This window comes from Somniosus microcephalus, chromosome 31 (assembly GCF_052327205.1).
Source record: "Somniosus microcephalus isolate GS21.2 chromosome 31, FLI_Smic_1.0, whole genome shotgun sequence".
NCBI classification, from domain to species: domain Eukaryota; kingdom Metazoa; phylum Chordata; class Chondrichthyes; order Squaliformes; family Somniosidae; genus Somniosus; species Somniosus microcephalus.
This window is the reverse complement of record NC_141017.1, coordinates 22221099-22365277: the sequence shown is the minus strand read 5'-3', so window position 1 is coordinate 22365277 and position 144179 is coordinate 22221099. Positions and strand designations below refer to the sequence as shown.

At 45.9% G+C, this 144179-nt stretch overlaps 3 protein-coding genes across 4 annotated transcripts; 2 read left to right on the top strand and 1 right to left on the bottom strand.

Annotated features, from left to right (window-relative positions):
- The first annotated feature begins 6934 nt into the window (after positions 1–6934).
- On the top strand, positions 6935–34034 carry LOC147097631 (A-kinase anchor protein 8-like). 2 transcript variants are annotated; one of them, XM_085971609.1, is made up of 13 exons: positions 6935–7043; positions 20033–20080; positions 20818–21034; positions 21976–22432; positions 23365–23476; positions 24148–24176; positions 26406–26457; positions 27443–27509; positions 28138–28279; positions 29591–29696; positions 30968–31098; positions 32167–32262; positions 33348–34034. In XM_085971609.1, exons 1-13 carry the CDS (start codon positions 7025–7027, stop codon positions 33759–33761), a joined length of 1890 nt encoding a protein of 629 aa, XP_085827735.1. In that variant the 5' UTR covers positions 6935–7024; the 3' UTR covers positions 33762–34034. The 2 variants fall into 2 exon arrangements, with proteins under 2 accessions (XP_085827735.1, XP_085827736.1); XM_085971610.1 differs by lacking the exon at positions 20818–21034 and having other exon boundaries at positions 6936–7043; positions 20033–20081.
- Positions 34035–70349: 36315 nt separating this feature from the next.
- Positions 70350–97345, top strand: LOC147097630 (A-kinase anchor protein 8-like). Its single transcript, XM_085971608.1, has 13 exons — positions 70350–70432; positions 77245–77283; positions 79189–79357; positions 82321–82792; positions 83711–83837; positions 85775–85836; positions 87228–87291; positions 87396–87492; positions 88314–88455; positions 89609–89711; positions 92792–92922; positions 94619–94714; positions 95982–97345. The coding sequence occupies exons 1-13, from the start codon at positions 70414–70416 to the stop codon at positions 96426–96428; spliced, it is 1968 nt and encodes a 655-aa protein (XP_085827734.1). The 5' UTR covers positions 70350–70413; the 3' UTR covers positions 96429–97345.
- A 14526-nt stretch (positions 97346–111871) lies between these two features.
- Positions 111872–140223, bottom strand: LOC147097629 (volume-regulated anion channel subunit LRRC8A-like). The gene is made up of 3 exons (XM_085971607.1): positions 140086–140223; positions 131584–133905; positions 111872–112181 (listed from the first exon to the last, which is right to left on the bottom strand). Exons 1-2 carry the CDS (start codon positions 140221–140223, stop codon positions 131587–131589), a joined length of 2457 nt encoding a protein of 818 aa, XP_085827733.1. The 3' UTR covers positions 111872–112181; positions 131584–131586.
- Between the last annotated feature and the right edge of the window lie 3956 nt (positions 140224–144179).

Here is a 144179-nt window from a genome sequence, read left to right as displayed (position 1 = left end):
TTTCTTGGTTTATTAAATAGTGGCAGTTTGTACTGTAAACATTATTGATTTACCTGTAAAAATGTATTGTATTTATATTGTTGACCATAAAGCTGTTTTTGAGGGTTTTTTTGTGGTCAATCAATGTAATGGATCTACTGTGTACTTGATGAGTTGTATAAGTACTATTGTACTTGAAGGTTAAAATAAAAAAAAGGACAACAGGTAATACCAAGCAAAAACAAAGAGTTACTACAGGAAACTTTGTGCTATCCGGCACCGACGGGACCGAACTGTTGCCGTCCCATCAAAACTGCCGGACAAACCAACGCTAATGTTAAAACATACGGAGCTTTGAGCTCCGTATCTAGCAACAAGCCCTGTTGCTTACAGCTTCTAAACAGTCAGCCGTAGCTTGCAAGCGTCTCTGCAGCTAAGCAACAGCTTTAGCTAGACCTTGCAGAGCCTGACTGGTGAATAAAAAGGAACAAAAAGAAAAATAACTTACTGAACTGACTCCTGAATTTTGCCGGTGGATCGAACCTCCAGATAAACCAAAGTTTCCTGTAGATTGCCAATAGGACTGGCGTAAAATTGTTTTTCACTATGGGTACCTGTACTGTTAATATTGTTGATTTGTCTGTAAAATTTACCACTGCATTTGTACTGTTAATCCTAAAGCTGTTTTTAAGGCTTTGTTTTATTGCGGCTAATGAATGTAATGGATTTATTATGTAATTGATGAGTTGTAACAAGTACCACCTATTTAAATAAATATGTTTGACTCAAAAAAAATCAGAGTGACGTCACAGGAGAGCAGGTAAGTGATTGGTTGGTGAGTATTACAGCTTTTTTTTGCTCTCTAAGTTAGGGAAAGGGGTTAAATTAAGAGCTGAGAAACTGTAACTTGCTAGTACTTATTAAATTAATAACTTAAACTAGATAAAATAACCAAATAATAAAACTAAAATATCGATTGAATAAAAGCTTTAACTAATTAATTAATAAATAAAACAAGCTTAGAGATGGCAGGGCAGGTGGTGTGTTGTAACTGCAGCATGTGGGAGTCTGTGGAGAGCATCGCAATCCCGAGCAACCACATCTGCAGTAAGTGTCTGCAACTGGAGGAACTTCGGCTCAGAGTTGTTGAGCTGGAGTACGAGCTGCAGACATTGCGATGCATCAGGGAGGGGGCGAGTTACCTGGACACTTTGTTCCAGGAGGCAGTCACACCCTTTAGGTTAAGTAGCAGTTTAGAGTTCGTGAGTGGTCAGGGACAGTTGGGTGTCAACACGAGTCAGGAAGGTATGGGGACCCAGGGTGTAGAGGTGGAGGAGTCTCAGCCCTGGACCTTGTCCAACAGGTACGAGGTACTTGCTACCTGTATGGATGAGGAAAAGGACTGCAGGGAGGATGGGCAAACTGACCACGATACCGTGGTATGGGGGCCATCCAAGTGGGGGGAGAAGGAAGGGATGTGGTAGTAGTAGGGGACAGTATAGTCAGGGGTATAGATACTGTTCCCTGCAGCCGTGAAAGAGAGTCCCAATGGTTGTGTTGCCTGCCCAGTGCCAGGGTTAAGGATATCTCCTCGCGGCTGGGGAAGAACTTGGAGTGAGAGGGGGAGGATCCAGTTGTCGTGGTCCATGTAGGAACAAACGACATAGGTAGAACTAAGAATGAGGTTCTGCTGAGGGAGCTGAGGAACTAGGGTCTAAATTAATAAGCAGAACCTCAAGGGTAATAATCTCTGGATTACTACTGGAGCCACGCGTAAATTGGCATAGGGTCAAGCAAATCAGAGAGTTAAATGCGTGGCTCAAAGAGTGGTGTGGGAAGAAGGGGTTTCAACTCATGGGGCACTGGCACCAGTACTGGGGAAAGAGGGAGCTGTTCTGTCAGGACAGGCTCCACTTAAACCGAACTGGGAGCAGTGTCCTGGCGAATTGAATAACTAGGGCTGTAGGTAGGGCTTTAAACTAAAAATGGGGGGGGGAGGGGTCAGGTGAGGGGAAATTTAGAAATCTAAAGAGAAAGGTCAAGGCAATAGAGCAGTGTAGCGATTTGGGTAAAAATAAGCAGAGTGTGACAGGAAGGGACAGAGAGTTTAATGGTAGCAGTGCAGCAGAGAATAAGGTCAAAGCAGGGAATAATGGTAAAAAATTTAAATTAACGGCTCTTAATCTGAATGCATGAAGCATTCGTAACAAGATAAATGAACTAGTGGCACAAATAGAGATAAATGGATTTGATCTAATAGCCATTACAGAGACGTAGTTGCAAGGTGACCAAGGTCGGGAACTAAATGTTCCCGAGTACTTGACGTTTCAAAAAGACAGACAGAATGGAAAAGGAGGGGGAGTAGTCCTAATAATAAAGGATGACATAAAGACAATAGAGAGAAAGGATCTCGGCTCGGAAGATCAGGAAGCAGAATCAGTATGGGTGGAGATAAGGAATAACAAGGGGCAGAAAACACTGGTGGGAGTAGTATATAGGCCCCCTAACAGTAGCTATACCATTGGACAGAATATTAATCAAGAAGTAGTAAGAGTTTGTAACAAAGGTAATGCAATAATCGTGCGGGACTTTAATCTCCATATATATAGACAGGACAAATCAAAATGGCAAAGGTAATCTGGAGGACGAGTTCATGGAATGCATTCAGGACAGTTTCCTAGAACAATACATCATGGAACCAACCAGGGAACAGGCTATTTTAGATCTTTATTGTGTAATGAGGATTAATTAGCAATCTCAAAGTAAAGGATCCTCTGGGGCAGAGTGATCATAATATGATAGACTTTCACATTAAGTTTGAGAGTGACTTCCCTAAGCCCGAAACTAGAGTCTTAAACTTAAATAAAGCCAATTACATAGGTATGAGGGGCGAGTTGGCTAAGGTAGATTGGAAAAATAGATTAAAAAGTAAGGCGATAGATAAGCAGTGGCTAACATTTAAAGAAATATTTAATAATTCTCAACAAAAATACATTCCATTGAGAAACAAAAACTCCACGGGAAAAGTGATCCAACTGTGGCTAACTAAAGAAGTTAAGGATAGCATTAGATTGAAAGAAGAAGCTTATAATGATGCAAAGAATAATAGTAAGCCTGAGGATTAGGAGAGTTTCAGAAACCAGCAAAGGATGACCAAAAAATTGATAAAAAGGGAAAAAATTGAATATGAGAGAAAACTAGTAAGAAATATAAAAACAGATTGTAAGAGTTTCTACAAGTATGTAAAAAGGAAGAGTAGCAAAAGTAAACATTGGTCCCTTAGAGGCTGAGACAGGAGAAATTATTATGGGGAATAAGCAAATGGCAGAAATGTTAAACAAATATTTTGTATCTGTCTTCACAGTAGAAGACACAAAAAGCGGACCAAAAATGGTGGGGAACCAAGGGTCTAATGAGGGTGAGGAACTTAACGTAATTAATATAAGTAGAGAAAAAGTACTGGAGAAACTAATGGGACTAAAAGCCAACAACTCACCTGGATTTGACGGTTCTAAAAGAGGTGGCTGAAGAGATAGTGGATGCATTGGTTTTGATCTTCCAAAATTCCCTAGATTCTGGAATGGTCCCAGCGGATTGGAAGGTCACAAATGTAACACCGCTATTCAAGAAAGGAGGGAGAGAAAAAACAGGGAACTACAGGCCAGTTAGCCTGACATCAGGCATTGGGGAAAATGCTGGAATCCATTGTTAAGGAAGTGGTATTAGGGCACTTAGAAAATCATAACATGATTAGGCAGAGTCAACATGGTTTTATGAAAGGGAAATTGTGTTTGACAACGTTATTAGAGTTTTTTGAGGATGTAACTAGCAGGGTAGATAGAGGGGAACCAGTGGTATGTAGTATATTTGGATTTCCAAAAGGCATTCGATAAGGTGCCACACAAAAGGTTATTACACAAGATAAGGGCTCATGGGGTTGGGGATAATATAGTAGCATGGATAGAGGATTGGTTAACTGGCAGAAAGAGAGTAGGGATAAACAGACCTTTTTCAGGTTGGCAGCCTGTAACTATTGGGGTGCAGCAAGGATCGGTGTTGGGGCCTCAGCTATTTACAAACTATATTAATGACCTAGATGAAGGGACCGAGTGTAATTTATCCAAGTTTGCTGATGATACAAAGCTAGGTGGGACAGTAAGCTGTGAGGAGGACACAAAGAGTCTGCAAAGGGATATAGACTAGGCAGTCAGGTGGCAGATGGAGTATAATGTAGGGAAATGTGAGGTTATTCACTTTGGTAGGAAGAATAGAAAATCAGAATATGTTTTAAATGGTGAGAAACTTTCAAATGTTGGTGTTCAGAGAGATTTGGATGTCCTCGTGCAAGAAACACAAAGCTAGCATGCAGGTACAGCAAGCAATAAGGAAGGCAAATGGCATGTTGGCCTTTATTGCAAGGGGATTGGAGTATAAGAGTAAGGAAGTCTTGCTACAATTGTACAGGGCCTTGGTGAGACCACACCTGGTGTACTGTGCATAGTTTTGGTCTCCTTATCTAAGGAAGGATATACTTCCCTTGGAGGCGGTGCAACGAAGGTTCACTAGATTGATTCCTGGGATGAGAGGGCTGTCCTATGAGGAGAGATTGTGTAGAATGGGCCTATACTCTCTGGAGTTTTGAAGAATGAGAGGTGATCTAATTGAAACACACAAGATTCTGAAGTGGAGTGACAGGGTAGATGCTGAGAGGTTGTTTCCCCTGGCTGGAGTGTCTAGAACTAGGGGGGCATAGTCTCAGGATAAGGGGTAGGCAATTTAAGACCGAGATGAGGAGGAATTTCTTCACTCAGAGGGCTGTGAATCTTTGGAATTCTCTGCCGCAGAAGATTGTGAATGCTGAGTCTTTGAGTATATTCAAGGCTGAGATCGATAGATTTTTGGACTCATGGGGAATCAAGGGATATGGAGATTGGGCGGGAAAGTGGAGTTGAGGTCAATGATCAGCCATGATCTTATTGAATAGAGGAGCAGGCTCAAGGGGCCAAATAGAAACATAGAAGGTAGGAGCAGGAGTAGGCCATTCGGCCCCTTGAGCCTGCTCCGCCATTCAATGAGATCATGGCTGATCATCCAAATTCAGTACCCTGTCCCTGCCTTCTCACCATATCCCTTGATCCCTTTAGCCTTAAGAAATATATCTAACTCCTTCTTGAATATATTTAATGAATTGGCATCCACTGCCTTCTGTGGTAGAGAATTCCACAGGCTCACCACTCTCTGGGTGAAGAAATTCCTCCTCATCTCTGTGTCCTAAATGGCTTATCCCTTATCCTTAGACTGTGACCCCTGGTTCTGGACTCCCCGGCCATTGGGAACATCCTTCCTGCATCTAGTCTGTCTAGCCCTGTTAGAATTTTATAAGTTGCAATGAGATCCCCTCTCATTCTTCTAAACTCCAGCGAGTATAAGCCCAATCGACCCAATCTCTCCTCATACGTCATTCCTGCCATCCCAGGTATCAGTCTGGTGAATCTTCGCTGCACTCCCTCCATGGCAAGAACATCCTTCCTCAGATAAGGCGACCAAAACTGCACACAATACTCAAGGTGTGGTCTCACCAAGGCCCTGTACAGCTGCAGCAAGACAACCTTGCTCCTGTACTCAAACCCTCTCGCTACGATGGCCAACATACCATTTGCCTTCTTAACCGCCTGCTGCACCTGCATGCTTACCTTCAGCGACTGGTGCACAAGGACACCCAGGTCTTGTTGCACTTCCCCTTCTCCCAATCTATTGCCATTCAGATAATAATCTGCCTTCCTGTTTTTGCTACCAAAGTGGATAACCTCGCATTTATCCACGTTATATTTGCATCTGCCATGCTTCTGCCCAATCACCCAACCTGTCCAAATCATCCTGGAGTTTCTTGGCATCCTCCTCAGAGCACACACGCCCACCCATTTGGATGATCAGCCATGATCTCATTAAATGGTGGAGCAGGCTCAAGGGGCCGAATGGCCTACTCCTGCTCCTATCTTCTATGTATGTTTCTATGTTAAATATTATTGATTTGCTTGTTAAAAAATTATCATTGCATTTATATTGTTAACCATAAAGCTGTTTTTTAAGACTTTATTCTTTTCTTATTGTGGTCAATGGATGTAATGGATTTACTTTGTAATTGATGAGTTGTATAAGTACTGTTGTACTTGAGTAAAGAAAAAAGAACAGCCACGAGCTCATTGAATGCTCCAGGTGCTGAATAGCCGACTTTCCTCCTCCTCTTTTTGTACAACCAAAACAAGTTAACAAATAAACTAACAAAAATCCAATAACCCTTTAAATAACCCTTCACCAATCAAATTAAAATTTGGTTGTCTAAATTAATTATGCACTCCAGTCCCCGCGGCGCCCCGACTTTCCTCCTGCTCCTGTGTTGCTAATGATGTGGAGATGCCAGTGTTGGACTGGGGTGGACAAATGTAGGAAGTCACACAACACCAGGTTATAGCCCAACAGCTTTATTTGAAATCACAAGCTTTCGGAGCGTTGCTCCTTTGTCAGGTGAAGTGAAGAGATGCATATAGGCACAGCATATATAGTGAGAGAACACTGCCAGATGATTACAGGTAATCTTTCTAACTGCCCTTTATCTCTCTGCTGAGGTGTGATAAAGGGCAGTTAGAAAGATTACCTGTAATCATCTGGCAGTGTTCTCTCACTATATATGCAGTGTCTATATGCATCTCTTCACTTCACCTGCCGAAGGAGCAGCGCTCCGAAAGCTTGTGATTTCAAATAAAGCTGTTGGACTATAACCTGGTGTTGTGTTGCTAATGGATGGTTAGTTATTTTATCGAATTAAATGGCAGGTGGGAACACGTTCTGCACCTCAGGGCATGAGAGTGGGGGGGGGGGCGGGAGCTGATGCCGGCACGTGACCCACGCAACGAGCGTGGGACCGACACGGATTCACGCACGGACGTGAGACGCACGTAACAGCGTGCGTCCCGCGTGACCCATCCCGCCCCAGCTCTTTGGACGTCACCAAGGCCCGAACGATTCTTTCTGAAGCTGGCTCACAATGGACGGTCGCTACGGAGGTGAGTAGAATTCGGCTTGTTATGCCCCCTCCGCCTTTCTCCTCGGTGTGTTCTTATTTGTGTGCATGTATGGAGCCCGCAATTGGATTTTTAAAATTTTCTCTGCGTTGCGAATTGTGAAAAGAGCTTTCCCCCTCCCCTCATCGTTAGTCGGGGGAGGCTCGCCTTTCGCTGCTTGCCGCACGTCCCGCCTCGACCGCGCTGATTGGCCGAGTCGCCCCCTGCGCCGCCTGTGATAGGCTGCTGACGCTGTCAATCACCTCCCCTCGTCCCCGAGCCGTGAGGGAGGGAGGGAGGGTCGGGTCGGACATTCTTTCAGATTTTATTCCACTCGCGTTTGGAAACAAAATCCAAAAAAAAACCCCAGGCTAATCCGCATGTTTCATTAAAAAAAATCAAACTCCCTTTTCAGAAGAATAATGATGCCAGACAAAATTAAGAGCGTGTGAGGGCGCCCGCTTCCCACGTGCGGTGCGGTTGCCGTCTGAAAATGGCGTCTTTAATTAAACCGCTGCGTATTTTTATCGCCCCCCTAAACCACCACCTCCTCCTCGGGCCCCGGTCTTGGTTGGGTTTTTATTTTTCAATTTATATTAAGTGTTTGTGGCGGGAGGATGGCGGCTGGAAATAGTCTTCCACCGTTCACCCCCGCCTCCTCGCGACCGCTCGCTCAAACGCCACAAAATGGCGGCGGCCTCTCTTCCATCCCTCCCCGAGACTCGTGCCCGCGCACGCACCCACCCACACACAAACTGTGTGATTGCAACTAGCATGTTGCGCGCCCTTTGGAGGAGAACTTGCGCCCAATTTCCTTTAGCATTAAACCCCCTCGTCCCCCCCCCCCCCTCCACTTTTCATTCTTTTTTAGCTTCATTAGAATGGTAACAGCACAGAAGGAGGCCATTTTGATGCCCCTTCGCAAGAGGTTTTTAATTCTAATCCAGCAAAATGTTCCTTTTCCAAGTATTTAGCCAATTCTCTCTTTCTGAAAATTCTAACTGAATCTACACCACTGTTTCAAGAAAGAAAGACTTGCATTTATATAGCGCCCTCTCTCTCTCCCCTCCTCCCTCCCCCCCCCTCCCCCCCCCCTCCCCCCCCCCCCCCCCCATCGGACATCCCAAAGTGCTTTTGCAGCCAATTAAGTACTTTTTTGAAGTGTAATCACTATTGCTATGTAGAAAGCGTGGCGGCAGCCAATTTGCGCACAGCAAGGTTATTAGCAGGAGATGTGGTGATGAAGTGTGTGTGCGTGCTGTACACTCGGAAAAGACTTACATTTATGCAGCGCCTTTCACAACCACCGGACGCCCCAAAGCGCTTTACAGCCAATGAAGTACTTTGTTGAAGCGCAGTTACTATTGTAATGTGGGAAACGCGGCAGTCAATTTGCGCACAGCAAGGTCCCACAAACAGCAATGTGATAGTGACTGGGTAATCTTTTTTTAGTGATGTTGATTGAGGGATAAATGTTGGCCAGGACACCGGGGATAACTTCCCTGCTCTTTTTCGAAATAGTACCATGGGATCTGTCACATCCACTGGTGAGGGCAGACGGGGCCTCGGCTTAATGTCTCCACCGAAATCCGGCACCTCTGACAGTGCCGCACTCCCTCAGTACTGCTCTGGAGTGTCGGCCTACATTTTTGTGCTCAAGTCTCTGGAGTGGTGGACCCACAACCTTCTGACTCAGAGGCAAGGCAGCGTTTAGCTCTCCCCCTACGTGAAGAATTATTAAATGAATGCAGTATTTGGCAAGTACAAAACAAAAGTGTTCAGGTGCGCTTTCATTATCAATAGTTGGAAACAGAAGCAGAAAAAATGCAGAAGTATTCTGAATATTAAAAAAATTGTTCGTCTTCTATAAAATGGTGTGGTGACTATTTAATTTTCAGAATTATTTTTATAGTTAAATTTTAACCATAACCACTGCCCATTTTTGCAGAATGTTAATTTTTTAATATATAGAATACATTTTTTTTGCAATTTCCTGCTTCTATTTCCAACTATTGATACTAGAGCAACTGAACACTTGATTTTTCTCTGGCTTACTCCCTACCTGGCCCACTCTGCAGCAACTTCAGTCTTGTACAAGTGCCCCCCTTTTTAAAAAAAAAAAAAACAACTTTATTATGTGCGTGGTGCTGGCGAGGCTGCTGTGATTGCCCACCACTAATTTCCATGAAGATGTGGGTGGGCCTCCTTGAACCAATGACTGAGCAATAATTATTGCCAGGGTGTTGCTGGGATCCCTGTATAATAGTTATAGAAGCTAACTAAAATGTCTCCTACTGTTTGTCAACCAATCTGACTGTGTGCAGGAACCTTGGCTCAATACTGTGCCATCTCGGAGTGCTCTCACTGCCATTTTAACTTCATGAATTCTTCACTTGCACTGCCCCATACCAGGTTAAAAAGTGACTTGCTTCAAGATCAATGTTACCTATAATTGGCTGCTAAGTGATGTGTGAATGGTCCATGCTATTCCATTTCTTCACGATGTACTTTCTTCCCTGGAGGCAGAAACAGCAGCTTGTATTTATAATGCAGAAAATGTCTTAACATGTTTAGGTGTTTGAAATTAGGACAATGTTGTGCAGAAAAGTGGTTGCAACCATGCAACCAACCAGTCCGCTGGATTTTGGTGATACACGTGTGTCTGTTTTTATAATTTTGAGAGTATTCTTTTGAGTTTAATCCAGTTTTAATGAGGTTTGTCTTTATATTTTTTGGTTTAGCTGGTATGATCTTTGAAGTAAAGTTGTCTTATAGTGTAACCAACTTGTGTTCTATATCCCGAACTACAAGAAACTTTGACATTTTAACAGCAAAATTCTCTGGTGCCAATCTGGCAAATACCTAGTTTTTATAATTATGCCCTATCCATGTGAATTCCTGGAGATACTTCAAAGTTTTCCCTTCTACCTGTAAAAGCAAAACTACAGCTCTGTCCAACCTTGCTTACACCCATGGCCAGTTGCCTTTTTGTGAATTACATTTCCATGGTCCCAATAGATTGAGACCTGTTATGGTCCACCCAACATTCCCGCGCCTCAATCTGCACTTGTCCTATATAACTTTCATTCCCATTTTTTCAGTTATTGTAACGAGCCAGGGTGAAGAGGGAAAACTGTTTACTGTACAAAGGTCTGCAACAATGGTGAGAACTTGGTGATACTAAATTGTCCCCTCCCAAAATTGCAGTTCAATTGGATGTTGTAGCTTCTGTCACTGAGATGTCTGCATTTTAGGTTGCTACTAACTGTTGCCCTGGTACTTAAACAATTGCAAACCGTGCTCAGGATTCATGCTTCTAATGAGCAGGTCATCTCATTGAAGTGGTAGCAATAGCATGGGAAATGGAGATTGAATTTGAATAGTTTTCTTCACCCCCCTCCTTTGCCTGAGACAGAATGATGCTGATGTATGGTTACCTTATGGCACTTTAGCCAGGTGGTCGTACTGCATATGTAAGCTTAGACAGTGAATGTTAATAGGATATTGAACAATAGAGCACCACAGCCAAGCCCATTCGGTTTCACTGCCATTCAACCACATATACACATCGCTATCAGTAAAGTGATTCCTAACCTTCCCCCCCCCCCCCCCCCATATAGTCTCTAATGCTGAACATTGAATCTCCATAACTGTGCTGATTCATCAAAGCTAGGCCAGGCTCTGTAGCACACCAGTTCTTTTAAGTCATCTTGTTTCCTACTCCAGAATAAGTTGCTGGAAAGCTATTGTGACTACTTGGGTAGTTTATGGCAGGAAGATTGTATGAACTATGGCATGGTTGAAGAATGAGATTTTACTTTGCTTCCTCAAGCAACAAAGTTTGGCGAGGATTTGAATTCTGAGGTAATTAATGAACTGCTTAGATCATGGCAATTTACTTTTACTGCAGTTAATTAGAATTGTGATTCTGCTAGGTAAGGATGCTTAATAGACTAGCGAATGGAGAGGTAAAACAATCTCTGCAGTTTATCCCCAGAAGCACTTGCTGAGAGAAGGGCAGTAACTATTCATTATATTAACAAATGATGTATGGGGAGTAAGCCATCCCTAATTTTAGTCTTTTGAGAATATTGCGCTCAAGGTGAAGGCTGTTAGTGCAGGGGGTACAAATTTTGAGCATCCAGTATTGGCATTAAGCACTCCCAGGTGTTCCTGCATTATCCAACTACTTGTTCAACAGCAAGATCTGGGTGGGACGAGATCTGCTTCAGTTTCATGTCTGCAAAACCAATGCCATTTTGGTTCCACTAGCTCGTGTGTACTTTACTCCATCAACCCATCTCGCTGTCGCCGTGGCTGATTCAGTAGGTATGTAACCTCAGCGCTGAGGTTGGATTCATTCCACGCATCTACTCAAGATTGTGTTCTTCCACCTCTGCCATATTGCCACCTCACCCTCAACTCATCCCACCTTGTGGCCACTGAAACTCCAGTCTATTCCTTCACCTTGAGGCTTGACTTTTCCAACCAGGTTCCTGTCTTCGACCTTCCAAGTTGCAATCCATTCGGAATACTGCAGTGCTTGCTTTGTCCGGGTTCTCCCATCACCCCTGCCCTCATTGGGCTTGACTGGAATCTGGCTCCTGTGAGTTGACTTCAAAATTATCATTCCCTTTCAAATTCTCTCCTGGCCAATATTTATTCATCTGCCAACATCACTAAAATAAATGATCTGGTCAACATTACGATAGTGAGACAGTTCAAATGTACTTCATTGACTGTAAAGCGCTTTGGGATGTTGTGACAGCACTATGTAAGTGCAAGTTCTTCTAATCCATTCGTGTTCTCACCCCATCCTACCTTTGCATTCTCCAGCATAGTGTCCCACACTCGCCCTCTGGTTCTGTCACATTGCTTCCTTGTCTTCTGCTCCACTATCGATGACAATTTGTCCTGGCATACACTGGTATTCCCTGCCTAGTTCTCTCTGCTTTGCCACCTAACCGCCTTCTTTCAATAACTCCAAACCCTTTCTCTTTCAGTTTCTCCACCCCCCCGCCCCCCACCCTAACCCCTGTCTGTTTTTCTAGTCTCCCACTCCTGCCTGGGGTCCACTGTTTCGTCCTCGATGCAAAGCAGTTTGCGACACCTGTCTGTGTGAAGAACAGAAATGCTGTTGTAAAGTATAGCAAGGTTAGCTGCAGAATAAAGCTCCCTCTAGGCTGTCCCACCAACACATCTTGGCCCAACTCCACTTATCTTTAGTTTTTTCTAGTTCCTAGCTCTCATTTGGCCTTTCAATGAGGTTGCCAATTTTGAGCAATGTCAGCTGTTGTATGCCAATTACGAGTTGGTTAAGACTGCTGAATGCATATGTGGAGACCTTTATAGTTAACGTGCAGAAAATTCATCCCATCCAGCCAAGAGGTGAAAGATGAGCGTTTAATGCATTGTGCCATCCAGTCGCCTTAGACCACAATCTGATAAACTTGTAATGAATGAGTCAGTGATTCTATGCTGGCTTGAGTGCAATTTTGTGAATTGGCATAGGTGCTAATATTTTGTGATATATGCACCTATTCCAGGATGGTAGCCCATTAGAATAGTATCTATATTTTATTAAACAGTTTCCATCATTGCAGATTTCACTGGTAGATAGGTTGGTCCGTAGAATCTGAGCGACTATGGTGAGAACTTGTGTTTTCTCCCCTCCCTGGCCTGGATGTGACCGTGTCAGCTGTTGTTTTGTACCATTGGTAAAGCCCAATCTTGACCCAACTTTTTTTTTTTAATTGCCCCTCAACCCCAAGAAGGTCAAAGCCAATTCTAATGCCCCAATACTGTCTAGGTTTGGTTCTGTTTTTGATTGCCATTTCCTGTGACAGTTAACTTGTTTACCTGGGGAAAAAGTTACAGGGCAATTGGGGAAAGAGGGGAGTGGGATTATGGATAGCTCTACCAAAGGGCAGGCACAGTGGGCTGAATGGCCTCCTGTGCTGTAGGGATCATCAGTTTTGATACTATGTTGACATGTATAGAAAGCTGCATTTTAGGAGTTTTAAGTTTGTATGCTGGCACCAGATTACTACATGTAGTATCTGCTCGCTAATGCTTGCCATCTATGAAGTCTTACTTTTCTCCAAATTCTGGCAAGACTGCGATTGAATTTTTTTAGGTCAGGGTATCAAAGGATCTGCATCAGTGAAGTTGAGGTACAGATCAGCCATGATCTGATTGAATGGCGGAACAGGTTCCAGGGGTTGAATGGCCTATTTCTATTCCTATGCAAGCCCCTAAGGTCCAATTGTATGTTTTGTCTGCTTTCTGTTCTAATGAACTGTAACAAAGATTAAACTAATACAGCAGTCTCCATAATGTAGTTGCCTCGGTGATTAGCGAATTGGCTGAGTGTTTTTCTAGGTTGGGATTATTTTAAGACGTGCATTGGGATTGAATTTAAAAATAACTCCTGGAAGTGATTTGTGTTAATACGCATTGCCACAGAATGTGTGTTTGCCAACATGAAGTCCTGATTTCACCTGGGTTCCCTCTAGGAGTAGGAAAGCGAGGAGGGCTGGATTGGTGCTCTCCATGTACCACTTCTGTCTTAAAAGTTAAGTGAGGAGGAACTTCACGTGCCAAGTGGAATTATGTGCTTCTAATTTGTAACCGGTACATCCCGCTGTGGTGGGACGCCCTGTATCAACCACTCTGCACTTCTGTATCCACTGATGTCTGGGTGGCAACTGTTGTACAAGACCTGGAAGGCACAGCACTTTTAGAACAACTTTTCAAATCTCTCAGCAATTGTCATATTTTCTCATTCCGACTGATTGATTACTGTTGGATGGCTTTGATTACTTGGAGGTGATGGACATGTGTCCCAAATGAAAAATAGTCGGTCAAGTCTTGCAAATAGTGTTTTCTTACAAGTTATAAGGCAGAAGAATTTTTGCAGCAGTGTTCAGCCACTGGTCAAAGTTGTTTAAATTGTACTTTAATTTGTATTGCAGAGAAATATCTGTGCTCCGTGCATATTCTGTCCAGTATATTATAAAGCCTTACCTTGTACTCAACTGGTCTGGCTACATATGCCAACATTAGTAATAGCTTTATTAATTGTTTTTTGCGATGTTTTCTAGACAATGAGATAATGTTATTAGAATCCCTTTCAAAATCGCCCTGCTTTTTCGATTCCATTTATTGTATACTTGAGTCACTAAGTTTTTTACCCGATGTAAAATACTTCATTTGGTATTAAATTTAATTTTGGCCAAAAATAACTCGTACAAATCTCTCTTGCAAAGTAACTGCGCCCTCATTTCTTCCTATTTTGGGACAGCTTGCGTGTATTACCTGGATCATGAAGCTAATTGGGTTTGTCACATGAATAAATTACATATAGTGCTTGCAGGGGGGTGGTGTGCTATTTTTATAATGCCTGGATATTGGAATGAAGCAGATCAGATTTACATTTCCTACGTAATCAAATGTTTACTTTTTGATCTATCTCCATTGTAGGTGGTGTACCACTCGGTAGCACTGCCTCTTTTTTTTAATTGCTTTTTTCCTCCTCTCTGTGCAATTGCTTCCCATTCCCTTATACAAGCCTACAGTTCTGGCTTGATCCCATCTCCAACCAATGCCAAACATGCATCAGTGGAAGATGCGATCTGCAGCCTGAATCTACTGCCCACTATTGACTGAGAGGCAGCTTGCAACCTGCCAGCATGTAGCCCTAGCCAGATGCCTTTCCAGCAGAAAATGTGGCCCCAAAGGCATCCACCAGCCTGTGGCCCTGGCCTGAGATCCCTGCCGCCGCCCATCACTTACAACTCCCAAAGAAGCTGGGACACATCCCAGGTTGGATCCATCCCCTAACTGGTACCCCATACGAGGGGGAGAAAGAAAGGGTTGGAGAGAAGCAGCATCATAAGAGAGACACTGTATCCTGTGACTGACATGAGCAACTCTAAGGGCGATCCACTCGTGTGTAAATCTCTCTCGGGTCTCCTGTGTTGTTTATGGCTGTTTTGTCATCCCAGAGACGACATAAATGTTTCCGCCCTGGTGGATTTCATTACCTTTCACATTGCTGCAGGTAGTGCATGTATTCATAAAAACTAAACGCTTCTTCACCCATACTGAGGTTAAAAGAAATCCTTTGTTACAGTTGATGTATGCTATATATTTATAATCTGTTCAAGTGCTTTTAAAGAATTCAGCTTGATAAAAGCTTTAGTACTTGCATGAAGATCAGGAAGTGAGTGAAGTTCTGATAGCAATGGAGGGAGGTGTGTGTATAAAGTTTATTTTTAAATCTTTACTGCTCTACATTGAAATTAACAGAACATTGAATAGCTCCTTTTAATGTAGAAAAATGTCCTACGGCGTTTCACAGAAGTGAGGGGAAACAATGGCATGTTACACAAAGGATACACTTGGTCAAAAAGGTTAATCACCAGAGCAGTGCAACCAACAGTTCTATTTACTAATCTTTATTATCTTTTTTTAAAGGCTTCAATTTGACTTTTGAGAACTCATTAACTTTTTGGTAGGGGTTGATAATTGGGATGGGCAGTCTGTTCCGCAAGGCTGGGCATTCAATATCAAGCCTGCATAAAACCACATCCTTCACACGTTCTCCGTGCCTGCTGGAGCCCATCTTGTTGTACAGGTGAGCTTCTGGCTAGTGCCAGCAGAGTGAATGAAGGTTTCATCAACCATGAAGCCTTCAACTACAGGAAACTCTTTGGTATCCGGCACTGGCGTGTTGCCGGTTGATCAAAAATTCCGGATGACGGAAAGGGTTATCTACCGAGGCTATTTTTAATAAAGAAAAATTAAAAAAATCAAGAAATGTGCAGTACAGGAAACTTTGTGCTATCCGGCACCGACGGGACCGAGCTGTTGCCGTCCCATCAAAACTGCTGGACAAACCAGCGCTAATGTTGAAACATACGGAGATTTTGAGCTCCGTGTCTGGCAACAAACCCTGTTGTTAGCAACAGCTTCTAAACAGTCGGCCGTACCTTGCAAGCGTCTCTGTAGCTTAGCAACAGCTTCAGCGAGACCTTGCAGAGCCTGACTGGTTTTAAAAAAAAAAAAGCAACGAAAAGAAAAAAAACAACAAAAAGAAAAAAACCTAACACAATTTTTGCCGGTGGCTCAAGCATTCTGGACAGTTAACCTCCGGATAAACCAAAGTTTCCTGTATACAGTAATTAGGTACTCGCCTACAGAATGTTGTTAAATGGATGGTGGAAGATGCTTGATTAAGTACAGTACTGCCAGTTGAGGGTAATGCAATGCAATGACTACCAGCAGCGTGGGGGACACACAGTACCCCTGTAAAATGGATCAGAAGAGACTACCGGCAGCGCGGGAGAGTCAGACTCCTGTTACAGGGGTATTGAGGTGTTCCGACTTCTGACAGCGCCAAGAAGCCGAGTAGTGGCAGTTTGGAGAACTACCCCCACTGACTAACTCGGCCACCGCGGGAGACTCGGACTCGGCAACATTGCCGGTTACTGAGGTGTTTTCGGAGTGAGAATTTTGCCGGTTAATGGAGAATTCTGGATATTTAGGTGCCGTTTAAACGAGAGTTTCCTGTATCTTGGCTCCGCGCTCTAGCATGCTCTCCCAAACCATTGTATCTTGCTACTTTCTGTCCTCCTTTCAAAGGCCTACTCAAAAACTACCTCCTTTAATCTAGGATAACAACAGAAAATGCTGGAAGCACTCGGCAGGCCAGGCAGCATGCGTGCAGAGAGAAACAGTTGACATTTTGGGTCTGGGACCCTTCACCAGACCTGAAACGTTAACTCTGTTTCTCGCTCCACGGAGGCTGCCTGGCCTGCTGAGTATTTCCAGCATTTACTGTTATTTCAGATTTCCAGCATCTGCAGTATTTTGCTATTGCCACCACTGCTCGAGTATTCTGCACACTTTATCATGTTAAAGAGTGCAATTTGTTGCATGTGTGATGTTTGTAGGCCCCAGTGACACTGAGATGGGCTGCTCTTTTTCTGGCGAGTGATGCCCAGGTGCTTGTCAGTTAGGAGGCTGTGTCTGTTTTAAACAGAAGGAAAAAAGGCCTCAGAATTGGTGGGCAAGAAGTCTTGTGACGGTGGAGTGGGGAGCCTAGTTCCAAAGTCTGCCCGGGGGGTGGGATGCAAACCTGGTTACTGCATTTGTTGTGGTTCTGGAATTTGGTGTCTGCGAGCCAAGCGACTGAGGCTACATGTTTCGCAGCAGTTTACTAAAACGCAACGTTTTGGCTATTTTCTTCTCAAATATACCATTGCTTATATGCTTTATAGTTCCTGTCTAACTGCAAGCACCTTATGATATGAAAAATGTTCTAAATTGTGCTCAACATCCATTGCCATATCTCTAGGGCCCTTTTTATATCTCTTCCACATTGCTTTTCTGTCTTATTTCATACCCTTGTTTTTCTGGGGTATGTTCTTAACTTGCATGTTCAACATGTTTCTCAAAGGTTTTTTAAATTTTACCTCAACTAAGATATCTAGGGTTCCGAGCTTTTTTTTTTAAGTCTTCATTAGCTGTATTCCATGGAACATCCAGGAGGGGTGGGGGTGAGAGTTGGAGACACCGGCCCGGATTTTGCAGTAAGGATAACGGTGCGACTATTGTTGCCCACCATTATTGAGGAGTAAATGCACAGTTAAATGTGGAAATCCGGTTGCCCTGCTCCTCCAGAAGCTGCGCTCTTAACAGTATCTCACCGAGGGACTCGGCATTCAAATACATGGAACGACGTGAAGTTGCAGTACTTACCCACTAGATATGTACTAAACACATCAAAAAAAGTCGTGGCTTGTCCTTTCTAGTGTAAGTGAAATTTTAATGGTGTGCTCATTTACTTTTAAAAGTGTGGAATCTCATTCCTTCAGATTTCAATTATTGTTGGAGATTTAAAATTTAAATGGTTTTTTTCTCAATTTCTTAATCCCCTCTTTATTTTGCTTTCTGTACACGACTTGACATTTGAATTAATTATTCTAACTTTTACTTCCTGGTTTAGACTCTGCGGGTCTCAGTAAAGATTCTTCAATTTGATTGGTTGAGGAGACACTGTTGCTTTCCCTGCTCTCTCAGGTCCCAGATCCCCTGTAGAGGGTGCTGTACTGTGTTGGCTCTTGTATAACCTGTACCTCCTGGTAGAGTCCATGAAGCAATCCTGCACCATATTTATTCTGATTCTTTTGGTGGGTCTACACCTGGTCACTGCTGATTTTATTAGATGGAGTCATCCATTATTGCTACACAGTTTGCCTGGACAAGAATGATCATGTAACTTGCTATCATTTGTCTGCAGGTCTATAGCAAAACCTGTTTGTCCTCTGTGTTGATATCCTATAATATATAGGATGTTGTCATACATCCCTATTGCCTTTCTGTGGAGGTATTAAAGGATATTGCTATGACTCCTTTACAAGTTCGAAGACTAGGAAACATTGAAACATCTGGTTAATACTCTCTTAAAGCAAGTCAGTGAGGTAATAAAACACAGCCCCTACATGGAGTGTGTATAGGCACCAATTATAATATTATAAATCGCATACCAGGGACTTTTCAGTAGATCAAAACCGTGTCTGCCTTTACTGCTTATACTAGCCTTAAAGACTAGAGCAAGAAGTCCCCAAGGAGCGCCAGTGTCTGTGTTTTTGTGTCTAATTATATCCTCCTAATGTAATGCCATTATGTCACCTATGTTCTAACTCTGTCTGGTTAATCTTCCTTCAACGAGACTGCAACAAGATCTGTTTACTAGTGAGAAACTCAGTTATGGCCTTCCTCATCTCTTCCCAGTGCATTCATAACACAAACCTATTCATACCTGATTACCTCCCGACAGTCACTTGACTTATTATATTACTATATGCCTACTACAGGAAACTCTTTATTATTCGGCACCAACGGAACCAGCGTGGTGCCGGTTTATCAAAGTCCGGATTACAGAGAGGTATAGTTAAAAGGTACGAGAGCTCCGTACACAGCAACAAATCCAGGCTTCCCTGTTACTTAGCAACAAGTGCAGGAACTCCGGCCACAGACCAAGCGTCCTGCAACAAGTGCAGGAGCCCCAGTTACACAGCCACAGATCCAGGAACGGCCACTAATATGAAGTAAAACTTACCTGAACCTACTCCTGAATTTTGCCGGTTAACAGAGATTTCCGGTTATTTAGGTGCCGGTTAAGAGAGTTTCCTGTATATTGATCTCTCTTCCTGCATGGTTAATGAGGTAATGTCTCCCCTGCTCCAAGCCTGACCCTGTATAACCATTGCTGAATATGTGGCTAAATATGTTAAGTTTACTGTGGCTATTTTATGGTACACCTATACTTGCACTCTACCTGCTTGTTGACTCGAGCCAAATTTTCATTTTCTCCCACCTTTCTTCTCTGGGATATGAATTCAGCTTCTTTAATTTGCAGACTTAAAGCTCCCCTCCTGTCATCTTTCCTGAACACCCTAAGCACTTTCATGCTGAATTGACTTTCTCCTCTGACGTGAGCTATGTTTCTGGAGTCTGCATTTCCTGCAGCGACAGGATGCCTCCAACGTCTTATTCTGACCAATCAAGTATAGGCACTTAGTGTGTTTTTTTTTACTCTCCCTGAATTTATTTTGCTTTATTGCGATCTCTCCTTCCTCTTTACCAGTCTTGAAAATCTGCTTGTCTATGTGGTTAAAAGCTTTGTTTCTCCCTGGGCAAGTTAGCTGTAGTTGTTAGTCCCTTCAGGAAAAGAGATGCAGAGAAAATTGGCTTAACTAAGTCTTGGTTCACATGCAAGAATTGCCTTTTCTTGTTAAGTGCTTGGGCACAGCATGACTTAAAGAGTCACATTGAACTGCATCACTGTGGGATTGTAACAAAAATGTTGCTGGTCTCTCCTGGCTCCTCTCCCTCCCAAAACACAAGTTTTTGAAAACTTTTTTGTGAAATCAGTTGGTGTAACGGAAATGATGATCATTGCTGTCTGATTCTGTTTCTCTTAGAGTACGGAGAGGATGATTCTTGGAACACAGGAGGAGACGATGGTCAAGGTGATTTTCTTTTGATTTTATCACTAAGAATACAAGATATTGAAATAGGAAAACCTCCTGTGGGCTTAATGGGGTCAGGAATTGCTGTTTTAAATTATTGGCGTCTGTTTTATTGCTTACAACAGATATTAATGCTACTGTAGACGGTTGGAGGCAATTGAAATGGTTTAGGAATAAAGGGTTTTACACAGAATTCTTAACTAGTCTGGTACAGTGCAGACTTACCGTGGTTAAATTGAACGACAGATTGCATAAAATGGGCTTGTATTCCCTTGAGTTTAGATGGTTGAGGGGGTGATATAATGAAGGTGTTTAAAATGATTGTGATTTGATAGGGTATTACCTCTGATGGGGGAATCCAGAACAGGGGGGTGGGGTGTGCAGTCTTAAAATTAGAGCTCGGCCATTTCGGAGTGAAATTAGGAGGCACTTTTTCAAACTAAGTGTACTGGAAATCTGGAACTCTTTTTTTCCTGCCACCCACCACCAAAAGTTGTGGCTGCTGGGACAATTGAAATTTTCACAACAGAGCAATAGATTTTTAGCTGGTAAGAGTTTTGAGGGATTTGACTCTGGAGGGTAAATTGAGGTGCGGTACTAGTCAGTCTTGATCTGATTGAATGGTGGAACAAACTTTGTGTGGGGGGGGGGGGGGGTGGCGGGCTGAATGACCTGTTCCTATGGCTTTCTGTTTTTTCTATGTGCATATCTGATCTTGTGTATTTTGTTCCTGTTAGGGTATGATGGCTATGATTACAATTACAACCAAGATAATTCGGGAAATTATTCAGGAAATTATGGCTATAACTCTGGCAGTAAAGCTTGGGATGCTCCCAAAAACCCTAACACAGATTCCATCATCGCTAAGATCAACCAACGCCTGGACATGCTCTCTCAGCTAGAGTGTGATAAGACACCAGGCCCCTCTTCTCGTTCTTCAGGCCAATACAACAGGTATCTTCTTGAAAGTCACTAGATGGTAAAATGCTGCACATACAAAGTGAAGAAATTGGCACTTGTGACTGATGTGCCACTTGAGATTTAAATAGGCTGGAAAAACACTTCTGTCCTTTTGGGCCACCCCCCCCCCCCTCGTCCTGCCCCCAAAGAAAAACTTGTGCTTACCTACACTATGGTGAGAAGCCCTGGCTTATTTGTTGTTTTACACCCTTATATTGCCATATTTAATTTTAATGAAGTCAAATTAAGTGTGGATTCAACGTAAAGCTTTAACCGACAGTAATTCATTGTTAATCTGGCTATATGTATCGCGCGGTGTTCTGTGCCAGACCTTCGATCATCAAGGTGCAAAAACTTAAGTCTTAATTGGAAACCGCCAGGATTGAATTGGCCCAGGTTTGGTTAATTGTGTGAGCAACGTGAATGGGTCTACAGCAAGGATTATCATCTGCATTTATAAAGCTGTGCTTGGTAAGGTGCGAGAGTATAGAATGTAGTCATTTGTTTTAAAATCTCCATTCTTTCCAGCAATTAGGTTAAATTTTTGAGGATGGCATCCAGCAAATGAACATATGTGATGGGGGGCAGAACATTGGACAGTTGACATGAGCCATTTGTCTTTAAAGGTTGCTGTTGGCCAGGTGTATTTTTTCCCCCCCATTCCCATGAAGGAAAGCTGGATATTGAGCAGGCTGATCGCCCCATTACTTACTTGTGTATTTGTCCTTTTTGGTTTGCAGCCAGCCACTTTTCGCTGCTGTATTCAATAATTTAGATGCTGTTTACAGATGACAAAAAAATAAAACCTCAAGACACCATGATTACCTGAAATATCCTGTTTTAGTTTTTAGTCTGCTGTCACTGGTTGGCAGGCTTGTGCCATCGTCCTTTCCAGCTACTGATTAGATTCCTTGCTTGCTCTGCAACTCTTTCAGGTTTACACCTTATGAGTCCTATGACTCCAGGTCTTCAATGAATGACCATGATCCGTACAGATCTGGCTACGGCTATGGTTACGGTGATTCTGGACCTAATTATAACGATTCCTATGGAGGTCACTATGACCACTACGACAACTCCTACGGGACTCGCAGGGATCAGTACCACAACAGACACTATGGTAGTCAACGGGGTCAGAATTGGTCTAGAGACTGGGTTCCAAATAAGAGAGCCAACTGGAATGAGCCCTACATGCAGCCTGCAGGTTCCAGGCGGATGTCACACTGGAATGAGCTGTCAATGGGAGGCAGAGGCTTCAATGCTCCCACCTCCACCAGAAACCTCCCTTCGCTCTTTTCCCCAAACATTATCCCCATGGACCTGTTCCGAGTTCAGGGCTCGGGAAGAGCGTTTGGTGGCAGACAGCGAAGGAGAGACAATCGAAACCGAGGCGTAAGTACCTTTTTTTTTTAAAAATGCATTTTATTTTAATCAGTAGCCAATGGGAATGATCAATGAAGGATCAAAAAAGCCAAGTGGCAGAATATTTTTTTGCAGTGGAATGCCCGTCGCCCATTTTAAAAAAAATATCCAACAATCAGGTGTTCATTATGCTAACTTGCTTGACTATAAATGTAATTTTCAAATCTTTAACCAGCTGTGGAAGAAGAATTTGTAGCTGTATTAGTTGAGGATCCAGGTAAACGTTTAGGTTTTTGGACATTTTACAGTGGTTTTTAAGGTGCCATAGGGCTGGCTTCGAAATAATTGCGTGAACTACTTTAGTGTTTTGGTTTGATCGAAGACTTTGAAAGTCTTTCTTTTCTCCCTCTACTCTTGCCTGCCCGCTCCCCCTCCTCCCACAAACCAGTGTCTACTGTCCATGAGTGAGCCAAGACGGTGAGTGTTGGCCAGGTACAAGCATCACTGGGTCTTGCTTTGAAGGCAAGGATTGCACTTGGTCAAGGCTGATTCATACTACAACTGCCCCCTGTGTTGGGAGCTAGTCTCTCATACTGGGATACCTGGGAGCTTTCCTGTTCTGGATCATTAAGGTGTACATTGCATACTGAGCCATAGAAAGGGTTCTTTAAAGAGGGGAGGATGCAAAGTACACCTTGCCCAATCACATGTTTTGCATTGTAAAACATCATTGGGTACACTCCAGCATTTACTTGTATCTGCTTTAGAGTTACAGGTCAATGTGCTGTAATACATGGTATATGCAAGCATTTATAATGAATCTTTTGTCCTCTGGCTATAATTACCTGGTACTCAAAGATAAACGTTTACATCAGTGAAGATGGCCTTTTAGTTGTCAAAAACAAAAGTTTGGAGTATTTTAAAACGTGATTCAAATGCCAGCTGTCTTTGCTTTGTATCAGAGGAAGAAGTCTATAGGAGGCCCAGGCAGGAAGAGGAAACAGTCAACAAGTAGCACTGAAGACCCTGAAAACAAGCAAGCAAAAACAGATGATGGTGAAGATTCTGATGCTGGTACTGTACACTGAATTGTTACTTATTTAGACCTTTCATCCTGTCTGTGAGTGAGACGAGCACATGCAAGTTTGAGCTGCTGAGCAGGGGTGCTGAGCAAATGTGGTTTACAAGGGATGGGATCGGACATGCTCTTTATCCTGGCTAAAGGGGTCTGCGTCATGCACTGGGCTGCAATGTGCAAGACCATGTGGAGATGAATAACTTGCGGGAAAAGAGGAAAATCTGTCCAAGTGAAAATATGGGGTGGGAATAAATGATTCTGCTTCAATCCATCAGTTAATTGAGCTTTGGCGTAGTCTCCGTCCTGTGGGCAGTTTCTGAACCAAAGTTAGCTGAGGGAATCTGCAAATTAAGAATGCTCTGCTCACCCAGTGATAACAAGATTGTGGTAAAATCACGATTAATATCAAAGTAGTGCAACAATTTAACAGGGAATAATTGCCACTTGTAAGCTATGTTCCCGTTAATTTTTATTTTGGGTGCGTGGCCCCTTTAAGGGGCTGTGGGGCCCATTCAAAACGCCATGCATGCATGGTTTTTCCTATTTAAAGCCGGCTGCGCTGGAGCTGCAGAGCACTACATTGCTTATGAGGTTATTGCTATTATCGAAACCCTTCTATATTGATCAGACGCGATAACTACTCAACAGCAATTTTTGTTTCTTATAGAAGACAAGGAGGACGATGGCGTTGAATCAGTAAGTACTGCTTCTGTTGAAGACTTTCTCCAAAAGTACCTGAATAGAGCCAGGACGTGTTGGGATTTGGTATAATTTTACACTTGCTACCCAAACCTGGGATTAAAATTATTGAGTATTACGCCAGAGAAGGTTTTTTTAAGGCAGGGAACCAAGGGAAGGCAGAAGAAAGCTTAATGTGTGTTTTTATTTTTAACTTTCCCTTTTGGTGTCGGGCTTGGCTGAGTTGTAGCACTCCCCGTCTCTAAGAAGGTCATGGGCTCAAGACTTGAGCACATAATTTGGGCTGACGCTTGGGTGCAGTGCTGAGGGTGCTCCACTGTCGCAGTTGACGTTTTTCAATCGCGTGCACTATTCGGAGAGGAGCAGGGGGAGGGGTTCTCCCAATGTCTTGGCCAACATTTATCCCTCGAACAACAGATCCGAGGTTATCGCATTTGCCTTCGTTACAAGTGTGATGCACTTAGTGCTACATCGGCTGTGAAGCACTTTGGGACGTCGCGAGGACGTGGAAGGTGCGGTATAAATACAAGTTCAATCATTCCTTCCAGTAGGTACTAATAAATAATGTTGTAAGATGAATAGTTTTACTTGCAGTAAGCAGTATTTATGATAAATTGCACCATGCAATTGCTCCTTGGTTGGCAGCTGAACTGCCTGGTGTGGTGTTGGAGGTCTACAGACGAGTACAGTCCTCGGTTTAATCCCTGGTCTGTGCTGAGTTACCTGGTTTAGAGATGGTTGCAGTACAGTTGGGATTGGTATTCCCAGATTAGGGAGAGGGACTATCATCTGGAGAGAGGGGCTGCTCCAGGTGTGTGTGTGTGAATCTTACTTGTAGAATGGCCATTTGGGTACGGTAGCAGACAGCCTGCGGTGTTTGTGGGAAGTGTCATGAGCTGCCTTTCCCGGGGAATAAAATCCATTCAATTTGGGGCTAACATTTAATTGTTGTACTTGCCAGCACCATCGGAGATGGGATTTGTGGTTGCTGTGATTTCTAATAGATTAATATATCGAGTCTGCAAGTTTATGAGAGAGAACTTCAGACTCAATATATTAATCTACTAGAAATCACAGCAACCACAAATCCCACCTCTGATGGTACTGGCAAGTACAACAATTCAGCTGTTTGGAAATTGTTTATATTTTAGTAACTATGAAAGTTGTTCAACTTAAAATTGACACAAACCAAAAAAAGCACTCTTATGCTGGAATGAGGTTTTGGCTCAACTACGTGTGACACACTGTCCACCTACATTGCCACGGTTTTCTTTGTCACAAACAACCAACTTGTGGCAAGATCGAATGGCTATGTGTTTTTTGTCAGCAAACTCCTTTTGTCTCCTTAATTGGTTGTGGGGATGCATTCTGTCTGGGGTTGCAGGATGTACAGGAAACTTTTTTTTATCCGGGACCAGCGTGGTGCCGGTTGATCAAAAAGTCCGGATTACAGAGAGGTATACTTACCAAGGTACGAGAGCCCCCCTGTTACACGGCATTTGTGCAGGAGTCCCAGTTACACGGCCACAGATCCAGGAGTCCCTGTTGCACGGCCACAGGTGCAGGAGCCCCGGTTACACGGCCACAGATCCAGGAACCCCGGTTACACGGCCACAGGTGCAGGAGCCCCGGTTACACGGCCACAGATCCAGGAGTCCGTGTTGCACGGCCGCAAGTGCAGGAGCCCCGGTTACACGGCCACTAATCTAGTAAAACTTGCCTGAATCTACCCCTGAATTTTGCCGGTTGAGAGATTTCCGCATATTTAGGTGCCGGTTAAAAGAGAGTTTCCTGTATTGTGGGAAATGGGGGCGGAAAAGGCCACCTATTGTCAATTGAATGTCAACCCATTGAAAATTAGTGTTGGAAATGGTGAGATAGGACAGGTGGGGGGGTGAAGCTTGTGGAGAATAAACCAAGAATGTAGAGTGTAATACTCCATTTATCCTCATAATAACTCCGGGAGTATACTATATCAATAAGGGGTACTGTAGGGACTGTGCACTGGTATAATGGGGGGTGCTACACTGGGTGGGGCTGAAGCACGTCATTGAATAGCTGGATGTTTACTCTGTATCGACCATTGCTTTAACTGATCAATCAGTGCTTGTAAGGGGCAACTGTCATTCTCTAGTGTGCTCCACTCTCTTTTAATTGTTGCTTTGTTGTATAACGCTTAGTAGGGACCTGAAATTTTAGACTTAATGTGGCTTGCATCCTTTTCAGGGTGGTGAGGACAAGGATTCAAGTGAGAAGGGAGAGAAGAAACCAAAGCGTTGTAAGTTTGACTGCAGAATGGTGGTTTCCTCAGGGATTTCTCTAAACATAATGCATAACTGGCTAATTTCCATCGAGATGAGTACTGAGTCACCCACCTGTGGGTTTTTTTTTGTATGTAAATATTGGTGTTCTACTCTCTCCATTCACCCTCTTGTTCACTCACATCCTCTGCAAGAGGATAGTCTGGACTCAAATTACCGGGCAGTTGAGTAAATTTACTGAGTATGGGCCCCAAGTTTGATTCCTAGTCTGTGCTGAGTTAGTTTGTCTTCGTAGCGGCGTTCCTGGATGAGGGAAGAGAAAACCGGCCGAGGTTCCTGCATGTGTGCAGGTTTCGGGTAAGGACTGGGGCGAGGGGGCAGGGGCTCACTGACGCTGAGGGTCTCTCCTGCAATGGCTTCTCTTGCTGCTCCTGCACCATTACCTCTGGAGTCCCGTGCCCCCCCCCCCCCTCCTCCAGCTTCTCAGCATGCTGCCCCTCGGTGAATTATTCCCAAAACACAGCAGGTTCCACGTGGATGCTGATGACACCCAGCTCTACCTTTCCACTACCTGTCTTAACACCGCCTCGCCCCACCAGCTCTACCTCGCCGCTACCTGTCTGAAGTCCAGTCCTGGATGAGCCAACACTTCAATCAATTAAACTTCGCGAAGGCGGAAGCCGTTGTCTTTGGTCCCTGCCACAAACTCTGTGCCCGAGCCACCGATTCTGTCCCCCTCCATGCCACTGTCGGACTAAACCATACCGTTTGCAACCTCGGCATCCTACGGTATGGCTTGTATGTCAATCTAACAATATATATTCATCTAAGCCTACAATGATGTAGGGGACATGATGCAGAATGAAAACATTATGCTTAAATTATGTTGTATTTCTGGATCTGCAGTATGTACTAAAACAGTCTAATCACTACAAAGCATACTTTCCACTTCCTACCTTTAATAACTGCCAACTAATCCTTGCTGTTTCTTCTTTCAAATAGTTCCGACTATGCAAGAGAAGAAGAAGTCTGGCAAACCCAAGAAGAACCGTGACCGCCTCGCAGAGAGGTACTGATCAGTGATACCTCTGCAGTATTTTGGCCAGGGTTTAGAATGTCTTGTCGCAAGATCCGTTTTACAGCCCACCTGTTGTAAAAACGTGCAATGCTGTAAGCTGAGCTTCTGTGCAGTGTGCTTTAAGAAAAGGTGGGAGCTGACTGTAATTGGTGTCCGATCCCTTTCATCCTCTTGTTTCAGATGCTGTCTGCCCCAGCGAGGAAGATTTGGATGAATGTGGTTATGCCACCCTCTAGTATGAGTTAACTGTTCTGTAAACTAGTGGTTATAGAACTGCTTCATTAATGCTGGGGAGGAGGGGTAACTCCACCTCCTATGGCATTCACTGCTCTGCTGGAAGAGGGACTGGCTATGTCTTCGCCATGTAAAACTTGGGCACTGGTCCAAGGTATTCAGCTTTGACGCTTCATCTGCTTCGGAGTAACCTTGCCATATAATAAGTCCTGCGCAGTTACTTTCTGACTTTAGCGAGTCCTGATCCTGCCAATTTCATTGCGTTTTTAAGTACTTAAAAGGCTGTCTAATAGCTAGAGAAATGTAAAGTTAAATGTTTTAGAATTTCATGACTGTGGCCTCGGGCCTGGATGTTTTCCTGGTGTTAATCCTGGTTTGTTTGCAGGATAACGTATGCCTGCTCAGTCTGCAAGTTCCGTACGTTTGAAGATGAGGAGATTGCTGCTCACATGAAAAGCAAGTTTCACAAGGAAACTTTAAAATTCATCGGGACCAAACTCAAAGCTCAGACTGCTGACTTCTTAGATGTATGTACATTGGTGCCTTTTGAAATCTTCATTCTAATGCAGTATATCCAAACCACAGCCTTGGGTTTACAATCTGTTTATTATTTGTTGGTTTGCCCTGTTTTTGAAACTTTGGTTGAAGGTTAGGTGCGGCAGCTTCATTGGTGAATAAATTCTAAAGCCGCACACCAAGGCCTGTGGGGATCAGCAGCTTGAAATGTATACAAATTAATTGAAGCATAGATTTAAGCCTTGTGCATGGTTCTGGGGGCTCCATGATATGGACCTCTGGCAGGTGGACAAAAACCATGACGCTCATGCTCGAGTACTGCAACCAACGGTGTCTAGCAGCCAGTTGCTTTTTTTACCCTCATTCCAGTTTTCTCCTTTCCTAAAGTGGCTTTATCAGCATGGATTACTGGATAGTAATCCGGAGCAGAACCCCATGCCATTGAGTCCCTCTAATGCAGAGGCCAGTTGAGTATTCCTATGCCACTCTTGTAGCTGATGACCACTAACTGTACTGACCAGCGATCAAACGTGTAACCACCTGGTCTGCTTGAAGCACCGCTGATAATTCATTGGCTTAAGCAGCTGGGCTGTTGGAGCTTCAGAACTTCCCTTTAAAACCAGGCAAATTTGGTTAAGTGTTTCAGCTGATAACATTTAATGTGTATAAAAATGGAGAATGATCAATTTCTGGGAGTGTTCTAAGATGGGAGACTAATGAGATCAGAAGTCCAAAACCATGAATTCTCAAAGCAACATTTCATAACCTTCATCTGATCCCATGAGAACATGTAATTGCTTTCAGGTCTTTAAACAAACTGGTTTGTTTTGCAGTTGGTCTGCTCTTTCGGCAGTGTACTATGTTCACAATGAAGGATTAATCATCATCCATATAGACTTTTTAAGCCTCTTTTCCTGAAGGCAGTGAAACTAGGAATTTGGTTCCATAGATAGTTGGCAGTCATTTGGTATCTGACCAAAGTAGCCATTCTTTGCCTGTGGTGCAATTTTGATGGGCTATGCAACTGTTAAGGTGCCACACTTGAGCCTGATCTCTCTCCTTGTGCACACTTCCAGCAGGGATCGCTGGTTAGTCATCAGAAATGTGAGACCAGTGATCATGCCTGGGCTGTATGCATCACCGATCATTCAATTAGCCGCTGAGTAATTGGGCCTGTGCCTGCCAAGGCTGTGCGGCCCATTCCTTTTTTTGCACTTGCGCGGTTATTTCCATTGTAAAGCCGGTGAGCGGCCTGCACAGGAACGCTGGCCCCAGCTGTCTTGTAACTTGTGCATACTAACGGTCTCTGAATTTTGCTTCAGGAATACATCTCGAACAAGAACAAGAAAACGCAGAAACGTCGGGAGCAGATTGGCGATGAAACTATTCTGAAAAAGCAGCTGATGCAGCAACATGATGTGCTCCAGGGTATGTCGGAAACGAACGCTGATTCACGTTCATTCACATTCAGTTCTGTAAACCTGCAACCGTGTGTCAAATGAATTGGTTGAAATTTACTTTTATCATACTTTTTATTTCTGAAATGATTTTGTCTCGTTTCTGATTGTGGTGTAACTAAGGCAGGCAGTCTGAGAATGTGGGAAATGGAAAATATACACACCTTGAGGTGCTTTTCAGATGTTGGGCAGAGGGAAGGCAGCATTATCTTATCTCTAGCCCGTGGAGTACCTGATCCCGGGAGTGTTTATAACGGTGATACTGGGTTCAAAAGGAGCGAAGAGCCATTCTACAGTACTGATACCTCTCATCTGGATCATACAATTCAAATCCAAATTATTGTTGGCTTTGAAATACCCTGTGCAGGCACAAAGCTTGGTAAAAATAATGTAAAGCAGATTAAATGAGAACGCTAACGAACATCCGTTTGAATTCTGGTATTGAATGTGGTATCCCACCTGCGGTGCCATTCGTAACTGAACGAAGTATTGGTGTGGACAGAATCTGTGAATGAGTCGGGCAGATTTTCTTTTCCCGAACTGCATTTAAGAGTTAAAACTAGATTTGACTTAATCGTCGTTGCTTTGAATCCCTTTTTGAAGGATGGGTTGGTGATGGGAGAGAAAATTGGAATGTTGGGAGGGTCTCGTCCAAATATGTCTAGTGATGCATCATGGATAATTATGGTGGTCTGGAGCTTGTTGTCTTGGGAGGTACAGAATGGATTTCCTCTCTTCCTGCCAACACCCCCCCCCCCTCCTGACCTCTCTCCGTTTTTGTCCGAGAACTTAACATTACTAATGTTGGAGAGTGGTGCACTGTCCAATGGATCAGGTGATCATTGGGCCTGATGTCATCCTCTTGTGTTTTTTTCTTTTTATACTTTGCTGTGGGAAGCTTGTGCGTTGTAATTGCTAGATAACCTCATCCTCTCCCTTAATGTGCAGGTTTGTTTATATACTTGTGCTGTGGTGTACAATTGTCACTTTAATGTAGTCCTGCTTCTTAGAATGTCTTGTTTATAGGAGAGGCAGTGACTGTTCGCCTGCTGTCTGCTTAAATTCTGCATAATGTGGTTTGCAGAAGCTCGAGTGTGTGTCAGTTAGTTTTTGTATAGCAGCTACAGTAAGGCTGCCGTTAGCCGGAGGGGTTCTTCCCTCTCATTTAACTTCTGGATTTACGCCTGCAGAAATTCTAAATCATTTTTGTTTCTCTAACATTGACCCTTGATTCTGCTGCAGGTATTGGTATGGAGCAGTGCATGAAGAAGGTGGAGGCAGCCCATTGTATGGCTTGTGATTTGTTCATCCCGATGCAGACTGGCTTCATCGGACAGCACTTGAGGTCAGCTGAGCACACCCGGAACCGCAAAGTAAGTGATGGTACAGCTTCAGAACCACGAAGACTCTGAGCTTTGCTGTGTGTCTGTAGGTAGAGAATGAACAGCTTGACAGCAATACATATTGTGTACATCATGTGATGTGGGACATGGGATTTGTCTTCTCCCTTTAACCACTCCATGATGGCTCAGGCTGGGTACGGTTCTACAAATGGCAGTGGTCTTTCTGTATCTGTCATTCTAAATGTGTAGGTCTGAATTAGAAGTTATTCTGCCATTTGGAATCATTACAAGCCTAATTTAGTCTTCACTTGGGTAATTACGTGTACTTCCAGCAGTTGTCAGTGGATCAGCAAGGGTGGTTTGTTTTCCTATTGCTCCCTGGTCACTGGAGCCACTTTAGTTTAGCATCCCCATTGCTGCCTGGCTGTGATGAGGGAACTCTGCCATCAAACCTCCTCTGACTTGGTGGTGCACTTAACCATGCTGTCTGGGAGCTAGAGTTTTGTGGTCATTGAAGTGGGTTTCTTTCTGAAAAGTGTCCCCCCCAAGTACTGTTAACATTTGTAATCTGGAGTTTATTTCAGCCAGTGGGATCCATTGACAATGCGGTCAAGCACCACCCCGAATCTCAAGGCAGCTACTGATTCCGGCCAAGCAAAAGGGGTGTGAGGTGTTTGTTTCCAGCAGAAATGGCAGCAAGGGGGTTTACGATGAGGTTTTACCCTTGTTTTAAGTGATAAAATACTGATTAAATGGGACCTCTCATTTGCCTTCTTAATAAAACTTGGCAGATAATTGACTGCAAAGTTTGCTGGTAGGCACGGAAATGAACTGAAGAAATGTAGTTTTATTTGGTAAGAGATGAAGTCGAAATAAAAGGTATGTTGTTTCAACGTCTCAATTCTGGGAGAAATCTGGTGAGCATTTGTAGTTTAATCAAATTTTAGATGTTTTTTTAAAAAAAAAAAAACACAAATTACTTCTGGATAAATATGGATTTGGTTCTACACCAGAGGTATTACACTGAAAAGCTGCATAATCTATTAAATACCATCTTTTTATATGGTGCTAACTTGCTACTTTTGCTTCCCCTTACAGGCAGCTACTGAGAGAGCCAAAAAGGGTAGTCTGGTTATTGCCAAGAGCATCCTGAATAACAGCAACATTGCAACAATGCTGGAGAAATATGTCAAGGTAAGGATGTAGTGTTCTGTTTTCCTTGAAGCCTATTTGGCCTTTGTGCTCGGCCAAGGATGCTGGTGCCAAGAAGCAGCACTACTCACTGTGTCGAGCATTCCCAGGTCAGGTTTGGCATAGGGTTGATGTGGAGCAAAGCTCCTTGAACTGTCCAAACAATGTGGTACAGCTCACAACACTCGGCAGTATTTCCTAACATGCCAGACTTCTATTTTCTTAGGCAAGTCATTTTTTGTTTCCTCTGCTTTAATTTGTGCTCAATTTCTAGCTAGTTTTCTATACTGGAATCACACCCACTATGAACTGGATTGTGAAAACTATGACTGACTGTCAGCTGTGACTTGCTGGGTAGCGCACTCTTGCCTGAGTCAGAAGGTTGTGTGGGTCCAAATCTCGCTCCAGAGACTTGAGCGCAAGAATCTGGGCTGACACTCCAGTGTAGTACTGGGAGAGTGCCGCACTGTCGGAGGTGCCGTCTTTCAGGTGAGATGTTCAACCGAGGCCCCGTCTGTCCCCTCAAGTGGACGTAAAAGATCCCATGGCACTATTTCAAAGAAGAGCAGGGGGAGTTATCCCTGGTGTCCTGGCCAATATTTATCCCTCAATCAACATCATTAAAACAGATGATCTAGTCACTATCACATTGTTGTTTGTGGGAGCTTGCTGGGTGCAAATTGGCTGCCACGTTTCCCACGTTACAATCGTGATTACACTTCAAATATACTTAATTGGCTGTAAAGCGCTTTTGGATGTGCTGAGGCAGTGAAAGGCGCTATATAAATACAAGTCTTTTTTTCAAACAAATTTCACGTAAAATTGTAAAGCTTAGCAGAGGAGTCTTTGACCCTAGTGTGGATGAGGCCAGTTCTGAAGTGAAGAAAACATTTTTTTCCTGTCACCCAAGGTCTCTGGTGTGATGTTAGGAGGTGGATTTGCTGGAATTCCACACTCTAGCTTGATGTCAGCAGGGCTTAAAGTCAGGCATCCCATATTAAAGGACAGAATATCCTTACCCTAACCTCTGAGTTACATCGCATCATGGTTGACTCTAATGCTGCTTGTTATAATTCTTGCCTCCACAGGGTGAAAAACCATTCACCGATGATCCCGATGACAAGGATGAAGAAGAGGGTGCCATGCAAGAGGGTGATGGGCTCAATGATGGCACCAATGATGGAGAGAAGAAAGAGGGTGAAGGTGGAGAGGGAGATGGTGAAGGTGGAGAGGGAGAAGGCGGCGAGGGTGAAGGAGAAGGCAACATTAGCACTACAGAAGAAGCGATCGATAAATCTGAGCAACCAGTCAATGCTGCGGATGAAGAAATGGAGGCGGAGGCGGAGGCGGAGGTGGAGCCTGAAGCGGAAGCAGAAGACTTGGGAGAAGGAGAGGATGATGCAGATGAAAGCAAGGACCCTGAAGAGCCGCTTGAAGCTGATGAAGATAAGATTCTGGAGGGAGAGGATGATGCATTACCATTTGATACAGATTTAGAGTAACTTAGTGTGACTTCCTGAAAAGATGTGGACAAAAGATTATGTTCCCCAGTCATTCTCTGAAGCTTATACTAGTTTTAACGTTTCTCATTGTTTGACTTGCCAGTAGATTTGTGTTATTGCTGTACTTGAGTTCCAGCTGATCGTTTCATTAGTTTCATGAGTCTAGTAAATGCTCCCTATGTACTGTGCTGAATGGCTTTTCACAATGATGTAGACTGTAATCTCTCCTGAACCTTTGTGTGGAACATTTTACAATAAACCTTCTTTCTATAATCGGACTAATGTGTTAATCTATTGATCGGGTTCAAGTGACCACCTTCGGAACTACTTATTATGAAAATGTGAAAGTTCCACACAGATCATTTTTGTGTCTTTGCAGTTGCACATTGTGAAGCGCTTGGGTTTTGTAAACTAAGACACTCCAGTTTTTAATAACGGGACATGCTGCAAACACACAGCAGGTCAGGCATCATCTGTGTGGAGAGGAAGGTCGGGTTAATGTTTCAGGTTGACCGTTTGTCAGAACTTCGGGATTTGCATATGAACCGCTTATGAGGAGCAAGAGCCGGGGAAATTGGGGGGGAGGAATAGCTTGTGATTAGGTGGCGGGCAGGAGATGATTTAGATGACCGGTTATGATGGTGTGACAAAAGGAGGCAATAGTGAGAAATTTGAGAAAATAAAAGTTGAATTGAAACCCAGAAGATGTGTAAATGGCTCCAGCAGAACTACCACTCGAGTTTATGTTGGGCAGTGATTAGTCAGTGATCCAATGAAAGCACTGTTTGGCCCATGCCCCATGTTGTGCAGAGTAACATCTGTATGAAGAATCTGACCTAGGTGGTTGCCTACTCCCATTGTAAACAGAAAATGCATGTCTTTCACTTAAAAGTGCAAGGGTATTACTTGGCTCACTTGGCTGTGTTTCCTCCCCGCCCCCCCCCCCCCCCACCTCCACAAAGTGAATTGGCTGCTCCAGTGTGGATTTGGCAAATAGTGGGCAAGAAAATAATCTGCCCAGGCTAGTGCTGTTGCAACAAAACATGGGAGAATACCACGCAGAAAGTGGGATGGGTGTTTGCACAAGAGTTGCAACTAAACCTGGTAGCAGACAACTATCGGTCACAATTTTTAGCTTGTAAGTGATTAACTTGGGGTTGTCATACAATGTATTAGAAAATATAATCTTTATGTTCCAATATATTCACAATTTAAACCTGCTCAGTGATTTTATTAAATATTATTTCAATTAATATTTGCAGGGGCACAAATGTAGCTGCCTAATCAGATTATTGAATTCCAATCTATCCAGCCTGATGTGGGAAACAGTTTATCTCCTGGTTTTGGGACACGAGGGATTTTTTTTTCATTTAACCTACTCGCTGCTTGGCTTTCACAGTAGACCCATCTCGAACTGAGATGACGGGCATTTAACCGTCTCCCAGGCCTCCCATCTGCCACTTTCATTGGCTGCAATTTTGACTGCTGTCTTGAAGGTATCATTAGGGTGAGTGGTAGATCCACAGATGATGGCCCCTTGCCCGAGGAACTGCTTTTCATGAGCCCAGACCAGAGATGGGGAGAGAGAGGCACAGGAAGTTTGAACAGAAAAGCAGTAAATAAAATGAAAGCAAGTAAATTTACAGGAATTCAAACTTGATCCTTTAATTCCCTCTGACTGATATCTAGGCTCGCAAAACCAAAATGCATTGGAATTCGGTCCTGAGCCATGTAGGTCCCCGCTTTGATCCATGTCCTGTGCTGAGTTAGCTGATACGAATAGACGAGTGGAGAAAACACCCATCTAGCCTGCCCAGTCCATCGCGGACAACAGTGTGACCGACTACACACACTTAATAAACCACCCACTAACCACGCAATCTCCTGGAAGAGGCAAAAATACTTGTAGCCAATTCGGGAGGAATAACGGGGGGGGAAATTTCTCTCTGGCACCCCAACTGTAATCGAGCAAGGCTCTTGGAGACGATGGTAGCTCATAACTCCAGCTGACGAGCACCGACCTTCCAGAACTCCATGTCCTCGTCACACAGCACAGTGTCCGTTGTGATGTCCCCATGAGTTCAGGTAGTCTGTTCTATTTTCGAATGCCTTCTCATTCTAAATATTGGCTTCAGTCATTGCTGTGGTTTTTTAAAAATATATATATACTTGCTCCTATACTCCCTAACAATTGTACGTTTATACATAAAATACTTCTAAGATTCATTTTCCTGACGCACCTTTCTAGGGCTATACAAGCCTGCCTTGTCCAACTGAACTGCTCTGCCCTTTTACTGGGGGTCAAGGCAGGGAATGGTGGTGACCTGCTCTCTGCTGCTGCTACTACAGTACTACGAACGAGCTGTTGGAAAATGTGTAGTAATTACCTGGTGGTGCCTCTTGTCCCTGTGGAGAGGTGCCAAGTTGGTAGAGTGGGGTTTGTGTTCCAACTTTAATCCTCTGAAAATATTTTCCATCTAAATCTTTCTCCACGTGTTGCAATGCAGCACTTGGGGATATTCGACTGGGAGAAAACTTCCAGCCTTTCTCGTTTACCCCTTCTCTCCAGCAGGTGGTGATGCGCTGCAGCCCCACAACTGATTTCTGTGGTGATTCACCTGCCTGTCCATAACCGAGCTTTAAGCCAGAAGTCGTCTCGCAGCCCATCTAATCTGAAAGTGACTGCTGGAGTTATTCAGAGATGGTTATCTGAAGGTATAGATCTGCCCTGATGTGAACAGGTCACCAGTGTTTTGGATCTCTTGATTTGCCAAGTTGAGACAGGGTTCAGCGGTCCCTGGTGATGGCAGCATGGATACCTGCAGTGTGGTTAGTCCAATACACCTGAAGATCCCAAATTTGAGCTCCAGTCTGTGCCATTTTAGCTGGGATACAAGTGGGGAACTATAATTAACCTTGTTGCTGGGAGAAGTCCCTATTAAGATTACTAATGATTAAGAACATAAGAAATAGGAGCAGGAGTAGGCCATTCGGCCCCTCGAGCCTGCTCCGCCATTCAATAAGATCATGGCTGATCTTCTACCTCATCTCCACTTTTCCTGCACTATCCCCATATCCCTTGATTCCCTTTAATATCCAAAAATCTATTGATCTCTGTCTTGAATATACGGGAAACTTTGTGCTATCCGGCACCGACGGGACCGAGCTGTTGCCGTTCCCTCAAAACCATTGGACACACCAGCGTTAATGTTGAAACATACGGAGCTTTTCATCTCCGTATCTGACAACAAACACTGTTGCTTAGCAACAGTTTTAAACAGTCGGCCCGTACCTTGGAAGCGTCTCTCTGAAGCTGTTGCTAAGCTACAGAGACTTTGCAGAGCCTGACTGTTGGGGGGGAAAAAAGCCACGAGAAGAAAAAAAACCTAACAAAACGGCTCCTGATTTTTGCCGGTGGCTCGAGCTGCCCGAACATTTAGCCTTCGGATAACACAGTTTCCTGTACTCAACGACTAAGCCGCCACAGCCCTCTGGGGTAGAGAATTCCAAAGATTCACAACCCTCAGTGAAGAAATTTCTCCTCCTCTCAGTCCTAAATGGCCGCCCCCTTATTCTGAGACTGTGACCCCTGGTTCTAGACTCCCCAGCCAGGGGGAACATCCTCCCTGCATCTACCCTGTCGAGCCCTGTAAGAATTTTGTATGTTTCACACTTGTGTGGATGTTGGGTGAGATTGGGGTTGGACTCCAGTGAGCCTTCCACAGCTTGCGGACACGCGCTGTGAATTGGATACCAGAGGGGTTGCCAGCACTTGTGGAACTGTCCTCTGGTGAGAATTGGTATCTTTTTGGTGGATTCTGAGGGAAGTGGAAAATGAAATGGGTTTTGAATGCCCCAATGTACAGTGCAAAAAATTGCTGGGGCAGTGAACCTGTCAGATCAGGAAGATTTGGGCCGATTCCTATTTTGCATGCAGTACCTGGTCTGTAGGGGTTTCTAACAAACCACACAATGTGTTTAGTCACCAGGAGGCAGCTACAAATTTGGTCAGTCGTGGTTCAGTGGGTAGCAAAAGGTTGTGGGTTTAAGTCCTACCCCAGAGACCTGAGCAAAAATCTAGGCTGACACTCCAGTGCAGTACTGAGGGAGTGCTGCACTGTCTGAGGTGCCGTCTTTCGGATGAGACATTAAACTGAGGCCCTGTCTGCTCTCTCGGGTGAACGTAAAAGATCCCACGGCACTAATTCGAAGAAGAGCAGGGGGCGTTATCCCCGGTGTCCTGAACAATATTTATCGCTCAGTCAACATCACAAACAGATTATCCGGTCATTGTTACATGGCTGTATGTGATCGTGCTGTGCACAAATTAGCTGCCGTGTTTCCTACATTACAACAGTGACAACACTTCAAAAAGTACTTCATTGGCTGTAAAGTGCTTTGGGATGTCCTGAGGTGGTGAAAGGCGCTATATAAATGCAAGCTGACCAGTCTCTGCTCCCATTCCTGCTAGCCAGTGAGAGCTGCTGGAAGTGTGTGGGTTAAAGTAGAGAGCACCTTTTGGGCTCAGCTGTGATTGAATAGTCTGCCTACACAATTTTAAGCTTGTACATTAATGGCCCTGGCCAAGGTTAGGTGGGGGTGGGTAGAAAGAGGGTGCGACTGCTGATAAATCACTACTTTTCAGAAGAAGTAAATAGAAAGGTTTCCTGGATTGAAGCTTGCATACAGCTTTCTCATACTTGGATTCCGACTGCCCCAGTCGACCACAGTGCACTGTTGACAGGGCCTTTACACACCCTTCTCTAAAGCAGTCTATTAATTTGTTCCTGGACACGGCAAAAGTTGAGGCTTCCGTCGTGCCATTTGCATAGTAAAATGACAAAGAATAGCACAACTTAAGTGTAACGTTGGGTCCCAAGTTTGATTTGTGGTCTGTGCTGATCTCAGCCAGGGCAGTGAATGCAGCTGGCCCCATCACTCTGGCTAGAGAGGGAGGGAGGGGGTGGTGAGAGAGATCTTCCAGAGTTCCAAGTATCCAGTAACCCTTGCTGGCGGGTGCAAACCTTGGATGACGGCACAATCAGCTCTGACGCTCCCATGGTTGAACAGCTCCGACCAATAATGGGCGTTTAGATGAGGTAGCATGTGGACCTATATGCCAGCCAAGAAATCAGTACCTGCAGCACTGGAAGGGAGGGAATAAAATTGATGAGGGAAAAAATGGTGCTCCCTACTGCCCATTTTGCCCTCCCTGATCTGTGCTGAGCTGGTTGATGGCCTAGTTGGGGCACTGCAGATGGTCTATTGGGAAACTGAGTGGGGGGGGGAAACGGGTTCCTTCTGATTGCTACTGCAAGGTGCTTGTGATGAACCTTTTTGGAGGTTAAAATCAAGTTCGCCTGTGATCTGAATAGCAGCCTGACATTGGGCTCACTTTAAAAATGGCCACTTTGGCGAGATAGTGGAGGCTGGCTGATCGGTGCTTGTAGAATCCCAGTAATTCCACATCCGTATTCCTTGTTTTCAGAAGAGGAAAGAAAACTGGGAGAAACAATTTTATGCCAATTTTATATATAGTTGGAAGCAAACAAGTTATGTAAAGAGTACATAAAAATAGATGGCTTTTGAAACGGCACATATCTCCAGCTTACTCTGCACTGTGCCATTAGCAGTAATATAGATGCAAACTCCAATTGAGGCTGATCATTAGAAAAACAAGGACCTGCTTTGAGAGAAGCAAGAAAACGCTGTCATCTTGCACTCTCGAGGGGTGAATTTTCACTTTTTACGGTCGGGCAGAAAACAAGCGCTAATGAATCGGCCTCCTGTTTTACGCACCCCCCGATTTTTGACTTCAATGGAAACGAAAATCAGGAGGAGTGTATAACGGATTGCCAGTCCGCTACTGCCCCAGCGGTAAGTGAAAGTTAACCCCTGTGGTTCCGCGCCGAACCCATTTTGGGGAAATCCCTGATAGCAGCAAACTGCTGGGACAGGGAACGGGATGGGGGTGGAAAGAGCTCGTGAAATTTGCTGATATTTGTAATGAGCAACACATCTACCCTGGAACTCTACCACAGACTCTTCAGAACCATAAGTCAGCCAAATACGTCACTTCATGTCCCCTTTTCACCACCCCTCCATATAAGAACATAAGGCGTAGGAGCAGGAGTAGGTCATTCAGCCCCTCGAGCCTGCTCCGCCATTCAATAAGATCATGGCTGATCTGATCTTGGCCTCAACTCCACTTCCCTGCTCGCTCCCCATAACCCTTGACTCCCTTATCGTTCAAAAATCTCTCTATCTCCACCTTGAATATATTCAATGACCCAGCCTCCACAGCTCTCTGGGGAAGAGAATTCCAAAGATTCACAACCCTCTGAGAGAAGACATTTCTCCTCATTTCCGATTTAAAAGGGTGCCCCCTTATTCTGAAACTGAGTGGAGGGAAATGGGTTCCTTTGATTGCTACTGCAAGGTGCTTGTGATGAACCTTTTTGGAGGTTAAAATCAAGTTTGCCTGTGATCTGACTAGCAGCCTGACACCCACCACTTCAGAAGCCAAGCAGCAAGTAGGTCTGGCTATGGTTTCCTCCCTCTCCACTGACCTGATGTTGAAATGTATTTTGATTGGTTGTGTGATCAATCCATCCACAAAGATGGCACATCGGAAGCTAAGATTTCAGATATCAAACACGGGAGCGATTGACAGAACATAAGAACATAAGAAATAGGAGCAGGAGTAGGCCATACGGCCCCTCGGGCCTGCTCCGCCATTCAATAGGATCATGGCTGATCTGAATCTAGACTCATGTCCACTTCCCTGCCCTCTCCCCGTAACCCCTAATTCCCTTATCTGCTAGGAAAATGTCTATCTCCATTTTAAATTTATTTAATATTGCAGCTTCCACAGCTCTCTACACCTGCATCTATACCGAGAGTTGCATTTACAGAGCACTTAACCTCATCAGGCAGACATGGTTTCACTTCTCCTTTGAACGATGAGATCCATCTAGCAATGCAGCACTTGTTCAATACTGCACTTTATGGTCAGCGGCAAGAGTGACACAAAGAAAACACACCACCTGTATCAGTATGACATGTCTGTTATAGTTTCCTTTTCAATCACATTTGTGAATACTGAAAATAAAACTCCCATGTGGTGACTGACGTGCTTCAATGAGGAGCTTTAAATGCTTTTGTACTTTGATGAAGACCTGAATTATTTCACTGGTGTATTTACAAATAGTGTACACTAGTGCTGCAGATGAACTTTAGTGGAGTGTAACTTAATTGTTACATTTAAGCGGAACATTTTAACACCTCTTTGTTCCCGAACTGAAAGAGGTGAAAGTGCAAAATATCTCCATACTGCCCTATTAGATGCAAAGCAAAATTGTGCTTTTGCATTCCAGGATTTATTATTCATCCTAATTGCCCTGAGGACATTAAATGTCAACTGTGTAGTGTGGGACTAGACCAGGCCAGGTAGAGGTGCTGGGTTCCTTCCTTGAAGGGGATCAGTGAACAAATTGGGTTTTTACAACAATCTGGCAGCTTTCATGGTCATTTCCTGCCCAAAAATGACCAGACTTCATGTTTCCAGGACCCCCCACCCCTCCGAATAATTTTTTTCTATCCTTAGCCAGAGACATTGATCCCAATTGCAATGTCCCCGCAGCGATCTGCCCAGATCCAGCCAAACTGGTTTCATAAATTGGCCGGGTGGTTGATAATGAAGAAGACTGCAGGAAGATATCAATGGACTGGTCTGGTGGGCAGAACAGTGACAAATGGAATTCAATCTGGAGAAGTGTGAGGTAATGCATTTGGGGAGGGCTAACAAGTCAAGGAAATACACAATAAATGGTAGGACATTGAGAAGTGCAGAAGATCAGAGGGGCCTTGGAGTGCAGGTCCACAGATCCCTGAAGGTAGCAGGACAGGTAGATAAGGTGGTTAAGAAGGCATATGGGATACTTGCCTTTATTAGCCGAGACATAGAATATAAGAGCAGGGAGGTTATGCTTGAACTGTATAAAATACTAGTTAGGCCGCAGCTAGAATACTGCGTGCAGTTCTGGTCACCACATTACAGGAAGGATGTGATTGCACTAGAGGGGGTGCAGAGGAGATTTACGAGGATGTTGCCTGGGCTGGGGAATTTTAGCTATGAGGAAAGATTGGATAGGCTGGGTTTGTTTTCTTTGGAACGAGGTGGCTGAAAGGAGATTTAATTGAGGTGTATAAAATTCTGAGGGGCCTAGATAGAGTGGATAGGAAGCACCTATTTCCCTTAGCAGAAGGGTCAATAACCAGGGGGCATAGATTTAAAGTCATTGGTCGGAGGTTTAGAGGGGATTTGAGGAGAAATGTTTTCACCCAGAGGGTGGTGGGTGTCTGGAACTCACTGCCTGAAAGGGCGGTAGAGGCAGAAACCCTCATCACATTTAAAAAGTACTCGGATATGCACTTGAAGTGCCGTAACCTACAGGGCTACGGACCAAGAGCTGGAAAGTGGGATGAGGGTGGAGAGCTCTTTGTCGGCCGGCACGGACAAGATCCTTCTGTGCTGTAAATTTCTATGATAATACGAGGTTGCTGTTGTTGCAAATTTAGTCTTGCCTACACGACAGGATTCGTTGGCACAGACAGGTGGGTCATAGGCGGATGCAGCGCTGCAATATAAATGCCACATTTCACTGATCCTTTAGTCTGCTCCAGCTTTCTCCCCATTTTTCTCCTCTTCTGATGCTTATGAATTAGGCGAGGATTCTGCTCCATTGTCACTGGAAGCCTTGTGCAAATGGCCGTTTTTAATGGGCCAGTAATTCCTGTCCCAACGCGTGAGTATGGACGGGGTACTCACGCGTGGGCCCGGAGGAATTGCCGGTTTTCAGCATGCACAGCGCATGCGGGGAAAACCGGCATTTCCTCTCCTCTGACCCAAGGGGTTAAGAGGCAGAACGCGTACGACTGAATTTCCTTTTTTTTGTAAAGTTGCCTGTGCATAAAGGCCTCCGGTTTGTACGCTTGAAAATACCAGACGTAAGTACTTAGTTTTACAGGTAAGTGGTCTATTAATACAATTTAGAATTTTTTTTCCACAGGTTTATTATTTTTAAAGAATTTACAGTAAGGTAAGTGTATTTTTAGACCCTATTAAAAAAAAAAATTTTTTGAAAATTTGATTAATTGTTTAAAATAGTTTTTTTACAGTTATTCATAGTTCATTTATTTAGTGGGATTTTTTTTAATTTTTATTTTCTTACTATCAAACTCATGAATGAACTTTTGCAACCTCCCATTGGTTGCCCAGTGCCCACGTGATCCCAGCCGGCTCATCAAAATAACTACGCTTTAATTCTGTTTAAAACTACTTTACATTCTTCAAAATAATTTAAAAGTATTTAAAACTTTATAAAAGTTACCTTAAGATTAATAAAAATACAACAAATTTCTTTAAAATGCTGCTCTGCATGTAGAATTGCTTTGCAGCTTGTGTTAAAAATTGGGGGCGTGGCCTATGTTAAGGAGACCTCAAGGGGCGTGTCTAACTTAGACTCCGCGCTCGAGGCTTCGCGCTGGCTGCACTCCTGGGCGGCGTGACGTCAGACGCTGCCCGGGAGTAATCAACTGAAAACAGGAATTGCAAGCGTCCCGGGAGCCGAACGGCAGGCGCGCCGGGTAAGTGCTCATCGGGGGCTTGCATGCGCGGCGAGCCCCCGAGCCTAATTTCTGGGCCAATGTGCGAGTCTGGACAGTGTTGGGTTGAGAGAGGAATGTTAGTCAGGCACCTGTATTCCCCTGCACTTCAAATAAAGCCCGAGGGATTTTTTTTTTTTTTACAGCCACCTGACCAATCCGATGGGGCCTCAATGTAACATAGCATCTGAAAGACAGCTCCTTTGACAATGTGGCACTCCCTCGGTACTGCACTGAAGTGTCAACCAAGATTATAGTGAGTGCAAGCAAGCTATTGAAACATGGGGGGGGATGGGATTCAAAACTAAGCCCGTTCTTGGCCTCTCCCGATATCACACATGTACATTGCTGCAGTGTGAATGCTGGCTGCTTTTCTGCTCCCCAATCTGGGGACCCCTGTTACAGTCAGAGGTGATCTAACTCAGTAGAGATTGTGGAATGAAAATGGGACCATTCTGGTCTGTATAGCTCACTGTCATACCATGAATCAAGGGAGCTAAATTCAGCGTCACCGTAATTCAGAAGTTGTGTTTCAAGCCCCCCCCGCCCCTTCCAGGACTTGCATAGAAACATAGAAGATAGGAGCAGGAGTAGGCCATTCGGCCCTTCGAGCCTGCTCCACTATTCAATGTGATCATGGCTGATCATCCAAATTCAGTAGCTTGTCCCTGCCTTTTCCCCATATCCCTTTAGCCTCAAGAAATATATCCAACTCTTTCTTGAATATATTTAATGAACTAGCCTCCACCGCCCTCTGTGGCAGAGAATTCCACAGGTTCACCACTCTCTGGGTGAAGAAATTCCTCCTCATTTCAGTCCTAAATGGCCTACCCCTTATCCTTAGACTATGACCCCTGGTTCTGGACTCCCCGGCCATCAGAAACATCCTTCCTGTATCTAGTCTGTCCAGACCTGACAGAATTTTATAGGTTTCGATAAGCATATAATCTTGGTTGACATTTGAGAGCAGTACTGAGGGAGTGCAGCATTGTCAAAGGTGCCATCTTTCAAATGCGATGTTAAATTGAGGTTATATCCGGCCGTGTAAACAAAAATTTCCTGGGCTTTGTAAAGTCTGTGGGTTGTACTGTTAATAACGACACAGACTTCAGGAGTAACAAACAAACAGGTCTTTACTATTCGAAGGTCAGGGCGAATCTGCCCCAGCAATCCTGCCACAACACTTATATACTGGTGTGGTCACTGTCGGTATTACAGTATACAGAAGCCAAACAAGTAGTGCCACACCTAAAGTAGTTCTCTTAAAGGTGAACGGTTACATACAATAGTTTCCTTAAAGGTAGACAGGTACATACACTACAATCCTCCCTTTTTAGCTTATTACTTACAGAGTCCCATTAACATACATATCTTCAACTTCATATAAAACACTTTACAGATATAATCTCGGTGGGAAACAGTTCACAAAGTCAGTCTCTGCGGGAACAGTTCACAGATTCAGTCTCCGATCTTGACTTGGTCCGAACAACATCTCTTTGGTGTAGCCGGTTCACATGGATAGTGTGACTCCTCCATAGCCTTTTCCTTGACGTAACAGCTTGAACTTTCGTCCTGTTGAACCAGCAGTGCCGACTTTTATAACCAACTGGCTGTCTTGATAATTTCCCACTTTTCAACTAATTTAGCTCCTTTCGTAGGTCCCCTCCTGAGCTGGTAGAAGTGATAATATTTTAGATAGTTATTGTCTTCTGCCTCTTCTTTTTCTTTTCTGCCTTTTTGAGACTCTCGGGGCTCCTTTCTTGGCTGCCAGCTGTAGCGCCACCAACTCTCTATGTTTCTTAGACCTTAAGTGTTTCATCCTGATTTCAGCACTTTGGGAGTTTTCCTCACAAACTGGGCAGACCACATCCTCGTAATATTTAGTGTCACTCAACAGGTCATGGTAATATTCGGGGTCGTCCTGAGTTAGGCCAGCGAGAGGGCCTTCTACTTCCTCCTTACCCATCTGGACGTTAGCTGACTGTGGTTCCTTCCCTAGACATCTTTCTTGAAAAGACTTCTTCATGCATTCATCTTCATCCCGCTCTTCCTGGGTTTCCTGCAAATCCTTCACTAATGACCTCATTTGTGATTTCAACACTTCCCCTTCCCTCGGGGATTGATTGATCGGGCTATTCAATCCTTCTACTGGAGCAGCTGTTTCAACATTCTGTTGTTCACATAGACGTGATTCAGCGTACTTTTGGCATCCCAGTAAAGTCTGTTTTGCAACGTCAGCTATTTCCCAAACTTTTGAGAGCTCCGAACCCCTTCCCGTTGAAGATTGAAGCTCGTGTTCAGATTGTTCCCATTACAGAGTCTTTTCCCTCAGCATATGAAGGAGTTGGCTGACCGTTAACTCTTCCACGGGAACACTGTGGATCAGAGTCTTCTCCATTTCATCCACCTTTTCCTCCAATGCTTCCACCTTCTGTTCCTCTTGTACTTTGGCTTTCAGCGCTCGGAAAAGTTGCGCCCTGATGCTCTCTAGCTCATGTTCAGGGACCATTCTTACAGTCTCTGTGTTTCTTACAGTTTCCTTTTCTTCCACTGAAAGGATTCCCAGTTGAATCTGTTCTTCAAGTTGTTGAACCTCGGTCATTGCCGCCTCATATTTGTCTTGGGTTTCCTTCAATATTTTTATGAGTTCTTGGACATCTTGTCTTTCATGTTCTGCCATGTCTTTCACCTCTAATTTCTCATCTATGGATGGAACTTCTACCGATGAGTCTGTCTTGGCCTTGAGCTCATCAAGAATTTCCTGCAGCCTTTGGACTTCTTGCTCATGTTCAACCTTTAGTTGTTCATATGCTTCTACTGAAACTAGCTTTTCGGAGGTTGCCGAGTTAACCCCCTCCAGAATTGTAGCCTGGGCCTGTTCATACTGTTCTTTCAACTTCTCACACTCTGCTTGTAAGGAGTCGTAGAGAAGAACTGGAATAACATCCTGGCTTCCTGAAGATTCCTCTTCATTTGCTTCTTTCGCAATTTCCTGTTGGAGTTCAGCCAAGGCTGCTATGCTATCTGCCTCTCGAAGTCTCACTGCCATCAAATCTTCTTTATTCTTGCAGTCTATCTCAGCCATTTTCTGTTTACTTTCATTTAACTGAGTGAGTAGTCCCTTATTCTGGGCTGAGAGATATTGCACCTTCTCATGTAGACCATAGCACTCCTTCTCTGCTCGACATAGCTGGTTACTGCTGATTTGGTTCTGTGTTTCAAGTTCCAACATCCTTTGCTTAGCTTCTTTCAGTTTCGCCCCTATAAGCTCCTCTTGCAACATGGCCACATTATTCACATCAGGTAAAGAAGCGTTTCTCTTTTCCATGTCCAAGATTTTTTTCTGCATCTCTTTAAGTGCACACTGCGATTCAGCTTCTCTTAACCTTGCCTGCACTAGCTCCGTCTCCAATTGCAGAACAAAATCCTCAGTGTAGCGTGGTTTGCCTTTATGCTGTATCTCTAGATCATGCAAATATTCTAACTCCTGAACATCATAAGGGAGATGTGATCGGTACTTGGTCACGATGGCTCTATGGTCGCTCTTTGCTTGAGCTAGCTGCCTCTGCTGTCTTTCCAGGTTCTCCCATTCGGTGTCCCAGAACTTTTCCATTGTTTTCATCTCTTTTACGAGACGGTAACTCAACTGTTCTAATTGTTGTCGTACTTTGAAATAAGTTTGAGTCCGAGTTCGGTGTTCTTCCGTCGTGTATAAGTCCTTAACTTGAACAGGCTCAGAATTCTCTGTCAAACTGGAGTTCTGCTCTGAAGCTTTATTCTTCTCGGTAGCATAAGCCTTTATGCATTTCTTTGTTTTCTCCACCATAGTCGGCAAGTTCATTTTAGCCTTGTCTTCCATATTTGAGTTGGTCTTATCGTCATCCGTTTCAGAATCTGAGCTGATAGCTTGCACCGAGTCCTCACTCATTATGGCTTTTAGATAGTGCCATTCCATGTCTATTTTCTTGATCCACTCTCGTCCTAGAAGTGGTGGTCCTCCCTCAGATAATACGTACAAGTTCATTCTTGGGTGTTCTTTACCCCTATCTCTCACCTTGACTCTTATCTTCCCCATGGGGTATACCTTATGCCCCGTGTATGTCTGCAATACGAACTTGGTATTTCTTAAGGGTATGTGAGAGAATAGCCGGTGGTAGTCCCTTCGATTTATGACTGATAGAGCTGATCCAGTGTCCAACTCCATTCTTACTTGGACTCCAGCTATTTTTAGTATGACCCAGATAGTTTGTAGGTCAGCTTCCTTACTCACATTGTGAATTCTCAGACTACCCAGCTCCTGGCTGTTTGGGTCTGAGTCTGAATTCTGTTCGTCTGAACTCTTCTCAGCCACCTTGTGTACCTTGTTGTACTTTTCTTGTGGTGGCTTCCTTTGGTTGTTGGTCTTCTTCCCTGACCGGCATACCTTAGCGATGTGACCCAGTTTGCCACATTTCCTACATTCTTGGTTCTTAAACCAGCATTGATTCTGGTCGTGTGTTGTCTTCCCACAACGATAGCATTTTGTTGTACTTGAGGTAATTTGGTCCACCCCGAGTGCCGCCACCTTCAGCTGCATTTCCGCCGTTCCTTTTGCTGCGGCTTCGTGCGATGCAGCTATAAGGACAGCCCTGTCTAGTGTGAGGTCGTTCTCTTCCAGTAGTCGCTTTTGCGTCCCTTCTTTGGACAATCCACATACGAACTTGTCTCGCAGTGCCTCTGTCAGATTCCCTCCGAACTGGCAGTCTTTCGCCAGCCTACGCAGTTCGACCAAGTATTCCGCGTTACTTTCGTCTTTCTTCTGCGTTGTTGCATAGAATTTGAATCGTTCAGCCAGCATCAACGGTGTGGGGTTCAAGTGATCCTTCAGCACTGCTATAATGTCATCGAAAGTCTGATCCGCCGGTTTAGCTGGTGAGAGAAGATGCTTCAACAACCCGAATGTTTTCGCACCCATCATGTTAAGTAAGGTTAAAGCTTTTTCATCCTTAGCTATTTTGTTAGCCTTACAATGTATCTCAATACGTTCCACGTACGTGGCCCAGTCTTCTATCTCAGAATTGAAATCGTTGATGTCCGCCCGCTTAGGCATCTTCCTTTCCTTGGGTACTGTGGGTTTGCGTGGAGTAGGTGTACTGCCTCCACGAGGGGATCCGTTTTGTGGCCCCTCGCATGCTTCCGTAATAGGACTGTCCCTGGGGTGGAGAGCCACGAAGGTAGGGACACTCCCGAGGTTGATTTGCGGGGAAAAACAAACATCTTCTCGTGAGGAGTGGCGTTAGTAGCAGTACACAGTAGCGACCTTATCGAGTGGAGTACGTCTGGGAGGACCTCTTGCCAGCGGGAGGTAGGGAGGCCTTTAGACCTTAGTGCTAAGGTGACCGCCTTCCACACCATCGCGTTCTCCCTCTCCACTTGCCCATTACCCCGGGGGTTATAACTAGTGGTCCGACTCGTGCCTCTCGAAGTCTCACTGCCATCAAATCTTCTTTATTCTTGCAGTCTATCTCAGCCATTTTCCGTTTACTTTCATTTAACTGAGTGAGTAGTCCCTTATTCTGGGCTGAGAGATATTGCACCTTCTCATGTAGACCATAGCACTCCTTCTCTGCTCGACATAGCTGGTTACTGCTGATTTGGTTCTGTGTTTCAAGTTCCAACATCCTTTGCTTAGCTTCTTTCAGTTTCGCCCCTATAAGCTCCTCTTGCAACATGGCCACATTATTCACATCAGGTAAAGAAGCGTTTCTCTTTTCCATGTCCAAGATTTTTTTCTGCATCTCTTTAAGTGCACACTGCGATTCAGCTTCTCTTAACCTTGCCTGCACTAGCTCCGTCTCCAATTGCAGAACAAAATCCTCAGTGTAGCGTGGTTTGCCTTTATGCTGTATCTCTAGATCATGCAAATATTCTAACTCCTGAACATCATAAGGGAGATGTGATCGGTACTTGGTCACGATGGCTCTATGGTCGCTCTTTGCTTGAGCTAGCTGCCTCTGCTGTCTTTCCAGGTTCTCCCATTCGGTGTCCCAGAACTTTTCCATTGTTTTCATCTCTTTTACGAGACGGTAACTCAACTGTTCTAATTGTTGTTTATTTCTAAGATGGCGGTTTTCCCGCGAAATTGGCGGTTTCCCGCTCTTTCCTTCTCTCCCCGCCCACTTCAATGGCGGATTCCCGCTTCTGTCGTCTTCTCCGCCTAATGGCGGCTTCCCGCGTTTCTTCCCTGGTGGAAGGGGTACGCTTTCCCCACAGCGGACAGGTTCAGCAGCTGGGCTGGCTTCCGCACAGCTCCCCTTACTCGGCTCTGTCTTTCCCGCTCGCACGGCTCTACCGGCGCTGGGTACCCCGTTCACGGAGAACACTTCAGCCGCTGGACTGGCTCTCGCGCAGTCTCTCTCCCCTTGCTCGGCTCTGTCTCTCTCTCCCCCCACGTTCGGCTCTACCGGCGCTGGGTAGGAGGCGGAAAGATTAAATGTTGCAAAGTCATACAGCCTGAAAAATGGGGGCAAGGGTTATAGTCTGAAATTGTTGAACTCAATGTTGAGTCCAGAAGGCTGTAAAGTGCCTAATCGAAAGATGAGGTGCTGTTCCTCGAGCTTACGTTCTTTCTTTCCCATCCTCTTTATGTCACTCCGAATTTTTTTGATTAGCTGGGTGTCTGACAGATAATGGAAACCCATCACCATGTTTGAGATACTCCAAACTGAGCCATTGTGAAATCCACATAGTTTATGTTTGCTTGACATGAAGTTCAAAGTCTCTCCCTTGAGACGTCTCATTTACCAAATTCAGAAATCTTGGACACTGAGCACTGGGAAGCTCCCACAGTTCCAACAATTCTACCCATTAGGGCATTGGCTTGGTGAGGTATTTGGAATTGAGTGGAAAGAATCACAACCATCAGTGACATCTCTACCCATTCATGTCCAATGAACCGAGACTTGCTGTTCAACTTTTGGCAGTCCCTTGGAGTACTGCAGACCAGGGGACTGTTGACTTAATTTCAATGCTCCGTGGCTATTTTGGAGCCGAATTGATCCCAAAGAAACCTTGTTTATCGTCCTTCCAAGGAGGTTAGGCACTTATTCCTCACTAGACAACTAAAGTATGGGTTTAAGCTCTCGCTAACTGGACAACAGACACCAGAAACACCTCACAATTAGTGCCACAAAATTGCCAGTATCCTTCTGCTTACAACATGCACATACATCAATCATTAAAAGATGGGTGACTTGCCTTCCAATTTTCCTTGGTGTGGGGGGAAGCATCTGGTTTCTGTTGGCCAATACATAGAAACATAGAAACACAGAAGATAGGAGCAGGAGTAGGCCATTCGGCCCCTTAAGCCTGCTCCGCCATTCAATGCGATCATGGCTGATCATCCAAATTCAGTACCCTGTCCCTGCTTTCTCCCCATATCCCTTGATCCCTTTAGCCTTAAGAAATATATCCAACTCCTTCTTGAATATATTTAATGTATTGGCCTCTACTGCCTTCTGTGGTAGAGAATGCCACAGGTTCACCACTTTCTGGGTGAAGAAATTCCTCCTCATTTCTGTCCTAAATGGCTTACCCCTTATCCTTAGATTGTGACCCCTGGTTCTGGACTCCCCGACCATCAGGAACATCCTTCCTGCACCTAGTCTGTCCAGTCCTGTCAGAATTTTATAAGTTTCAATGAGATCCCCTCTCATTCTTCTAAACTCCAGCGAGTACAAGCCCAATCGACCCAATCTCTCCTCATACGTCATTCCTGCCATTCCAGTTATCAGCCTGGTGAATCTTCGCTGAACTCCTTCCATGGCAAGAACATCCTTCCTCAGATACTACCCTATAGCTGAGGGGGGATATTGTGTGTGTCAGCCATATTTCCATGCCCATCTCAATTTCCGACTGATCCTCATTTCAAGTGACATTCTCATTTTTGAACAATCACCCCACATTATTAATAAAAGTATAATCTTATTAATTCAGTAAGCATTTGTGATGATACAAAGTGTCTGGGGGCTTGAAGCAGCCCGTGAATCCCCCCAGCAACTTTGGCTGTACCATACACCTTTCGCATGAGTATTAATCCCCCATGAAATTCCCCTAAGCTTGGAAGGGCTGGATATCAATCTATTGGTGATGGCAGCCCCTTTGATACCTAATTCAAGCAACAATGAGCCAAGACAGTGCTCTACCGACCATAGAGCACATATACCAGAAACGCTGTTTACGGAGGTCACGGACCATCATCAAAGACCCTACCCACCCCAGCCACAGTCTGTTCGCCCTCCTGCCATCTGGAAGACGCTACAGATGCATTTGCACCCGAACGACCAGATTTAACATAGAAACATAGAGATAGGAACAGGAGTAGGCCATTCGGCCCTTCGAGCCTGCTCCGCCATTCAATGAGATCATGGCTGATCTTCGTCTGAGATCATAGCTGATCTTACCAGTTCAGTACCCCGTCCCCGCCTTTTCTCCGTAACCCTTAATCCCCTTAGCCTTCAGAAATATATCCAATTCTCTCTTGAAAATATTTATTGAATTAGCCTTCACAGCCCTCTGTGGCAGGGAATTCCACAGGCTCACCACTCTTTGAGTGAAGAAATTCTTCCTCATCTCTGTTTTAAATGATTTGCCCGCTATTTTTAGACTGTGGCCCCTGGTTCTGTGCTCCCCGGCCATTGGAAACATTCTCTCTGAATTCAGCCTGTCCAGGCCTGCCATAATTTTATATGTTTCGATGAGATCCCCTCTCAATCTTCTAAACTCCAGTGAGTACAAGCCCAAACTATTTAATCTCTCTTCGTAGGTCATTCCCGCCATTCCAGGTATCAGCCTGGTGAATCGCCGTTGCACTCTTTCCATGGCAAGAACATCCTTCCGCAGATGGGGCGACCAAAACTGTACACAATACTCCAGATGCGGTCTCACCAGCACCTTGTACAGCTGTAGTAAGGTATCCCTATTCCTATACTCGAACCCCCTTGATATGAAGGCCAACATACCATTTGCCTTCTTAATCGCCTGTTGCACCTGCATGCTCTCCTTCAGTGACTGGTGCACAAGAACACCCAGGTCCCTCTGCACTTCCCCATCTCCCAATCTATTGCCATTTAGATAATAATCTACCCTCCTGTTTTTACCCCCAAAGTGGATAACCTCGCATTTATCCACATTATAGTGCATCTGCCACGTATCCGCCCATTCCCCCAACCTGTCCAAATCGCACTGTAGCCTCCTGACATCCTCATCAGAGCCCACCCCTCCTCCTAGTTTAGTGTCGTCAGCGAATTTGGAAATATTGCATCCAATTCCCTGATCCAGATCATTTATATATATTGTGAACAGCTGGGGTCCCAGGACAGATCCTTGCGGCACCCCGCTGGTCACTGCCTGCCACTCCGAAAACGAGCCGTTTATTCCAACTCTCTGTTTTCTATCCGCCAGCCAGTTCTCTATCCACGTTAATACTTTGCCCCCAATTCCATGAGCCTTAATTTTGCATGATAATCTTTTGTGTGGAACCTTATCGAAGGCTTTCTGGAAGTCAAGGTACACCACATCCACTGGCTCTCCCCCATCTATTTTACCAGTTACTTCCTCAAAAAATTCCAGCAGATTAGTCAAACACGATTTACCCTTTGTAAATCCATGTTGACTCTGTCCGATCCTTTCCCCATTTGTCAAGTGCTCCGCTATTTTATCCTTAATAATGGACTCTAGCATTTTGCCCACAACCGATGTAAGGCTTACTGGTCTATAATTCCCTGCTTTCTCTCTACCCCCCTTTTTAAATATTGGGGTAACATTAGCTACCCTCCAATCCACGGGTACTGTTCCCGAGTCAATGGAGTTCCGGAAGATGATCCTTAGAGCATCTGCTATCTCCAGGGCCACCTCCTTAAGTACCCTAGGATGTAGTTTATCAGGCCCCGGGGATTTGTCGGCCTTCAGTCCCCTCAACTTACCCAACACCATATCCCTAGAGATACTAATTTCTGTCAGCTCCTCCCTCTCATTAGTCCCTATGTTTGCCGATATTCCTGGGAGGTTATTTGTGTCCTCCTTTGTGAATACAGAACCAAAGTATGAGTTTAATTGGTCTGCCATTTCCTTATTCTCCATTATATATTCTCCCGAATCGGACTGCAAGGGACCGACTTGGGATTTTACCAGTCTTTTCCTCCTGATATACCGATAAAAGCTTTTGCAGTCTGTCTTTATGTTTGCTGCAAGTTTACTTTCGTATTCTATTTTCCCCTTCCTGATTAATCCCTTTGTCCTCTTTTGCTGTATCCTGTACTGCCCCCAATCTTCCGGTCTGGTGCTTTTTTTTGCCAGTTGATATGCCCCTTTTTTTTATTTTATGCTGTCCCTAATTTCCCTCGTTATCCACGGTTGAGTCACCTTTTTAGGTTTATTTTTATGCCAAACCGGTATAAACATGTTCTGGAATTCTTCCATTCTATCTTTGAATGCTTGCCATTGTCTCTCCACTGTCAATCCCCCCAGAAATACCACCCAATCAATCTTACCCAATTCCCGTCTCATACCCTCGTAATTCCCTTTATTTAAGTTCTGGACCTTAGTCTCTGATTCAATTTCCTCACTCTCCATCTCGACTGAGAGCTCGATCATATTATGATCGCTCTGACCCAAGGGGCCTCGTACAAGAAGATTGCTGATAAGTCCCTTCTCATTGCACAATACCCAGTCTAAAATGGCCTGATCTCGAGTCGGCTCCTCGACATATTGGTCCAGATAACCGTCCCGAAAACATTCCAGGAATTCCTCCTCCTCAGAATTTTTACTAATTTGGGTAGTCCAATCAATATGTAAATTAAAGTCACCCATGATGACAGCTGTGCTCTTATCGCACGCTTCTCTAATTTCCCTTTTTATGCCTTCCCTCACCTCCATATTACTATTTGGAGGCCTATATATCACACCCACTAACGTTTTCCTCCCCTTGCTATTTCTCATTTCTACCCATACAGATTCCGTTTCATCCGAGTTAATATCCTTCCTTTCCATTGCATTAATCCCCTCCTTTACCAGCAATGCTACCCCACCTCCCCTACCTTTTTGCCGATCCTTCCTAAATATTGTATATCCCTGGATGTTAAGTTCCCAGCCTTGCCCACCCTGCAGCCACGTTTCTGTAATCCCAATCAAATCATACTTGTTTACCTCTATTTCCACAACTAATTCATCCACCTTGTTCCTAATGCTTCTAGCATTAAGATACAAAGCCTTCAGGCTTGCTTTTTTCACACTCTCATTATGAATTAGTTTGGCCCTTTGTGTTTCTCTCCTTTGCTTATTGCTTCTCACCTTTCTACCATCTATTTCTGACTTCATATGACTTCCCTCTTTTCCACTACCTAGGTTCCCATCCCCCTGCCAAATTAGTTTAAATCCTCCCGAACCGCCCTAGAAAATATTACCCCGAGGACATCGGCTCCCTCACAGTTCAGGTGTAGACCGTCCCCTTGGTACAGGTCACTCCTCCCCAAGAACTGGTTCCAATGCCTCAAGAATTTAAATCCCTCTCCCTTGCACCACTGCTCAAGCCACGTATTTAGCTTATCTATCTTACTCTCTCTAAACTTATTTGCTCGTGGCACTGGTAGCAATCCAGAGATTACTACCTTTGAGGTCCTACTTTTCAATTTAGCTCCTAACTCCCTAAATTCAGCTTGTAGGACCTCCTCCCTCTTTTTACCTACATCGTTGGTACCTACATGTACCACGACAACTGGCTGATCCCCCTCCCCCTTCAGAATGCTCTGCACCCGCTCCGAGACATCCTTGACCCTTGCACCAGGGAGGCAACATACCATCTTGGAGTCTCGGTCTCGGCCACAGAAACTCCTATCTATCCCCCTTACAATTGAATCCCCTATCACTATAGCCCTATCCCTCTTTTTCCCGCCCTTCTGTGCAGCAGAGCCAGTCATGGTGCCCTGAACCTGGCTGCTGGTGCCTTCCCCTGATAAGTCATCTCCCCCAACAGTACCCAAAACGGTAAACCTGTTTTGGAGGGAGATGACCGCAGGTGACTCCTGCACTACCTTCCTGCCTTTACCCTGCCTTTTGGTCACCCATTTACTGTCTGAGCTAGCCTTTACCTGCGGTGTGACCAACTCACTGAATGTGCTATCCACAACATCCTCAGCATCGCGTATGCTCCAGAGTGAGTCCATTCGCAGCTCCAGCACCGCCATGCGGTCCGCTAGGAGCTGCAGCTGGACACACTTCCTGCACACATAGTTGTCAGGGACAGTGTCCCTGATTTCCCACATGGCACAGGAGGAGCATGACACGGGTCTGAGCTGCCCTTCCATGACTTAACCCTTACAATACCTTTTTATTTACTACGATTTAGCTTAATTATTGAATTCTACTTAGAATAAGTTTGTGAAAGTACTCACCAACCAGTCACCTACCTGTTTTCTGGTGTTGTATTTTCACTGCCGCCTCCTGTCCTGGAACCTTTTCCACCTAGGTTAGGCTCCTGAAATAAAATAAATTGAACCTACCTTTTCAACTTCCCCTAACCCCTAAAAGGTTAGAGGAGGTGGAAGGGTGGGAGACACTACACTGTAGTGTTTCGGGTTTAGCAACAGCTCCACCTATATAAGAGTTACTGGCCTCCTGCTCTCCCGACTGCACCAGCTGCTCCCTGGTGACGTCACACACTGATTACTATTTACCCCTCTCCTCTGCTGTTGATTTGGTACGCCTCGCAGCTGCCGCCGGTTTTTAAGCCGGGCTCCTCCTCGCTGCTCTCTGCTGCTCCGAGTGGTCGGGCCTCGCAACTGCCGCCGGTTTTTAAGCCGGGCTCCTCCTCGCTGCTCTCTGCTGCTCCGAGTGGTCGGGCCTCGCAACTGCCGCCGGTTTTTAAGCCGGGCTCCTCCTCGCTGCTCTCTGCTGCTCCGAGTGGTCGGGCCTCGCAACTGCCGCCGGTTTTTAAGCCGGGCTCCTCCTCGCTGCTCTCTGCTGCTCCGAGTGGTCGGGCCTCGCAACTGCCGCCGGTTTTTAAGCCGGGCTCCTCCTCGCTGCTCTCTGCTGCTCCGAGTGGTCGGGCCTCGCAACTGCCGCCGGTTTTTAAGCCGGGCTCCTCCTCGCTGCTCTCTGCTGCTCCGAGTGGTCGGGCCTCGCAACTGCCGCCGGTTTTTAAGCCGGGCTCCTCCTCGCTGCTCTCTGCTGCTCCGAGTGGTCGGGCCTCGCAACTGCCGCCGGTTTTTAAGCCGGGCTCCTCCTCGCTGCTCTCTGCTTCTTTCCCAGGGCTGTCATCCTACTGAACTCCACAAATAAACTCTAAAGCCTGCACATCTGCCAATGCACTTTATTATGGTTATGTTCATGTTAATGTATTACAAGCCAAATGTATGTTGAATGTTTAAATGTCTTAATCTAAATGTACACTCTCGGGAGCCGCAAGCCTACATTTCGTTGTACTGCACTTGTGCACTAACAATGACAATAAAGTTGATTATGATTATCTGCCGCGAGCACCACAGCTGATCCTGTCCTCAGCCCTGCATCCACAAACTTTTCAGGGAGAGAACAGGGGTAGGAATCTTGGCTGTTCTGTTTCTTTCCTTGACTCGGGGCAAATTGTGACACCATCTACCCAGATGAAAGAAAGACTTGCATTTCTATAGCGCCTTTCATGATCGGACGTCCCAAAGCGCTTTACGGCCAATGAAGTACTTTTTGAAGTGTAGTCACTGTTGCAACGGGAACGATAGCATATTGGTTATGTTACTGGCCTCGTAATCCAGAGGCCTGGACTTAATGTTCCGGAGCCGTGAGCTCAAATCCCACCACGGGAAATCTGGAATAAAAAGCTCCTATCAGTAATGGTAAAACCCATCTGGTTCACTAATGTCCTTTAGGGAAGGAAATCTGCCGTCCTTACTCGGTCTTACCTACCTATATGTGACTCCAGACCCACAGCAATGTGGTTGACTGTTAACTGCCCTCCGAAATGGCCGAGCGAGCCACTCTGTTGTAAAAAAACGCTATGAAAAAGAATAAAAGTGGACAGACCACCCGGCAGCAACCTTGGCACCGGCTACGGACACGGCAAAGTCCTCCTCACCAATATCTGGGGACTTGTGCCAAAATTGGGAGAGCTGTCCCACAGACTGTCATAGTCATACTCACAGAATCATACCTTTCAGCCAATGTCCTAGACTCCTCCATCACCATTCCTGGGTACTGTTAAGTCCGTGAATGATTGAGACACGGACCAGTAGGAGTGAAAACAAACAAGTCTTTACTGGTGGAAGTCAATAGCGAAACTAAAAAACAGGCTCTCTAGCACCTTTTATACAGGGGTGGTCACTGCCGGTACTGCAGTCTGAGACCAGTTATTCTCTTAAAGGTACATACACAACAATTCCTCCCCTTTTAGATAAACAGTACATAACATTCATTTAACAACTAAATGATAACTAATTACAATCACAATTACGGTTGCTAGATACATTGGTTAAGTTTAAGCAATTATAAGTTCAGTCTTTGAGGAGGCTTCCTGATTCTGTCTGGATAATGCCTCTTTGGGGTATCAGGTTCTTCTGGCAATGTTGAGTCGAGATCAATGTCGTCGTTTGGTTCATCTTCCAATATCACCGATTCTGCGGTAGCTGCAATTGGTACGTCGATTTCATTGCCAGGTGTATCAGATCGTGGTGTGGAGTTGACGTTTTCCAGTGACTGTAGAATCTGGTCAGCATGGCGTCTTACAATGCTCTCTCCAACGTCCACGGTATACATGAGAGGTCCTTGCCGTGTACAAATCGTTCCTGGCTGCCATTTCTCAGTGCGGTAGTCCCGGGCCAAAACTGGTTGACCTATCTTAAAACTCCTGGTCGGCCTTTCATTCATATTCTGAAACTGCCTGTTCTCCACATCTCTTCGGACGTTTGGCTTAACCAAATCCAAGCGGCATCGTAGTCTTCGATTGAAGAACATCATGGCTGGGGTTTGGTTGGTAACCGCATGTGTCGCATTCCAGTAGGCAAACAAGAAGTTGTCCACCTTGTGTTGTAGGGGTATATCTTCATTACACATTGCCTTGATAGCCTTCTTGAATGTTTGAACAAACCTCTCGGCCAATCCATTAGTGGCTGGATGATATGGGGCAGATGTGTAATGCTTAACGCCATTGTTCTTTAAGAACCTCCGGAACTCTTCAGACACAAACTGTGGTCCATTGTCAGAGGAAATCTGTTCAGGCAGCCCATTCCTGGCGAATATGGTTCGCAAAACTGTGATAGTTTTTTCCGTGGTGGTTGAGGACATTTTTATTACCTCTGGCCCCTTTGAATGTGCATCCACCGCAATTAAAAACATCGAGTCCATGAAGGGACCAGCAAAATCAATGTGCACCCTTTGCCATGGAGATGAGGGCCACTCCCATGGATGCAGAGGAGCTTGTGGTGGGGCGTTTTGGACCTTCTGGCATCCTGCACAGCTCTTGGTCATCTCTTCGATTTCTCTATCGATTCCCGGCCACCACACAAACGCTCTGGCTAAGTTCTTCATTTTTATCCCACCCAGATGACCCTCATGAAGCTCATTGAGCACTCTATCCGTCAACTTAGGTGGAATTACTACTCTGGATCCACACATCAAGGTTCCTCTGCACACTGACAGCTGTTCTCGGCGAGAATGCTGGCAGCAGTGGTTCGCCATGTGCTGGCCATCCCTTCACCGTTAAATCATAGACCCGTGATAGTGTCGGGTCATTCCGTGTTTCCTTTTCTATGTTTGCATTCGTCACAGGGAGACATTCGACTATGGTCGAGTGGAATAACTCCATTGGATCCACTGCAAGGTCTTCTTCTTCCACCGTCGGCAACGGTAGGCGTGACAATCCATCAGCATTTCCATGCTGTTTAGTTCCTTTGTACTCGATGTCATATTGGTGTGCCCCTAGGAAAAGGGACCATCTCTGCAGCCGTTGTGCCGTCATTATCGGTACGCCCTTCTGAGGGTTGAAAATGGAGACAAGAGGTTGATGATCGGTTAGTAGAGTAAATTTTTGACCGTGCAGGTAGTGATTGAACTTCTTCACCCCCCACACTAGGCTGAGGGCCTCTCTGTCAATCTGAGCGTAGTTACGCTTGGCAGAAGTTAACGAGCGTGACGCAAAAGCTATCGGCCTCTCTAACCCATCAAAGAACTTATGTGACAGTACCGCCCCAATGCCGTAGGGAGACGCATCACACGCCAGTCTGATCGGCAGTGCTGGGTTGTAGTGAACCAATACTTCCCTTGAAGTGATTAAGTCCTTACTCTTCTGAAAAGCACGCTTACAATCATCGCTCCATTTCCATGCTACCCCCGTTCATAGCAGGGCGTTCAGTGGGTGCAAAATTATCGACAAATTCGGCAAAAACTTATGATAGTAATTCACCAATCCGAGGAATGACCTCAGTTGCGACACATTTTCAGGCACTGGGGCCTTAACAACCGCTTCAATTTTGTCAGGGGACTTATGTAACCCCTCTTCATCAATCACGTGGCCACAATACGATATCTGTTTCTTAAAAAATTCGCACTTGGGGCGGTTGGCTCGCAGCCCATGTTCCCGTAGTCTAGTGAGCACCTGTTCTAGGTTGTTAAGGTGTTCACTGTCATCTTCACCTGTTACAAGGATGTCGTCCAAGTAACACTGAGTCCCCGGAATCCCTTGCAGGACTTGTTCCATCGCTCTTTGCCATATCGCCGGAGCCGATGCTACTCCGAATACCAATCGATGATACTGGTAAAGACCTTTGTGAGTGTTTATCGTGAGATACTTCCTAGAGGACTCTTCAACCTCCATCTGCAAATATGCTTGTGCTAGGTCAATTTTTGTAAAACGCTTCTCTCCAGACAGTGAGGCGAAGATGTCTTCTATCCTTGGAAGAGGATATTGTACTGTGTGAAGGACAGGGTTCACCGTCACCTTGAAATCCCCACAGATGCGAATCTTCCTTGGCTCTCCGGACTTATTGCTTAACGTTTTCTTCATGACAGGAACGATGGGTGTCGCCCACTCGCTCCAGTCGACCTTAGACAACACGCCCACCTTCTCCAGATTCTCCAGCTCTGCCTCGACGGCTGGGCGAATTGCATATGGTACCGGTCTTGCTTTGAAAAACTTGGGAACTGCATTCTCTTCTATTTTTATCGAGGCGGTTACGCCTTTAAGCGTGCCCAGTTCTTGTTGAAATACCTCTTTGGCGTTAGCTAAGATTGTTGACAATCATCCAGGAGTGACGTCTTCATCTTTTTTACCGTCCACCGTCATTGCATGAATGGAATGCCAATCTAAGTTTATCTTCCTGATCCATTCCCGTCCCAATAACGGTGGTCCACCATTTGGCAGTATGTAGAGATACAATTTCCGTCTTTTCTTGCCATTGTATTCGACAGGCACCCTTATTTTTCCTCTGGGGTATACTTTTTGCCCCGTATACGTCGTCAAGACGATGGATGTCTCTCTCAAGGGTATGTGTGAAAATAGCCGCTCATAGTCTCGTCGATTCATGACGGTTAGCGCTGATCCTGTATCCAATTCCATTTTAACTTGGGACCTTGCTATCGTGAGGGTGACCCAAATGGTTCGGTGATCCTCTTTTGCGATTACATTGTGAAGTTTGAGACAGCTTAGTCTCCTGTTCTCGGATTCACTATCGCTCATCTGGTCTTCGGAACTACTGTCCGTCATCTTTTGTACTTTCTTGTACGGTTCCTTAGTAGCCTTTTTGTTGTTGCTGGTCTTCTTCCCAGACCTGCAAACTCGTGTAATGTGTCCAATCTTCCCGCATTGTCTGCATATTTTGTCTTTTGACCAGCAGTCCTTCTGGTCATGGTTAGTTCTGCCGCAGCGATAACATTTTGCAAATCCCCGTGTCATTTCGTGGGTGCCGTATTCCTGTGGTTTTTGTTGAATTTCTGCAGCTCCCCTGGCTGCTGCTTCATACGATACTGCCACGCTGAAAGCCTTATCTAGCGTCAGCTCTTTCTCTGAGAGTAACTTCTTCTGTGTTCCTTCACTCAGGAGTCCACAGACAAATTTGTCCCGTAGGGTATCTGCCAGTCCTGCTCCGAACTGGCAGTGGTTTGATAGCTTGCGTAGTTCCGTAAGATACTCAGCATTGCTCTCATCTTTGTGCTGAGTTCTCCTGTGGAATTTAAATCTTTCTGCTATCAACAGTGGTGCAGGGTTTAAGTGTTCCTGTAGGACAGCAACAATTTCGTTAAAACTCTTCGCCTTCGGTTTGGCTGGAGTAATCAGGTCCCGCAATAGGCCGTACGTTCTAGCGCCCATTAAGTTTAGCAATATCGATGCCTTTTTCCCCTCCGCTATTTCGTTTGCCTCGAAATATACCTCGACTCTTTCCACATACGTGGTCCAGTCCTCTAATGTATTATCAAAAGCAGTGATACAGCCAGTCTTCGGCATCTTGCAAATCTAAAATGGCGCTTCCCGCGCTTTGCCTTCTTCCCCGATTTAACAAAATGGCGCCTCCCGCGCTTTGCCTTCTTCCCCGGTTGTTAGCGCTGCTTTCCACGGTTTCTTGCGCGTTAAATATTGATTCTTTTTCTTTTATTATTTTCCCGTCGTGGAGCGGACCCTCTGGGACACTTCCCTCCCTCTTAGGTCCGAACGCTGCCTGGCTTCGAAGCACCGGCCGCGCCCTGTGTGCTCCACCCTCTCTCTCTCTCTTTGCTTCCCGACTCGCTGCCCGGCCCCGTTGAAAAGCCACCCGATCGAGCTTCAACCCGCCGCAGCCCAGGAAGGATCAGAGCACTACCTGCCACCAGCCCGATTAGCTGGGAAACCACAGACCGAGGAACCCAGCCTGGTTCTGGACAGTCTCTCCTGCAAGTTTTCAAACCGATGATTGACGGTCGACGCCCGTTTCCCGAGTTTCTTTGGACTCTTTTATTTTTATTTTTTTCTTTCTTCTGGCTCTGACCTTCAACAACGTCGTCTGAGGTGCTGCCGAGTTGCAGGTAAGTTCGTTTCTTACTCGTCGCCAGTGTTAAGTCCATGAATGATTGAGACACGGACCAGTAGGAGTGAAAACAAACAAGTCTGGTGGAAGTCAATAGCGAAACTAAAAAACAGAGGCTCTCTAGCACCTTTTATACAGGGGTGGTCACTGCCGGTACTGCAGTCTGAGACCAGTTATTCTCTTAAAGGTACATACACAACAGGTACGTCCTGTCCCACCATCAGGACAGACCCATCAGGGGTGGTATACAGTCGGGAAGGAGTGGCCCTGGGAGTCCTCAACATTGACTCCGGACCCCAAGTCTTATGACTTCAGGTCAAGCATGGGCAAGGAAACCTCCTGCTGATTACCACCTACCGCCCTCCCTCAGCTGATGAATCAGTACTCCTCCATGTTGAACACCACTTGGAAGAAGCACTGAGAGTAGTGAGGGCACAGAATGTACTCTGGGTGAGGGACTTCAATGTCCATCACCAACAGTGGCTCGGTAGCACCACTACTGACCGAGCTGGCCGAGTCCTGAAGGACATAGCTGCCAGTCTGGGCTTGCGACAGGTGGTGAGAGAACCAACACGAGGGAAAAACCTACTTGACCTCGTCCTCACCAATCCACCTGTTGCAGATGCATCTGTCCATGACAGTATTGGCAGCAGTGACCACCGCACAGTTATTGTGGAGACAAAGTCCTGTCTTCACACTGAGGACACACTCCATCGTGTTGTGTGGCACTACAACCGTGCTAAATGGGATAGATCTAGCAGCTCAAAACTGGGCATCCATGAGGCGCTGTGGGTCATCAGCAGCAGCAGAATTGTATTCCACCACAATCTGTAACCACATGGCCCAACATATCCCTCACCCTGCCATTACCATCAAGCCAGGGGACCAACCCTGGTTCAATAAGGAGTGTAGAAGAGCATGCCAGGAGCAGCACCAGGCGTACCCAAAAATGCAGTGCCAACCTGGGGAAGCTGCAACACAGGACTACATGCGTGCTAAAAAGCAGAAGCAGCATGCTATAGCCAGGGCTGAGCGATCCTACAATCAACGGATCAGATCAAAGCTCTGCAGTCCTGCCACATCCAGTCGTGCATGGTGGTGGACCATTAAACCACTAACGGGAGGAGGAGGCTCCATGAATATCCCCATCCTTAATGATGGTGGAGCCCAGCACGTGAGTACAAAAGACAAAGCTGAAGCGTTTGTAACTATCTTCAGCCAGAAGTGCCGAGTGGATGATCCGTATCGGCCTCCTCCGGAGGTCCCCTCCACTACAGAAGCCAGTCTTCAGCCAATACAGTTCACTCCACATCATATCAAGAAACGGCTGAGTGCACTGGATACAGCAAAGGCTGTGGGCTCCGACAACATTCCGGCTGTCGTGCTGAAGACTTGTGCTCCAGAACTAGCCACGCCTCTAGCCAAGCTGTTCCAGTACATTGGCATCTATCCGAAAATGTGGAAAACTGCCCAGGTATGTCCCAACAACAAAACGCTGGACAAATCCAATCCAGTGAATTACCGCCCCATCAGTCTACTCTCAATCATCAGCAAAGTGATGGACGGTATCGTCGACAGTGCAATCAAGCAGCACTTACTCACCAATAACCTGCTCACTGATGCCCAGTTTGGGTTCTGCCAGGACCTCATTACAGCCTTGGTCCAAACATGGACAAAGGAGCTGAATTCCAGAGGTGAGGTGAGAGTGACTGCCCTTGACATCAAGGTGTGGAGATGCTGGTGTTGGACTGGGGTGGACAAATGTAAGAAGTCACACAACACCAGGTTATAGTCCAACAGTTTTATTTGAAATCACAAGCTTTCGGAGCACTACTCCTTCGTCATCAAGGCAGCATTTGACCGAGTGTGGCATCAAGGAGCCCTAGTAAAACTGAAGTCAATGGGAATCGGGGGGGAAAACTCTCCACTGGCTGGAGCCATACCTAGCACAAAGGAAGATTGTAGTGGTGGTTGGAGCTCAATCATCACAGCCCCAGGACATCACTGCAGGAGTTCCTCAGGGCAGTGTCCTAGGCCCAACCATCTTCAGCTGCTTCATCAATGACCTTCCCTCCAACATAAGGTCAGAAGTGGGGATGTTCGCTGATGACTGCACAGTGTTCAGTGCCATTCACAACTCTTCAAATAATGAAGCAGTCCATGCCCGCATGCAGCAAGACCTGGACGACATTCAGGCTTGGGCTGATAAGTGGCAGGTCACATTCGCGCCACAGATGTGCCAGGCAATGACTATCTCGAATAAGCGAGCGTCTAACCCCCGCCCCTTGACATTCAATGGCATTACCATCGCCGAATCCCCCACTATCAATATCCTGGGGGTCACCATTAATATCCTGGGGGTCACCATTGACCAACCACATAAATACTGTGACAACAAGAGCAGGTCAGAGGCTGGGTATTCTGCGGCGAGTGTCTCACCTCCTGACTCCCCAAAGCCTTTCCACCATCTACAAGGCACAAGTAAGGAGTGTGATGGAATACTTTCCACTTGCCTGGATGAGTGCAGCTCCAACAACACTCAAGAAGCTAAGAAGCTCGACACTGTTAAATCCGTGAATCCTTAGGTAGTGTGTCCTTCAAATAATCGACAGAGACTGCAGAGGAACAATCAACAGGTGTTTACTGGATGAGGGTTGCTCTAAAACTAAACAGTACAGATCCCTACTCAGGGTTATATACAGTTGTGGTCACTGCTGGTACTACAGTATACAGGAGCTGTAAAAAGTAGTTCTCCCCTTAAAGGTACATACACTACAGACACCATCCAAGACAAAGCAGCCCGCTTGATTGGCACCCCATTCACTACCTTAAACATTCACTCCCTCCACCACCAGCTCACTGTGGCTGCAGTGTGTACCATCTACAAGATGCACTGCAGCAACTCGCCAAGGCTTCTTTGGCAGCACCTCCCAAACCCGCAACCTCTTCCACCTAGAAGGACAAGGGCAGCAGGAACATGGGAACACCACCACCTCCAAGTCACACACCATGCTGACTTAGAAGTATATCGCCGTTCCTTCGTCATCGCTGGGTCAAAATCCTGGAACTCCCTCCCTAACAGCACTGTGGGAGTACCTTCACCCCACGGACTGCAGCGGTTCAAGGCGGCGGCTCACCACCACCTTCTCGAGGGCAATTAGGGATGGGCAATAAATGCTGGCCTTGCCAGCGATGCTCACATCCCATGAACGCATTTAAAAAAATGTAACATATGTGGCAGCCCATTTGCGCACAGCAAGCTCCCACAAACAGCAATGTGATGATATGATAGAGTCTTGATAAAGGGTTTTGACCCGAAACGTTGACTCTAATTTCTCTCTGCAGACGTTGCCTGGCCTGCATTTTCTGTTGTTATTCTGTGATAATGATAATTTGTTTTAGTGATGTGGCTGAGGGATAACTATTGGCCAGGACACCTGATGTGCCATCAATAACTCAAGGACAAGAAGTTAAAGGATTCAACTGAAGGCTTTTAATCGCTAAGAACATTGCATGTCATTCCACATTGGATTCGTCTGGCAGAATGACTCATACAGCTCTTGAGACCTTTATATGACAAAAGACAGGGGCGGAGCCAATACACACAATAGGGGAAAAGGGGGCGGTACACACAATACAATGCAGGTAAAACACAGGGGCTGATGAAGACATATATTTCATCACATTCACCCCATCTACAGATTTAGTCTGTCCGGGGGGTGTGATAGTCCTTCCTGAACGTCACAACAGTACCTCGGGTTCCAACCGGGAGTCCGTGGTGCCCTCCTGGGCATACCCATGTGCTGGGGGTGTTGCAGGTACTTCTGGGGGTGGTGAGGATACCTCTGGGGATGGTGGAGGTTCTTCTGGGGGTGGTGAGGATGGGTCGTCGTTGCTTCCTGCCGAGGCGAGGTCCTTTATGGACACGGTGTCCTCACGCCCGTCGGCGTGCTTGACGTACGCGTACTGTGGGTTTGCGTGGAGTAGGTGTACTGCCTCCACGAGGGGATCCGTTTTGTGGCCCCTCACATGCTTCCGTAATAGGACTGTCCCTGGGGTGGAGAGCCACGAAGGTAGGGACACTCCCGAGGTTGATTTGCGGGGAAAAACAAACATCTTCTCGTGAGGAGTGGCGTTAGTAGCAGTACACAGTAGCGACCTTATCGAGTGGAGTACGTCTGGGAGGACCTCTTGCCAGCGGGAGGTAGGGAGGCCTTTAGACCTTAGTGCTAAGGTGACCGCCTTCCACACCATCGCGTTCTCCCTCTCCACTTGCCCATTACCCCGGGGGTTATAACTAGTGGTCCGACTCGTGGCTATCCCCTTCGACAGCAGGTATTGGCGCAGTTCGTCGCTCATGAACGACGCCCCCGTCAGTGTGGATGTAGTTCGGCATGCCGAACGTGCAAAACAGGCTGCCGAGGCACTTGATGACCGTGGCACTGGTCATGTCTGGGCAGGGGTAGGCGAATGGGAAGCGGGAGTACTCGTCCACAATGTTGAGAAAGTACACATTGCGGTCGGTGGAGGGGAGTGGTCCCTTGAAATATAAGCTCAGGCGCTCGATTGGCCGTGTAGCTTTGATCAGGTGGGCTCGGTCGGGCCTGTAAAAACGGGGCTTGCATTCCGCACAGGTGCGGCAGTCCCTGGTCATAGACCGGACCTCCTCGATGGAATAGGGCAGGTTACGGGATTTTATAAAGTGAAATAGCCGGGTGAACCCCCGGGTGGCAGAGGCCATTGTGGAGGCCCTGTAGCCTGTCCCCCTGGATGCTGGCACACATCCCTCGTGATAGGGCATCGGGGGATTCGTTGAGGGCCCCTGGCCTATATATTATGTCGTACTCAAACGTGGAGAGTTCGATCCGCCACCTGAGAATTTTGTCATTCTTGATCTTCCCCCTCTGTTTGTTGTTAAACATGAAGGCTACCGACCGCTGGTCGGTAAGCAGGGTGAAGCGTTTGCCGGCTAGGTAGTGCCTCCAGTGCCGCACTGCCTCCACTATGGCCTGGGCCTCCTTCTCTACCGAGGAGTGCCTGATCTCGGGCCCTTGGAGGGTTCTTGAGAAAAAGGCTACGGGCCGCCCATCCTGGTTGAGGGTGGCTGCTAAAGCGAAGTCGGACGCATCGCTTTCGACCTGGAAAGGGATGTTTTCGTCCACTGCCCGCAGCGCGGCCTTCTCAATGTCGTGTTTAATGCTGTTGAAGGCGGCGTGGGCCTCGGCCGTGAGCGGGAAGGACGTTGATTTCAGGAGGGGACGGGCCTTGTCGGAATAATTGGGGACCGATTGGGCTAATAGGAGAAAAACCCCAGGCACCTTTTCAGGGCCTTGGGAGTGTTTGGTAGGGGTAGCTCCCGTAGGGGGCGCAATCGGTCGGGGTCCGGACCGATTTCCCCGTTTTCCACCACGCAGCCCAGGATACAGAGGCGCGTGGTGCTAAAGACACTTATCCTCGTTATAGGTGAGATTGAGTCTGAGGGCGGTTTTCATAAATCTCGCGAGGTTCGAGTCGTGGTCTTGCTGGTCGTGTCCGCAGATGGTGACGTTGTCTAGGTATGGATAGGTGGCTGTTAACTGGTTCTCATCGACCATGCGGTCCATCTCCCGCTGGAAGACCGAGACCCCATTCGTTACCCCAAAGGGGACTCTGAGGAAGTGGTAGAGGCGTCCGTTCGCCTCGAAGGCGGTGTATGGACGGTCCTCCGGCCTAATGGGGAGCTGGTGGTATGCCGATTTTAGGTTGATGGTGGAAAACACCCGGTATTGCGCAATTTGGTTAACCATATCCGCTATGCGGGGGCAGAGGGTAGGCGTCTAGCTGGGTGTATAGATTAACTGTCTGGCTATAATCGATCACCATCCGCTTTTCGCTACCCTTAACTACTACTACCTGGGCACGCCACGGGCTGGTACTGCATTCGATGATACCCTCCCGCTTGAGTCTTTCTACTTCAGACGCAATGAACCGTCTGTCCTCCCAGCTGTGCCGCCTACTCTTGGTCGCTATGGGTCGACAGTTGGGTGCGAGGTTGGCGAACAGAGAGGGCGGCTTGACCTTCAGGGTAGCCAGACCGCACACTGTGAGGGGCGACTGGGACCCACCGTAGGTAAGCGTGATACTTCGGTGGTGGCATTGGAAGTCCAGACCCAAGATCACGCTCACACAGAGATCTGGCATTATCAACAGTTTAAAATCTCTGTAATCAGTGCCTTTTACCGACAACATAACCGCGCAGAAACCTGTAATTTTTGAGGTATGAGTCTTATCAGCCATGGCGATTTTGCCCTGTGTAGGGACTATCATTAGTGAAAGTCGTTTTACCAGGCTAGGATGAATAAAGCTTTCGGTGCTCCCGCAGTCAATCAAGCATTTAACCTTGTTCCCGTTTACCTCTATGTCCATCATCGATCTAGACAACGGATGCGGCCTGGATTGATCCACTGTGATTGAGGCCACCAGTGGGTCCTGGGGGGTCCGTGTAGTCGGGGCAAGATGGCGTCCAAGATGGCCGCCCCCACAGCGCGCATGGAGTTGGAGGCGGGGTTCCCTCTGCAGACTTTACTGATATGTCCTTTCTTCCCGCATTTAAAACAGGTGGTGCCCTTCGCTGGGCACAGATGCCTGGAGTGTTTGTCCTGGCCGCAGAAGTAGCATTTCGGGCCCCGATGCATCGCGGCAGTAGTGGGGCTCCTGGGTGGAGGCTGGGGCTCAGACGGTGCTGGGCTGGCCTGAGACCTGGGAGGTGAAGATGGCTTCCAAGATGGCGGCCCCCACGGCGCGCACGAGGCGGAGTGGGCCGCGTGGCCTGAGGAACAGGATTCAGAGTTCCTCTGGGCCATATCCAGCGATCGCGCTATGCCCATAGCCTGTTTTAAGTCCAGTCCCTCCTTTTCAAAGTTTCTGCCGAATGTAATTTGAACTGAGGCCCGCAATAAAGGAGTCTCGGATCAGCTCGTCCGTGTACACGGTGGCAGACACGGCCTTACAGTTACAGTCTCTGCCCAGTACTTTTAAGCTTAGCATGAAGTCCTCTAGTGACTCACCATGCCGCTGCGTGCGAGTAGTCAGAAGATGCCTGGCGTACACCTCGTTTATTGGCCGCACGTAGTGGGCCTTCAGAATGGTGCAGGCATCCTCGTAGCTGGTGGCATCTCGGATGAGAGGGGAGACCCGATGACTCACCCGGTTTCGCAGGATTCCCAGTTTCACGTCTCCGGTGGCGGCTGCTATGGCGGTGGCTGAGGTTTCGATGAAAAATTCGAAGCATTGGAACCAGTGTCCGAACTGTGTGGCTGCGTCTGTGGCATGGGGGTCCAGATCCAAGCGGTTTCAGGAGTCGATCCATCTTCACAACACCCGTATTCACTCCCTTGCTCTTACATAGAAACATAGAAGGAGTAGGCCATTCGGCCCCTCGAGCCTGGTCCGCCATTCGTATTAGTGTCATGGGATCTGAGTGGGGCAGATGGGCCCTCAGTTTAACGTCTTTCCCGAGAGACAGCATCTTCGACAGTGCAGCACTCCCTCAGTACTCCAGCAGAGTGTCAGCCTAGAATATTTGTGCTCAAGTCTCTGAAGTGGGATTTGAACCCACAACTTTCTGACTCAGAGGCGGGAGTGCTGTCCACTTGCAAAGTGAAAGTAACCTTTTCAACTCTGGATTTTAAAACATTAAAAAGGTTGAATATTGGAGTACATGCTGTGTGTTAAGTCAGTCCTCAACTCTGGAGCAGCAGCACAGGATGTCCAGTGCTGGACAGGCAATTTACAGACACACTCGTGGGTTACGGTCGGCAAGAAGGGATATGATGGACGTGAATGGGCACCAATCAGAGATGGCGTTGGCCACTGAAGCCCGCCCACCTGCCTCGACCTCGACCAATGGGCGCTGGAGGGTGGAACATCCGGGTGAGTAGCCGCTCACCGGAGGCGAGCGAGGGACTTCTTTCTGAAGCCGAAACAAAATGGAGGGTCGTTATTCAGGTCAGTCAAGCAAGTCTCGATAGGCGCACCATAAGGTTTGGTCTCCTTCATTCTTTCACGTCCTTTTTTCCCCCCTCCTGCTGCGTGGTTGACACGGACAGCGACGTCTCTCTAAACTTGCCTGTGTTTTTTATTGGGGGGGGGGATTTCATTTCGCCTCACGGCAGAAAAACCAACTCCACTGGCTGCCGCCGCCAGCCCCGCCTCCCCTCCCCGCGCGCTGATTGGCTGCGGGCCGCCTCGGCGGCGGGCGTTCCGTCCTGCCATTGGTCGGCGGCGATTGTCAATCACCGCCGCCGTCGGCTTGAGTTGCTCGAGCGCCGTGGGCCGCTGTTTGATTCGCAGCGGCTGTGATTTAGTTTTCTCTCCCTCTCCTCCCTTATTAATTTCTGCTCAACTGCGCGGACTCTGTGGCTTTGGTCAGGTGGAGGGACTTTTTTTTTTAAATGAAGTAAAAGCGGCTTACGACAATCACGAAGCGGAGATCCTCCCTCACAAACACTCCAATGTTCATTTCAGATTTAAACTCCTGCCTGCCTGGATGGTTCTGCAAGTGTCGACGTTTAGCCGCTCGCGCGCGCTCTCTGCCCCCGCCTCCCCTGACAAAATGGCGTCACTCAGTAAGCATGGCCGCTCACCGATAGACAGCCTCCCTCGCGCGCACCGGCCACCGTGCGCGCGCTCCCAGCGTTGCCCCGCCCTCTGCGCGCGCTCCCAGCGTTGCCCCGCCCTCTGCGCGCGCTCCCAGCGTTGCCCCGCCCTCTGCGCGCGCTCCCAGCGTTGCCCCGCCCTCTGCGCGCGCTCCCAGCGTTGCCCCGCCCTCTGCGCGCGCTCCCAGCGTTGCCCCGCCCTCTTCGCGCGCTCCCAGCGTTGCCCCGCCCTCTGCGCGCTCTCCCAGCGTTGCCCCGCCCTCTGCGCGCGCTCCCAGCGTTGCCCCGCCTTCGCGCGCTCCCAGCGTTGCCCCCGCCCTCTGCGCGCGCTCCCAGCGTTGCCCCCGCCCTCTGCGCGCGCTCCCAGCGTTGCCCCGCCCTCTGCGCGCGCTCCCAGCGTTGCCCCCCCTTGCCCTCACGCAGTCTCCATGGGGAACCATTAAAACGGTGCGACCCATCCAGGAGGCCGCCATTTTGAAGGTGTTCTGCCATCCGCCCCTCCCATTGATGGACAAAGCAGTGGTGGTGGGGGGACTAGCTGGGAAACTTGCCTCTTGTAAGGGTAACTCATGAATTAGGAGGGGAAATTGGATGGCTGCCCACCCTAATGCAGCAAAAGAAAGCTGACCCTGGAGAACTTGCAGATCACCAGGTGAGGTTGAAGGGGGACGAGGTGCAGCCTCTTGGGGCCAAGTTCTGCCTTTCTCTTTGTGTCAGGGAACCTGGCAACAAGGAGCAAGTCCCAGGTGCAGCAGGGAGCCAGCTGCTTATCTGGTGGCTGTGCATCCATTTGATAGCTGAAGCTATAGCTTGTTGTCGAGGCTGCAGTAGAATGGCTCTCTGTGCGTTTAATCCCAGCATGGTGCCCTCGCTTCACTGATGCAGCTGTTGCCAGCTGAGCTTTTCATAATAACAAGAAATATGAGCAGGAGGAGGCCATTCAGCCCATCAAGCCTGCTCCGCCATTCAATAAGATCATGGCTGATCTACCTCAACTCCACTGTCCCGCACTATCTCCATATCCCTCGATTCCCTTAATATCCAAAAATCTATCGATCTCTGTCTTTAATATACTCAACGACTGAGCCTCCACAGCCCTCTGGGGTAGAGAATTCCAAAGATTCACCACCCTCTGAGTGAAGAAATTCCTCCTCATCTCTGTCTTAAATGGCCGACCCCTTATTCTGAGACTGTGACCCCTGGTTCTAGACTCCCCAGCCAGGGGAAACATCCTCCCTGCATCTACCCTGCCAAGTCCTGTAAAAATTTTGTATGTTTCAATGAGATCACCTCATTCTTCTAAACTCTAGAGAATATAGGCCTAGTCTACTCAACCTCTCCTCATAGGACAATCCCCTCATCCCAGGAACCAGTCTGGTGAACCTTCGTTGCACTCCCGCTATGGCAAGTATATCCTTCCTTAGGTAAGGAGACCAAAACTGTACACAATACTCCAGGTGTGGTCTCACCAGGGCCCTGTATAATTGCAGTAAGACGTCTTTACTCTTATACTCAAATCCTCTTGTAATAAAGGCCAACATACCATTTGCTTCCCTAAAAACAGAAAATGCTGGAAATACTCAGCAGGTCAGACAGCATCTGTGAAGAGAGAAACAGAGTTAACGTTTCAGGTCGATGACCCTTCGTCAGTTCTGACGAAGGGCCATCGACCTGAAACGTTAACTCTGTTTCTCTCTTCACAGATGCTGCCTGACCTGAGTATTTCCAGCATTTTCTGTTTTTATTTCAGATCTCCAGCATCTGCAGTATTTTGCTTTTGTTTTCCATTTTCTTTCCTAATTGCTTGCTGTACCTGCATGTTAACTTTGTGATTCGTGTACAAGGACACCCAGGTCCCTCTGAACACCAACATTTCCCAATCTCTCTCCATTTAAAAAATACTCTGCATTTCTATTTTTCCTACCAAAGTGGATAACTTCACATTTCTCCACATTATATTCCATTTGCCATGTTCTTGCCCACTCACTTAGTTTGTCTATATCCCCTTGAAGCCTCTTTGTATCCTCCTCACAACTTACATTCCCACCCAGCTTTGTATCATCAGCAAACTTGAACATATTACATTTGATCCCATCATCCAAATCATTGATGTGGATTGTGAATAGCTGAGGCCCAAGCACTGATCCTTGCGGTACCCCACTAGTTACAGCCTGCCAACCCGAAAATGACCCGTTTATTCCTACTCTGTTTTCTGTCTGTTAACAAATCCTCAATCCATGCTAGTATATTACCCCCAATCCCATGAGCCCTAATTTTGTTTAATAACCTCTTGTGTGGCACCTTATCGAATGCCTTCTGAAAATCCAAATACACCACACCCACTGGTTCCCCACTTATCTATTCTGCTAGTTACAACCTCAAAACACTCCTCAAACACGATTTCCCTTTCATAAATCTGTGTTGACTCTGCCCAATCCTATTATTATTTTCCAAGTACCCTGTTACCACGTCCTTAATAATAGATACTAGCATTTTCCCTACTACAGGAGACTTTGGTTTATCCGGAGGTGTATGTCCGGAAACCTCGATCTACCGGCAGAAATCAGGAGCCGTTTTGTTAGGTTTTTTTTCTTCTCGTGGCTTTTTTTTCAACAGTCAGGCTCTGGAAAGTCTCTCTGAAGCTGTTGCTAAGCTACAGAGACGCTTCCAAGGTACGGGCTGACTGTTTAGAAGCTGTTGCTAAGCAACAGTGTTTGTTGTCAGATACGGAGATGAAAACCTCCGTATGCTTCAACATTAACGCTGGTATGTCCGGCAGTTTTGATAGATCGGCAACAGCTCGGTCCCGTCGGTGCCGGATATAACAAAGTTTCCTGTACTGATGCCAAGCTAACTGGTCTGTAGTTCCCCGTTTTCTCTCTCCCTCCTTTCTTAAATAGTGGGGTTACATTTGCTGACTTCCAATCCAGGGGAACCATTCTAGAATCTATGGAATTTTGGAAAATGACAACCAAAGCATCCACTATCTCTATAGCCACCTCTTTCAAAACTCTAGGATGTAGGCTATCAGGTCATGGAGATTTATTGGCTTTCAGTCCCATTAATTTCTCCAGTACTATTTTTTTTACTAATACTAATTTCTTTCAGTTCCTCATTCTCGCTAGACCCTTGGTTCTCCACTATTTCCCAGAAGTTTTTTGCGTTTTCTTCCGTGAAGACAGACACAAAGTTTTTGTTTAATTTCTCTGATATTTCCTTTTTCCCTATTATAATTTCTCCTGTCTCGGCCTGTAAGGGACCCACATTTACTTTTGCTAATATTTTCCTTTTTACATACCTATAGAAGCTTTTACAGTCTGTTTTTATGTCTCTCACTAGTTTCCTCTCATATTCTATTTTCCCTTTATTTATCAATTTCTTGGTCCTCCTTTGCTGAATTCTAAAATCCTCCCAATCCTCAGGCTTACTATTTTTGGCAACATTATAAGCCTCTTCCTTTGATCTAATATTTTCTTTAACTTCTCTTGTAAGCCATGGTTGGACCACTTTTCCTGTGAGGTTTTTGTGCCTTAAAGGAATATATATTTGTTGTAAATTATGTATTCTTTAAATGCTAGCCATTGCTTCCCTACCATCATACCTTTTAATGTAATTTCCCAATCTACATCTACATTAGCCAACTCGCCCCTCATATCTACATCGTTTGCTTTGTTTAGATTTAAGAACCTAGTTTTGGATTTAACTAAATCACTTTCAAACTCAATATAAAATTCTATCATATTATGGTCACTCTTCCCTAAAGGCCCCTTTACGACAAGCTTATTAATTAACCCTTTCTCATTGCACAATACTAGATCTAAAATTGCCTCTTCCCTAGTTGGTTCCTTAACATACTGATCTAGAAAACTATCTTGCATACGTTCCATGAATTCGTCCTCCACACTATTACTGCAAATTTGGTTTGCCCAGCCTATATGTAGATTAAAGTCCCCCATGATTACTGTATTACCCTTGTTACATGCGCCTCTAATTTCCTGATTTATACTCTGCCCTACATTACAACTACTGTTTGGGGGCCTATAAACAACTCCCACCAATGTTTTCTGCCCCTTGCTGTTTCTTAGCTCCACCCAAACTGATTCTACTTCCTGATTTTCAGAGCTAAGATCCTTTCTCTCTACTGTCTTTATCCCATCCTTTATTATCAGGGCTACCCCTCCTCCTTTCCCATTTTGCCTATCTTTTCTAAAAGTCCTGGAATATTTAGTTCCCAACCTTGGCCACATTGCAACCACGTCTCCATAAAGGCTATTAGATCAAACCTATTAATTTCTCTCTGCGCTATTAATTCATCTATTTTGTTGCAAATGCTTTGCGCATTCAGATATAGTGCCTTTAGCTTTGACTGTTTTCTATTTTTCCCTGATGTCACCTTAGTCACTGCTGCCTTATTACCTTTGTTACTCTCTCTGTCCCTTCCTGACCCACTCTGATTATTTTTACCCAAAACTCTACTCTGCTCTAGAGCCTTGACATTTCTCTCGCTGCTTTTAAATTGACTCATTCCTGAATCCTCCCACCCCCCTTCATTAGTTTAAAGCCCTGTCTACTGCCCTAGTTATTCGGTTCGCCAGGACACTGGTCCCAGCCTGGTTTAAGTGGAGCCTGTCCCCGGTACTGGTGCCAGTGTCCCATGAACTGAAACCCCTTCCTCCCACAACACTCTTTGAGTCACACAATTAAACTTCTTATCTGTTTGTCCCTATGCCAACTTGCGCTTGGCTCAGGTAACAATCCAGAGATTATTACCTTTTGAGGTTCTGCTTTTTAATTTGGATCCTAGCTCCTCAAACTCCCTCAGCAGAACCTCATTCCTAGTTCTACCTATGTCGTTGGTTCCTATGTGGACCATGACAACTGGATTCTCCCCCTCCCACTCCAAGTTCTCCTCCAGCCACGAGGAGATGTCTTTAACCCTGGCAGGCAACACAACCTTCCCCTCTTTTAATGAAAAGTTATGTCCCCAGATACTGGGAAGAAATTCATTCGCAGGATCGGCCAGTGCACGATCATGCTTTGCTTTCCCTAACTTTGTATCAATGTAGCAAGCAGTGAGAAAATGGCTGTTGGTATTGCGGTGAAAATGAACAAAGCATCCTTTTATTGTGCAGTAGAAAAATGGTATTTATCCCTTTTTCTCGATGCTTTGGAAAGGTTTTGTTTGTCTATATCTAAACACTTAAACACATTGTCAACTTAAATGTTAAAACTGCTGGACCCCATACAACTAATGATTTACTCTGTGTGCCCTGTTTGTACAGTGTACAGTGTCATCTATCATTTAAAAAAATGATACAGTTGCACATTTAAAAAAAATTGTACACAAACTGAAGTAATATGTTAGTGAAATAGTAATCTAATGAAACAAACACAGTAACCTAGTGGACCCCCTTGGATTCTGTTGTTAACCCCCTAGTGTCCAGGGGCATAGTTTAAACACGGAGGATCAGTGCCAAAGCTGGTAGCTTCTAATTCAACTAATGTTCTGTGCTTGGATTAGCTATACAGGGACAAAAAGCTCTTCATTTTGCATAGCTTTCAGCAATTAAATTGATAACTTCTTTTCACAAGAATAACGTAGGGCTTTCAAAGCAAGAGTGCTCCACTTTAAAAGAAAGAACTTGCATTTATATAGCGCCTTTCACAACCTCAATGTCCCAAAGTGCTTTACAACGAATTAAGTCATTGTTGTAATGTAAGAAACGTGGCAGCCAGTTTGTACACAATAGGGTCCCATAAACAGCAACGTGAAAATGGCCAGATATTCTGTTTTTTTAAAGAGACGTTGGCTGAGGGCTAAATATTGGCCAGGACACCAGGGATAACTCTCCTGCTCTTCTTTGGATAGTGCCGTGGGATCTTGTAAGTCCATCTGAGACGGCGCCTTCAAGAGTTCAGCACTCCTTCAGTACTACACTAAAGTCTCAGCTTAGATTATGTACTCGGGCCTCTGGAGTAGCACTTGAACCCACAACCTTAAGACTCTAGTGCTACTACTGAGCCACGGTTCAGTGGCCAACTTTATTGCGACATCCAGTTTTAATATTCTGTTTCAGAATCTAGTTTGTAAAGTTAGTCTTTTATTGAAAGATTTTTCCAAATTAAAATAGGACATTGTAATAACAGTCTTATATTTTACAGGCTCGTATGGAAGTTGGAATGCAGAATCCTCTGGCGAAGGTAAAAATTCTATCAGAAGTGGCTGAGGTGGGAGGGGTGAATTGGCTAATATCCCTGTCCAAGTCCCATTTTCTTGGAACGCGGTTTGACTTGCAGCCAACATGGGAGTGATTTTAAACCTGATGGCTACATTGAAAGGCCCAGAAGGTTCTGGAATAGAAAGCCTCCCACTAATTGACGTCTTCCGCAGTTGCTCTGTCCTTGTTCTCTATCCTTTTTTGTTCAGTGTGAAACCTGCCAATTATTATTTGATGAGTTATATTGGTGTGCTGCACAAGGAATGGTAGTGTGCATGCTTCTCAGACTATTGGTCTATGGGAAGCTACCAAATGGAGAAGAGGTCCAAACCTGTGATTGAGCAGAACTCAGTGGCTGGCTTATGAGTGGCAGCTGCAGGGATGAGAACTTCTCGTCCATTTGATGGACTTGGAATATTCCTGAAATGTGATGTTGCAGTCATTTTTGATGTCTATTTTGCTTCTGGAAAGAAGCACTGTTGCAGTATTTTACTAAAGCCAAATTAAGGATACTATTGCACGGTGTATCTAAATTATTTGTGTTTCATTCTTTTTTAAAAAGCTTAGCTATTGATTTATATGGAACTATGGGAGAAAACTACAGTTCCTAGGTCACATACAACATAATGCTCTTGGCTTTTCACTTGCTGTAAGGAGATTATTTGTACACTTTCCATAGGTACACTGTGACGTAATAAAACTCACTACACACTTGGTTTGAGCATAGAGCAAGACTTTAATCAACTTGTTTCAGAACATGAGGTCTAGTTGTACTTCACTAGTTCCTTGTCTTACAAAATGTCCCTGGCAAGCTGGGGCCCACGCCCGAGTATTTATACTCCTTGGATGGCGCCACCAGCTGGCCGTCCAGTGTTATTTCATAAGTAGTTTCTTGATGAGATTTATAACACACTTTTCATACCTATGATTATCTTGTATGTCTAGTCCCTAGATCTGTTAGCAGTCATTGACCTGGTTTTGGACAGTTGATGTTTTGAATTGATGTATCAGCACCTAGGTAACTCCGTACCTCCAACTTATTTTGTTTCTCTATAGTGTGTGACAACCATTCTTAATAGTGACCGTCTCAAAATCCTTAAAGAACTTGCATACTTGGTTGATTCAACAACAACTTGAATTCATATAGCGCATTTAACGTAGTAAATCGTCCCAAGGCGCTTCACGGGCATTATAAAACAAAATTTGACACCGAACCACATAAGGTGTTATTAGGGCAGACTTGTCAAAGAGGTAGGTTTTAAGGAGCGTCTTAAAGGAGGAAAGAAAGGAAGAGATGCGGAGAGGTTTAGGGAGGGAATTCCAGAGCTGAGAGCCTTGGCAGCTGAAGGCACGGCCACCAATGGTGGAGCGATTAAAATCAGGGATGCTCCAGAGGCCAGAATTGGAAGAGTGCCGATATTTCGGAGCGTTATGGGGCTGGAGGAGATTACAGAGATAGGGAGCCAATGTAGGTCAGTGAGCTTAGGGGTGATGGGTGAACGGGACTTGGTGTGAGTTAGGACACAGGCAGCCGAGTTTTGGATGACCTCAAGTTTACGGAGGGTAGAACGTGGGAGACCGGCCAGGAAATAGGCAGTCTTAGTGTTGCTGCAGATATGTGGTCAGAAGCTCAACTCGGGGTCAAATATGACACCCAAGGTTTCGAACAGTCTTGTTCAACCTCAGACAGTTGCTAGGGAGAGGGATGGAGTCGATGGCGAGGGAACCGAGTTTGTGGCGGGGACTGAAGACAATGGCTTCGGTCTTCCGAATATTTAGTTGGGGGAAATTTCTGCTCATCCAGTTCTAAATGTCGGGACAAGCAGTCTTGATGATTCAAGAAGCACTTTGACAATAATATTATAATTCATATTTTTTTCCCCCTCAGGTTATGACAGTTATGGATATGGACAAGGTTCTGGATCAAATTATGGCTACGGTGGCAAATCATGGGACTCGCAGAAAGGCAATGCCAATCAAACGTCTGAGTCCATTGTTGCTAAAATTAACCAGCGGTTAGATCTGCTTTCTCGCAACGAAGGTGAAGAACAGGAAAGGTATCTATCAGAGCTTCAAAACCAGATCAACTGCTGTGTGCCAAGCGGGAGACTAATCTAGTTGGAGCTCTGTGATCTATTTTACTTTGGGTATTTTGAGTTTCCTAGATTAGACTCCTAATTAGTATTAAACATTGTACATTCAGTGAGTCGGTATGTTTTGTCTTTTGGCTTCCTGTTGCGGACTAATAGAATCATAGAATGGTTACAGCACAGAAGGAGGCCATTTGGCCCGTTGAGCCCGTGCCGGTTCTCTGCAACAGCAGTTCAGCTAGCCCCACTCCCCCGCCCTTTTCCCGTAGTCCTGCAATTTGTTTTCCTTCAGGTACTTATCCAATTCCCTTTTGAAAGCCACGATTGAATCTGCCTCCACCACCCTTTCAGGCAGTGCATTCCAGATCCTAACCACTCGCTGAGTAAAAAAAAGTTTTTCCTCATGTCGCCTTTGGTTCTTCTGCCAATCACCTTAAATCTGTGTCCTCTGGTTCTCAACCCTTCCACCAATGGGAACGGTTTCTCTCTTATCTACTCCGTCTAGACTCCTCATGATTTTGAACACCTCTATCAAATCTCCTCTCAACCGTCTCCGCTCTAAGGAGAACAACCCCAGCTTCTCCAGTCTATCCACATAACTGAAGTCCCTGGAACCATTCTTGTAAATCTTTTCTGCACCCTCTCTAAGGCCTTCACATCCTTCCTAAAGTGCGGTGCCCAGAATTGGACACAATACTCCAGTTGAGGCCGAACCAGTGTTTTATAAAGGTTCATCATAATGTCCTTATTATTTACTTATTTCAGTACTTTTCACTGTATGGAGGCTGGTGGTGGAGATAGAATGTCCTTGTTTCTGTCTTGGCCTAACTCTATGAAGGTGGTAGCTTTGATTGGGAGGTCAGTACTGTAATTTGTGTTTTTAAATTGGTTATGGAGAAGTGTTTTCTAAATCGTTCTAGGATAAGGTTGCTGTGGCACTATCATCAGTGTTCGAGCGGGTTAAACGAGCCTTGTGTTGAACTGATACCTAAATAATTTTAGGTTTATCACAAAGTAATACTGCAGTTCCATTTTTGGGGAAAAGGCAGAATAACAATAGGGTTCTAATACTAAATTGCACTTTTGTGAATATTAGGTGATGGTTTACTAGTAGGTCCCCAGTGGCTTTGTTGATGAGTGCACCGTGTGGAATGAGCTGAGCCATACTGACTAGGAGAGTGTCCCTGATCTGAATTGCTGTTCAGTTGGAATAGCGACTAGCAACTCCTCCCGATGGTTCATCATTGACTTCCTGGTCTTTGGAAGGCGTATCATAGCTTGATATGCATTCCTGTTAAGTCAGTGGATTCCAGCTAGAAGTAACAATATAGATATATCTTTAAATGTCAGTGAGGACAAAATCCAGCTTGGCATGATGGCCTTTTGATTGAAGAGTTTGCTGAAGCTTTCCAGCAGGTTGATGTAATTCCCATGGGTGAAGTACTGGAGGTTACCAGTGCCTGTGGAACTCTGCTTTCATAAGTGTCGAGGCACGGAGGGGAAGATGCTGCATCAAGCAGGTTGGCTTCCCTCCAGTTAACACGTGCTGCAACTGCTTTGTCTTTATGCATGATACTTGCAGAGCTTTCTGTATTGGAGAACAACTGTCTGGAAATGTATGGAGGTAAGAACACACATCTCATATCGGGCTTCAGTTAGTTGGTAGGTTTTGCCAGCGAACATTGGGAATGGCATATGGCAGATTGGTAAGTATGAACGTGTCAATAGATACTTCATGACCACGTAAAGTGCATATTTTAGACAGATAACTGGAAATGTTGTACTGCAGGGATTCTCTGTTTTAGTAATTGACTATACCGCACATATGCAGATGATTTAGTGCTTAAAACCGCTGTGCACTGATTAGTTTGTCAGAGGCTGAATTAGAGACTGTGTAGTGTATCTAGTACAAAGCATGTTCTCGGGTTTGTTGTTGGCAAGCATTCAGGCTGGAAAATTATCCCTATATTTGCTGCTGCAAACATGTAACACTGCAAGCATTTCAGATGGCATTTGCTAGCAAATAAGCATATGGGAATTTTTTAATGAATATACAATGCTGTCCTCTAATTCACACTGGCAGGTTTACTGATTGGGTGGGATTGGTTTCCTTAACTCTCCCAGGATAAAACACTTGGATCATTTTGGTGTATTGTTTACATAGGGTACTTTGTGTTCATGTTGGAATCTGATCTTTGAGAGGTTTGACGATTTGAGTAATTCAATTTGAGAGTTGAATTGCTATCAATCAGCAATTCTTCCAGAAGAAGTTCTGAATTCATTGTTCTGTAATAATGAGTACATTTAAAAAAGAACTACCAGTACTGAATTTCTTATTGAAATACCTTGCTTGGCTGTAGGTTAGCGTGTGGCGTTGAGAGCAACGCAAGTTTGAAAGGCGTTGCATAACACAGAACAATGTCTATCCCTGCTCATGCGTGCCTGCTACCGTGTAAGTGGGTTTCGTTAACCGTAGTTGTATAATAGCACTCTCGGCTTGGCAAGAAACCTAGCACTATGGACTAACGTGAAAAAATCTGCCATCTGTTTCCCATCCACGTATTGACCATGAGTAGTTTTCACATTGCTCAGGCACTGTGAATAGTCTACAAGTTTAGAGTGCATTTGTGTATAGGTTACAAACTATTAACAGATGCTAACTTTGGGAAAAGTCTAGGTTTTAGAACCCATAATGAGGCTCTTAAATTGGTAACAGCTTAGTTATTATTACTGGTAAATTATTCATTACCAGAGTCTGTTGCTGATTTACAAAACGAATGTAGCAAATGTTAGTTGCTAAAAAAACAAACAGCTAGCTTGGTTGAAACTCTGCTGTTTAAGTTTCAGTCTGTTCTGACTGTTCAGCAGACTGGTTCTTGGTACTTTCCAGCTACTGACCAGATTCCTTGCTTGCTGTGCGACTCTTGCAGGTTTACACCTTTCGAGTCCTACGACTCCAGGTCTTCACTGGATGACCGTGATCTGTTCAGATCCGGCTTCGATTACAGTGAATCTGGACCTAATCGTAATGATTCCTACGGAGGTCGCTTTGACCGCTTCGACAGCTCCGCCAGGAACCGCAGGGATCAGTTCCGCAACAGAGCACGTGACGGCTCCGGCAGGCTGCGGGGTCAGAACTGGTCTAGAGACAGGCCTCCAATTAACAGACCTTTCCGGAACGACCCCTACTCATCATCTTCAAGTTCCGAGCGACTGTCTGCACGCTGGAATGAGCTGTCGATGGGAATGGGAGGCAGGGGCTATGCTCCAGCCTCCAGGAACCTCCCTTCGCTCTTCTCCCAGGCCTTAACCTCCGGTTATGGGATGTCCGGCATGCAGGATATGGGAAAACAGTTTGGAGGTGGCAGACAGCGAAGGAGAGAGCGGAATCGGAACAGAAGTGTAAGTAGAAAACTTTTCCCACTTTATAAGGTCGTAAGACTTAAGTTTTCAGCTGTGTGAACTTCAGTAACCAGCTCAACGAACCCATATTCCGAGAGTCTTGTGCAGTCACTAATATCTCCCTTTCTAGTCCTTAAACATTTAGAAAGGAAGTCAAGTGTAAAGATAAGATGAAAGATAGTACATGAATGGTCAAATATATGGAATGGATCAGAACGTGCAAAAAGAGCCGCTGTGCATTGCTGGAGTGCTGTAGGTGTAATATGCAGGTTAAAATGTACCTGTGCCTTTCGTTCAATAAGTGCTTGAAGGGTATGGATACAGAATGCAAAACCAGTTGAAGTGTCAACATGGAGCAGCATCTTCACAAACCAGTCTTTATATATAGGGCAAATAGCAGTACGTACTTAGCATACTAGTAGTTGGTACTCTGAGATTTGCTATTTTTGCATTGCATCTGTTTCACTGGAAACATATCAATGCGCGCACTTGGAATTTGGGAGGTTTAATGTTCACACTTACTGTAGCTGTGTTAATGGTTCCTATAGGCTTTGTATGCTTCAGTGAATTTTCATTTAAGTGTAATGGTGTGCACTTGTTCAGCAGTTCTCTCAAACCACCGGGCAGCAGAGTTACTATCTGGCTTTGAAGGCAAAAGCTTTAGTTTGATTAAATGTGCATAAAACATTAGAATTGAAACAGTGGTCTGTACCTAAGTGGCAGAATGAGATTAGTTCATGGATTGGACACCTGCTGGAATTGGATGTGAATCCAGGCAAAAGTGTGATTCCTGAAAAATGATTTGAGCAATTTGTGAAGCGCCACCACGCATCAGAACCCGAGGAACGTGATCTGTTGGTTAACAATATCCCAGGCGAAGTTAAGCTGTTGACCAATACTGTGGTATCTTTGTGACAGAGGAGAGGTAGAGGCGGTTATATAGGAGGTGGAATGATGAAGAGGAAGCAGTCAACTGCAAGCAATGATGAACCGGACTACAAAATGCCAAGAACTGACCAGTCGGATATATCAGACAGTGAAGCAGGTAACCATTTTAAAATTTGATATTGCACCTTCCTTCTTGACTCATCTGTCGTTCTTGATGCGTGAGCCTAGACAACAAGTTTAGGTAATGTGTTCAATCGTGGGGGCATCCTTGCGAATCCTGATCCTGTCCTTATCCAACATTCACAATGCACGCTCCAGTAGGAGTTACCAGATAGTGAATAGGAACAATGGTCCATGTCTCCCCCTCCAGCATCGGGGACTGTATTCCAACTGGTACCTTAATTGAGATCAGCTAGTTTAGCATAGGTCGGGGATGGAACCTGCGATCTTCCAGGATTGTATGGATCAGTGTATTTACCCACTAAACCTGATAAATGCCTTTTTTTTAAAATTATGTATGTAGCAAACTGTTATGCTGAAGCCAATGTCCCTGACCAACTTTCCATAGTGGTTGGATATGCTTTTGAGGTTGGTGATTCATGTATGTTTTTCACTAGTGAAGCACTGAGCAAAATTTACATGGTGGTGTGTGCCTTTTCTTCCTTGTCTGAGAGGCGAGACAGATTTCCAAACCCCCCATAACACTTGTTTTGAGAGGGTTGCTCAGAGTGGCCTGTGAGCATCCTCTAATGTCTTAGAAACATCGAAGATAGGAGCAGGAGTCGGCCATTCGGCCCCTCGAGCCTGCTCCGCCATTCAATGCGATCATGGCTGATCATCCAAACTCAGTACCCTGTCCCTGCTTTCTCCCCATACCCCTTGATCCCTTTAACCTTAAGAAATATATCCAACTCCTTCTTGAATATATTTAATGAATTGGCCTCAACTGCCTTCTGTGGTAGAGAATTCCACAGGTTCACCACTCTCTGGGTGAAGAAATTCCTCCTCATTTCTGTCCTAAATGGCTTACCCCTTATCCTTAGACTGTGACCCCTGTTTCTGGACTCCCCGACCATCGGGAACATCCTTCCTGCATCTAGTCTGTCCAGTCCTGTCAGTATTTTATAAGTTTCAATGAGATCCCCTCTCATTCTTCTAAACTCCAGTGAGTATAAGCCCAGTCGACACAATCTCTCCTCCTACGTCATTCCTGCCATCCCAGGTATCAGCCTGGTGAATCTTCGCTGAACTCCTTCCATGGCAAGAACATCCTTCCTCAGATAAGGCGACCAAAACTGCACACAATACTCAAGATGTGGTCTCACCAAGGCCCTGTACAACTAACTGCAGCAAGACATCCTTGTTCCTGTATTCAAACCCTCTCGCTACGAAGGCCAACATACCATTTGCCTTCTTAACCGCCTGCTGCACCTGCATGCTTACCTTCAGCAACTGGTGCACAACGACCCAGGTCTCGTTGCACTTCCCCTTCTCCCAATCTATTGCCATTCAGACGATAATCTGCCTTCCTGTTTTTGACACCAAATGGATAGCCTCGCATTTATCCACATTATATTGCATCTGCCATGCTTATGCTCAATCACCCAACCTGTCCAAATCATACTGGAATTTCTCCTCACCGCACACACGCCCACCCAGCTTTGTGTCGTCTGCAAATTTGGAGATATTACATCTAGTTCCCTTGTCTAGATCATTAATATATATTGTGAATAGCTGGGGTCCTAGCACCGATCCCTCTGATACCCCACTAGTCACTGCCTGCCCCTCGGAAAAAGAGCCGTTTATTCCGACTCTTTGGTTTCTGTCTGCCAACCAGTTCTCTATCCAAGTCAATACCTTGCCCCCAATTCCATGTGCCTTAACTTTACACGCTAATCTCTTATGCGGGATCTTATCGAAAGCCTTCTGAAAGTCCAAGTCTTATGTATGCATTCTATGTATGTGTGGATTTGAAGTATGCAATAGCACTGATTTTTTTTCTCTCGTTTCATGAAAAGTTTGCAAACCCATTGGTTTAGGCGATGTAGGCAACATGTTAATCCGTATACTAATGACCTTTCTGTCCATTTTTAGAAGAGAAGGAGCCGGGTGATGTAGATGATATTGAAGATGCTGCAGGTGGTGATGCCTGTGCTGTGAGTATTTGTGGAAATTTTAAAAGTTACATCGTGGTAAAATTTAAAACGTGGTTTCAGAATACGTGAAGAAGAAAGTCTCTCCATAGTCTGGCCTATTAGGTTGGTTTTCTAGAGACAGTCAGATTTGGAGCCACCTCTGGCCAGTTTGAAATCCATTGCTGTGTGCCGTAGATCCCCTACATGCTCCCTGATTGAGCGTGGTCAAAGCTTCGATGCTGAGGATGTTGGCCTGAGCAAGAACACTGACGTTGGTGCGCCTATCCTGCCAATGGATTTGCAGGATCTTGCGGAGGCAGTGTTGGTGGTACCTCTCCAGTGCTTTGAGGTGCCTGCTGTACATGGTCCATGTCTCTGAGGCATACAGCAGGGTGGGTATCACTACTGCTCTGTAGACCATGAGCTTAGTGCCGGGTTTGAGGTCCTGGTCTTCAAACACTCTCCAATCAGCTCCAATGGACGGGTCACATTGTCCGCATGCCCGATACGAGACTCCCAAAACAAGCGCTCCATTCGGAGCTCCGGCACGGCAAGAGAGCCCCAGGTGGGCAGAGGAAACGCTTCAAGGACACCCTCAAAGTCTCCTTGAAAAAGTGTGACATCCCCACCGACACCTGGGAATCCCTGGCCCAAGACCGCACAAAGTGGAGGAGAAGCATCCGGGAAGGCGCCGAACACCTCGAGTCTCTTCGCCGGGAGCAAGCGGAAGCCAAGCGCAGGCAGCACAAGGAGCGCACGTCAACCCAAGCACCCCACCCACTCGCCCCTTCAACCACCGTCTGCCCCACCTGTGACAGAGACTGTAGGTCCCGCATTGGACTCATCAGTCACCTGAGAACTCATTTTTAATGTGGAAGCAAGTCATCCTCGGTTCCGAGGGACTGCCTAAGAAGAAGACGTGCTCCCCATAATTGATGTTGCTTGAGTCCATTGCACCAAGGAAGGGCTGACCTGGGTCTCCTTGTTGGCAACTAAATTGACATCTTTAAAATAATGTTTTGCTGAGTTAATTCTCTTTTACGAAAGGGAGTGGAATACCTTGAACACTTCCTTCCACTTGTAATCTGCTCACAGATTTTCAGCTTTTTCGGCAGACAGTTTGAGATGATAAAACACAATTGTGAGCACTATTGATGGAGGTGCTCTCTTTCTTCCTCTTCATCCCTCACCCAGTCTGATTAATTTGTTTTAGGCTCTAGAGAGGCATCTGGTTCTGAGCAAATGCTGAAAGTACTTTTATATTATCCTGAAGGTCCTGGCTCATGCTGTGGTGCAGGTTTAGCAAGTGCTATAGGAAAGAAAACCTTGCTTCACGTCTGAGCCAATATATATTTGTAAAAACTGATGGGGTTGTTGGTCAGTGTATCATTGAAACTATTTTTTATATTTAGACTATCGAGGATAAAGATTCAATTGACAGCCCTGAAAAGGAGAAAAAAGAGACTGATGCAGATGGTAAAGATACTGAGTGCAAGAATTGTAAGCAGGCTGGTCTGGTGTTAATTTTGTGTGTGTAGATCTTGATACATAATACCTGTGTCATCTCTTGTTCTTGTTAGCTGGTGATGTGCAAGATGATACGAATGACGCTAAAAGGAAGCTGTACAAGAAGAAGGAGAGACCGAGGAAAAGACAAATGAATCGTGTTACAGAAAGGTAAAGCAGAGTTGCTTATAACAGGTCTGTTTATAGTTGCATTTATCCTAAATTAAAGGGAACAATTTTCACGTGGGTTGCGTAACTAAAGCTGGTTTGCTGGACAGCAGGAACCAGTATTTGTCATTGACTGGATTGTGGGGGGAGAGTTTAGATGCTCCAGTCGTGTGAGTAACCGGCCTGCTTCTTCTACTGCGTGATGATTTATGATCAAGTATAGCTACATAGATAATGGCAGACTGCTAGTGTCATGACCAAGTGGTCACACTTCCTGCACAGTTGAGTACTGGAGGCTAATCAATCATGTAAGGCATCAGAGCCGTGTCCGGTTCTGTCGCTGTGTGGTGTTCATGCCGGGGTGGTTGGAGAGAGAATGAAAAGCTTTTGTTGCAGCCTAACTGAGATGAACTAAGTAAGCACAGATCAGGGTTGCGATTACAATCTTTCTGAACTTTATTTCTTATTCATTGGCCCTTTAGGGTGAACCTCCAGCAGGATTTAAAAAAAATACCAGGATTTGAATTCAACTTGAAACCATGCCAATTACGATAAACAATCGGGTATACTGCCCAGCTTTGTCTAGTAGTGAGATTACTTTGCATTGGTCAGTTTCAGAGGGAATCAAAGGATATGGGGAACGGGCGAGAAAGTGGAGTTGAGGTAGAAGGTCAGCCATGATATTGAATGGTGGGGCAGGCTCGAAGGGCCGAATGGCCTACTCTTGTTCCTAACTCTTGCGTTCAGTACTGCAATTGAATATAGTGACACCCTTGTTGATGCAAACTATTTTTTGCACAACTAACAAAGTTTTGTTATTACAGGATAATGTATGTCTGCTCAGTTTGCAAGTTTCGCACCTTTGATGATGATGAAATTTTCACCCACTTGGAAAGTAAATTCCATAAGGAGAACTTCAAATTCATTGGGACCAAGCTTCCCAAACAAACAGCTGAGTTTTTGCATGTATGTCAGCTTTGTATTTAAATACACTTTTCTTAAAGCTTGGTATTCTGTTCGTACTTGGTGCAAGTTAAATACACATTGTGTGTTTCCCTGGCCCTGTATCCCAGCTCATGCTGGGGAATGGTTATATGAAGTGATGGTATGAACCTGGACAGTGAGTGTTGGGTTTTTCAGTTGTTGCAGTGACACCTGGCACTGAACTAACTTGGCAGCTACAAACATTAGCAGAGGCTGCTGGGTAGTGATCAGAAGTATAATCCCTGAAGCCCCTCAAAGTTGAGGGATGTTCTGATGCTGCTGCTGATCCAGCTTACCAGAGACCCATGAATCTTGCTGGCAGGTGCTGCACCAAGTACTCTCTCTATGTTCTGTACCTCTGTGAATGGATCTGCTGCTGATCCTTCGCCTGGCAGTGAACAGTATTGTGGACTGTTGGCTTTTTGATTCTAGCCATTTCAGTTGGGCATCCAATCTCATTGAAACTTATAAAATTCTAACAGGACTAGACAGACTTATTGAAACTTATAAAATTCTAACAGGACTAGACAGACTAGATGCAGGAAGGATGTTCCCGATGGCGGGGGAGTCCAGAACCAGGGGTCACAGTCTAAGGATAAGGGGTAAGCCATTTAGGACAGAGATGAGGAGGAATTTCTTCACCCAGAGAGCGGTGAACTTGTGGAATTCTCTACCACAGAAGGCAGTTGAGGCCAATTCATTAAATATATTCAAGAAGGAGTTAGTTATATTTCTTAGGGCTAAAGGGATATGGGGAGAAGGCAGGGACAGGGTACTGAATTTGGATGATCAGCCATGATCTCATTAAATGGCGGAGCAGGCTCGAGGGGCCGAATGGCCTACTCCTGCTCCTATCTTCTATGTTTCTAATCTGAAGGACAAACTTGTAATTCTTGCTAGAGTCCTTCCTTTTGTCCTCTGGAAGTTTTCAATTATCGATGCTGGGATTTTATGTTTCTGTACTCGCCAGCCTACAATTTAAAAATGAATGGCGAGAAAATCGTAGCCTGATGAGTGCACAAGTGGAAAACTCCAGCCAGAATGCTTAACTTCAGAAGTTACTTTCTAGTAGCGGGACTATATTGGGTTTGTTTTAAGATTTTTGTAGTCACGGATAACTGATCTTTCCTTCCAGGAGTATGTTTTGAACAAGAATACGAAGACACTGAAATTCCGTGACTCAATGGAAGATAAAAATGCAATTAAAAAGAGGATCCAGGAACAAAACCTCTTGTATGGTGAGCATTGCAAAGAGCGGAGCAAGAATGTAATCCTAGAATCTCAAACCTTGCTGCAAAGGTGACCATTTAGCCCAATGTGTCTGTATTGAACTCTTCCTGTTTCATTTCGTTCATTGTATCTAATTCTAAAATGTTGGGGTTTACTGAGCTTCAGTAACCACTTGAAGTGAAACATTCCATATCCTAATCACATCTTATGGGGAAAATTTGCTTCTGATCTCCCATTTTATGCTTTGTGCTAATCCTGAGTTTGTCCCCTCGATACTGGTGCAGCAACTAGTGAAAATCTCTTGTGATTTACCCTCAAACCTTTTTCATAATTTTGATTATTTCTTTGATGTCATGTATCATTATAATATCCTAACTATATCGTCCAGAAAGAAAAGAAAAGGGGTTTGCATTTATATCACTCCTTCCACAGCCTCAGGATGTCCCAAAGACCTTTACAGCCAATTAAGTACTTTTTTAAAAAGTTGTAATGTAGGGAAAGGTGAAGGCCAATTTGTGAACAGCAGGGTTGGTTGAGGGATAAATGTTGGCCAGGACACACTTTTTTCTTTGAATAGTGAATCTTTTATGCTTACCTGAGAGGGTAGCTGGTGCCTCAGTTTAGCATTTCATCCAAAATGCAGCACTTGCTCAGTACTGCAAACTGCATACAATGCTCCTAACTGTGACCCAACCAGTATTTTACACAGATTGTTCATACACTCAGTAATATCCTTGAATTCAAGTAAAGTACAATCTGCTTACAGATTACTCCTGATCAGCCTGTTCATTTCTAGATGCTCACTAATATCCTCCAATTATGGTCACCAGCAGTTTTTTTTAGCGTGAGACTAACTAGTCTATAGTTACGGTACTTGGTTTTCTCTTAAATTTGTGTTCAAAAAATAAGAAACATTTACCAGTCCTTTAGTGCTTATCTTGCTTCTAAAGAGTTAGGTGTCAGCCGTGGCTCAGTGGGTAGCACCCTCGCCTCTGAGTCAGCAGGTCGTGGGTTCAAGTCCCACTCCAGAGACTTGAGCACACAAATCTACGTTGACTTTCCAGTGCTGCACTGTCGGAGGCGCTGTCTTTTGGATGAGATGTTAAACCGAGGCCCCATCTGCACGCTCAGGCGGACGTAAAAGATCCCACGGCACTATTTCAAAGAAGAGTAGGGGAGTTCTCCCCAGTGTCCTGGGGCCAATATTTATCCCTCAACCAACATCACTAAAACAGATTATCTGGCCATTATCACATTGCTGTTTGTGGGAGCTTGCTGAGTGCAAATTGGCTGCTGCTTTTCCTACATTACAACAGTGACTACACTCCAAAAAGTAAAAGTACTTCATTGGCTGTAAAGCGTTTTGGGACGTCCGGTGCTCGTGAAAGGCGCTATATAAATGCAAGTCTTCCTCTCCTCCCCTATAAAATTTCAGTCAATAGGTTAGCTGGCCTGGGTGGTCTGCACTGAACGTTGTGAAATGGTTTGTGTACTTGTTCCTTTTCTAATATTATATATCCATATTGTCACACTCTTCCAATTCCCCTGCAGTCTTCACATTCCTTTGTAAACAGAGGTGAAATAGTTGAGCGAATCTGCTGTTTACTACAATGTCATTTTCGTGTGTGTGTGTATATCTATATATATAAAACGGTCCGTCTGTCTTTCCGTCTGTCTGTCCAGCTATACAATCAAAAGTTACTGAGCGTACCTACACATATGTTATATCAAAAGAAAGCTTATCATTAGGGGACTCTAATAGGCGTATTTACTTTTTGGTCAGACAAAAATTGTTCCGACAGTATACAAAAAAGGTTCAAAAAACGGCAACATTCTGCTCATTAGCGTTGAGTGACGTGATGGTTGACCAATCGTACAGGGGATTAACCTGATGGTTGACCAATCGGTGCGTCACGGGGGGGCGTTTCATTGCGTGTGTGGGCGGGCCTAATCCTTCTGAGCTGAGGTGAGTGGCCGCCATCTTGATTCCTAACTATTCATTTATTTTTCCCACTTTCTGCGTGTTTATTTTCAAATCTAGATTTCCAGCAAAAAAAAGTTGCTTTTAAAACACAATTAAATTGTTTTTTAAAAAAGTTAATTAATTTGTAAATATTTTCTTTAACCTCATAAATTTTCCTACCTTTCACCCTTTTTTTTCCTCTTGACTCGCTACCTCCGCCGGGCGCCGCAACCTTCTGGGGTTACCCCGCCTGCAGGCCTCGAAGCCTCTGCCTCTCCTCCCCAGCCACGCCCGAGCTAGGCACCTCCCGTCCCGCTCAACAAGCGGCCCGCGATCGCCGCCATCTTTGTAAAGGCTGGCGGGCCTGGGCCGAGCGTCGCCACCGACGCCATCTTTGTAAAGGCTGGCGGGGCGGTACGGAGCTCCGCGGAGCCATCACCAGCGCTGGGCTCGGGTGCTTTGTGGCCTGCGGCCGAACGGCAGCTGCGGAGCTCAGGCTGCCCGGGGCGCTGGGCTCAGCTGGGCCATGTCAATGCGGGTGCCCAAGGCCCCGGGGCCTAGCCTTCTCCAACCGCCGCCGGCAGCGCAACTCTCAACACTGGCAGAGGGGAGAGGGTCTGCTAGCTCCCCCCTCCCTTTCCCCCTCCTTCCCCCCCTTTCCTCCCCCACCCCCTTTCCTTCCCACCCCCCTTCCCCCCCTCCCACACACCCCCTTTCCCCCCTCCCACACACCCCTTTCCCCCCTTCCCCATTCCCTCTCCCCCCCCGCCCCTTCCCCCTCCCCCCCCACCCCTTTCCCTCCTTCCCTCTGTCTCTCTCTCATTCCCTCTCTCTCTCCTTCGCTCTCTGTCTCTCTCTCCTTCCCTCTCTCTCTCTCTCCCCTTCCCCCCCATTCTCTCTCCTTCCTCCCCCCTCTCTCTGTCTGGCACAGGGTTCTTGAGTTCCCTCTGCACCGCCGGGCACTCCAGCTAGTATACATATATTAGCCTCTATGTTGCTAGCTCTCTAAATGTTTTGGCACATTTTGCCAGGGTGCCTACCTTTATGGGTTTGAGAACTTGCCTCAAAGCAAGATTTTACATTTTCAGGTGTCTTCCACCAACCAGTGACTTCTTTGTGTTGCAGGTATTAGTATTGACCATTTCATGAAGAAGGTAGAAGCTGTTCACTGTATAGCCTGTGAAATGTTCATTCCAATGGAGAAAAATGCTATCCTGCGGCACATGAAGACACCAGACCACAACAGGAACCGAAAAGTAAATCTGTCTTTTCTCTCTCTCCACTCCATATGAGCAGCTTTTTTTTTCACTTTCTTATCTCCACCACCCACCTCCCAAAAATACTGTATACTGCAATCTTATTGGCTGGGAGGAATGCATAGTCTGTTCTGCAGATGTAACAATGCCTCAGAGACATGATACTGTCTTGGATGAAGATTGGGGCACAGTACATTTTTAGCAGTGATATTTCTAAAATAGAGCTGATATTTGGACTAGCTTGCTTGGAATTAAACTGCTAATTTCTATACCTTTTAACATAATTCTCAAGGTGCTCTACAGAGGTTAAAAGGAGAGAATGCCAAGGGTTTGTGGGAAGGAGAGATGACTGCCTGTCTCCACCCCTGCCTCCGTTAATCTGCTGCTGAAACCCTCTTCCATGCCTTTGTTATTTCTAGACTCAGCTCTCCCGGCTGGCCTGCCACCTTGCACCCTCTGTAAACTTGAGCTCATTCAAAACTCTGCTGCCCGTATCCTGACTTGTACCAAGTCCCATTTTCATAACCCCTGTGCTCACTGATCTACATTGGCTACCGGTCTGGCAATGCTTCGGTTTTTTTAAATTCTCACCAGTGTTTCCATGGCCCCTCCCCTGGCAATCTGTAACGTCCTCCAGCCCTACAACCCTCAGATCTCTGCGGTCCTCCAATTCTGGCATCTTGCGCATCCCTGATTTTATTCGCTCCACCATTGGTGGACGTGCCTTCAGCTGCCTAGGCTGCCCCTAAGCTCTGGAATTCCCTCACTAAACCTTTCTGCCTCGCTCTCCTCCTTTAAGACGCTCCTTAAAACTTACCTCTCCCCTTCTAATATTTTCTTATGTGGCTTGGTGTCTGATAACACTCCTGGGAAGCGCGTGGGACATTTTACTATGTTAAAGACATTATATAAATGCAAGTTGTTGTTGTTGTTAACTGAAAGCTTTGTTGAAGGAATTCTTTTTTAAAGATGACTTTTAAATGTTTAGGAGTGAGGAGTAGTGGGTTCATGAGAGAGAGTAGGGATGCAGGCTGACGGCTCTGCCACCAAATGTGGAGGAGGAAACAACAAGTTGTATTTATATCACGCCTTTAACATAGTAAAATGTCTCGGCGCTTCACAGGAGCGTTATCGGACAGAATTTAACACGGATCCATATAAGGAGATATTAGGACAGATGACCAAAAGCTTGATCAAAGAGGTAGGTTTTAAGGAGTATCTTAAAGGAGCAGAGAGAAGTGGAGAAGTTTAGGGAAGACACAGCTGCCAATTGAGGAGCGAAGGAAATCCGGAATGCACAAGAGGCCAGAATTGGAGGAATGCAGAGATCTCGGATGGTTGTAGGGCTGGAGGAGGTTAGAGAGATTGGGAGGGGCGAGGGCCATAGAGGGATTTGAACACGAGGATGAGAATTTTAAATTTGAGGCACCGCTGGACCGGGAGCCAATGTAGGTCAGCGAGCACGGGCGTGATGGGTGAGCGGAACTTCAAGGTCAGAGTCAGGAAACACGCCCGGTAAAGCTGTTAGTCTAACATTTGGTGGATGGCTTTAATCTGTACTGCTGTAATAGGGTGCTTGAGTTCCTGTGGGGAGACATTCAGAAAGGGTCACCTGAGACCAAATATGAGCACTAGAAACTTCCTGGTAGTTGTGTAGCTGGTTTATTGTAAAATAACGGTTTGCTTTTGTTTTCAGATGATGCTTGAGCAGTCGCAGAAGACTGGCCTTCAAGTAGCTAAGTGTATACTCAATAATCGAAATATTGTGAGCATGTTGGAACAATATCTCAAGGTAATCTTCAAGTGTATGCTATTGCATCTGGCCAAATAATTGAAGGGATTGCAGTTAGCTTGTTAATGGTATTAAAAGGCTGTGTATTTCTAATTGCAAACCCAAATTTGTTCTGTTAAGGAGACATGTTCTTCTAGTAGATAAGTGTCAATGGCAAAAGTTCAGCTAAATCTAGCATGTTCTTCCTTAAATCAGTTCTTGAGCACAGTACACAATCTGTTTCGAGTTAATGTTTTAACATTTCAACCTCTTAGTAATTGTGTGATCGTGCTTATCAGACTTCCACCTAGGAAGGGGTGGTAATTTTGGAATAGATCTTCATTATTAGTTGACGTTGCTTAGTAGCATGGCAAAGTGACTAAGCATATATTAAATATAAAATTGGTGGCTCAGTTTATCCAGTATCTGAGGTTTAAAGTCCAGAAGGGTCCCAGGGTTGATCGGTAGTATGAATTAACTGATCATTGTTGAGGTGCCCGTTGTGGTGCTTCTACTTGCCTCAGTACTCCAAACATTACGGGCTTCTGGAGAAGAGGTAGGATTCGGCATTGTTCCCAATCCTGTTAACTATGCAGTGAGACCTGGAAGTACCTCTGTGCACGTTGTGTAAGGACGTTGTGATGTCCCCTGCAGTCTCACAGAATCATACAGCACACAAGGAGGCCATTCGGCCCATCGTGCCCATGCTGGCTCTTTGAAAGAGCTATCCGATTAGTCCCACTCTGCTGTTCTTTCCCCAAGCCCTACACATTTTTCCTTTCAAGTTTTTATCCAATTCTGTTTTGAAAGTTATTATTGAATCTACTTTCACCAGTCTTCAGGCAGTGTATTCCAGATCACAACAACTCGCTGTGTTTAAAACAAAAAATGAATTCTCATCTCCCCTCTGGTTCTTTTGCCAATTAACTTAAATCTGTGTCCTCTGGTTACTGACCCTCCTGCCAATGGAAACAGCTGCTCTCTGTGCACTCCATCAAAACCCCTCAAAATTTTGAACACCTCTATTATATCTCCCGTAACCACCTCTGCTCTAAAGAGAACAATATAGATAGCCTAATGAAATTCTGTCATGGCTCGCAAGCGAATGGCCACTTGAGTGAGGTCCAGAACTGTGTTCCAGCAGAGAGTTGCAGACCTTCAGGGGAGAAAATTGGCGTGATGAAAATGTGTGTCTGTATAAAATGTAATTTCAACTGGGAAGCTTTATGATATATCTGATGCTGGAATCTTGGGTTTTTCAGAGCTCTAATTTCTTTATACTTCACAGGGTGAGAATCCATTTACTGAGGATGATGCTAAAGATGATGCTGAAGATGGTGTTGATGACTCTATGGAGGGCGATGCACTCAATGAGAGTATTACAGGTGAAAATGATGGAGAGAAGAAAGACAAAACTGCGGAAGGGGGGGAGGCAGAAGCAGAGACACAACCTGGGGCAGAAGAAGGTGAAGATGACAATGAGATTGCCAATGCAGATGAGACAGTTGTAGACCAGTCTGAGAAGGGAGCTGATGCCACTGATGAAGAAGCTGAAGCAGACTTGACAGCAGATCAGGATGGTGAAGAATCTCTTCCAGCAGAGAAAGATGCTGAGGTATCTCTCACAGCTGAAGATGAAGACAAGATCTTGGAAGTCGGTGATGGAGAAACTCCTGATGAAAGTGCTCCAGGTGGTGGTGGTGGTGATGATGATGATGCAGAAGAGTTAGAGTAATTTGCAATACAGATGTATTAGTCTTTGTCTCCTTCTGTCTCTTCAGCATAAAATTCTCCACAAGTACCGTGTGTCTGAATTAAAGCCAATGTTATTTTAGTAGCCGCAGGATTCCTGTATGATCCTAGAACATTTTGCGTTTGGGACATTTCCATGCCATGACTGTCCCAAATCTGGCGTGGCTCTCTGCTTCCTAGCTTTGTCTAACTAGTTTTATGTGAAATGCTGTTTTCTGTGAAAGTGGTTTGTGAGTGCATTTGCCCTGTTGACTTTTTTTTAAACCTTCCAGAGTGGGTGACATTGCCCTCTGTGCCAGATTCCGGATGTCCACAGAACATTCTGTGGGAAATAGTTTGACCTGGTTAATACTTTGTTTTAAAAAAAAAAGGACGTTTACAAGTGAGATTGTATAGACACTAGTGTTCATATACCATACACTGCATAAAATCTGTAGTTCCCTGTGTTTCATAGCATGGTGCGACTCTTCAGAACTGTCTGCTTGGGTCTCGATCTTTGGATTGAAGATGTTGAAGGGGTTTCACAAAAATAGTTGGCTTCAGGAAAAGAATTGTTGCATGCGAATGCTGTAGTGTTTCCAGATTGCCGTTGATGGCGAGCAGAAGTCAAGTTGTATTGTGTAATCAAACTTTATACATTTGCTTGTCCAAAAGTTTAAATGGAACACACCTTATTGCAGATGTGACAGAACCTTTGTTTTCAGTTGGTATTTTTGACTAAAAGTTGAGTACAATTTCAATTTTTTGTGAGCTTTGCTTTTGATTTTAGTGATGCCATCTGGGTACTGACTGAATGTCATGTCATTTCTTTGTTTTACTACTGGTAAGAGGAGTAATCGCTTAACTTCTGGAAATAATTGTATACAATAAAACTACATTAAACCCTTTTTATAAATGTTACTGTTTTGATGGAATCATGTTATTGTTTTCCTCCTTTTTAATAGAAATGTGGTTTTCTTCAGTCAGATGCTTAAAGGTAGAGATTAAAAGATTTGAGACTAGGTGAAAATTGAGAGTAGCTATGCTGTCTTTTTAGAGTTGCTTGCTTTTGCTTAGTCCCATCCCTTCCTAGTCGCATCGCTTCCTACTTGATGGATTTATCACCTTTTCCAGGCGTGTTAACCACACCAAAGGTAACAGATGAACGAAGCCATTCAGCTCACCTTTCCATAGAAACCTTTGTTTTTCCCCTCGCCACAGTAACCAACCAGCGAATTACATAGAATTTACAGCACTGAAACAGGCCATTCAGCCCGGCAGGTCTATGCTGATGTTTATGCTCCACCCGAGCCTCCTCCCACCCTACTTCATCTCGCCCGATCAATAAATCTCACCTTTTTGCATGTCATTGTTGAAAGGAGCCATACACATTATTATTTAAGTGAGGGTACAACTGTGATGCATTGTGGTCACATTTCTAACAGTAAAAAAGTATATGGAGATAATTTTAACCTGAGTCGCCCAACAGGGAAACTGACGGGATCGGATTAGACGCCCGTTTCACACCACTGCATTTAAGTTAACAGAAAGTAAAATTGGCGGGGTGTAAAACACGTCTGATCCAATCCCCTCAGTTTCCCGCCAGGAGGGTCAGGTTCAAATTACACCCCCCCCCCCCCCCTCCACCTGTTCAATTCAACTGCCATCTCCTTATTTTCCATTATTAATTCCCCAGACTCACTTTCTATAGGACCAACTCTCACTTTGTTAACTCGTTTTAAAATACCTATAGAAACTCTATCTGTTTTTATATTTCTAGCTAGCTTTCTCTCGTACTCTAATTTTTCTCTCAATCTTTTAGTCATTCTTTGCTGTTTTTTATATTCTGTCCAATCTTCTGACTTGCCACCCATCTTTGCACAATTATATGCTTTTTCTTTAAGACTGATACTAGCTTTAACTTTTTTAGTTAACCACGGATGGTGGGTCCTCCCCTTGGAATTTTCCTTTCTCGTTAGAATGTATATATTCTGTGTATTCTGATATATCCCTTAAATGTCTGCCACTGCAACTCTATTGACCTATCCCTTAACCTAATTTGCCAGTTCACTTTAGCCAACTCTGCTTTCATGCCCTCATAATTGCCCTTATTTAAGTTTAAAATACTAGTCTTGGACCCACTCTTCTCTCCCTCAAACTGAATGTAAAATTCAATCATATTATGATTGCTGCTACCTAGGGGCGCCTTCACTATGAGGTCATTAATTAATCCTATCTCGTTGCACAATACCAGGTCTAGTATAGCCTGCTCTCTGGTTGTCTCCAGAATGTGCTGTTCTAAAAAACTATCCTGAAAACATTCCATGAACTCGTCATCTAGGCTACCTTTGCCCATCTGATTTTCCAGTCTATATGTAGATTAAAATCCCCCATGATTATTGCCGTACCTTTCTGACAATCTCCCATTATTTCTTCCTTTATACTGCATCCTACCGTGTGGTTACTGTTAGGGGGCCTGTACACCACTCCCACAAGTGACTTGTCTTTATCATTTCTTATCTCTACCCAAACCGCTTCTACATCCTGGTTTCCTGAACTTAAGTCATCCCCCTCTATTGTGTTAATACCATCATTAATTAACAGGGCCACCCCTCCACCTTTTCCTAGCTTCCTGTCCTTCCTAAATGTCATGTACCCTTCAATATTCAGGCCCCAATCTATGTCATCCCATGTTTCTGTAATGGCTATCAGATTGTACTTATTTATTTCTATTTGCGCTATCAGTTCATCTGTTTTGTTTTGAATGCTGCGTGCATTCAGATGCAGAGCCTTTAGTTTTGTCCTTTTATTATTTTTGTAACCTCTAGCCTTATCTGTTGATTTACTCTTAGATTTGTACTCTCTATCCCTTCCTGTCACAGTCTGTTTATCATTTCCCATATTAATACCTTTCTCTATTGCCTTGTCTCTACACTTTGATTTACCACATCTTTCCAAATTTGATCCCTTGCCCCCACTATTTAGTTTAAAACCCTCTCTACCACCCTAGTTATATGACTCACCAGAATACTGGTCCCAGCATGGTCCAGGTGGAGACCGTCCCAACGATACAGATCCCACTTTCCCCAGTACTGGTGCCAGTGCCCCAGGAATTGAAACCCATTTCTCCCACACCAGTCTTTGAGCCACGCATTCATCTCTCTAATTTATTTACCTTATGCCAATTTGCTCGTGGTTCAGGTAATAATGCAGACATTATTATCCATGAGGTTCTGCTTTTTAATTTACCCCCTAGCTACTCATACTCTCTCAGCAGAACCTCTTTCCTAGTTCTACCTATGTCGTTGGTACCTAAGTGGACCATGACCACTGGCTCCTCCCCCTCCCACTGCAAGTTCCTCTTCAGCCCAGAGCAGATGTCCTGAACCCTGGCACTGGGCAGGCAACACAGCCATCTGGACTCTCGTTCTTGGCCGCAGACAACTATCTATCCCCCTGACTATGCTATCCCCTATTAACACTACATTCCTATTCACTCTCTTTCTCTCCCCCCCCCCGCTTGCATGGCTTTCATCCATACAGGCCGCAAGAACCTCAAACCTGTTGTACAATTGCAAAGGCTGAGGCTCCTCCACCTCCTGGGTCCCCATACCTGTCTCACTTGCAGTCACATCCTCCTGTCCCTGACAACTGACCAAATCAGAAGACCCTATCCTAAGGGGTGTGACTGCCTCCTGGAATAAAGTGTCCAGGTAACTTTCCCCCTCCCTGATGCATCGCAGAGTTCGCATATCGGCCTCCAGCTCATCAACTCTGAGCCGAAGCTCCTTGAGCCGCAAACGTGTTCATCCTGGAGATCACTGGCGTCCAGAAGCTCCCACATCCTACAGATGCAACACATCACCTGCCCTGCCATCTTTATTGTCTTAATTTATTTTTATTAATAAACCCTACTACACCCAATAAGATTTATTACTGCTAGTAAACTTTACTAATACTAATGAAACCTTACAATTACTAATACATTTACTGGGCTTTAGAAGATAAGTGTGCAAAATACTCACCAACCACTTACCCTTTTCCCTGTGATGTCACCTTTTATTTTTCTCCGAATGTGGTTGGGGGGTTTCACAGCTGAACTCCCGCTGGTTCTCTGTCCCCTCTCATGCAGCTTTTTTAACTCCTCTCCTGGAGGCAAACTCGCTGGTTTATACTCTGTTCCAAGCTGCACTCCGTCCATTCTGAAGCCGACAGCAACAGGACAGGTTGTGTCAGGACTGTAATACGTGGGAGTTTGTGGACAATGAGACTGTCCCAGATTGCCACATCTGTATTAAATACTTGAGACATCTAGCTCAGAGTGTTTGAGCTGGAGTGCGAGTTAGAGACTCCGACACATAAGGAAGGGGTAGGAAATTTTGCATAGTTTTCTCCAGCATGCACGCACCTCAGAGGAAAGCACAGGTGCAGGAAGGGGAGAGTATAACTGTTCGTCAGCAGGATAAGAGGAACCTAGGGAAGATGGAGAAGAACGTCCCACAGACACTGGTCCTGTCCAACAGGTACAGTATACTTGCTACCTGTGAGGATAAGGATGTAGGCCGTGGGGTGGACAGCCAGAATACTAACTGGAAGGGGAGGGGGGGGGGGGGGGGGGAAGAGCAGAATGGAAAGGTTGTAGTTAAAGGAGATTTTATCATTAGGGCAATCGATAGCGGCCTCTGCAGTCGCGACCGAAAGTCCAGAAGGGTGTGTTGCCTACCTGGTGCAAAGGTAAAGGATATCTCTGAGCAACTGGAGAGGAACTTGAAAAGGGAGGGGGAAGATCCAGTTGTCATGATCCATGTTTGGACCAATGACGGAAGAAAAGGGAGGAGGTCGTGCTAAGGGAATATCAGGAATTCTGAACTAAATTTTTAAAAATAGGACCTCATGGCTGGTAATCTTGAGATTACTACCTGAGCCACATGCTAATTGGCATAGCGAGGTAAATGCGTGGCTGAAAGATTGGTGTGGGAAGAAGGGGTTCCATTTCATGGGCCACTGGCACCAGTACTGGGATAGGAAGGAGCTGTACTGCTGGGACAGGCTCCACCTGAACTGGAGTAGGACCAGTGTCCCAGTGGAAAGGATAAATAGGGCTTTCAATAGGACTTTAAACTAGTAAGACAGGGAGGGATCTGGTGAAAACAACAGAAGTCTGAAGATAAAATAAATAGATGAGAGTAAAGGTCAGATCAAGGTAAGGAACAAGGGTAACAAATGGTCAGGAAGTATAAAAGGACTTTAATAGTTGTTCATTTTACTTTATTTTTTTTAAGACAAACTGCCTGTACAGCAATGTACACAGCATCCAAAATAAAACAGGGCAACTGGAGGCAATAATTCGTACTGAGGAACCAGATGCAAGAATAACTGAAGCATAGCTACATAAAGAACAGGAATGGCAACTAAATATTGCAGGTTATAACATAATCAAAGGATAGGGAAGGAAGAATGGGGGTGGGGTTGCTGTCATAAGAGATAACAATGGCAGTAGAAAAAAGTGATATAACTAACAGAAGGTTAGAAACAGAATCCATATGGATCAAAATAAATAAGATCGATCACGCTAATAGGGGAAAGGAGGTGAAGGAAGAAATATATAAGTAAATATGTGAAATGAGTAAAGGACATTGAATAATAATCATGGGATATTTTAACTACCCCCAAATAAACTGGCAAGAAAAGGTAACAAAAGGAGTACAGGGAATGAAGTTATTACAATCCTTACCCTGTATGTAAAAAGCCCAACAAGAGAGGGAAGCACTACTGGATCTAGCAATGTGAAATGGATCAGAACAGATAAGAGAAGAAAGTATAGGGGAACATCTAGGCAATAGTGATCACAACACAAGGTTTAAGATAAAGATTGAGAAGGACATAAGACAAAAACTGAAGAAATAAATTGGGAAGAAAGCTGATTTTAAGGGAATGAGAATGGAACTAGGGAAAATAAATGGGAAAAATTTACCAACATAACTAGAACAGCAGTGGGGAAACATTTAAAACAGTAATCAATCGAGTTCAAGAGAAATATTTCCCACTAAAAAGCAAGAACAAACTTGCCAGTAATAACACACCATGGATGAATAAAGAAATAAGGGCAACATTGAAACTAAAGAAAAAGGCATACACTAAGTAAGTACATAGACAACAAAGGAGAGGATGACAAGGGAATACAAAAAGGTTAGGAAAGAAGTAAAAAAAAAAATTAGGTAGGCAAAGTGAAACTTCGAAATTAAATTATCATGGAATATAAAAAGAAATAGTAAAGTATTCTACAGGCACATAAATAACAAAAGAAAAACCAGGATAGGGCCACTAAGGGATACACATGATAAACTCGCAGGTAATGACAGCAACATGGCAGAAATATTAAATAATTACTCTGCCTCTGTATTTACCAGTGTGACTAACATAGTGGACATGGCATTAGAAGAGATGCAAAAAGCTATAAAGACATTTCAGATTGAAACGGGGAGATCATTGATAAACTAATCAAACTTGGAGAGTATAAAACCCCTGGTCTGGATGAATTGCATCCGTGCATATTAAAAGTTAGGGAAGAGATAACAGAGGCACTATTACATAGATATAACATATATATAAATTCATTAGATAAGGGAATAGTGCAAGAGGACTGGTGGACAGCTAATGCGATTCCTATATTTAAAAAAGGAGATAGAACAAGTCCAGGGAACTATAGACCAATTCGCTTAACTTCAGTGGTAGGAAAGATAATGGAATCCTTACTCAAAGATGTAATAGAAAAACATCCAGAAACTGAAAATATAATAGAGTAGTTAGCATAGATTCCAAAAGGCAAGGTCATGCTTGACCAATCTTACTGAATTCTTTGAAGTAACAGAAAGGGTAATGTAATAGACGTAATATATTTGGATTTTCAAAAGGCCTTCGATAAGGTAAGGCATAGTAGACTCATGACTAGATAAGAACATGTGGAGTCAGGGGACAAATAGCAGAATGGATAGCAAGCTGGCTACAAAATAAAAAACAGAGTGGGGGTTAAAGGTAGTTACTCAGACTGGCAAAAGGTAGGTAGTGGTGTTCCACAAGAATCAGTGCTGGGACCACTGTTGTTCATCATTTACATAAAAGATTTGGACTAGGGAATTGGTAGTACAATTTCAAAATTTGCGGACGACGTCAATACCGAGGAAGACTGTGACATAATATAGGAAGACATTAATAAACTTAGAGAATGGATGTGCATTTGGCAAATGAATGTGTGAGGTGGTACATTTTGGTCGGAGGCCATGTACTCCTTGGAAAATAAGGCCTAGAAATTCACTATGGCCCCGCCAGCTGGCTAACGGCCAAAAGTTAGCGCTGGGCGTGGAGCCATGTGCGACCGTCAAATATTCACTTTTTGCGCCCCCAAGTCAGAACCGGGCGCTATTCCAGGGTGTGCCCGGCCCCGCTTGGGGCGCTGAAACTGAATTTCAGCGCTCTAAGTGCCGCTGCGCCACCCGATGCGGTGCGGCAGGCCTCCTCCTTCTCTTAAGGTGGAGGTGCCTGCAACGGGGAGATCGCCGCTGGATTGTGCCGGCAAATGAGCCCGGCACCACGGAGAAGTGCCGGGCTCGCGGAAAGCAGCCGGCATTGCCGCGGGGGGGGGTGGAGGAGGCCGGGGAAGGAGGTGCGGGCAGGCAGCCGCCGAAAAAGCGGCCGTCCGCACCTCCACCTTTATGCGCCCCACTAAGGCTGCAGTAAGGCCCTGGTCTCCGGATGTTAGTAGCAGCCGCCACGGAGGAGGCGGCGGCAACTGAATATGGGCGTCGGGCCGGCATCGGGGCGGAAACGGGACACTGCGCACACCGATGACGTCATCGGTGCCGGCGCAGCGCTACCGGCTACTGCCGCCATTACCGCCGATCTCAATATCAGCGCAACCTCCTATACTGGCGCAGAAGCCCTCTTTAGGTGGTAACTGGGCGCAAAGCTTGCAGCGCCTTACTGAATTTCTAGGCCTAAGTGTCTAAATGGGGTAAAGAAGCACAGGGATCTGGGGATAGATACCCAAATCACGAAAAGTAGCGACACAGGTTAATAAAGCCATGAAAAAACAAAACAAAGCACTGGGGTTCATTTCTGGAGGGATAGAATTGAAAAGCAGAGAAATTGTGTTAAACTTGTATAGATCCTTGATTAGGCCACACTTGGACTACTGTGAACAGTTTTGCTCTCCATATTATAAAAAGGATATAGAGGCAATAGAGAAGGTGCAAAAAAGATTTACTAGAATGATAAAACTGAGAGGTTATACCCATCAGGAAAGATTGTACAGGCTGGGGCTCTTTTCTCGAGAAAAGAGAAGATTGAAGGGTGACCTGATAGAGGTCTTTAAGATTATGAAAGGGTTTAATAAAGTAGATGCAGAGAAGATGCTTCCACTTGTGGGAAAGACCAGAACTAGGACCATAAATATAATTAGATTTAGACTTCAATGTAGAGGGCATGATTAAGAAGTTTGCAGATGATACAAAAATTGGCCGTGTGGTTGATAGTGAGGAAGAAAGCTGTAGATTGCAGGAAGATAACAATGGATTGGTCAGGTAAGAAAAGTGGCAAATGGAATTCAACCCGGAGAAATGTGAGGTAACGAATTGGGGAGGGCTAACAAGGCAAGGGAATACACAATAAATGGTAAGATACTAAGAAGTGTGGAGGAACAGAGGAACCTTGGCGTGCATGTCCACAGATCCCTGACGATAGCAAGACAGGTAGATAAGGTGGTTAAGAAGGCATACGGGATACTTTCCTTTATTAGCCAAGGCATGGAATATAAGAGCAGGGAGGTTATGCTTGAACTGTATAAAACACTAGTTAGGCCACAGCTAGAGTACTGCGTACAGTTCTGGTCACCACATTACAGGAAAGATGTGGCTGCGCTAGAGAGGGCACAGAGGAGATTTATGAGGATGTTATAGCAAAATACTGCGGATGCTGGAAATCTGAAATAACAACAGAAAATGCTGGAAATACTCAGCAGGCCAGACAGCATCGGTGGAGAGAGAAACAGAGTTAACGTTTCAGGTCTGATGAAGGGTCCCAGACCTGAAACGTTAACTCTGTTTCTCTCTCCACGGATGCTGCCTGGCCTGCTGAGTATTTCCAGCATTTTCTGTTGTTATTTTATGAGGATGTTGTCAGGACTGGAGAATTTTAGCTATGAGGAAAGATTGGATAGGCTGGGGTTGTTTTCTTTGGAACAGAGGAGGCTGAGGGGAGATTTAATTGAGGTGTATAAAATTATGAGGGGCCTAGATAGAGTGGCTAGGTAGGACCTATTTCCCTTAGCAAAGAGGTCAATAACCAGGGGGCATAGATTTAAAGTAATTGGTAGAAGGATTAGAGGGAAATTGAGAAATATTTTCTCCCAGATGGTGGTGGGGTCTGGAACTCACTGCCTGAAAGAGTGGTAGAGTACTTGGATATGCACTTGAAGAGCTGTAATCTATAAGGCTACGGACCAAGAGCTGAAAAGTGGGATTAGGCTGGATAGCTCTTTCGCCCGGCACAGCCATGATGGACCTAATGGTCTCCTTCTGTGCCATAAACTTCTATGAATCTATATAAGAATAGGGAATTCAGGAGAAACTAATTTACCCAGAGAGTGGTGAGAATGTAGAACTCGCTACCACAGGGAGGAGCTGAGGTGACTAGCATAGATGCATTTAAGGGGAAGCTAGATAAACACGAGGGAGAAAGGAATAGAAGGATATGTTGATAGGGTTATACGAAGGAAGATGGGAGGAGGCTTGTGTGGAGCATAAACACTGGCATGGACCTGTTGGGCTGAATGGCCTGTTTCTGTACTGTAAATATTATGTCGATGACAGCAGTGAACATTCATGACATAACGGACTGTGTTTCAGTGTGATTCTGTAGGTTTTGCTTCCACTGCTCCTATTTGGAAGACCATTTGAAATATTAATCACTTTGTGTGAAATGCTTCCTGACTTCTGTCATGATCTTCCCTTTTACTAGTTTGTACTTATATCAAAGGCTTGCACTAACAGAGAGTGAAAAGATGCTGATTAGCAGTAGAAAAATTAAGGAAGCTGACAGAAGCCCTGGTCAGAGTTATGTTCATATGTTCTGAGACTTTTGAATGTGGGGAGAGAGAGACAGAAGTAGAGGGGTAGTGGGGGGGAAGTTTAAATGTGTATGGCCTTTCTCTGAGATATCAGAAGCCTTCAACATAATTGAGGAGAAAAGCTGACATTCAGGGCAACAATTAAATCCTTTAATGTTGAGATCATTAGGATTTTCAAACCACGAGCTCGATTGAAGTTTGCGCGTAGGTATTTTGTTTTTCCTTTACAATGTAATTTTGGATTTGATAAAGGAATGTGTGCTTTCCTATAATGGCTAAAAAGCTTCAAAACTATTCTGGACTTCCTACAGGTATGAATACTTCTTTTAGACTTTGCCTTTCCCAAATTAATGTTGCATTTGAAAGACTAAAGATCATGGGGTTAATTATCACATTGACTGCTTGGGTGGAACGGATCACCTGCCTGTTAAAGAACTGTTTTGATCTTAATGGAAATGAAAGTCCATGGTATCTATAACGGGTGGGCGATTTGCTCTGGCAGTTTATTGGTTTCCTTGAATAGTGTACAACCAGTTTAATTCACGGGGAAAGAGCGATTTCCCAGTGGGAGTTGGCAGGCAATTCCATCGAAATGAACATCACGCCCGAGGCTGATCCAGTCCTCACCCAGCATCCATAGTAGTGTAATTCTGGCGGGGAGTTGCAGCATCAGGAGTGGGAACCTTGGAATTCCTTTCTAAATCTCCATGTTAAAAGCTTTCCCCATATATAAAACATGGTGTATTCCTTTCTACTCAGCGTTCTCCTCACCCCAAAATGATACCCTTTCCCTCTCCATTCTGGGAGTCAGAGACCAAACGGAGGTGACGGCAAAGTGGATGGGTTGTGGAGCATGCGCGATGCTGAGAGGCTCGTGGATACCACGTTTAGCGAGTTGTGCACGCCTCAGGGTAGGGCAGCACAGGGAGTGACCATCAGGCGGAGCAACAAAGGCAGGCAGGTAGTGCAGGGAACCCCTGCGGACATCCCCCTTTCAAACAGGTATACCGCTTTGGATACTGTTGAGGGGGATGACTCACCAGGGGAAGGCAGCAGCAGCCAACTTCCTGGCACTGGGGGTGCTCCTGCTGCCCAGGAGGGGGGGAAAAAGAGTGGGAGAGCAATAGTGGTAGGGGATTCTATAGTCAGGGGAACAGATAGGCGGTTCTGTGGCCGCAAACGTGACTCCAGGATGGTTTGTTGCCTCCCTGGTGCCAGGGTCAAGGATGTCACTGAGCGGCTGCAGGGCATTCTGGAGGGGGAGGGTGAACAGCCAGTGGTCGTGGTCCACATTGGTACCAACGACATAGGTAAAAAGAGGGATGAGGTCCTGCATCAAGAATTTAGGGAGCTAGGTAACAGATTAAAGGGCAGGACCTCAAAGGGTGTAATCTCTGGATTACTCCCAGTGCCACGTGCTAGTAAGTATAGGAATGGGAGGATAGAGCAGATGAATGCGTGGCTAAAGAGTTGGTGTAGGGGGGAGGGTTTTACTTTCCTGGATCACTGGGCCTGCTTCTGGGAAAGGTGGGACTTGTACAAGTCGGACGGGTTGCACCTGAACCAGAGCGGGACAAATATCCTTGCGGGGAGGTTTGCTAGCACTGTCGGGGGGGGTTTAAACTAACTTGGCAGGGGGATGGGATACAGGGGGGAGCTGAAGTAGGGGGGGATGTGCTGCCAATTATGGAGGAAAAAACAAGTCAGCTTGGTAGGCAGGGCAAATATATAAGGGCAAGGCTGGATGGCATCTATTTTAATGCAAGGAGCCTTGCAAATAAGGTGGATGAACTGAAGGTGTTGATAAACACATGGGAGTATGATATTGTTGCTATCACTGAGACATGGTTGAGGGAGGGGCAAGACTGGCAGCTCAATATTCCGGGGTACAGAATCTTCAGGCGAGACAGAGGGGGAGGTATAAGAGGAGGGGGTGTCGCAATATTAATTAAGGAGTCAATTACTGCAGTAAGGAGGGATGATATATTAGCTGGGTCCTCTAATGAGGCCATATGGGTGGAGCTTAAAAACAAAAAGGGGGCAAGCACTTTGCTGGGAGTGTACTATAGGCCTCCAAACAGTCAGGGGGAGATAGAGGAACAGATATGTAGGCAAATCTCAGAGAAATGTGCAAATAATAGGGTAATAATAATGGGGGATTTCAACTTCCCCAATATTAACTGGGATAGTCAAAGTGTGAAAGGCTCAGAGGGTGTAGAATTCTTAAAGTGCATCCAGGAGAGCTTTTTGAGCCAGCATGTAGAAAGTCCTACAAGAGAGGGGGCGGTACTGGACCTAATTCTAGGGAATGTGGCCGGCCAAGTGGAAAAAGTGCTAGTAGGTGAGCACTTTGGTGATAGTGACCATAATATGGTAAGATTTAAGGTGGTCATGGAAAAGGACAGGGATGGGCCGGAAATAAAGGTTCTAAATTGGGGGAAGGCCGATTTTAATAGGATAAGGCAGGATCTGGCCAAAATGGACTGGGATCAGCTACTTGTAGGAAAATCCGCATCGGAGCAATGGGAGGCTTTCAGAAGGGAGATTGAGATCATACAAGGGCAACATGTTCCCATAAAGGTCAAGAGTGGTTCCAAAAACCACAGGGAACCGTGGATGTCAGGGGATATACGGGAATGGATTAGGAAAAAAAGGAGGGCTTTTGGTAGATACAAAAGGCTAAAGACGGAGGAAGCCCTAGAGGAGTACAAAAAGTGCAGGGGGATACTTAAAAAAGAAATTAGGAGATCAAGGAGGGGCCATGAAATAACACTGGCGAGCAAAATAAAGGAAAATCCGAAGATGTTTTATAAGTATATTAAGGGTAAAAGGATAACTAGGGAAAAAATAGGGCCCATTAGGGACAAAAGTGGCAATCTGTGTGTGGAGCCGGGAGATGTAGGAGGGGTTCTAAATGAATTTTTTGCATCTGTTTTCACTATGGAGAAGGACGATGTAGACATAGAAATAGGGCGGGGGGACTGTGATATGCTCGAACATATTAACATCGAGAGGGAGGAGGTATTGGCGGTTTTAGCTGGCCTAAAAATGGATAAATCCCCAGGCCCCGATGAAATGTACCCCAGGCTGCTGTGTGAGGCAAAGGAGGAGATTGCGGGGGCTCTAACACATATATTCAGGACCTCTCTGGCCACAGGGGATGTGCCAGAGGACTGGAGAACCGCTAATGTAGTACCATTATTCAAGAAGGGTAGTAGGGAAAAACCGGGGAACTACAGGCCAGTGAGCCTAACATCAGTGGTAGGAAAATTACTGGAAAAAATCCTGAGGGACAAAATTTGTCTCCACTTGGAGAGGCAAGGATTAATCAGGGATAGTCAACATGGCTTTGTCAAGGGAAGATCATGTCTGACTAATTTGATTGAATTTTTTGAGGGGGTGACTAGGTGTGTGGATGAGGGTAACGCAGTGGATGTGGTATACATGGATTTCAGTAAGGCCTTCGATAAAGTCCCGCACAGGAGACTGGTCAAGAAGGTAAGAGCCCATGGAATCCAGGGTGCCTTGGCACATTGGATACAAAACTGGCTTAGTGGCAGAAGGCAGAGGGTGATGGTCGAAGGTTGTTTTTGTGACTGGAAACCTGTGGCCAGTGGGGTACCACAGGGATCGGTGCTGGGTCCCTTGCTGTTTGTGGTCTACATTAATGACTTGGATATGAATGTAAAGGGTATGATCAGTAAATTCGCGGATGATACTAAAATTGGTAGGGTGGTAAATAGCGAGGAGGGTAGCCTCAGTCTGCAGAACGATATAGATGGGTTGGTCAGATGGGCGGAACAGTGGCAAATGGAATTTAACCCGGAAAAGTGCGAGGTGATGCACTTTGGGGGGTCTAACAAGGCAAGGGAATACACAATGAATGGTAAGACCCTAGGCAAGACGGAGGGTCAGAGGGATCTGGGTGTGCAGGTACACAGATCCCTGAAGGCGGCGGAACAGGTGGATAAGGTGGTAAAAAAGGCATATGGGATACTTGCCTTCATTAGCCGAGGCATAGAATATAAGAGCAAGGAGGTTATGATGGAGCTGTATAAAACACTGGTTAGGCCACAGCTGGAATACTGTGTGCAGTTCTGGTCGCCACACTACAGGAAAGATGTGATCACGTTAGAGAGGGTGCAGAGGAGGTTCACCAGGATGTTACCAGGGCTGGAGCGCTTCAGCTATGAAGAGAGACTGGGCAGATTGGGTTTGTTTTCCTTGGAGCAGAGGAGGCTGAGGGGGGACATGATTGAGGTGTACAAAATTGTGAGGGGCATAGATAGGATGGATGCTGAGGAGCTTTTCCCCTTAGTAGAGGGGTCAATAACTAGGGGGCATAGATTCAAGGTAAAGGGAGGGAGGTTTAGAGGGGATTTGAGAAAGAACTTTTTCACCCAGAGGGTGGTTGGAGTCTGGAACTCACTGCCTGAAAGGGTTGTGGAGGCAGAAACCCTCACAACATTTAAGAAGCATTTGGATGAGCATTTGAAATGCCATAGCATACAAGGCTACGGGCCAAATGCTGGAATATGGGATTAGATTAGACAGGGCTTGATGGCCGGCATGGACACGATGGGCCGAAGGGCCTCTATCTGTGCTGTATTACTCTATGACTCTATGACTCTAAAGTACGAGTGGGCAACTTTGGACAAATTGCTCTGCTTTCTGGAGGCATTTTTTTCTTTATTTCTTTTGCCAAATGTTCTCATCTTTTGACCTCCAAGTACTGACGTGCTGTGGTACACTTCTATGGCAGACCTCTTCTATCTTGTCCAACTGGTCAAACTACCCATCTAACCTCACAGGCACCGAGTGCAAGCGGGCTCTTTGGCCATCACCGCTGAGTCCAATCCTGCTTTCATCCAATATCCACGTCCGTGCACATTCCAGCAGGAATCTGTAGTGAGCAGGAACTGTGGCTAAACTTCCCTGGCTCAGTGGTGCTGAGGCCAACTGTAGCACCCCAACTGCCATCTTGAGTGAGATCAGTTAGCTCAGCGTAGACCAGATATTGAATCTGGAACCTTTTCCCCAGACTCATTGTTGAAGCAAAACAGTCACTTTATACAGACAAATCAGTCAGGTTAAAATAATGGAAAACACATGATCAACAGTGAGAGGTTTTGAAACGTATTTAGAATTTGATTTATGGTGTTCATGGAGTAAGGGTTTTCAAACATCAGAAATGGCTATTCAGCTCACAAATAAAACCCACCTCTCAAAAAGCGATAAACATGTTAATCATTCAAAACGCAGTTTTCCAGTCAATGGCAAGTGGACAGTAAAATTACTTCCAATTGAGAATTGCACCACATTACTCTGGTCATCTTTATACAGTACCTTTATTGAACTGTTCTTAAACAAAAACTGCATGAAATTTGGATAGGAAACTGAGCAACAGAGAAAAATAAGTAATAAAGTGGCTGGCTTACTCCGTCTCTGCCTGGAATAATATAAAAAGAAAGACCTTTCCATTGTATGTTAAACAATATACACATACGCATGCACAGGAGGTTTAGGTGGCATACTGAATGACAACAGTTCTTTCACCTCTGGAACCTGGGTTTAAATTCAACCCAAACTGATGGGATGAAGTCTCCTCTCGAATCGTTCTGTGTCCATGCCAACCTTTAGGATAAAATTGAGTACAGTGTATATATGACATTGCGTACATTGCATGAAATTCATCTGGTCACTATTTAACAATGGTATCAAAAAATAAATAGGTTAGCCTCTTTGTTAAAACAACAGACAAAGGAGTTTCATACGAATGCGTTAACAAGTACTTATACTAAAATCGCATGGTACAATTTCACTCCAAGGGTTTCTAGAGGGCATAAATGCACATCGAGACCAAACCAATATCTACCGACTGATAACCTCTTAATATTTACGAGGATTGTCCCATTACCCGCACTAGCTGCCCATTCTTTAAGCATCATAAAACAATGCCCTTTACAGCATACGGTGCCAACTCATATTGTGATAAAGCTATGGCGCTGACTACCAGTGGAACCATCATTTGTCACGTGTGTGTGAGCCTAGACAGTGTTGGCAGGGGAAACACTGTGTGTATGTAGATAAACCTGTATAATCCCCTTTTAACTGCTGTATTCCCCTCCCCCCGCAAGACAGTTGCAAGCTGAGAGGAATAAGGCACGTTCAGACTTGCCTGCTGCTGATAGAAGGAAAACCAATCAGGTTCCAGCAGGTGACCAATCCGTGAGTCATCACAGGTTCGCGGGCTTCACGAATTCAGTACTGTATTGTGAGAGTTGGAGTAAAGACCTATTTCTTGTAGCTCGCTGTGTTGCCTATTTCTTTACGCGGGAGACCGTAGTCCCCCACATTGGTGACCCCGAATGTCGGCAGCCGAAGCCCCCGACTCACGCAGCCCTACAGAGGCCAGCAACGACCCGATGGCAACCAGCAGCAGCTTGATGTCGGCCGGCGCCGCGTCCTTGAAGCTCCCCACCTTCTGGGAACACCAAGCACCAGCTTGGTTCACGCACTCGGAGGCCCAATTCACCCTTCGCAGGGTTCAAGACGATGAAGAAAGGTACCTCCATGTAGTCTCAGCACTAGCAAGCTCTACCGCCGCCGAAGTTCTCGACCTGCTGGGGAACCCACCACAGACCGGCAAGTACTCAACCATTAAGGGCCGCTTGCTGCAGGCTTACGGCCTGTCCAAGGAGGAGAGGGCCCGCAGGCTTCTCTCACTACCAGGCCTCGGCGATTCTACCCCGACCCAGTTGATGAGCCGGATGCTTGCGCTCCTGGGCTCTGAACCGCAGTGCTTTTTGTTTCGGGCCTTTTTCCTCAGCCTGCTTCCTCAGTAGGTACAGACTGCCCTCGCGGGGTCCCCGATCATGGACTGCGTACAACTGGCAGCCGCCACGGACAAAGTTTTCGCCGTCGCGCAACTCGGCTGTGCAGCCGCGAGGCTCCCCGACACCACTGAGCGCGCGCCGCCACGCCAGGCCGCAGAACTATGCTACTACCACGCGCGTTTCGGCCACAAGGCCCAACGCTGCAGAGCACCCTGCTCTTTCGATCAAACCAAGATGGCCACCCGGCCCAACGCACCAGCCCCGCGCCGCCGCCTAGGCCTGCTTGACCGCACCCCCGCCGCCACGATGGCCATTGACACCGCAGGTAAACTGCTGTACATAACCGACTCTCTTTCAGGGCGCAGATTCCTTTGCGACACCAGAGCCCAATGCAGCATAATTCCTGCCTCCCAGCTCGACATCCAGGCAGGCTGCAGCGGCCCACCCCTCGTGGCGGCAAATGGCGCAGCCATCGCTACTTTCAGAAAGCGATGGGCCGAGGTTTGTTTCAATGGCCAGCGATTTACGTGGGATTTCGTGACGGCCTCGGTGGCACATCCTTTGCTGGGCGCCGATTTTTTTTGCGCCCACGGACTTCTGGTCGATGTCCGCGACAGGCGCCTGATCGACGCAGCAACTTTCGCTTCACTGGCCTGCCAGCAGAGCAACAGCCCGGCCCTCGTCGGGTCCTGCTCCGCCCTGGCGCATGACGACTACGCCCGCCTACTCGCAGATTTCCCGAGGCTCACACAACCGACCTTCTCAGCCGCGGCAGCCAAGCATGGGGTCGAGCACCACATCGCCACTACGGGACCACCAGTTTTCGCTCAAGCCAGACGCCTGGACCCAGCCAAGATGGCGGTGGCCAAGGAAGAATTCGCCATGATGGAAAAACTGGGCATCATCCGCTGCTCGAACAGCCCTTGGTCGTCCCCCCTCCATATTGTGCCCAAGCCGGGCGGTGGCTGGCACCCCTGCGGCGACTACAGACGGCTTAACGACGCCACCACGCCCGATAGATACCCCATTCCGCACATCCAAGACTTCTCGGCACACCTAGCAGGAAAGTCCGTCTTTTCCAAGGTCGACCTGACTCGCGGCTACCATCAGGTCCCCGTCCACCACGCAGACGTCCAGAAGACGGCGGTCATCACCCCCTTTGGACTGTTCGAGTTCCTGCGCATGTCCTTCGGGCTTAAGAACGCCGCACAGGCCTTCCAACGGCTCATGGACTCCGTCCTACGGGACCTGAGCTTCCTGTTCGTCTATCTGGATGATATCCTCGTGGCCAGTACCAGCAAGGCCGAGCACATCGCGCATTTGCACTCCCTTTTCCAGCGCCTCAGCCAACACGGGCTAATCATCAACCCGGCCAAATGCCAGTTCAGAGCAGCCCAAATTGACTTTCTCGGCCACAGAATCTCGCCAAGGGGAGCCATTCCCCTACCTTCCAAGGTGCAGGCGGTGGCGGACTTTCCCCAGCCCACCTCGGTTAAGGCGCTGCAGGAAATTTTGGGGATGGTCAATTTCTATCATCGGTTCGTGCCCAAGGCCGCCGCACTCATGCGCCCCCTCTACGAAGCCACCAGGGGCAAAACGGGCAAAGAGCAACTCACCTGGTCCAGCGAGATGGCAACAGCCTTCCGCCAGACCAAAAGCGCCTTGGCCAACGCCACACTACTGGCCCACCCCATCCCGGGCGCCAAGACCGCCCTCACCACGGACACCTCGGATTACGCCGTCGGCGCCGTCCAGCAACAGTGGGTCGAAGGCGCGTGGCAGCCACTGGCATTTTTCAGCCGACAGCTGCGCAAGAACAAGCAGGCTTACAGCACGTTCGACAGAGGGCTCCTGGCCCTGTTCCTGGCAATCCGGCACTTCCGTTTCCTTCTGGAAGGCCGGCCGTTCACCGCATTCATGGACCACAAGCCACTCACTTTCGCCATGTCCAAAGTAACCGAACCCTGGTCCGCGCGCCAACAGCGCCAACTCAACTTCATCTCAGAGTTCACCACGGACATCCGCCACGTCGCCGGCAAGGATAATTTGGTGGCCGACTGCCTCTCAAGACCCTCGCTCCACGCAGTGCACCTGGGCGTCGACTACGCCAGCATGGCGAGAGACCAGGCTGCCGACGCGGAGATCCAGGCCCTCAGGACGTCAACTACCAGTCTCACCCTGGCCGACATCCACTTCCACGCAGCCAGCACAACCCTCCTGTGCGACGTCTCAGTCCCTTCGCCTAGGCCGGTCGTTCCATCCGCCTGGCGCAAGCGAGTTTTCGACATCATCCACGGCCTCTCACATCCAGGGATGCGTGCGTCTCAGAAACTTATGTCCGCCAAGTTCGTCTGGCCTGGACTCCACAAGGATGTGAGAGACTGGACCAACACATGCGTGCCGTGTCAGCGCGCTAAGGTCCAGCAGCACACCAAGGCGGCATTGGAGTGTTTCCCGGTGCCCGAGGGGCGTTTCGACCACGTCCACGTCGATCTGGTAGGCCCCTTGCCGCCGTCGCATGGTTTTACACACCTGCTCACGATCGTCGACCGCACCACCAGATGGCCCGAGGTGGTTCCCCTCGCCTCCACCACCACGACCGACGTCGCGCGAGCATTCGTCTCGACATGGGTGGCCCGGTTCGGCGTGCCAACCGACATATCCTCAGACAGAGGCCCCCAGTTCACCTCCCACTTGTGGAATGCCATCATCGCCGGCCTCGGCACCAAGTTGCACAGGACAACAGCCTACCACCCGCAGGCCAACGGGCTCTGCGAGCGCTTTCATCGTTCTTTGAAAGCCTCTTTCCACGCCAGCCTGGTCGATACCAGCTGGATCGACAAACTACCCTGGGTTCTCCTGGGATTGCGTACCGCGCCCAAAGAGGACCTCCGCGCCTCTGCGGCCGAGATGGTCTACGGCCAATCGCTCAGAGTACCAGGCGATTTCCTCCCCCTGACAACGGAGCCGTGGTCGGCCGCCAGACAGCTTTCCCTGCACCAGGACGCGGCCCAGCAATTCCGTCCAGTGCCCACTTCACAACACGGCCCGCAGCCGTCCTACGTGCCTCGACACTTACGACATGCGGAGTTCGTCTTCGTGCGCCGGGACGCGCACAGAGGCCCACTGCAGGCACCATACACCGGCCCCGTCCCAGTATTGGAGACGGGGGACAAAGCTTTTCTTATCGATGTCAGCGGGAAGCCGGACCTTATTTCAGTAGACCGCCTCAAACCGGCGCACCTGGACCTTAGCTTCCCGTTTCGGCCGGCTCTTCCCCCACGGCAGGGCAGACCTCCCGTGTTGGCGGCGGCCCCACAAGAGGACCAAGACACGCCAGAACCTTACTTTCCGGCCGCCGCCCCACCTTCGCCGGCAGCCCGTCCAGCCAGCCCACCGGCAGACCAGCCGCCAGACCAGCCGACGCCCCCCAACCGGCCGACCTCCCAGACAGCCCTCCTCACACGTCAGATGGCTACTACAGCCGCTACGGCCGCTTGGTCAAACCTCCGCAGAGACTGACTTTTACAGTTAACGAGGATTCTGGGGGGGCGTATGTGGCGTTGCCACATTGGGGAAACACTGTGTGTATGTAGATAAACCTGTATAATCCCCTTTTAACTGCTGTATACCCCTCCCCCTGCAAGACAGTTGTAAGCTGAGAGGAATAAGGCACGTTCAGACTTGCCTGCTGCTGATAGAAGGAAAACCAATCAGGTTCCAGCAGGTGACCAATCCGTGAGTCATCACAGGTTCGCGGGCTTCACGAATTCAGTACTGTATTGTGAGAGTTGGAGTAAAGACCTATTTCTTGTAGCTCGCTGTGTTGCCTATTTCTTTACGCGGGAGACCGTAGTCCCCCACAGCAGCCTATTCAAACTAGGGGAACATCAGAGCCTGTCCTTAACCAACGTCCACACACTGGTACTTTGCAATGGAGTCACTTCCTAATGATTAGGAGCAGGAACTGTGGCTGATTTAATTCCCTTGCTTAGCCAATGGATGCAGAGGCCAATTTCAGCATTGTTGATGCAGCTACACATTGGGGTTTAAAGCAAAGTCCTTCCCGGCTCAGTACTGCATTGAGTGAAGGACCAATTGCTGAAAGAGGCTTGCTGAGCTATTGCCGTGCCTGTTGTCTCAATCTCACATGTTTAAAGTAGCCAGCTGAGCACACTATTAGATTCCTCTATGAATAGCTGACTGTAACCTACGACTCAACAACAACTTGCATTTATATAGCACCTTTAATGTAGATACACAACCAGGAGCCAATATTATAAAAACCTGGTACACAAGTTACAGTTCATAGATGCATAGAAGATAGGAGCAGGAGTAGGCTATTCGGCCCCTCGAGCCTGCTCCGCCATTCAATGAGATCATGGCTGATCATCCAAATTCAGTACCCTATCCCTGCCTTCTCCCCATATCCCTTGATCCCTTTAGCCTTAAGTTCGTGTTAACGCAATCCACCCGCTATAAGCGGTGGACAGGAAAACCATCATAGGTTGGCCAAGAGGTTTTTTATAATCTGATTTTCTGCTTCTCCCAGGATATTACATGAGTGCTAGTGGGAGAGAGCACTGGGAGTCACATTGCTTTGTTGCGTCGTGACTGGGACAGCCGTGATGGACCAGCTGGTCTTTACCCATCTGTCTTTCTGTAAATTTTGTATGTTATGTTTCATAAGTCCAGTCTCAAATACAAAGCAGAAGAGCTTTTTATACCGATAAAATGCTCTGCTTAATTAGCTGTCTGTACAATCTTACAAATGGTTTGCCAGCACCAGGTCTTCTAATTACATCTTGGGACAACACATGGAAAGAGTCCACTGATAATCAATATTAAATCTGTATAGTGAGCAATTCCAGACAACCAACACTCATACAATCACTAATTTCTAATAATCAAACTTTGAATCTTGTATAATCAGCAGTCTGGGGCCCCAATGTCGGTAGGTGATAGAAAGACTTGCATTTCTATAGTGCCGTTCATGACCTCAGGACTTCCCAAAGCGCTTTACAGCCAATGAAGTACTTTTGAAGTGTAGACAGTTTAAATGTAGGAAATGTGGCAGCCAATTTGCGCACAGCAAGCTCCCACAAACAGCAATGTGATAATGACCAGATAATCTGTTTTTGTTATTTTGATTGAGGAAGCGGCGGCGGCGGGAGGAATCTCGGCGGTGGAGCGGTGATATAAAAAGGTGCCAGAGACCAGGTAGGCCTCATAGCATTAGCGGCGGCGGCGGGAGGAATCTCGGCGGCGGAGCGGTGATATAAAAAGGTGCCAGAGACCAGGTAGGCCTCATAGCATCAGCGGCGGGAGGAATCTTGGCAGCGGAGCGGTAATATAAAAAGGCCCCCAGAGGCTCAGGTAGGTTTACTAATCTCCAATCTCAGAGAGGGAGAGAAGTAAAAAGTAATCGAAGTGTGACGTCACCAGAAAGCAGGTAAGTGATTGGTTGGTGAGTATTTCTCTCTTTATAAACTTTAACTCTGTGGTTTATAGTTTCTAAAGTCTCTGTGGTCTAGCGGGGACTGTTTATAAACCAGGGCCCTTAAATATACCATTTAACTGTAGTGTAATTGGTGGGATTGATTTGATTTAATTTAATTGCAATTAATTAAAGGGTAAGTCATGGCAGGACAGCCTGGTGCCGTGGTATGCTCCTCCTGCGCTATGTGGGAACTCAGGGACATTTCCTGTGTCCCTGACAACTATGTGTGCAGGAAGTGTATCCAGATGCAGCTACTGGCAGACCGCATTGAGGCGCTGGAGCTGTGATTGGATACATACTGGACCATTCGCGAGGCTGAGGACGTTGTGGATATCACGTTTGATCAGTTGGTCACACCGCAGGCAAAGGTTGGACAGGCAGAAAGGGAATGGCTGACCAACAGACAGAGTAGTAGGCGCAGGCAGGTAGTGCAGGGGTCCCCTGTGGACATCCCCCTCTCAAACAGATACACCACTTTGAGTACTGTTGGGGGGGATGGCTTCTCAGAGGAAGGCAGCAGCAGCCAACTTCCTGGCACCAGGGGTAGCACTGCTGCACAGTATGGGAGGAAAAAGAGGGGTAGAGCTATAGTAATAGGGGATTCTATTGTAAGGGGAATAGATAGGCGTTTCTGCGGCCACAAACGAGACTCCAGGATGGTGTGTTGCCTCCCTGGTGCAAGGGTCAAGGATGTCTCAGAGCGGCTGCAGAACATCTTGGAAGGGGAGGGTGAACAGCCAGTTGTCGTGGTGCATATAGGTACCAATGATATAGGTAAAAAGCGGGATGAGGTCCTAAAAGCTGAATATAGGGAGTTAGGAGGTAAATTAAAAAATAGGACCTCAAAGGTAGTAATCTCAGGATTGCTACCAGTGCCACGTGCTAGTCAGAGTAGAAATAGAAGGATATTTCAGATGAATACGTGGCTAGAGCAATGGTGCGAGGGGGAGGGATTCAAATTCCTGGGACATTGGAACCGGTCCTGGGGGAGGTGGGACCAGTTCAAACTGGACAGTTTGCACCTGAGCAGGGCCGGGACCGATGTCCTAGGGGGAGTGTTTGCTAGTGCTCTGGGGGAGGGTTTAAACTAAAATGGCAGGGGGTTGGGAACCTGAGCAGGGGGACAGAGGAAAGGGAAACAAGGATAAAAGCAAAAGATAGGAAGGAGAAAAACAAAAGTGGCAGTCAGAGAAATCAACGGTTTAAATCAAACATGGCCACAGTAAATAATAATTCTAATAGGTCTAAGAGCGTTAAAAAAACAAGCCTGAAGGCTTTGTGTCTTAATGCGAGGAGCATTTGTAATAAGGTGGATGAATTAGCTGCGCAAATAGAGGTAAATGAATATGATTTGATTGGGATTACGGAAACATGGCTCCAGGGTGGCCAAGGCTGGGAACTCAACATCCAGGGGTATTCAATATTCAGGAAAGATAGGCAAAAAGGAAAGGGAGGTGGGGTAGCATTGCTGGTTAAAGAAGGGATTAACACAATTGTAAGGAAGGATATTAGCTCTGATGATGTGGAATCTGTATGGGTAGAACTGAGAAATACCAAGGGGCAGAAAACGTTAGAGGGAGTGGTATATAGACCTCCAAACAGTAATGCGGAGGTTGGGGATGGCATTAAAAGGGAAATTAGAGAAGCGTGCAATAAGGGCACAGCAGTCATCATGGGTGACTTTAATCTACATATAGATTGGGCTAACTAAATTAGTAACAATACTGTGAAGGAGGAATTCTAGGAGTGTTTACGGGATGGTTTCCTGGACCAATATGTCGAGGAACCAACCAGAGATCAGGCCATCTTAGACTGGGTATTATGTAACGAGAAAGGATTAATTAGCAATCTTGTTGTATGAGGCCCCTTGGGTCGGAGCGATCATAATATGATCGAATTCTTCATTAAGATGGAGAATGAAGTAGTTGACTCAGAGACTAGGGTCCTAAATTTAAATAAAGGAAACTACGATGGTCTGAGGCGCGAGTTGGGTAGGATTGATTGGGGAATGTCACTCAAAGGGTTGACGGTGGATAGGCAATGGCAAACATTCAAAGACCGCATGGACGAACTACAGAATTTGTTCATCCCTGTTTGGCATAAAAATAAAACAAAAAAGGTGACTCAACCATGGCTAACAAAGGAAATTAGGGATAGCATAAGATCCAAGGAGAGGACATATAAATTGGCCAGAAAAAGCAGTAAACCTGAGGATTGGGAGCAGTTTAGGATTCAACAAAGGAGGACAAAGGGATTAATTAAGAAAGGGAAAATAGAATATGAGAGTAAGCTTGCAGGGAACATAAAAACTGACTGTAAAAGCTTTTATAGATATGTGAAGAGAAAAAGATTGGTGAAGTCAAGCGTAGGTCCCTTGCAGTCAGAATCAGGGGAATTTATAATGGGGAACAAAGAAATGGCTGACCAATTAAATACATATTTTGGTTCTGTCTTCACAAAAGAGGACACAAATAACCTCCCAGAGATGTCGGGAACATAGGGTCTGATGAAAGGGAGGAACTGAAAGAAATCAGTATTTGTAGGGAAATGGTGTTAGGGAAATTGGCGGGATTGAAGGCCGATAAATCCCCAGCGCCTGATAATCTACATCCTAGGGTACTTAAGGAAGTGGCCCTAGAAATAGTAGATGCATTGCTGATCATCTTCCAACATTCAATGGAATCTGGAACAGTACCCATGGATTGGAGGGTAGCTAATGTTACCCCACTATTCAAAAAAGGTGGTAGAGAGAAAACGGGGAATTACAGACCGGTAAGCCTGACATCGGTAGTGGGGAAAATGCAAGAGTCCATTATAAAAGATGTAATAGCAGAGCACTTGGAAAACAGTGACAGGATCGGACAAAGTCAACATGGATTTACAAAAGGTAAATCGTGCTTGACTAATCTACTGGAATTTTTTGAGGATGTAACTGGTAAAATAGATAAGGGAGAACCAGTGGATGTGGTGTATTTGGACTTTCAGAAGGCTTTCGATAAGGTCCCGCATAAGAGATTAGCGTGTAAAGTTAAGGCACATGGGATTGGGGGCAAGGTATTGACTTGGATAGAGAACTGGTTGGCAGACAGAAAGCAAAGAGTTGGAATAAACGGGTCTTTTTCCGAGTGGCAGGCAGTGACTAGTGGGGTACCGCAGGGATCGGTCCTTGGACCCCAGCTATTCACAATATATATTCATGATCTAGACAAGGGAACTAGATGTAATATCTCCAAATGTGCAGACGACACAAAGCTGGGTGGGCGTGTGTGCTGTGAGGAGGATGCCGAGAAACTCCAGGATGATTTGGACAGGTTGGGTGATTGGGCAAAAGCATGGCAGATGCAATATAACGTGGATAAATGTGCGGTTATCCACTTTGGTGGCAAAAACAGGAAGGCAGATTATTATCTGAATGGCAATAGTTCAGCGAAGATTCACCAGGCTGATACCTGGGATGGCAGGAATGACGTATGAGGAGAGATTGGGTCGATTGGGCTTGTACTCGCTGGAGTTTAGAAGAATGAGAGGGGATCTCATTGAAACTTATAAAATTCTGACAGGACTGGACAGACTAGATGCAGGAAGGATGTTCCCGATGGTCGGGGAGTCCAGAACCAGGGGTCACAGTCTAAGGATAAGGGGTAAGCCATTTAGGACAGAAATGAGGAGGAATTTCTTCACCCAGAGAGTGGTGAACCTGTGGAATTCTCTACCACAGAAGGCAGTAGAGGCCAATACATTAAATATATTCAAGAAGGAGTTGGATATATTTCTTAAGGCTAAAGGGGTCAAGGGGTATGGGGAGAAAGCAGGGACCGGGTACTGAATTTGGATGATCGGCCATGATCGCATTGGGTGGCGGGGCGGGCTCGAGGGGCCGAATGGCCTGTGATGTGCCTCAATAATTCCGAGACTCGATGTTAGCGAAACAAAACAAGGCTTTTATTAACTTAGAAGGTAACACGTAGTGGAGAGAGGTATCTTCCATCCGGAGGGCTGCAGTACTGGATATGAGGCCAGACTGAGCTTGCTTACATAGGGGCCAGGTATGGGCGGAGCCCTACACACAACACATTCCAATATACAATACAATGGTGAGGAAACGGAACTGGGGGAAGGGAAATGAAACTGAAACCGACCACAGTCACAGGCAGTGATGAATGGAATATTTCATCACATTCACCCCTTCTATAGATTTAGTCTGTTCGGGGGTTTGATAGTCCTCTGCGACCGACGTGGCTGTTGCGGTGCCGCGGGTGTCGGCTGGGTGTCCCCGGTAGCCTCCTGGGTCTCTGCCGGGGGTGCCGCCAGGGTTGTTGAAGGGGTAGTTGGTGGGGGTGCCGTTGGTCGATGTTCTTCCGGGGGTGATGAAAGAGTAGTGGGTGGGTAAGAGTTGCTGCGATCGTTGTCGCTGCTATCGCCGTGGTTGTTGTCGTTACCGGCTGGGGCGACGTCTTTTATGGACACGGTGTCCTCCCTTCCGTCGGCGTGCCGGACATATGCGTATTGGGGGTTGGCGTGGAGTAGGTACACTGGCTCCACGAGAGGGTCCGTCTTGTGGCCCCTCACATGCCTTCGCACGAATACCGGACCTGGGGTGGAGAGCCATGACGGCATGGATACGCCTGAGGTGGATTTCCGGGGAAAGACAAACATTCGTTCATGAGGCGTGGCATTAGTGGCAGTACACAATAGCGACCGTATCGAATGGAGCACATCCGAGAGGACTTCCTGCCAGCGGGAGATAGGGAGGCCCTTGGTCCTTAGAGCTAGAGTGACTGCTTTCCATACTGTCCCGTTCTCTCGCTCCACTTGGCCGTTACCCCGGGGGTTGTAGCTGGTGGTACGGCTCGTGGCGATCCCCCTGGACAGCATGTACTGGCGTAGCTCTTCACTCATGAAGGACGCCCCCCTATCCGTATGGATGTAGCTCGGCATACCGAACAGGCAGAACAGGCTGTTGAGGCATTTAATGACCGTGGCGCTGGTCATGTCTGGGCAGGGGAAGGCGAATGGGAACCGGGAGTATTCGTCCACAATGTTCAGGAAGTAAACATTGCGGTCGACGGACGGGAGGGGGCCCTTGAAATCTAAGCTGAGCCGCTCAAAGGGCCGTGTAGCTTTGATTAAGTGGGCTCTATCTGGGCGGTAGAACCGAGGCTTGCACTCAGCGCAAGTGCGGCAGTTCCCGGTCAGAGACCGAACTTCCTCAATCGAGTAGGGTAAGTTACGGGACTTTATGAAGTGGAACAGCCGCGTGACCCCTGGGTGGCAGAGGTCGTTGTGGAGGGTCTGTAGCCGATCCCCGGTGGCGCTGGCACACATCCCTCGTGAGAGGGCGTCAGGGGATTCGTTAAGGGCCCCTGGCCGGTAAATGATGTCATACTCGAAGGTGGAGAGCTCGATCCGCCACCTAAGAATCTTATCATTTTTAATCTTCCCCCTCTGTTTATTATTGAACATAAACGCTGGTCGGTAAGTAGGGTGAAGCGTTTGCCGGCTAGGTAGTGCCGCCAGTGGCGCACTGCCTCCACGATGGCTTGGGCCTCCTTTTCCACGGAGGAGTGTCTGATCTCGGGCCCTTGGAGGGTCCTCGAGAAGAAAGCTACGGGCCGCTCCGCCTGGTTGAGGGTGGCCGCCAAGGCGAAGTCAGACGCATCACTTTCCACTTGAAATGGAGTGTTCTCGTCCACTGCCTGTAGCGTGGCCTGCTCAATATCCTGCTTAATGCTTTTGAAGGCGGTGTGGGCCTCAGCAGAGAGCGGAAAAGAGGATGCTTTCAAGAGGGGGCGGGCTTTGTCGGAGTAGTTGGGGACCCATTGGGAATAATAAGAAAATAACCCCAGGCACCTTTTCAGGGCTTTGGGAGTGTTGGGCAGGGGCAGCTCCCGTAGGGGGCGCAATCGGTCGGGGTCTGGTCCGATTTCCCCATTCTCCACCACGCTGCCTAGTATGCAGAGGCGCGTGGTGTTGAAAACGCACTTGTCCTCGTTGTAGGTGAGGTTGAGTTTTTGTGCGGTTTCCAGGAACCTCTCGAGGTTCGAGTCGTGATCCTGCTGGTTGTGACCGCAGATGGTGACGTTGTCGAGGTAGGGGAAGGTTGCCTGCAAGTGGTGGTCATCGACCATGCGGTCCATCTCCCTCTGGAAGACCGAGACCCCATTCGTCACCCCAAAGGGGACGCTGAGGAATTGGTAGAGGCGTCCGTTCGCCTCGAAGGCGGTGTACGGGCGGTCCTCTGGTCTGATAGGGAGCTGGTGGTACACTGACTTAAGGTCGATGGTGGAGAACACCCAGTATTGGGCGATTTGGTTCACCATTTCTGATATGCGGGGTGGCGGGTAGGCGTCTAGTTGGGTGTACCTGTTGATCGTTTGGCTATTGTCGATCACCATCCGTTTCTTCTCGCTACCCCTTACCACTACCACTTGGGCGCGCCACGGGCTGTTGCTGCGTTCAATAATGCGCTCTTTCAGGAGCCTGTCTACCTCGGTCGCGATAAACCGCCTGTCCTCCCAGCTGTACCTCCTGCTTTTGGTCGCTATTGGCCAGCAGTTAGGGGTAAGGTTCGCGAATAGCGAAGGCGGCTTTACCTTCAGGGTAGCCAGACCGCACACTGTGAGGGGCGGCTGGGACCCACCGTACTTGAGCGTGATGCTTTGGTGGTTGCACTGGAAATCCAGGCCCAAGATCACGCTCGCACATAGATTCTTCATGATTAATACTTTAAAATTATCATATACAGTTCCGTTAACGGACAATTGTACCGTGCAGTAACCCAGAATGGTCGATGTCTGGGTTTTATCAGCCATAGAGATGGTACACTGAGTAGGGACCACCTTTAGGGAGAGTTGTTGTGCCAGTTCAGGGTGGATAAAACTCTCCGTGCTTCCACTGTCAATTAAACATTTAACCCTGCACCCGTTTACCTCGATGTCCACCATTGATTTGGATAGCGGGTGCGGCCTGGTCTGGTCCACTGTGACCGATGCCACTGTAGGGCCCTGATCGAGACAAGATGGCGTCCACGCTGTCTGCTCATAAGATGGCGGACCCCACGAGGTCGGGCAAGGTGGCGTCCAAGATGGCCGCTCCCACGGCGCGCACGCGGCGGTGGCGGGTTTTCCGGCGGTTGGTTTTCCGGCGGGGTTCCCTCTGCACACCTTCCCGAAGTGCCCCTTCTTACCGCACTTAAAGCAGGTGGTGCCTTTCGCCGGGCACAGGTTTCTGGTGTGCTTTGGCTGCCCGCAGAAGTAGCAGTTGGGTCCCCGACGCGTCGCGGCTGTCGTAGGGCTTCTGGGGGGAGAGCGGGGCCCCGACGGTGTCGGGCTGCCGGGCGGGGAAGATGCCTTCCAAGATGGCGGCGCCCTTGGTGCACACGTGGCGGCGTGGACGGCGCGGGCTGAAGAGTAGGCGTCCGAGTTTCTCTGGGCCACATCCAGGGATCGCGCGGTGTCCGCAGCCTGTTTCAGGTCCAATCCCGTTTTTTCCAGCAGTCTTTGCCAGATGTAAGTGGAGCTGAGGCCTGTGATAAAGGCATCGCGAACAAGCTCGTCAGTGTACACTGCGGCTTTTACATCTCGGCACTTGCAGTCTTTGCCAAGCATTTTCAGGGTGCCTAGGAACTCCTCCACCGATTCCCCAGGTCGCTGTGCGCGAGTAGCGAGCAGATGCCTAGCATACACCTCATTTGTAGGCTGCTGGTAATGCGCCTTTAAGATGTCGCAGGCGGCCAGGTACGTGTCGGCGTCTTGGATGAGGGGGTAAACCCGGTGGCTTACCCAATTCCGCAGAATTCCGAGTTTCATACTCGCAGCGTCCGTAGCGTCTTTGACGGCTGCGGAATTGTCCAGGAAGAATTCCATACACATAAACCAGTGTCCGAAGCGTGCTGATGCGTCCGGAGCATGCTGATCCAAATCCAAACGTTCGGGTTTCAGGAGTTGATCCATTGTGTTGAAAAATAAGTTAATAAAATTGATGTGCCTCAATAATTCCGAGACTCGATGTTAGCGAAACAAAACAAGGCTTTTATTAACTTAGAAGGTAACACGTAGTGGAGAGAGGTATCTTCCATCCGGAGGGCTGCAGTACTGGATATGAGGCCAGACTGAGCTTGCTTACATAGGGGCCAGGTATGGGCGGAGCCCTACACACAACACATTCCAATATACAATACAATGGTGAGGAAACGGAACTGGGGGAAGGGAAATGAAACTGAAACCGACCACAGTCACAGGCAGTGATGAATGGAATATTTCATCACAGCCTGCTCCTGCTTTCTATGTTTCTATGGAACAAATATTGCCTCTTCTTTGAAATAGTGCCATTGGATTTTTACGTTCACCTGAGACAGCAGACGGGGTCTCGGTTTAACATCTCATCAGAAAGAGGGCACCTCCACCAGTGCAGCACTCCTTCCGTGCTGCAATGGGAGTGTCAGCCTAGATTTTTGTGCTCAAGTCTCTGGAGTGGGACTTGAACCCACAACCTTCTGACTCAGCGGCGAGAGCGCTGCCCACTGAGCCATGGCTGACAGCTAAACTGATGGGCAAGCTTGGTATGGGCAGGAGCATTCTGGATGAGCTGAAGTTTACGGAGAGTGAAAGATGGGAGGCTGGCCAGAGCATTAGAATTTGGATGATGTTCCCAAGGGGCAGCATTCATTTGAGGAAGAGGAGGGGGCCAATGATGGATCGTTGGGGGACTCCAGAAGTGACAGTGTGGGGTTGGGAAAGAAGGCACTGCTACAGATCTATATATGGGAATGCAAACTTAGATTCCACTAATCCAGGCTGCGCAGCATGTCAGTGTCTCACATGCTGCCCTTATCTTTACTCTTTATTTTAACTGTGCAGTGACAAAATCAATATCCGTGAGTTCAAACTGAGGTACCTTTTTTAAGTGAATTATATCCAGTGCACGTTATTTGAAATTGGTTATAAATGCTAGGATACACAGATAGCTGGAGAGCTTAAAAAATTAATTCTTATACATCCCCTCTGAGGGGGCAGGCAGATCCAGATTCCTGTCATTGTCCCTGACCACAAGGAGATGCTAGGGATGACTTTGCTCTGATTTTTCTTTCCTCCTTCAGGAAGATACCATAGCCTCCGTGTACTTTGCCACTCAGCAAGGGTCAGGCTGGGAACCAAAGGATTGTGATACCAAAGGTTCCTGCAACTTTTCTCACAGCAGATCTCTTATCCCAGGTCATGCGCTCCCTATAAACTGGGAGCGAAAATTGGAGTTGAGACCGGAGGGGCTGAGGACTGTTACATAAACATATTACACTTCCTAGATGTGTATCACAGATGCAGTTTGCCTATTAGATGCAAAGAGGGTTTCATTGGAAAATTAGGCTTCGAAAATGCATTTTAACTCTGAGCGACTCCCACCCATCTCCTCCAATCAGCACAAGGGACTAAATTTGCTTATTTACCGAGATGCTGTTGGGCCTGTCTGTACCAAGGTATTAAAGAATTCGCAAAAAATACTTTAAAAATAATTGCACCACTTTCATTAAAATTCAGAATGGTAGAAGGTAACGTTCCTGTCCTTCCTCTGTAACGTCTGTGCCAGCAGCTCTGTGGTTAACCTAATTTACAATTTGCCACAGACCAAGGTGGGGGCCAAGGTTGGAATCCCGCCTCGGCTGAGATTTGCAGGCAGGGATTCCCATGCTGGCAAGTTGCTGCTGTCAAAGTGAGACAACAGCAACAATGTGCATTTAACATTGAAGACGTCCCAGTGCTCCTCGCGGAGAGAAACGGATGCCAATCGTTACTGGGAAAAAGCTAGGTTTTGGCAAGGCTTTTGAAGGTGGCGAGAAGTAGCCAGGTGGAGGGATTTAGCAAAGAAGTCCAAGGGTAGGGCTGAGATGGTTGAATGCTGAATCAGAGGGAGCGGGGAATGCGCAGAAGACCAGAGTTCGAGGGCTGAACGGCACAAGCCGAGAGAAACTTGCAGAAGTAAGCTGGGGGAAACCTGGGATGGGATTTGTAAATGAAGTTGAAGGTTTCAGGATAAATGAAGGAGATAGAAAGGACTTGCATTTACACAGCGCTTTTCACGACCCCGGGACGCCCCAAAGCGCTTTACAGCCAATGAAGTACTTTTTGAAGTGTAGGAAATGCGGCAGCCAATTTGCACACAGCAAGCTTCCACGAGATAAAGGTTGAAGCTAACTGTACCATTGCAGTCCCGGTAGCAGCTAAAACCAGGCACACCAACTATTTTAAAAGTAAAAAAAATGTTACCACTTACAGTTACTTGATGCAGTACCATTTTACAGTCAGCAGGCAGTGCTCCTGCTCCGAATCATTTTGCCACTCATCCAGCACAATGTTAAATAAAATGCCGCAATGCCATCTGCTACCACGAAAACAATACAGCAATTCCCGCGAAAATGTTAAACATACTTTTTAAAATTATTAATACACTCAAAATTGGATTTCTAGTGTGCTCAGATTTCACACGCCGGGTGGCACACTTTGTTACAAGTGCAAAATAATTTTAAAATGCTGAATATTTCTGATCTACGTTTCTAACCTCAAGTCTGAAACTGACAAACACATTTTAGTCGGCAAAGTTCCCATAAAAAAAACTGATTTCTGAATGACTTCGGTCTTCGTTAATGTAATAACAATTAGAACCAAACAACTATAATTAAAGGTAGTTTAGTATTCAACCAGCTTTTTTTTGAGGAGGGAGGGGGATGCTTTTTGCCCCCTTCCAATTTTTCCCTGTCCTCTTTTAGACACTGGGGTGAAATTTGTACTGGGTGATAGCGCGAATCGGCCGATTCAGAATCGGCAGCCTGTTTTACACTCCAGTTGGTTTTCTTTTCCATCGTTGTGCCGAATTTCACCCCCACTGACTCACGCTAGCGTGTGGGAATGCAGCACACTGGAGCTACAACACGCAAAGATTGGCAGTATGCGGGTCTGTGGCAATACTTCCACATAACGGACCAGTCATTGCCACTGGACACCCTGTGCTCACCCATGCACACACTTTCTAGCGGCCCCTGGATCATGATCAGGGGAGAAATTCTTGCTGGTTTTTCCTCCCTCGGTAATTTTAGTGCACCCACCACTGTCCCGGCTGGAATCACCAGACTCAGTGTGGAATCATGATGATAGAACCTGGGATCTTTCAGGCCATGCCACCTGATGCATTTAACCTCCAAGCTAGCAGGAAAGCTTCTTGTGATTTTTATGGAAACACAAGGTGGTGGTCGTTGGTGATTTGTGGTGTGAATCCAAGAAGTCAGCTAAAGTTGAAGGACATCCCATCTTCATTTGCTGTTTGCGGTATAGCTGACTATATCACGTGTAGTGTGTCATGGATTATAAAGATTGCCCTATTGACTAATTCTGCACCGCCTATGATATCACAGGTGGAGATGAGACAGCCCTGTGCGTCATCCTGAGGTACATAATCCAGATCTGAGTATAGAAGCTAAAAGAGCCAATTGTAAGAAAGTAATAGGTGCGCTGTCAGTGATCTAATATGGGGAGTCATGTGCCCCTCCATCTTAATGTGTTTTTCCTCTTTAACCAGCTTTTTCAGCATCTTCACTTAATGGTGTGGGCGTGCCAAATCCTCAGACCTCTGTCAATTGCTCTGTGTGACTGGCCACTGGAAGGCGTACAAGAGGGTCCAGGTTGTGACTTCTCATCCCGATTCCATCCCCCATGTGGAGAAACCTGGCTGAGCAATGCTTAGTTTGGAGAACTGCAGCTATTAATGCACATCCGACCACTCTCTGGTGCAATACATCAGTGTATCAACACCTTATGCTTTCGGTGCTAGCTACTACTTAGACTTGTCAATTGGAATCGACAATACAGACACTTGCCATTGAACTGGTCACTATATTAAGATCAACAAAAAGACTTTGGATTTTTTCCCACTCTTTAAATTTCTAAAGCATGAGGCTGGGCTGGAAACCTGTTCCCAGGCCTCTACCACAGAATCACAGAAACCCCACAATGCAGATAGAGGCCATTTCAGCCCATCGAGCCTGCACCGACACATATCCCACCTGATCCCCGTAACCCCACGTATTTAATCCCCCTAACACTAAGGGTCAATTTATCATAGCCAATCAACCTAACCCGCACATCTTTGGACTGTGGGAGGAAACCGGAGCACCCGGAGGAAACCCACGCAAACACGGGGAGAATGTGCAAACTCCACACAGACAGTCACCCGAGGCCAGATTCGAACCCGGGTCCCTGGCGCTGTGAGGCAACAGTGCTAACCACTATGCCACCGTGCTGGTGGTTTCTTGGAGGGGTCGGGTGGTTGTAGAGCAGGCTCAGGATAATTGTTCCTTTGTTTTTCCTTCTCTCCTTTCATGCTAACAAGAGACATTCCCATATCTCCCCATGTTGGCATGGTTCAATCCTGGAGGAATCACAGTTACTGACCTATGCCTTATAGCATCAACGTATTGTACTGTACCATTATGTTGCCCTGGTGTAGACTTAGGTGCAAGTGCCTGAATTACTCCACGTACCAAAATTGGGCCACACTTCTTTACTGTTACCTCCATGAAGTGGGACTGTAGTGGGAAAATTAGATACTGTATCTTTGTAAAACATCACTACCCTATTGAGTGAAACATCCCTTGGAACCAACTGTTAGCCACATATAGATTTGATTCTATTGATGTTAGACATTCCATACTCACATTTCAGCTTGATGCAGTGTTTGTAATCTGCTCCCTGACTTCCAGAGGCAGAGTTTTGAAAATGTCATCTTCTACAATCAGTTGGTTTTTCCGGAGGCAAACACATTGTCCCAATTCAACTGGCAGTTTATCCAGTTTGTTGACTTTAAGGTCCAGGAGTTGCAGTTGCCGCAGACGCCCAATGGAAGGAGAGAGGTAAGTCAGATTATTGTGCGAGATGTTCAGAACCCGGAGTTTGGTGCAGGAGAAAAGGTTTTCAGGAAGTTCGGTCACTTTATTGCATTCTATTGCAAAATGCTGCAGCTCTGCTAGCTGGTCTATATCAGAAGGTATCTTGGAGATGTGATTGTGCGAAACATCAAGGAAGAGTAGCTTTGTTAGTTTAAACAGACTTGGAGGCAGGAATTCAATCTTGTTCTTATTGAGGTAAAGCATTTCAAGTTTTGCAATTTTGGCGATGTGAACGGGAATGGAGGTGATGTTGTTGTGCCACAGCCTGAGGCAGATGAGTTTTCGAAGATTTTGGCAACTGGCAAGCTCTTCTGTTGAACTTAGGTTGTTGTCTTTGAGGTCAAGCTCCTGTAAGTTGGTCAGGCTGAAGATGGCACTAGGAATTCTTTCCAAGTTGCAGTGGAGCAGCCTCAGGAGAGTCAGGCAGAAGAGCTTCTTAATGTTTGCGAGTGATGTTATTTTTACTCCTTCGTTGTGGATTATCAGGCACAGTAGGTGAGCGGCCATGTCTAAAATTGCCGTGGGCAGCTTGGTTATGTTGGTTTTCAGATGCAAAGTGTCTATTTTTGGCAGCTCACGAAACATCTGCAGGGCTGTGGAGATTTTGCTGTCTGTCTGCAGTTGCCCTTCAATGTAGAGCTCATGCAAACTCTTCAAGGTGAATATCCATGGAGGGATTTCATCAGCAATACCAAATCGTACACGCAAAGTTATTAAATTCTCCTTCAAGAATAACAGTGCCTGCCTTTCCACCTTAACGGAGCAGTTGTATAACCACATTTCTTTCATCATTTTCAGGTTGGAGATGGCAGCAGAGATGGCCACGCCTTTGATGAGCTCCAGCTTTAACACCTCAATCTCTGTCAGGTCATAAACCTGGATTGGAATTCCAGGCATCATGAAGAGATGCATCTCAACTTTGTTCTCTCGGTTTGTGATGAGACGCTGCTTTAGTCGCTCTTGAGTCCATTCGTGATTCAAATTGAGCTGAAGAAGTTTGTTTTCACTCACGTCCGACAGGAACACCGCAAATTTTCTGGCGTAAAGTTTGTCATACTGATCGATGAGATGAAGCAAGAATGCAAAGTCATTTCTCACATCAGGAATATCATCCATCCCAGTCTCAACCCTCACATTTTCAAATGAATACTCTTTCAATTTATAATAGAGTATCCAGTGCAGTGTGTACAGGCAAGTGCAGCTGTATAAGACTATTGCAGTTATATACACTAAGGATAACATTCGAAACATTCTCCATAAACCGTGAATACAGAAGAAGTCAGTGAACCCAGTGATGTGCAGTGCATCAACGCAGTGGATGTTGTTACACATTTGAGGAATGAAAATGCTGATGTAGACAAGAATAACCACGCTTTGCACAGTTCGGACAATGGTTTGATTCAAATACATTGTATAGAGAATGTCTCCCTCTTCTGTATGGAGGCGGAATTTCTTCACTTTTTCAAACAAGGACTTGGCCTGCTCGCCTTCTTTTTTATCCAGAATTTTCACTGAGGAATTGTCTACCATTATTCCACCAGCAGACTTCAGAACTTGCGAGGAGCCTTTAGACAAAAGAGAAATCTTATCTCCTATATGGACATTATTACTGAAAGCCATCTCTTGTGACAATGACACAGAAGAGTCAACTTTCAGTGGACTGTTAATAGAAGATAACGATTGATCTATACTTGATTCGGAAACTATAGGTATTCTGGGGGTAGATTCCTCGTATACAGTTTCTGACAGTGCTTTCGTGGTCCATGGGGAGTCTAGGCATTTCCCAAGGACAGTAATAAAATGCTCTATCTTTGAACTTGTGCCAGGAAATTTGAACCAAAAGTTGCTACTGATTAGAAATATCAGAGAATGCAGAAGGACCAGGTAAGGGAAATATTTGGAAAACCATATGACTGCATTATCATAGCACCACTGATTAATAAGGTAGTACTGCTGAACATCTAGGCCGGTCTGGAATCCAGCAGCGAACACGTTAAGGTTGAGCCTCTCCAAAACAGAGCGATTCCATTGACGTTCCTGAATGGAGAGACCCTCTGGCACTGGGATACACAGAATCTGCTCACTTGATACCTGAGAAACGACAGATCACATTAAACATGAATTCTTTCAATGATAGATCTCTTTTGTAGATTTATAATTATTCAAACAATGAACACGAGAGCCTTCCTGCAGTGACTCAGATGTGCGCTGTGACTTGCTGGGAGACCCTAGCGCAATGCTCCCACTTCTACTGAAGCCTGTTTATGAGCCATTGGATTCATGTGACCTACACGTGGGCTCTCCAACTGGAGAAGATGCCTGGTCTATTCTTAGCAACTATTACACAGGTAAACAATTCAGACACTGCTGGGTGTGAAGGTTTAGCTGCAGCATCTCAAACAGTTTTGCATCCAGTGCTATCAAAATAGCAGCTAACATTAGACTGACAACAGGGAGTGTCCTGCAAGTATCTATAGTCACTCACGTAAAGGAAACATTACACTCTCGACCACAAGGAGAACTAGGCACATAGCAAAGGGAATAACTCTCATTTTTGGAGACCATGACATAACTGGAATAAAATCCATTTGTCTCCTGGCCTTCGCCATTGGATCAAATTGAAGCAGAATGCTTGCTTCAGCTATCCCAGGTGTATCCAGGTACAATGATGCTATGTGATCCAAATGGATCTACAGTGTAGGAGGATAGTTAAAGGGAGATCTCATTGCAGTATATAAAATATTAAATGGTATAAAGTATAGATTTTTAAATGGTATAGATAAAGTAAATACTGTAAAAATTATTAGTTCAAAGTACGCTGAAAAAGTACTAGAACATATGAATAGAAATACGGAAGTAATTTAGAACAAATATCAGGAAAAAATTATTTACTCAGAGTGACAAACATTTGTAATAATCTACCAAACAAATAGATGCAAAGATATTAGAGTAATTTAAAATACAACCAAATACCATGATAGGAGAATTAGTGTACTAGAGGGCTGATCTTTGATTAGTCTGTTAGCCCCCTAACTTTTATGTTCTTATAATTCCTGTAAACTTTGGCAATCCGACCTGTAAACCTCTGTACAGTCTCCCTGGCCTAGGTGCCTATTCTGGTTCCAATGGGCCATAGAAAGTAAAACATGATTTCCAGTGGGTAGGAGAGGTAGTGTGAATGATGAATGATTAGGGTGGATGACCAAAAAGATTGGGATGTTTGTACACATCCTGGCCTCAAGTATCTGGACCTCTAGCAAGAAGTGTTCTGGCCCTGCAAGGAGTCCTGGAAGGGCTGCGGTTGATATCATTCTACTGCAGTGCTCAAAGACCGAGAGAAAAATTATGGCATATCTGGTTGTATTCCTGGTTTACAAATATTGCCAAGACAGAAACTGTAGTTATGAATGATGGGAAAACAAATGGTCTCTCTTTCAGGCTTTATGTTACACAAATTTTAGACTACCTATTTTCAGGTACTTTCTCCCTTACTTTAGATCTCTGTACAGAATGCATTTTTTTGGCTTCCACCAATGCTACTCAGGAATTAGCCACTCCAAGATGTAGGCAAGTGGTCAAGGGTTATTCTCGCTTTGATTTTCTCCCTGTGGGAAGAGCACGGTTGGAAACATTCCCATCTGAGTAAGAAGGGTGTCGATACATGCCTTATTCTCGGATTTGAGCACAATTTAGGTTACACTCCAGTGCAGGTACCATCTCATGGGTGAGATGCTAAATCAAGGTCCAATCTGCTCGTTTAGGTGGACATGAAAGATCCCACTCACTCAGTGGCCATTTCTCATTGACGCTATCTTTTTGAAGAGGTGAGGTGAGAGTGACTGTCCTTGACATCAAGGCAGCATTTGACCGAGTGTGGGATCAAGGAGCCCTAGTAAAACTGAAGTCAATGGGAATCGGGGGGAAAACTCTCCACTAGCTGGAATCATACCTAGCACAAAGGAAGATGGTTGTGGTGGTTGGAGGTCAATCATTACAGCCCCAGGACATCGCTGCAGGAGTTCCTCAGGGCAGTGTCCTAGGCCCACCCATCTTCAGCTGCTTCATCAATGACCTTCCCTCCAACATAAGGTCAGAAATGGGAATGTTCGCTGATGACTGCACAGTATTCAGTGCCTTTCGCAACTCCTCAGATAATGAAGCAGTCCATGTCCGCATACAAGAAGACCTGGACAACACTCAAGCTTGGGCTGATAAGTGGCAGGTAACATTCGCACCACACAAGTGCCAGACAATGACTATCTCCAACAAGCAAGCGTCTAACCACCGCCTCTTGACATTCAACAGCATCACCATCGCCGAATCCCCCACTATCAATATCCTGGAGGTCACCATTGACCAGAAACTTAACTGGACCAGCCACATAAATACTTTGGCAACAAGAGCAGGTCAGAGGCTAGGTATTCTGCGGTGAGTGTCTCACCTCCTGACTCCCCAAAGCCTTTCCATCATCTACAAGGCGTAAGGAGTGTGATGGAATACTCTCCACTTGCCTGGATAAGTGCAGCTCCAACAACACTCAAGAAGCTCGACACCATCCAGGACAAAGCAGCCCGCTTGATTGGCAACTCATCAACCACCTTAAACATTCACTCCCTCCACCACCGGCATACCGTGGCTGCAGTGTCTACCATCTACAAGATGCACTGCAGCAACTCGCCAAGGCTTCTTCAGCAGCAGCTCCCAAACCCGCGACCTCTACCACCTAGAATGACAAGGGCAGCAGGCGCATGGAAACACCACCACCTCCAAGTTCCCCTCCAAGTCACACACCATCCTGACTTGGAAATAATAGCACTGTTCCTTCATTGTCGCTGGGTCAAAATCCTGGAATTCCCTCCCTAACAGCACTGTGGGAGTACCTTCACCACATGGACTGCAGCGGTTCAAGAAGATGGCTCACCACCACCTTCTTAAGAGCAATGAGGAATGGGCAATAAATGCTGGCTTTGCCAACGACGCCCAGATCCCATGAACAAATAAACAAAAAAGGTAACAGAGAGAGTAGACAAGGGTAATGCAGTTGATGTAATTTATCTAGATTTTCAAAAGGCCTTCGATAAGGTACCACATAATAGACTAATGAATAAGGTCAGAGAATGCGGAGTCAGGGGACATGTAGGAGATTGGATAGCTAGCTGGTTTCAAGACAGAAAGCAGAGAGTAAGCGAGAAGGTGGGTAGTGGTGTTCCACAAGGATCAAGTGCTGGGACCACTGTTGTTCACAATTTATATGAATGATGATTTAGACTTTGGAATCAAAAACACAATTTCTAAATTTGTGGGTTACACCAAATTGAGGGGGGATAGTCATTACTGAGGAGGATTGCAACAAATTACAGGAGGACATTAATAAACTTGCAGAATGGGCAAATTAATTTCAACACAGATAAATGTGAGGTATTACATTTTGGTAGGAAGAATAGGGAGGTCACTTATTACTTGGAGGATGTGAGTCTGGGTGTGATAGAGGAGCAAAAGGATCGCAAAGTACAAATACATAAATCACTAAAAGTAGCGACACAGGTTAACAAGGCCATAAAAAAAAGCAAACCAAGCACTAGGATTTATTTCTAGAGGGATAGAATTGAAATGTAGTACGGTTATGCTAAACTTGTGTTGAACCTTGGAGTACTGCGTACAGTTCTGGTCACCATATTATAAAAAGGATATAGAGGCACTGGAGAGGGTGCAGAGAAGATTTACAAGGATGATACCAGAAATGCGAGGGTATACCTATCAGGAAAGGATGAACAAGCTGGCTCTCTTTTCGCTTGAAAAAAGTAGGCTGAGTGGTGACCTAATAGAGGTCTTTAAAATTATGAAAGGCTTTGATAGAATAGATCCAGTGAGAGTGTTTCCACTTATGGGGAAGAGCATAACTAGAGGCCGTCAATATAAGATAGTCACCAAGAAATCAAATCGGGAATTCAGAAGAAACTTCTTTGCCCAGAGGGTGGTGAGGCTACCACAGGGAGTAATTGAGACAAATAGTGTAGATGCAGTTAAGGGGAGGATGGATAAGCATATGAGGGAGAAGGGAATAGAGGGTTATGTTGATAGAGTTAGATGAGGAAAGACGGGAGGAGGCTCGAGTGGAGCATAAATGTCGGCATGGACTGTTTGGGCCGAATGGCCTGTTTCTGTGCTGTATATCCTATGTAATCCATGGCATTATTTGAAAAGGAGCAGGGAATTTTTCTGATGTACTGCCCATTTCGCTGATTCAAAAAGAGATTAACTAGTAATTTATCTTGTTTGCTATTTGTCCCTTTGCCCCACCAGTGGTGGCAGAATCTTCAGTCCTGCTCTTTGGAAACCTTTCTTATTTTCTCCCCATCTTTAAGCATCAGTTTAGAACCTATCTTTTCAACCAAGTCTCTGGTCACTTCTCCTAAATCTCCCACCACGAGTTGACGTCCATTCCTTTTTTATAATGTTTCCTTCTGTGAAACAACCTTTTCTACATTAAAAGGTACTATATAAATGCAAATTGTTATTGTAGGACTTTTCAGTATGCAAATTGGATGTGACTTTTGCCTACATGACAACAGTGGCTATACTTAATTTAAAGTAATTCCGTTGATTTTAAATGTGTTTTGAAACATCCTGAAGACATGATAAGGTGCTATATAAATATAAGTTCTTTCTTTCTTTAAGCCCCACTTAGGACTTCACCATGACTGAGATCAGGAACTCAACCAGTGGATTGTGCAAAATCAAGTATTATCACGCTGTGACATTGTGCATTACAATTCTATGCATTGTGTCTCCAAAAATCCAGAACTTGCAGAATTAACCCTTCATATATGAAGCTGAACAGTGTACGGCAGTAGAATAAGTGTCAATTGGAGAATCAAAGTCAAGCCTGATCCTGTCCTCACCCAAGGAACTGCACACACATGGACTCCTCAGTCCTCAATAGGGATCACTGGATTGCAATTCGGAGTGGGAGCCAACTTCCCTCATCTGTGGCCCAGGGACACTGAGGCAAATTGGTGAGATCAGTGAAGTCAGCTCAGAACTGGGACCAAACCTTCTCACTCTGTATGACTCAGCCATACACCCTGTTTACTCATTTTTTTGTTGTTCAGCCAAGTGCACACTTTCTCCCTGTAGGAACATGCACCACTTACCTAAGACCAGAGACCGCCGCTGGATGGTAGGATTGGGGTCAGCTGTGATAAACCTCCCTACACAATAGAATAGACTAATAATATTCATTGCTTAAGGAATGGTAGCTACAAGGGTACCCTTGGAACCATGCCTGTGCTGCCTTCCTTTAGGAATTTATGTTAGTTTTCAAGTTAATTCAGGGGTTTAATTAATTTGGGTCGATTCCCATTGTGTGCCGCCACCTAGTGGATATTTGGTACCTAGCAAGTGCAGTAAAGCGCAGTAAATAAAGTGCTGTAAAGTAAATTGCTGTATATCACAAGACATGCAGCTCGACACATGGTGTTGGAAGTTATTTTCCTGTTACGTTTCGGCCTTGGACACTATTTGTCTGTAAGTACTTGAGAATGTTATAGATGATTAGTGTACACTATATTTTGCAGAAAATGTTTAGTTTTGTAACCTTTCTCTGTAAGCAAACCTACACAGCTAGCCGTGAATTGCTCGCTCTCTGTATCTAGCTCGTTAGCTTATAGCTGTATTTTGATGCACTATGTACAGGGCTAATTTAAAGTGAATGTAAGAGAATGCCTTTCAGTTTGCTAAATGTATATTCACAGTAAGCTGTGTTTTCACGTGTTTTGGTAAGTTACATGCCAAAAGTACTGTGTTGCTCATGCTTACCTAAGTTTGTGTATGCATATCAGTTATGTGCTTGTGTACTAATGTATGCTTCCACTTCTGTATTGTATTTCAGTTTCACAATAAGAATCTTTCAGTAAAGTTTACAAGAAAAGTCAAGCCTTGTGATTTTTATGGGAAGATATCAAGTTGTTAGCTACCTGTCTAGCTCTGCATAGGAACGCGCTGCAAGGGCAGAATAATGCCCAAGTATGATTCAACTCCTTCAGGAGAGGAAGATAGAAAATTGTGGGGGAAACGGGATAATTCTTATACCAATCCTTATCACTTCCCTTCCAAAATGCCATATTTTAAAAACTAATGACTAAGGGGACTTTTGTCAGTCGGTACAACAGATACTAATGCATTAGTGACCCTAACAGGTTGCAAGAGGTTGTTCAACAATATAGCTTAATTATGTTCTATCGCGGTAAAGGCTTTTCCCCCTCTTTTTACCTGCAGTGCTCCTCCAAACATTGACACCAAAACCATTAGAAGGGTCAGATACTCAGCAAACACGTCCCACCAAGGCTTCAGGATTTTGAATGCTGGGTCTTGTTCCCCAAAATACGATAGTTCTGTCACTGGAATCATCCTGCTAAGAAGAAAAGATAACGTGTTACAAAACCCCCAAGTTCAGGCTAACTGGGTCGGCAACGGAAGTGACACGGTCCCATTTATTGGAACATGCCTTTGCTTCTTCCTCGCCACTTTTCTCTCCTCCTGAATTCCTGGCTTGGGTACAGTTTGAAAAGCACCAGTTGCCATTCTAATATCTTTTTCCAAGTGTGAACCTCGACATTTGAGCATTGCCAGACTTTCCAACTGCACAGGACATCACGGCTGAGCCTGATCCTGCCCTCAGCTGACCCCCACACATGTGCACTTCTAGCAGGGTTCACTGGACAATGATTAAGAGCAGGAACATTGGATGGCTTTCTCCTTCACTTACTCAAGTTAATTCTAATGCTCAAACTGCTGCCCCAGCTGAGATATGGTAACAGTGTGGCAGAGCCACCAAGGGGACTCTGATCTTATGTACATAATTATCTTTAACTAATTGTTAGCTACAGAATGAATCTGTATCTCTGTTCATATTATCGCATGTACATAGCGTGGTCCCTTTAAGATTGAGACCCAACGCGATGACGTCATCACGTTGATCACGTGATCCTCCAGTGGCGGAAAAATGAGATGACATCATGACGTCCGACCAGGGAGGAGCCCTAGTCAGTCCTCGTGGAGCTAGCAACCAGTACAGACCTGTTATCCAGCTTTCCTATGATTTAGTGTTAAACTCTGTTTATTAGTATTAAACATCGTTTGTTTAATAGACTGACTCGATCTCAGTCCTTTAGTTAGGAATCTAGCCATTCCTACAACAGCACAGAATTGATATCGAACCTGTGAGCTTAGTGGTCTGCATAGCTTAGCTACTCACTGCATAAACTCAACCATAAGATAACGCAATATCTTCTTCACATAAATCCACCAGCATGTATTCATAGAATCATAGAATTGTTATTTTACTACAACAGGAATCAACTGATGTTTGAAAATATCCCTTCTACAGCAAAATGCCCCAAAAAGCCATACCTCTGAATTTAATGAACAAAAATAAAAGCATTTTTGTGCATGAAGAATTATTTCAGATTTTTCTCTTGCTGGTCACAGCGCATACAGGGTTAAATTTGAGTAGTGCGAACTATTTATGCAAGCTGTAGAGAATATATATTACGGTCTGTTGCCAAGTATGTTGAAGGCATTGGCCCGGATTTTGCGATGGGTATGATGGCGTACTCTCAGAGTACACCGTCATACCGCCTTTGAAATCCACCGCAAGTTCGAGATTTCCGCATGCGCTAAATCCCGAACTTGTGGTCTGTCAACGTACGCATCGACAGGCCATCCGCTCCGCCACCGAAAACCTAATTGCCGGTGCAGAGTTGGGCTAGTTGCCCCCCCAACTGCCCAGCAATTACGTACGAAAATTTTATGGCTGGTGGAAACAGGCATAGGGCCTGTTTCCACAGTGTAAGGGGATACCCGAAATGCTTTTTTCCCCTAAATAAATGACATTCAGGAACATTAAAAGCTTTAATGAGAAGCAATTCTAGTATATGTTAAAGCTGCAGGTTTTTTAAAACAACATTTACATTTCATAACTTTTTGCACAGCACACAGTATTTGTTTAGAAGTGGGAATTATGAGTAATGAATTGGATTCCCACGATAAAAGCTAGATCTGTATGTATCTTAAAGGCTGTAGTAATGAAGTGATGTAGTCATTTAAATGAGTGAAAGACAATCTGTTTTTTGATTGGAGGACCAGGCCCACGTGATCCCAGGTACGCTTCCGCACAGACTGCGCCCCTGGGATCCGTGGGCTATTACGCTGCCCTCCTGCTCACAGCATCAGACTGTAAGCTTACACAGGAGGGCCACCATCAGGTAGGTATGTATTCTTTTTGTAGTTTTTAGCCCATTGTCGCTTGGTCCTGTGAGACAAAGGGTAATTAAATATGCTACTCTGTTACAAGGCAAGAGTGGCTCGGTAGTGTTGTATGAACGCATTAAAGCATAGAATCAGGCAGACAGGCTTATAACTGTGATCTTTACTTTATTCTCTAAAATGGCTGACTGCTGCTTTCCCGGGTAATTCCCATAATGCAATGCACATTACATTACCGTATTGACTGGTGTCAAACTCGCAATCAATACACGACATCCCCCTTTTCCTTGGAAACAAACTTGCAGTTTACAAACAGTTGCTTACAATAACACTGCATAACTTAGTTGATTTATAAACTTTTTACAAACTTGTGTCTTACCAGGTTTAAACATTTAACATCACCCATGCAGTTCTCGCACAGTTTATGTTGTGACATAATCAGACAGTCTTTAGGGTTTTCTTTTAACCCTTTGAGGTCTGGCTGTATTGGGTATGTCTGACATGTTGATGTCAGTGGGTATTGCCTGTGTCACAGTGGTATGTGTGTCAGGGTCTACTATACTGTCCTCAGTCCCTTGTGTTTCCTCCTGCTCATGGAGTGTCTCCTTTGGTCCATTGGTTCTGTATTTCTTCACAAACGTAGTGTTTCTCGAGTAGCGTGCTCCTTCTGGAGATTCCACTACTACTTGACTCCCTGTTTTACTCAAAACTTTGTGGGGTGTGGCATTAAAAGGAGTGGTGAACTTGTCCACTTTGTCCTGCCGTACCAGCACCGTGTCGCCAACTTCCACCTCTGAGTATTGTGTTCTCCGCTGTTCATCTGCGTACAGTTTGGACTTGCCTTTTTGTTCTGCGTCCCGGTCACATACTTCCATGTCTGCAGACGACTCTGTGATGTCTGGCAGCTTTCCTCTCATTTTCCGTTTAAAGAGCAGCTCTGCCGGGCTCTTTCCTGTCGTGGCATGGTCAATGCTCCTGTACACAGTCACATATTTTCTAAGTTCACGTTTCCAATCTAGTCCGACTGAGCAATTCTGATTCTCTTCATCAGCGATGCATTCTGGCGCTCGACTTCTCCGTTAGCCTGAGCCCATTTTGCTGTCGTCTTCAGGTGTTTGATCCCGTTGTTTTCACAGTACTTTGAATAATTCAGATCTGAATTGGGGACCATTATCAGATTTGCAGGTGATTGGCAAACCATGACAGCTGAAGATTGACTCTAAACTATCAATAACCTTCTCTGTTGTTGTGGAGGTCATGATGTCGTATTCATAGTAGTGACTATAGTAATCAACTACCACAAGAATGGAGTGGTTGGATGGCAAGGGTCCCAGTAAGTCTATAGCTACATCCTGCCAGGGGCCCTCCGGTAATGGTGTTGGTCTCAACGGTTCAGGTGGGTCGGGTCTGGCTACTATCTGACAGCCGTGGCATGCTTTACAGTGTTTTTCAGCTGCCTTGTCCATGCCAGGCCACCAAACCTTGGTTCTGAGATGTTGCTTTGTTCCAACTATTCCCAAGTGTCCTTCATGTGCTAACACCAGGGCTCGTGCGTGTAACACTGTGGGTAGCACGATGCGTGTTCCCCGAAGAACTAGGTACCCCACTACGCACAGCTCATTTGCAATTGCTGCATAAGCTTTACAGTTCTCAAAATGTCCGTTTGTGATTGCCTTCCGTACCTCAATCAGCTCTGGGTCGGTAGCAGAGGCTTCCTCCACCTCTGTAGTAGTGAGTGCTTTTGGTGTCGCACTCACAGCTACAAATCTCACGTATTCATCTGAGCCATGAGAATGTCTCTCCTGTTTTGCTGTCTCCCCCAGCAATCGTGACAGTGGGTCTGCAATGTTTTGCTTGCCTGGAATGTGTATCACCTTAAAATCGTACGGCTGTAATCTAAGTACCCATCTCTCTATACGGGCACAGGGTTTAGAGTGTGGGCCATATATCATTTGTAATGGCTTATGGTCAGTTTCCAAGTTAAATTTTCGGCCATACACGTATGGATGCAGCCTCTCACAAGCCCATACAAGAGCTAAGGCCTCTCTCTCTGTTTGAGAGTATTCCCTCTCACAGTCTGTTAAACTACGACTTACATA

Bases quoted from the DNA above. Each gene is read 5' to 3' on its own strand.
- LOC147097631 (XM_085971609.1), top strand. The intron at 26,458-27,442 runs GTAAGTTTGACT...TCTTTCAAATAG, and splicing joins AGAGAAGAAACCAAAGCGTT to TTCCGACTATGCAAGAGAAG. The intron at 31,099-32,166 runs GTAAGTGATGGT...TTCCCCTTACAG, and splicing joins AGCACACCCGGAACCGCAAA to GCAGCTACTGAGAGAGCCAA.
- LOC147097630 (XM_085971608.1), top strand. The intron at 82,793-83,710 runs GTAAGTAGAAAA...TCTTTGTGACAG, and splicing joins AGCGGAATCGGAACAGAAGT to AGGAGAGGTAGAGGCGGTTA. The intron at 85,837-87,227 runs GTGAGTATTTGT...TTTTATATTTAG, and splicing joins CAGGTGGTGATGCCTGTGCT to ACTATCGAGGATAAAGATTC.
- LOC147097629 (XM_085971607.1), bottom strand. From the start codon at position 140,223: ATGATTCCAGTGACAGAACTATCGTATTTTGGGGAACAAGACCCAGCA. The intron at 133,906-140,085 runs GTAAAAAGAGGG...GTCGTTTCTCAG, and splicing joins TGTTTGGAGGAGCACTGCAG to GTATCAAGTGAGCAGATTCT.